Raw genomic sequence first — 144,179 nt, forward strand, 5'->3', positions numbered from 1 at the left:
TAGTCTTGGGAGGGTGTATGTGTCTAGGAATTCATCCATTTATTCTAGATTTTCTACTTTATTTGCATAGAGGTGTTCATAGTATTCTCTGATGGTAATTTGTATTTCTGTGGGATTGGTGGTGATATCCCCTTTATCATTTTTTATTGAGTCTCTTTGATTCTTCTCTCTTTTCTTCTTTATTAGTCTTGCTAGTGGTCTATCAATTTTGTTGATCTTTTAAAAAAACCAGCTCCTGGATTCATTGATTTTTGGAGGTTTTTTTTGTGCCTCTATCTCCTTCAGTTCTGCTCTGATCTTAGTTATTTCTTGCCTTCTGCTAGCTTTTGAATGTATTTGCTCTAGCTTCTCTAGTTCTTTTAATTGTGATGTTAGGGTGTTGATTTTAGACCTTTCCTGCTTTCTCTTGTGGGCATTTAGTGCTATAAATTTCCCTCTACACACTGCTTTGAATGTGTCCCAGAGATTCTGGTATGTTATGTCTTTGTTCTCATTGGTTTCAAAGAACATCTTTACTTCTGACTTCATTTTGTTATCTACCCAGTAGTCATTCAGGAGCAGGTTGTTAGTTTCCACATAGTTGTGTGGTTTTGAGTGAGTTTCTTAATCCTGAGTTCTAATTTGATTGCACTGTGGTCTGAGAGACAGTTTGTTGTGATTTCTGTTCTTTTACATTTGCTAAGGAGTGCTTTAGTTGAAGCTATGTGGTCAATTTTGGAATAAGTGAGATGTGGTGCTGAGAGGAATGTATATTCTGTTGATTTGGGGTGGAGAGTTCTGTAAATGTCTATTAGGTCTGCTTGGTGCAGAGCTGAGTTCATGTCCTCGATGTCCTTGTTAACCTTCTGTCTCATTGATCTTTCTAATATTGACAGTGGGGTGTTAAAGTCTCCCATTATTATTGTGTGGGAGTCTAAGTCTCTTTGTAGGTCTCTAAGGACTTGACTTATGAATCTGGGTGCTCCTGTATTAGGTGCATATATATTTAGGATAGTTAGCTCTTCTTGTTGAATTGATCCCTTTACCGTTATGTCATGGCCTTTGTCTCTTTTGATCTTTGTTGGTTTAACGTCTGTTTAATCAGAGACTAGGATTGCAACCCCTGCTTTTTTTTGCTTTCCATTTGCTTGGTAGATCTTCCTCCATCCCTTTATTTTGAGCCTATGTGTGTCTTTGCATGTGAGATGGGTCTCCCGAGTACAACACACTGATGGGTCTTGACTCTATCCAATTTGCCAGTCTGTGTCTTTTAATTGGGGCATTTAGTCCATTTATATTTAAGGTTAATATTGTTATGTGTGAATTTGATCCTGTCATTATGATGATCCTGGTTATTTTGCCTGTTAATTGATGCAGTTTCTTCCTAACATTGATGGTTTTTACAATTTCGTTTTTTTTTTTTTTTTTTTTTTTTGCAGTGGCTGGTACCGGTTGTTCCTTTCCATGTTTAGTGCTTCCTTCAGGAGCTCTTGTAAGGCAGACCTGGTGGTGACAAAATCTCAGCATTTGCTTGTCTGTAAAAGATTTTATTTCTCCTTCATTTGTGAAGGTTAGTTTGGCTTGATATGAAATTCTGGGTTGAAAATTCTTTTAAGAATGTTGAACATTGGCCCCCACTCCCTTCAGCTTCTAGGGTTTCTGCAGAGAGATCTGCTGTTAGTCTGATGGGCTTCCCTTCGTGGGTAACCCGACCTTTCTCTCTGGCTGCCCTTCGCGTTTTTTCCTTCATTTCAACCTTGGCGAATCTGACAATTATGTGTCTTGTGGTTGCTCTTCTCGAGGAGTATCTTTGTGGTGTTCTCTGTATTTCCTGAATTTGAATGTTGGCCTGCCTTGCTAGGTTGGGGAAGTTCTCCTGGACAATATCCTGAAGAGTGTTTTCCAACTTAGTTCTATTCTCCTCATCACTTTCAGGTACACCTATCAAACGTAGATTTGGTCTTTTCACATAGTCCCATATTTCTTTTTTACTCTTTTTCTCTAAACTTCTCTTCTCACTTTATTTCATTAATTTGATGTTCAATCACTGATACCCTTTCTTCCACTTGATTGAATCGGCTATTGAAGCTTGTACATGTGTAACATAGTTCTTATGCCATGGTTTTCAGCTCCATCAGGTCATTTAAGATCTTCTCTACACCGTTTATTCTAGTTAGCCATTCATCTAATCTTTTTTCAAGGTTTTTAGCTTCCTTACGATGGATTCAAACTTCCTCCTTTAGCTCAGAGAAGTTTGCTCTTACCAACCTTCTGAAGCCTACTTCTGTCAACTCGTCAAAGTCATTCTCCATCCAGCTTTGTTCCATTGCTGGCGAGGATCTGTGATCCTTTGGAGGAGAAGAGGTGCTCTGGTTTTTAGAATTTTCAGCTTTTCTGCTCTGATTTCTCCCCATCTTTGTGGTTTTATTTATCTTTGGTCTTTGGTGTTGGTGACCTACAGATGGGGTTTTGGTGTGGATGTCCGTTTTGTTGATGTTGATGCTATTCCTTCCTGTTTGTTAGTTTTCCTTCTAACAGTCAAGTACTTCAGCTGCAGGTCTGTTGGAGTTTGCTGCAGACCCCGTTTGCCATGGTATCACCAGTGGAGGCTGTAGAACAGCAAATATTGCAGAACAGCAAATATTGCAGAACAGCAAATATTGCTGCCTGATCCTTCCTCTGGAAGCTTTGTAGAGGGGCACCCACCTGTATGAGGTGTCAGTTGGCCCCTGCTGGGAGGTGTCTCCCAGTTAGGCTGCACAGGGTTCAAGGACCCACTTGAGGAGGCAGTTCTCAGAGCTCAAACAACATGCTAGGAGAACCACTGCTCTCTTCAGAGCTGTCAGACAGGGACGTTTAAGTCTGCAGAAGTTTCTGCTGCCTTTTGTTGAGCTATGCCCTGCCCCCAGAGTTGGAGTCTATAGAGGCAGCCAGCCTTGCTGCACTGCAGTGGACTCAGCCCAGTTTGAGCTTCCCGGCATTTTACCTACTGAAGCCTCAGCAATGGCGGTTGCCCCTCCTCCTGCTGGGTTGCTGCCTTGCAGGTCAATCTCAGACTGCTGTGTTAGCAGTGAGCAAGTCTCAGAGCGTGGGACCCACCGAGCCAGGTGTGGGATATAATCTCCTGGTGTGCCGTTTGCCAAGACCATTGGAAAATTGCAGTATTTGAGCAAGAGTGTCCCATTTTTCCAGGTACAGTCTGTCACGGTTTCTCTTGGGTAGGAAAGGGAAATCCCCTGACTCCTTGCACTTCCCGGGTGAGGTGATGCCCCACCCTGCTTCAGCTCACCCTCCGTGGGCTGCACCCACTGTCCAACCAGTCTGAATGAGATGAACCAGGTACCTCAGTTGGAAATGCAGAAATCACCCGTTTTCTGCATTGATCACGCTGGGAGCTGCAGACTGGAGCTGTTCCTGTTCCAATTGTATAAGTCTTAAGAGGCTGTTCCAAATCGCTACATGTATATTAACTGTGACCTCATCAGGAAAATACCCAATATTTTGACATAGCACTTTAGTACTGGGGGATAATCAGACTAAAGAATATGAGAAGTGGGGAATTTTTAACAGAGGAATAATCAGCCTAGATAATGTAAGAAATAAATGGCCAGTGGAAGAATTATTCTTAGCTATAATGAAAAATTTGGTGCCATTTAAATCATAAATGTGTAAGCATTAGTCTTGTAATTTTGTTGATAGTAATGAACACAATTTAAAATATAAATTTTCCTGTAATTTGAAGTATGTACTCTTTATTTTTTGTGGTCTGCACATTTTCTTTCAAGCACAAATCCTGTGTGGCCAAAACTCTCAATGCCCCCAAAGTTCTGATGACACGCACTGTGGTTAACGTGAACCACTTTTAATTCCTCATCCAATGTTTCTATGTATTTTTTTTTAAAAAAGAAAAATAGTCTTCACACATGTGCCCATGTTTTGACTAGTGGAAGACAAACCCCTCTCTGTCTCAGTGATTTCTTTAGTGTTACTCAAAATATACATAGAGCAAGGAGTGGCAGGGCAGAGGTAACCCAAATCAGTTCATTTGGTTTCTGGGACACATGCAGGTGCCAATCAAATGGACTTTGCAACATCAATGGATAGATAAAATAGTTTAAAGTTAATTTTAATGATGTGGAGCTAATGACTGAATGTTTGTGTTCCCCTAAAATTTATACATTGAAATTCTAACACCCAAGGTGATGGTACCAGGAGTTTGGGCAGTGATTAGGTCATAAGGGTGCAGCCTTCACAAATGGGATTAGTGCCCTTACAAAAGAGACCCCCAAAATCTACCTCACTCTTTTTATTTTTTTATTTTTATTTTTTGTGACAGAGTCTTGCTGTGTTGCCTAGCCTGGATCACAGTGACATGATCTCAGCTCACTGCAGCCTCCACCTCCTGAGTTCAAGTAATTCTTCTGCCCCAGCCTCCTCAGTAGCTGGGATCACAGGCATCCACCACCACACCCAGCTAATTTTTGTATTTTTAGTAGAGATGGGGTTTCACCATGTTGGCCAGGCTGGTCTCAAACTCCTGACCTCAAGTGATCCACCTGCTTTGGCCTCCCAAAGTGCTGGGATTACAGGCGTGAGCCACTGTGCCTTGGCTCCCTCCCTCTGTCTTCTATGTGAGGACACAGTAAGAAGGCAGCCATCTATGAGTTCTCACCAGGCACTGAATCAGCCAGTACCTTGATCTTGGACTCCCAGTCTTCAGAATCATGAGAAATAAAACTTGTTGTTTAAGCCATCCAGTCTATGGTATTTTTGTTGTAGCAGCCCAAATAGACTAAGATATATAGCATTGATTTATTTTGAAATTTCTTTTAAAAAATAAAATCCATCAGAAATAATTTGCTGTTATTTATGTCCCTCCTCTGTCTAGACCAGATATTGTGTTGTATTCTCACTTTATTTTACCATAAAATGGTCCTCCCATCTCACTAAGTCTTTTGCTGTAACAGTCAAACTTCACTTCTATTCTCAGCAGTCAGGAAGACTTTGGCTCCTAGGTTTTTGTTTTGTTGGTTGGTTTGCAGCGCCCTAGCTCTGTGGATGTTTAACCAACACAAATCTTTTTAAGTACTTACAGCAGCACTTGTACATGACTAATAGTTTAGGTCCATTCAGTGTTACATTTAAATTGCCCAGTGTAAAATTCAAAATGGGTGCTTAGGAGGTTTCAAACTCTGATAAATGTTGGGAAATGTGGTGTTTTTAATGCCTTAACTGCTGTCATGCTGCTGTGCAGAGTCACCACGTGGCACATTCCTAGGTTTTGGACCCACCTGTGAGTCAAGAGTCAGAGGAAAGATTTCAGAAAATAAGGACTTCTGTGCACAGAATTCAGTTATTGCTTGGGAAAATAAATGTAATTTATATTCATGTGTTGTACAATCTAATTACCTATAAGGTAATAATGTCTGGAAAATATTCAAAGAAGGGCATAAAATAAAAAGTTCAGGGAAACCTCAAGGAATAACTTGATGGAGAAGAAAAATAAAGAGGCCTGAACTAAAACTTTATAATGTGGATGAATGTCTAGATACTCTTTAATGTTACTCTGATCCATTCTATTCTATTCTATTCTATTCTATTCTATTCTATTCTGTTCTGTTCTGTTCTGTTCTGTTCTGTTCTGTTCTGTTCTGTTCTGTTCTGTTCTATTCTATTCTATTCATAAATGCTGGCCAAAATTAGTGTCATGATTCACCAATAATTATTTCTGCACAGTATGAACACACTGTTCTAAAGACTAAAGTCTCTACAGGGAAATCATGGGACATAACATTAGAGGCTTAGGAAAGAGATGAGAATAGGCCTTAAAAGACATTTCTAGAAAGTAGTTTAAGTAATTATTAGGCAATTGTTAGAAAATAACGTAATAGTCACTGAAGGTCTTTGAGTTTATATAGAATTATCACGGCAAACTTTTAGACAGATCTATTGGCAAAGTGTAAGGCAGTATTGGAGAGTTTGTTAACATGCTGTAGGAATTAGTCTAAATAAGAAATCACCATTAGAGTAGAAATGGAGAGAACAAAAAGGTGACATAGCAGAATTTGTACAAAACCTATTTGAATGGAAAGAGGTAAAGAGAGGAAGGAGTCAGACAGCATCAGCCCTTCTTGAGTGATTAGAATATTTGGATGTTATTATGGGCTGGATTGTGTTTCCTAGAATTCCTATGTCGAGGTTCTGACCCCCAGTATCCTATGAATGTGAGAGACAGGATCTTTAAAGAGGTAATTAGGTTAAATAGGCTTTCAAGGAGGGTCCTAATTCAATCTAACTGTTATTTTTATAAGAAGAGAAGATCAAGACACATACAGAGAGTGGAGAGTGGAGAGAGAACAGGGGTGCCTGTGCACGTGTACTGAGAGATGGCCACCTGAGACCTGAGAACGTGGCAAGAAGGTGGCCACCTGCAAGCTTAGGAGGGAGTCCTCAGAGGACACTAACCTTGCCAGTGCCTTGATCTTGGACTTTTAGCCTCTAGAAATGTAAGGAAATGGATTTTTTTGTTGTTTAAACCACCCAGTCTGTGGTATTTTGTTATGGCATTTGGAGCAAACTAAGACAGATATATAATATTAACAGAGACAGATATTAAGAAAAGGGATACGTTTGGGGTTAGGTGGTAGGGAGAAAGGAACAGGTTCTGACTTTGGATCTATTGAGGCTGAAATATCAATGAGATAGGCAAAAAGGCAATGAGAAGAGAAACAAGTACACGTGATTTTAAATTTGCTCAAAAACAAATAAAGTAAAAGTAAATAGCTTTTTTTGAGAAAGATAGTTTTTCCCCATATTTTTTGAAGGCGTCCATAAAATGCCACTTTCTGAGATGTGAGATTTTCCTTTTGCAATTTTGTCAACTAGAGGCTTCAAATTTGTAATTCAACTTTACAATATGCTTTCATTAAAAACATTGGTTGAAGGCCAATAATAATGTGATGATTTAATTTAAAGTAACATTTTGCAGTTTTCATTAGTTATTAAGATGTCTTTAGAGATGCAGCAGCAACAGCTCATATGTAGTATGCATAAGGAACTGAAGGAGAAAATGAAATACTTGGTTAAAACCTGTGAAGGATATATAGCTTTTTGTGGCAGGCAATTCCATAGCTAATTTTAATTTTAGACCGGCTTTCCTTCTTTACCTGTATCTAAGTATGAACAACAATAGCAACAATAAAACCACAGAGACCAAAATGCACAAAGAAATTTATTTAACTCTCTTTTAAAAATTTTGTTTGAAATAAGATTACATGTTATGAAAATTCCAAGTCTGTTAAATATCTTTTATTCTGCTTGAAAGAATCAGTCTCAGTTTTAAACAAAAATCTTATATTTACTTTTCTTTTCCTTTTGTTTATCTAGAAAAAAATTCTGTAGCATAGTATGCATAGTTCTGCTCACTGCTTTTTTCACTTAACAAGTCCTTAAGAGCTTTCTGTATTTGAAAATAGGGCTCTTCCTCAATTTTTACTCACAATTGAATAATGTTCCATTGTACGAGTTCCCATAATGTCCTTAATCTGTCCTTTTTGGAGGATTTTTAGATTGTTTTCATTTATTTTTGCCATGGCAAACAGTGGTGCTGTAAATAGTTTTGAGTATATATCAATGTGGTAGGGAGAATTTTAACCCTATAATTTTCAACATCTAGTGTTATGTTGTATGCATGTTATATTGCATGGTACAAGGAATTGTGCAGATGAAATTGTGGTCATGGATCTTCAAATAGGAAGATTACCTAGGTGGGCCTAATGTAATCACACGGGTTCTTAAAAGTGGAAGAGGAACTTTCGCAACTTGAGTTGACTAGAAGAGGTCAGTCAGAGTGACACAATATGGACACAGAGGCAGAAGAGATTTGAAGCATGAGAGGAACTTGACCCATCTTTGTGGCTTTTAAGATGAAAGAAGTGAATCGGAATTCAGGGACCCCTGGCAGGTAGCCTTTAGAAGCTGGTGACTCTTCTTAGCTGACAGTCAACAACAAATAAATCAATCAATGAATAATTGAATAAATGAATGGATATATAAATAATTGGGGTTCTTTTCCTTAGAACTGCAAAAGACTGAATTCTGTAGAATTTGAATAAGCAGAAGCTTCAGATTAAAGTACAGTCCTGTTAAAACCTTGAGAGATTCTAAACTAAAAAAACAGCCAAACCCATCTGTCTTCTGACCTACAGAACTGTGAGATAATAAATGTGTATGCTGAAGTTTAAATTTGTGGCAATTTGTTACAGCAGTGATAGAAAACCAATACAAGGATGTTAGCAATAGAAAACAAATACATGTGTAACCTACATGGTAAATTTCTAAAGTGGAATTATTGGTTCAAAGAGTTTGTACAATGATAATTTTAGATTTTTCAAAATTGCTCACAAAAATGTTAGAGCAAGTCACCCGCCCGTGATCAATGAGAGTCCAGATTTTTCCACTGGTATCAGGCTTTTGGATGTTTGTTACATAGATAGAAAGTGGTATCTCAATTGTCTTTTAATTCACATTTATCTTATTATAAGTAAAATTTTGCATCTTTCACATTTTAAAAATACCACTTTTATTTCTCTATATATGAACTTTTAGTTCATATCTTTTGTTCATTTTTCAGTATGATTGGCCAATGTATCTTGTTGATTTGTAAAGCTGTTTACATACTGTAGAAATTTGTCCTTTGTCTGTAGGCTATATCTTCCCCTCAGTTGGACATTTGCCTTTGACTCTGTTCATGGTGGTATTTTAATTCATATTTTTTATTTTAGTTTTTAAAGAGTCAAATGTATTTGTCTTTTATTTAATAGCTTACAGATTTGATGGTATGCTAAAAAGGTCTTTCCTAGGTAAATGTTTTAAACAGGAAATTTACTGATTGTTTAAAATTACTTTTTGGTTTTATTTTTGAAATTTAAATCTTTGATCTTCTCATAGAATGAATAATAATTATTTTTTCTACTGATTTAAAATGGCACTTTAATCATGTTACAAATTCCCATTTGTATTTTGCATATTTCTCATCTTAGTCTGTTTCTTTCATGATTCTCTCTACTCATGCACTAACAACATACTTTAAATCATTTAACCTTTAAAATCTGTCTTAATATCTGGTAGTGCTATCTGCTACATTGTTCTTCCTTTATTATTGTTCATAATCTTTAGAATCACCTTGCTAATTAAAAAATGTATGGCTAGTGATTGTGTTATTAATAAATTTATAGATTAGCTTGGGGAGAATATTTATCTTTATGATGTTGAGTCTTTTTATCCAAGAACCAGACTTATACTTTTATTCATTCCAGTACACTTTAGTCTCCTAAATATAAATTTTCACATTTACTCTTATTTTTATTTTTAGGTGTTTATTGCCATCATAAATGATATCTTCCATCATATCTTCTAACTAGTTGTTGCTTGTGAGTATAATGTTGTATGTGTGTATGTAGATATATATATTATATAATATGTATATTTGTTTTTCTGTATACTCTTTTCTTAGTCATTTAATAAACTTTGTTTTCCTATTCATTCTATTTAAGTGTAAAATTTGAGAATTTTACTTCATTATAATGCAGTCATTAATATTATTAATGATAATATTACCATAATTATCATTTATGTGATCATTATAAATGAATGATAATATTACTTCCTTATTTGATTTTATTTTTTCGAGACAAGGTCTGGCTCTATCACTCAGGCTGGAGCGCAGTGACACGATCTCGGCTCACTGCAACCTCTGCCTCCCGGGCTCAAGCAATTCTCCCACCTCAGCCTCCCTCTTGAGTAGCTGGGACAGGCACATGCCACCCTGCCTGGCTAAGTTTTTTTTCTTTTCTTTTCTTTTTCTTTTTCTTGTTCTTTTTTTTTTTTTTGAGATGGAGTCTCGCTCTGTCCCCCAGGCTGGAGGGCAGTGGCACGATCTCGGCTCACTGCAAGCTCCGCCTCCCGGGTTCAGGCCATTCTCCTGCCTCAGCCTCCTGAGTAGCTGGGACTACAGGCACCCGCCACCATGCCTGGCTAATTTTTTGCATTTTTTGTAGAGACTGGGGTTCACCATGTTGTCCAGGCTGGTCTTGAACTCATGAGCTCAGGTGCTCCTCCCGCCTCTGCCTCCCAAAATGTTGGGATTACAGGTGTGAGCCACTGTACCTGGCCCTTTCTTTTAAATTGTAAATGTATAATATTGTTGCTTGTCTAATTGTGTTCAGAAAGATTGAACAGCTATTGTAATAACTCCCAGTGTTTTAGAGTACTACTCAGCTACAAGTACTATCCTGAGAGCACCTTTTTCCTTTGAACACCGTGACTTAGACAATTTGCTGTGCTCCTTTGTGAGTGTCTCTCCAACACAGGTTGTCTCTCCAAGCCTGGTTCCAAGTGCTTCTAGCTTTTTCCCTTTTATCATTTGTCTAAGTGTCAGGCTCCATCTTGACTGCTGGGTAATTTAGCCTTTGTATGATTTAATGATTTCCAAACTTGGGTATGTGTCAGAATTAGGCAAGAGACTTAATGAAAACAAATTAGGAAGCTTCAAAGGATATCCACTGAATCAGAAATTTGGGAGTACAGTCTTTTTTAAAGGACATCCCAGGTAATTTTAATGCCATTACAAAAAAAATCTCATCAATCCAAGAGAGTGTTTCTCAGCCAACAACATGTTTTCCTCTCAGAGAGCATGGGCAATGTCTGGAGGCATTTTTCATTGTCTCAACCAGAGGTGGGGAGGGCTCCTGGCTTCTAGCATGTAGAAGTCAGGGGTGCTGTTAAACATTTTGCAAGACAGAGAACAGCCTCCACAACAAAGAATTTTCTGACCCAAATATTAATAGCAATAAGGTTGATAAACCTAGTCCAAGACCTGCACCTGCAAACCATCAGGTAACAAACCAATGTTACCAATGTTACTACTGACCATTGCAAGTAACATGTTGTTTAATGATTTAAAATAGTACAAGGTATATAAAGTTACAATACACTATGCCAAAACCATATGATCTGATCCTTGTTATGAGCTGAAGGATAGGCTTTCAATGAAATTGTTAAGAATTAGAACTTTAATTTTGGTAGACATTATGACCCTATAGTCAGAATCTTTTCTCCCTAACAACAGAACTTCAGTTTGGTTGAGGGTAACAGTATATCTCCATTGAAGCTAGGAATGGCTGTGTGAAACAGATCTACAGAATGAGATATAAGTGGAAGTACTGGTGGTGCTTCCATCAAAGCTCAAGACAGCTAGGTTAAGTTGGCACATACCTTCTGTCTTTTGTCTTCCCATCTTCCTGCCTGGGACATTGATGTAATGTTCAGGATGGACATGCATCTTGTGACTATGAGGTGACAGTGATGTTAGTGACATCTGAGTGGAAAGAAGATGAAGCCTAGATCCCCGAACACATTCAGACCTGCCACAGCAACTTAGCTCTGAACTCCCCTCAAGTAAGACAAGTAAATACCCTAATCTGTCATTTTTTTCAGCTGAATGTAATTCCTTACTATGCAGTTTTCATAATTAAGATACATAATGTGAATAGAGCTAATCATTATTTTGAAACCATTATAAAGTGTTAAAATGTCTCTTATAGTAGTAAAAGATTGTGATCTTTAGAGATGACACTATTTTTTAATAAGTAAGGAAAATAACCTAAGTGCTTGGGGCTTGAAAGTGAGATTTTCAAGGCACAGCTTGAAAACAAGGCATGAGTTAGCAAGTGATAAGGATTACAAAAATATTGCTGAATTCCTCTACGTGAAAAATTAGCTTGAAATTGTGTGTAGGGGGAGTGAGCTCAGGTTATAGTGGTAGATGAGACTGGACAAATGGCTGAAAAAAATTTAAGAGTGGGGATATGTAATATTTAATTTTAAGGTATTTGCATGACTTTGATATAGAACTCTGACACCAAAACATTCAATAATGTCTACTATATACTTTGTATTTGTGGGTGTTTTTGTTTATTATTATTTAAGTGAAATTCAAGAAAAAAGACGCCAAATTTCATATCTAGATTGGCAGAAAGAAAAGAAATAAAAATTGTTGAATGGGAGCTGAAAATCCCATCAATAATTCGGCAGAAATGAGAATGGAGGAGGTATATGGGAGTCTGAAGAGAGAGGAAGAGAAGAGAGTGGGCTTGGAGAAAGAATGCCAAAGCAAGGCAGAGGATGCTGGGCAAAGGAGCATGTTGGAAAGAGAAAAGGCTGGGAATAGAGTGTCAGAGGAAGAGGGGTACAGAAGCACTCATAATAGGCTAAAGGAGTTGATATCGATGGAAATCAAGTGTGCCTGGATAAGAAAGCCAAAGGCAGAGGGGAAATTAGGACGCTTTATGCAAACATCTCAGTGATTCTGGATATGTAAAACAGAGTCCTGCTATAAGAGCTTTCATTTTATTCTTTAAAATACATTGTTATTTTACTATAGTCGCCATGATTTACAACAGATATCTTGAACTTATTCTCCCTTAAACGTTCAAAATTGTAACCGATTTCTTTTATGTGTTGACCAACATCTATCCGTGTTTAACAGTGCTTAATTTTTCTCCTGCTACATTTAATAAAAGATATGGAAGTCATTATGGGAGTAGAGGGTCTGAAAAAGTAAACTGCCTTCCCTTTGATTAAATTGTTGCTGAAAGAGAATAGAGAGAAAGAAAATCACTGCCCAGAGTTAGGCAGCCATGAGAATTTTACCTTCAGGCCTGAGAAGAAGATGGTGTAAAATGTGAAACATGAGCTAGGATATAAAATCTATTAAAAATGAATGTTATGAATCAATAATAAAGATTTTCCAAGGCATTCGCTTTCTTAAGTTTGCTCAGAAAAAAACACCTTTCCAAATAACAGGTTTAAAAATTTTGTTCTGCCTTAAAGAAAAGTTACAATTTTGAACATTCATACTTAAGTGAGGAGCGGCGAGCCACCACCACGTGGAAACTTCAAGAAAACAAGAGTGTGACTCAAGTGTTTTTCTGTGTCTGTAGCAAAATCCTGATACCTGTTGTCACACCATCCAAGTTTGAATAAATATACCTAAGGGAGGGGAACTCTTACATGCTAAGATTTAAAAAAAATATGTTGTGAAATGACAAGGGAATGTCACAGCTAGTATAAACAGAGTAACTAGATGAATCTATTTTAGAAAATTAGACAGTATAGCCACAAACCAAGAATATGTGGCTTCTAAAACTTGTCCATCAATTAAAAAAGATACACTATTTCATAAAAACCAAATTACATTTCTCACTAAGAAAGTTATGTATTTCTACTTTGAGTTTCATCCTAGTCTGTACACGTGTTTTAAGTTAATTTTACAAAGCAAATGGAAATATGGAAAGGAAATTAGATAAAGTATCTTTTTACTGAGCAAAACCAAAATCAAACAAATGAGTAAATGCACACCAAAAAATCTACCCTCAGAGAATATTAAGTCAAAGAACTGTAGAAAAATACCCTGGATTCAAAAAAGAATTCCAAGAAAAAAAATTATAAATTGAAATAAACAGGTATGCCTGTTTCTAAACTTTGGAGTGCTAGTCTTGGGGAACATAAATCTAATTATAGATTTTACTTCATGACACTTAATGCTCTTTATTTAAGAGAAACTAGCTGGAAAGTCAGATGTCGTTTCCACCTATGGCTACCTAATATAATTTTCCCATAAAATTTTGCATCAGTGTTGTTTAGTGCAATGGGCACATTAGCCAAGGGAACAAGTTACTACAGACACCTATGAAATCACTATTTCCATAAGTTTTGGATTCCGACTTATCCCATGAATGGGCCTTTAGATTTTGAAGGTGTCTAGATTATTTTAATGTAGTTGGCACTTGATACTATGTGGAAATTCAAATAAATATTCGACTCTGGGAGAAGAGCTCAACTCTAGTTCCTGAGGCAGAAACGAGTTTGCCTTAATTTCTTCCTCTATATTAACTGCCTGTAGAAGTTTGAAGGACTAAAAATAAACAAATGAATTGCATCTCTCATTATTTATTTAAATATAGGAAGTTATTAAAAAATTTAATATCATTAACCTGTCAAGTACAGTGTTCTTCATCAGAGAGTACTATTTGTAACAATAACTTTATGGATTAAAAGCAATTATATGCACAAATTGCTGCAGGAAGAGAAAGATAATGAGAAAATGTGGACTCCCCTAGAAATAAATCAACAAAAAAGATAGGAAAAAAGATATGGCAAGGTATCTCAGACCTTTCAGAAATTAGCAATTTAGTGGCTTGATATTATGGGTAAAAGACAGGTGGTCAAGTATGTTCTAACCATTCTTTTCAACTAGGCATTATACCTGGCACGAGGTGAGCAAATGATTAAGGGACTTACTTCTCTTACTCTTGGTTTACTCGTTTACCCCACAGGTACTTTTTGAGCATTTAGGGCTTTTTTTTTTTCCTTCTTGTTATTGTGTGACACATAGGTGACAGCAGAGAAAAGCTGAACCACATTCCTGTACTTCAGGAATTGTAAACATTGGTAGGTCAAATTTATACTGAAAAAATCAAGTGGAAGATTTGTAATAACCTGGTGATTTGGATCTTTAGAATTAGATAAGCTAAAACATTTGGGACAAAAATAAAGAACAGTCATTTTCTTGCCCAACTATTTTCTGAATGATCTAAGTGAAGGTGACATCAGCGAAGGAAGATGTAAAGGTAGGATTTCAAAATTGATAAAAATTAATAGCCATTTCCTCTTTGATGATGTCTTCATTTACAAAAGAAAACAATACAAGCAATAATAAGTTATAGTGGACTTCAGAGTGGACGTCGAAAGAAAGATTTCAGCTGTCACTCATTATTATTATTTATTATTATTATTATTATTATTATTATTATTATTATTTTGAGACAGAGACATGCTCTGTCACCCAAGCTGGAGTGCAGTGGCGCGATCTCAGCTCACTGCAACCTCCATCTCCTGGGTTCAAGCGATTCTCCTGCCTCAGCCTCTCGAGTAGCTGGGATTACAGGAATATGCCACCATGCCCAGCTAAATTTTGTATTTTTTGTATAGACGGGGTTTCACCATGTTGACCAGGCTGGTCTCAAACTCGTGACCTCAGTGATCCTCCTGCCGCAGCCTCCCAAAGTGCTGGGAGCCACCATGCCTGGCCTATTATTTTTAATTGGATTAACATTGAGTTTATCATTAATGCCATTTTAGTGCCTATCTTTTTGTAACATAAGACATTATACATTTCAAAAGGGAAATATCTAATAGTAGTTTTCCTGTGGAGATTTTACTTAATTTTAAAGTATAACTTAAGGAAAAAGTTTAAAAAGTTATTTTGAAGCTGTTTGGCTATTGCTGGTTTTGAATGAAAAAAGCTGATTTGGAGAAAACAGAGTATATATCTTTGACCTCCAAATTTTTCACTCTATAGTTTTGTTTTTCAATCTTCTGCGCTTAGGCATAGCAAAATATCTTTGATCTCACCTCCTATTATTCGATATATTTTGCTGCTATTAATATCCAGACTTTCCTAATCTGCTCGAGATCTATTCTCTTAAATCTTTGAAATCTTCCTGGACTGTCCAACTGTCACGTCTAAAGGCTGCCTGAAGCAAGTATTTGATTCTGGCTTATGTGGCTATTTATACATCCCATATTCAATTTGCTGTCATAGCCCCATCGTATGTCCTGGTTAATTCCCACTGTTATTCTTCAGTTGCTGACAATTCATTTTTTAACCATTCTCTGATTACTTTCAAGTTGATATTCTTAAACTTGAGTCCTTTGATGTCTTGGAATTTTGGTCCTGTCCATTCATGTGTAGTTCCAAACATAGTATTAGGTGATTAACATGCTGATTGCAAACCTAGAGCAATAATGCTCTCTTGGAAAATCCTTGCTTTAAACTTGGGACACAGTGAATCTTCTTTATACATTTTTTTTTTTTATACTCACGGAAACGAAGGCTATTTCTGAGATAATGTGTTAGAATCAAAAGCACCAAGCAAGGAGTAACTCACTCCAGAGAGGTTTTATTTATTTTTATTTTTTAAAAAAGAGATCTGAGTTTAGATTCTTCAACTTTCATGTTTTAATCATCCATCCATCTTTCCTTCAATCGATCAATCAATTCATCTATCAAATATTTCTGTGTCAGTCGTTGTCCTAGATATTCTTGGGGAGATAATAATAATTTAGATATTCTCACTAACTTCATAGTGCTTGGAGTTTAATTAGCAGTATGAATAAGCAGTCAGGAAATTTAGAAATGTGTCTGTGGGGGGGAGAGAGAGACAGTGGGGGGAGAGAGAGAGAGAGAAAGAGAGAAGGAGAGGGTGTGGTAATATATAGAGAGGCAACTACTTGAGATTTGTGAATTTAGAGAAGGCATCCTGAAAGAAGGTCTATTTAGGCAAAACTCTGAAGTTAGATTGACAATGAGAGTTGCGTAGAGAAATGACCTGTGCAGGAGCAGCAGCATAGACATTGGAGGAACTAAAAGCAGTTTAGCGTAATGTGAGGTAGAAGGAGGGAAGGAAGGAGAAAAGTAGACTGGAGGGTTATCCGGGATCCTAATTACGAAAAGCCCTATAGGCAAAATGAAATCATTTAAGCCTCAAACAAATAACGAAGAGGAGTTAATAAAGTGCTTTGAATTGGGGAATGATGAGAGAGACTGGAGAATAGATTTGAAGGAACAAGCAAGGAGGTGTGGAGACCAGTGTGAGGCTGTTGTGGGAAACTAGGCAAGAGATGATGGCTTAAATGAGAATGGAAATTCTAGGACAGATAGAAATTGATGGATTTTTAAAAACTAACAGACAATTGAAAATAATTAAGGGATGATTTAATATTTGAAGTAAGGATGAAACTGATTTTAACAACTATGCTATTGTGTTGAGTAAACAATAGGCATACCATATACTAACATATGGAATATAAGTGTATAAGCAGTTTTGAATGACTGGGGTGATAGGTTATTCTGGGACATGTTGATATTGATATGTGATTGGGGCTGTCAAGTGAAAATGTCATTGTAAGTAGGAAGACATCTTCTCACTCTCATGACAGAGCTCTGGATGGGAGATAAAAATTTGGGATACATTAACACATAGTAGTTACTAAAGTGATGGGAGTTAAGGTGGTACATGGAGAGAGTAACAGAGTGAAAAGAACTTGCTAAACTGCACTTTATGGACAATAACATTTAAGGACAGAACAGGAATCTCTGTCTCTCTCTTTCCCCCCTTATTTACACACACACACACACACACACACCAAGATGTGATGAATACAAAAGAAGCATGTGTTAAAAAAGGAAGGAATAAATAATGTGTCTAACACTTCTGAAAAGTAAAATAAGATAATGGGTGAGTGACCATTGATTTTGGCAATATATAGGCCGTTACTGACCTTGGGAGTGAATTGGGGCAGAACCCAGATTATTATGGATTAAAGAATGAATGGAAAATGAGATCGTGAGAGAGAGAAATCTTTCAAGATTAGCTATGAGTGAATGAGAAGAAAGAATTAGGGTAATTACTAGATTAGGTTGCAGGACAAAGATGGAGATATAACTACTTCATACTCTGACAAGCACTGGTATCATAGAAAACTGTAGTAGTGTAGATTTTATAATAAATGAGTAAGGATGGCAAGTTCCTTCAGGCTGGATCTTCTTGGCACTGCATTTTTGTGAACATCATTACGATCCCTAGAATGGCTCTCAGTTATACGGATTCCAAAAATTGATCTTACTTATATTAAACTATATCATGGGTTAGTCAGAATATTGATTTTATTAATTGACTTTATTTTATTTATTTATTTATTATTTTTTGAGACAGAGTTTCACTCTTGTGGCCCAGGCTGGAGTGCAATGGTGTGATCTCAGCTCACTGCAACCTCTACCTCTCGGATTCAAGTGATTCTCCTGCCTCAGCCTCCCAGGTAGCTGGGATTACAGGCATGAGCCACCACACCCGGCTAATTTTTTGTATTTTTAGTAGAGATGTGGTTTTGCCATGTTCATCAGGTTGATCTCGAATTCCTGACCTCAGGTGATCAACCTGCCTCTGCCTCCCAAAGCGCTGGGATTACAGGCATGAGCCACTGAGCCTGGCTAATTGATTTTATTTTTTATAAAAGTTTTAAATTTACAGAAAGATGGAGCAGATAGTAGGAATAATTTGCATATATCCTCCCTCTACCATTCAGTCTCATGCACAGTTTCCCTTGTTGCTAACATCGTACGTTAGTAGTTTGTTAAAATTTATGAACCAATATTGATAATTACTAACTGATGTCCATAATTTATTCTGATTTATTCTGATTTATCACGCTTTCCTTTTTTTTGGTGACCTTGATAGTTTTGGGAAGTGCCGGTCAGATACATTGTTGGGATGCCTTTCTATTAGAATTTCATGTTTTTCTCACTATTGGACTAGAGTTATAGCTTTTGTGGAGAAAGATCACAAAGGCAAAGTATAATTTCTAATCACGTTACATCCAGGGTATGTACAATTTACAGCATTTATGAGTATTGATGTTGATTTTGATGGCTGATGTAGTGTCTGTCAGGTTTCTTTGCTGTTTTTCTTATCCTCTTTCTTCCATACTGTATTCTTTGGAAGAAAGTTACTATGTGCTTCCAAGACTTAAGGATCTGGGACTTATGCTTCCCCTATTTTAGGGTGAAAGGTCTAAATAAGTTATTTGGAATTCTTCTGGCTAGATTTGTTTCTTCTCTCCCATTTATTAGTTTATTTAATTATTTATATCCATGAGGGCTTATGGATATTTATTTTATCCAACACTACTTTATTTTATTGCTCCAATTGCCCCACCTTTGGGCACTGGGAGTTCTTTCAGTTGGCTCCTGTGGCACTTTGACATACCCTAATCATTGTGAGTTTGTGTGTGTGTGTGTGTGCATGTGTGTGTGTATGTTTTGAGCACTGTGTTTCACCTATTCATTCCTCTCGCTCTTGTCTTCATGCCCTAAGCTCTGGCAACCATTGATATTTTTTGTCTCTGTAGTTTGCCCTTGCCAGAATATGATATAATTGAAATCACACACCATGTAGCATTTTCAGGCTAGCTTCTGTTACTTGCAATATGCATTCACATGCATTTAAATGTAGCTTGCATTTAAGCATGACCTACCTTCTTGTGGCTTGATAGATCATTTCCTTTTATCACTGAATACTGTTCCACTATTTGGATGTCCTAGTTTGCTTATCCATTCACGTATTGAAAAACATCTTGGTTGGTTCCACTTTGGGTAGTTATAAGTAAAGCTGTTATAAACATTTGAGTACAGGTATTTTTGTGTACATAAGTTTTCAAGAGAATTGGGTAAATAACTAGGAGCCTGATCATATGGTTAGACTACGTTTAGCTTTGTAAGAATGTGCCAAACTGTCTTCCAAAGTGGCTGTACCATCTTGCATTCCCACCAGCAATGAATGAGAGTTTCTTTTGCTGTGCTTCATTGTCAGCATTTGTAATTGTCAGATTTTTGGATTTTAGTTACTCTAATAGGTGTATAGTGGTATCTCATTGTTTAATTTGCAATTATTTAATGAAAAATGATGTTGCACATCTTTTCATATGGTTATTTGCCATTTGTATGTCTTTTTTGATGAGGTGTATGTTCAGGTCATTTGACCATTTTTTATTGGATTGTTTGAGTTCTTATTGTTTTTATTTTATTTTATTTTACTTTAAGTTCCAGGATGCATGTGCAGAATGTGCAGGTTTGTTATATAGATATATATGTGCCATGGTGGTTTGCTGCACCTATTGACCCATAATCTATGTTTTCTCCCCCTGCCCACAACCCCCCAATAGGCTCTGGTGTGTGTTTTTTCCCTCCATGTGTTCTCATTGTTCAATTTCCACCTATGATTGAGAATATGCGATGTTTGGTTTTCTGTTCCTGTGTTGGTTTGCTCAGGATGATGGCTTCCAGCTTCATCCGTGTCTCTGCAAAGGACATGATCTCTTTCATTTTTTGGCTGCATAGTATTCCGTGGTGCATATGTACCACATTTTCTTTATCCACTCTATCATTGATGGGCATTTGGGTTGGTTCCATGTCTTTACTATTGTAAATAGTGCTGCAATAAACATATGTGTGCATGTGTCTTTATAGTAGGATGATTTATATTCCTTTGGGTATATACACAGTAATGGGATTGCGGGTCAAATGGTATTTCTGGTTCTAGATTCTTGAGGAATCACCATACTATCTTCCACAATGGTTGAACTAATTTACATTCCCACCAACAGTGTAAAAGCGTCCTTATTTCTCCACAGCCTCTCCAGCATCTATTGTTTCTTGACTTTTTAATAATTGCCATTCTGACTGGCATGAGATGATATCTCATTGTGGGTTTTGATTTGCATTTCTCTAATGACAGTGATGTTGAGCTTTTTTTTCATATGTTTTTTGGCCATGTAAATGCCTTCTTTTGAAAAGTGTCTGTTCATATCTTTTGCTCACTTTTCAATAGGGCTTTTTTTTTTCTTGTAAATTTGTTTAAGTTCCTTGTAAATTCTGGATATTAGACCTTTGTCAGATGGGTAGATTGTAAAACTTTTCTCTCACTCTCTAGGTTGCCTGTTTGCTCTGATGATAGTTTCTTTTGCTGTGCAGAAGCTCTTTAATTACATCCCATTTGTCAATATATTCAGGTTATTTGACCACTTTTTATTGAATTGTTTGAGTTCTTATTGTTGAGTTTTAAGAGTTCTTTTTATATTTTGAATACAAGCCCTCTATGAGATATGTGTTTTGTGATAATTTTCTTACAGTATGTGGCTTGTAATTTTATTCCATTAACAATGTCTTTCATAGAGAAGTTTTCAATTTTAACAAAGTCAACTTTTAGTTTTTTCTGTAATTTATGCTTTTGATAATGTGTATAGAAACCCATCATCAAAGATTGTCTTGATTTTCTCTTATATTATCTTCAAAAATTTTAGTTTTGCATTTTACATTTAGTTTACAATCTATTTTAAGTTAATTTTTGTGAAAGCAGTTACGTTTCATATCTAGATTTTGTTTTTATATGGATGTCCACTTGTTCCAGTACCATTTGTTGAAAAGACTATCTTTTTCTTCATGTAACTGATTTTGTTCCTTTGTCAAAGATCAGTTGGCTATGTTTTTTGAGTTCTTTATTCTAATCTATGTGTCTACTGCCAATATTATACTGTCTGGATTACAGTAGCTTGTGCTCAGTCTCGATGTCAGATAGAGTTTGTTTGCTAGTTTTTTTTCCTTCAACATAGTGTTGGGTATTCTGGGTCTTTTCATCTTTTTCATATAAACTTTGGAATTTGTTGATATCTGCAAGGTAACTTGAAATTTTGATTGGGATTGCCTTAATCTAGTGATTAAGTATACATGAGTATGGAATATCTCTATTTTTTCAGATATTCCTTGGCGTTTTTGATGAAAGGTTTATAGTTTTTCTTGTATAGATCCTGTATATATTTTATTAGATTTATGCCTGAGTGATTTATTGTCTTTGGTGCCAATGTAAATGGTATCATATTTTTCATTTAAAATTCCTATTGTTCGTTGTTGGTATGTAGAAAAGCAAATGACTTTGTATATTAACCTTGTATCCTGCATTCTTACTATAGTCATTTGCTTGCTTCTGGGGATTTTTGTTGATTTTTCGGAGTTTAATACATAATTATGTAATCTCTAAACAGAGACAATTTTATTTCTTGTTTCACAGTCTGTATACATTTTATTTTTACTCTTTGTCTTATTGTGTTAGCTAGGACTTCTAGCACAGTGTCAAAGAGGAGCTGTTCCAAGTGGAAATGCATCTGGTTTCTCACCACTGAGTATGATGTTAGCTGTAAGTTCTTTGTAGATGTTCCTTATCACATGGAGAAAGTTCCCCTATCTTCCTAATTTGCTGAGAGTTTTTACCATGAATTGATTTTGGATGCCAGGATGCATCAATCTTTTTTCTGAATCAACTGACGTAATCATATTTATTTTCTTCTGTAGCCTGTTTATATGATTGTTTACATTAATTGATTATGACATGTAGTGCCAATTTTATATACCTGTGATAAATCTCACTTAGTCATGGTGTGTGATTCTTTTTATATATCGTTGGATTTAATTTGCTAATAGTCTCTTGATGATTTTTGCATTTCTGTAAATGAAAGATATTGGTTTGTACTTTTCTTTCCCTAGAATAGTCTTTATCTGGTTTTGGTATTCATTTTTAATGGTGGTATTTCTAGTTTATGAACTGGTACTTTTAACGGTGCAATAGTTTCTATTTTATTCAGTTAAATTCAATTTGATTTAATTCAGTTTGATTCAACTCAATACCATCATTAAATAATGTATAAGGCAGTCTGTTATGTACTGAGGCAGATTCAGAGATAGATAAAACAGATTCCAGACTTCCTGAGTTTGGCAATCAGATTGAATATATTTCCTTATAAGGCCAAACTCTAGATCATATTAGTTGGTAAAGAATGAAGAAAGTTCTTTAGAAGCCATTTAACGAAGCTTTGGTAGACAAATGAATTTATGTAGGTACCTTAGAATATTTGCTCCTATGGAGCATGGATTTAACCTATTTTTGTTTCTATTGTACCCCGGGCTAGAAAATCTCCGTGTATATAGTAAATACTAAGGATATTTTTAGTGAACAAAGGAATATATTGTTGGCATATTTCTAGATGATGATCTGTAAGTGGTACTCTGAATCTGGGCATCTTTAACTGTCCTCAAAATGTTTTTAAGTGCTAAATTTAAGTGTTTTTCTTGATCATTTTATGTATAACTTTCATCACAACATGTTTTTCTTGTGACAACATTTTAATATCATTGCAATTGCCAACCACGAAGATTTTTTAAATTATGTTTTGATATATTTTTATTGATCCTTAGAGGGGATATAAAGAAAATAATTTTATTACCAAATTGCTCTATTTCCTCATCACAAAATGGTTCATTCTTATTTTGATGATATTCTCACCTCACCTCATACACAGTGCCGAGTCCCCCTTTCCCTTCTCGGTGAGGTCACTTACAGAGAGCACAATCCAATCATTATGTGCACTACCTTAAGTAAAAAAAAAAAAAAAAAAAATGCCTTTTCACTGACCTATGCTTTTTTCCCCCCCAGAATTATGCCTCTACTGTTCTCTTAGTTCCTTTGCTGTACAATAAAGTACATTGGCTACATGTACCTATTGGGGACTTAAAATGTGGCTAGTGACACAAATTGTAACTATAATATTTTCCATATTAAATGTATTATTAAAATAAATCTTACCTGTTTGTTTTACTTTTTAAAATGTAGCCACTAAGAAATTTAGCCAGGCGCGGTGGCTCACGCCTGTAATCCCAGCACTTTGGGAAGCTGAGGCAGGCGGATCACAAGATCAGGAGATCGAGACCATCCTGGCTAACATGGTGAAACCCCATCTCTACTAAAAATACAAAAAATTAGCTGGTCGTGATGGTGGGTGCCTGTAGTCCCAGCTATTCGGGAGGCTGAGGCAGGAGAACCACTTGAACCCAGGAGGTGGAGGTTGCAGTGAGCCAAGATCATGCCATTACACTCCAGCCTGGTGACAGAGTGAGACCCCGTCCCCCCCAAAAAAAGAAATTTAAAATTACATATGTGGCTCACATATTTCTAACGAACACGTTGGAGACTCTTAAGGGTATGTGGAGCTGCTAGTCATTTGTCATTGGAAGTAAGCTAATTATGGCTTTTAAATTGCTCACAATCCATCTGGCGATATTTTTAGATGCCCAGAGAAGAGCACAAGTTGCTTGTCATTCAAACATTAATATATCCAACAGACTTTTCCAATAGTGGAAGGAATTGATAACAAATTAGATGAGCTTATTATTCATAAAAGAATATGATGCTGATGAGTCAAAAAAAATATCTAGGAAATGTAGATGAATTGTTATTGGCCCCTAGGTAGGCAGTTTTGCCTCCTTTAACATGAGTATTATATAACGTTAGACTCTATTCCTAAGATTTCTGCTTTGGATCCTAGACCACATTCAAGTTAGTGTAGTTTTTCAGCCACTTTTTAAGTAGAAGTGGCAGCTTTTGTTTTGCCTTTTAATTATTCTCATTATCTGTACTAGTAACCCTTGAAACCTAGTAAATTATTTCTCTAGCCTTGATGTTTGTGCTTTCTACATTCTGTGGACCATCACACAATTTTCCAAAGTTGTTTTTTATCTCAGCAAGTTTCTTTTGTATAATTTATGCCTCATTTATATTTTCACATAAATAAAATACTCTAGCTCATTCATCATTTTGATTGCCTTCCTCTGAAACATTTTCTATGTTTAAACTATTCTGGATTAGAGAAACCTCAGTACAGTCCCTTTCTTTCCTGAAAATAAGTGCAGACAATCTCCATTTCATGATCAGCCTGTATTCCAAAAGGACAAGCATCGTGTTGCAGCTTGAGTTTCCATCCCAAGGTCAGCTCACTAATCACATTGTATACAAAGTAGCGTGCTGTGTCAATAATGCTACAAACCTAACACTGCATACTAAAAAGTTTCTATGAAAAATCAGTCATGCATTTTCAATTTTGGATGGCAGTAATTCATCTTCTTTTACTGTGATGGAGTAACAGAAGTATCCTCCTCAACCCTCTTATCCTTTGGAAAGAGAAATGGAAAATCTTCCTAAATGAATTATTGTAGGTCCTATGGCCAATTTAGGGATTTGAGCACTGAAGAGACAGTGATAAAAATCTCACTTTTTAGTGTTCCTACTGTCCTTAATTTCTTTTGTTTGCTTTTCTTTCTTTCTTCCTTTCTTTATCTTTCCTTCCCTCTCTCCCTTCCCTCCTTCCCTCCTTCCCTCCTGCCTGCCTTCCTTCCTTCCTTCCTTCCTTCCTTCCTTCCTTTATTCCTTCCTTCCTATTACTCACTTCTTTTATTCACAACCATTATCTATGGCTTAGAAGTAAAGTGTTTGTTCATTATACAAAAATATAGTGTTAACTATTTTTCTTTATTCTCCATTCCTAAAACAAACACAGTCATATCTGTCTATGTATTTTGGCTTTTATTGGCCATTTGTAGAGATGAGTGAATATTATTCTTTCCTATTTGACATTACTCTTTTGTTTTTACTTAGAGGTGCATATAGATGATGAAGATAATCTTAGTGCAAAAGGGACTTAGTGCAAAAGGGACTTAAAGAACATCAATCCACATTTCAGTGGAAAATCAGTCTCAGACCACACTCTTTATCTTATTAGAGGAGCTGTACCAAAGGCACTAGCTCTCAATAAAGAGAAGCTCTTTTTATGGAAGCCCGGGTAAGGTTTAGTGAGGACTGCTTGTGTGAATGACCAGGACTGGCAGACAAGCTGGATAGAGATGGAACAGCTTCTAAGATTCTAACATTTCCTATTTCTTCATCTTTTTTTTCTCTTCTGTCATTGACTAATGGACAAACTGACAAGTGGAGAGAAAATGGATCAATAAAAGGAAATTTTAGGTAGTTTGAAGTCAATGAGTAAAAGGAAGATTAAAAATTTTCTAGGTTTTTTTCGTATTTTGGATGTATATCTACATTATCTCAAATTTATTTTCCTTGACAAGCTTTATGTATCTTTGTATAATCACTTTATCTTTTTTGAAAAGGTACTTTAAATATGCCATGGTTTATTCTCAGTTAAATCTGTGCTTATGGAATTCAACTTTATGGAAGTAATATTCATTGAGTTGCTATTACTACAGTAAGTACCATTTGAGAACCTGAAAGAAGGCTGAGATGTTTAAACTAGGGTCCTTGGAGTTCATAAGCTTGTAATTCATATTAAAAACCATGATTCTTCTTGGTTTTTCACCTTAGGTGAAAAAAAGTGACTCAAGGTCATTTATGATACATGCAAATAAACAAATTTACAGATTTCTTGTCTACAGAACTTCATTGATTTCTTAACTTGATGTATGTATTGTAACTCTCAAAAAGGGAGATGCAGTATTCATTATTCAATGATATTATTAACCAGAGAATTCTTTTTTAAACATCACTTTCAAGAATTATGACATTAGGAATACATTATGAAAAATGATAAAATATATTTCAGTTCAGTATCATTTTCCCATGTTTTAAAGCTGTACATGCTCTAAAATATAAATCTAAGATCTCAAAGGAGAAGGAAGTTTTTAGTTTTTTATATTTATTCTGCTGCAATTTCATTAGCATTACTTATCTGAAATCAACCTAAGAATTTAACTGAAAAAAGGAATTCGGTAACAAAACAATATATGATACTAACTTATCTAGCTACCACCCTCATTTTTATAAGTGAGAAACCTCAGGTCCATACATTCCTTCAAATAATTTTTTATAGATCTTATAACAAGTTGGGGGTCAGAACCCCCGTCCAGTGTTCTTTCATATTCCCCAAATGACAGTGAATATGTCCAGTAAAGTTTGGATATAACAAAAATGGCCTATGATACAGATCTATCTATCTCTTATCATTTTTTCTCATGTTACATTAAGGAGTTTCATCAAAATTTCAGTCCTATGCAAATTTCTTCATTAGAATAATATGCTATAATATTTCCTTTTCTAATTAAATTGATTGTGCTAATGTATGTTAAGTAACTTTGTTTTTGCTACATATTTCTATTGTTCTCTGTTTCTTATGGTTTCTTTTTCTCATTATTGGCTTAAAATTCTCATGTGTTGGCTATTGTGAGGAAAGAGTATGATTACAGACTGGAGTGAATCACAATTATATTTGAATTCTAACTCCACCATTTGCTAGGTGTGTGACCTTGGGCAGCTGAAAACACTTCTGTTAGCTGAAATTTCCTTGACAAAACTATAATGTCACAGCTGCTTACTTCATGAGTTACCAAGAGGTTCACAGCTTGCTCTGTTCAGACTTCGGGCAAAGCTTTCTTTTTGCTTTTGGTCCTGAAGCTGTTCTTTGTTTCCCTTCCTGCCTTCCTCCCTTCTTCCCTTCCTCCCCTCCCCTCCTGTCCCCTCCCCTTCCTCCCTCTCTCCCTCCTTCCCTCCCTCCCTCCCTGCCTTCCTGCCTGCCTGCCTGCCTTCCTTCCTTCCTTCCTTCCTTCCTTCCTTCCTTCCTTCCTTCCTTCCTTCCTTCCTTTCCTTCCTTCCTTTTCCTTCCTTCCTTCTTTCGTTCCTTCCTTCCTTCCTTCCTTCCTTTCCTTCCTTCCTTTTCCTTCCTTCCTTCTTTCGTTCCTTCCTTCCTTCTTCCCTTTTGGTTGTAGCAAACAAAACCTCAAGTATCCTTTGGGGATGTCATTTCTTAACCTGCATTGGATTAGATGAGTTTCTCCAGAGACAAATCTATTTTATGACTCAAAGTATAAGACCATTTTTTGCTTTAAGGCCAATAACTTTATGACAGTAGATTGGAAATCACAAACAAAATAGTCTGTGGAAACACAGAAAGTTTAAGAAATGTTATTTTTTATAGTTGTCCCACATCTAGAGATGCCAACTCTTTTGTTTTCTCACTATCTAGAAATCTGTATTAGATTTCTGCTACTAACTTTTCTTTCTAAAGATATGGTTCATTAGATTACACCTCTCCTCTCTTTAATTTTGCTCCAGGAATGAAATGGACATTCTTACTCATCATACTATAAGCATCCAGGTAAATGATTGCTCACTTCTTTCATCTAATGAGGAATTGGCTTTCTTGAGAATCTCAATACAGTGTACCTCCAACCTTAACAGACTGCTGTAAAACACCCTGACCATTCTTTACTATAAGCACTGAAGAAGACAGTATGTTGACCATGAGGCACCTGGCCTGGCTCATCATATGCCATCAAGAAATGCTAATTTTCCATTTCCTCTTTTCTCTTTTTCAAAGAGTTATTTCAAGAAAGAAAGGAGAGGAGAGGATGTTACAAATTCCATGTAAATAAAATTTGTCACTAATTCTATGAACTAATTAATATCATAATTTGATTCTCTTACCTCTTTTTAATCTCTCTGTATTAGTCCATTTTCATGCTGCAAATAAAGACATACCTGAGACTGGGCAATTTACAAAAGAAAGAGGTTTAGTAGACTGTCAGTTCCACATGGCTGAAGAGGACTCACAATCATGGCAGAAGGTAGGCACATTTCACATGGTGGCAGACAAGAGAAGAGAACTTGTGCAGGGAAACTCCCCTTTATAAAACCATCGGATCTCATGAGACTTTATTCACCATCAGGAGAACAGCACAGGAAAGATGTGCCCACATGATTCAATTACCTTCCACCAAGTCCTTCCCACAACACATGGGAATTGTGGGAGCTACAATTCAAGATGAGATTTGGGTGGGGACACAGCCAAACCATATCACTCTCTTACTTTCCTCTAGCATACTTCTGACTGTTCTGACTTAGGTTTAGCTACCTTACTCTTGGGATTTTCAGTCCTAACATCTTCCCTTTATTTGTGCTTTTAATTCATTTTTTTGCTTTGATTTTTTTTTCTGCTTCAGCTTCTCATTTAAATATGACTTTAACTCTCTTGTTTATATATTCATCCAAAATGTCATTTTGCCTAAAATGTCAATTTTTTGGTTTGTCTATCCACAATTTTGGTACATATACAAGCTCTCCACACTTTCTACTCTCTACTTCTCATTAAAGTAGTTCTTGAGTTTTATAAGCCAGAAACAACCAAATTGTTTCTGAACATCCAGGGATTGCTTTATCAGTGCTCCATCGTAGATTTTTTCCCATAATTGGTCCCAGGATATTATGCCAAGCAGGTAGAGAGAGAAAGTCCTAAAGAGCATAGTTATACCCAAATCCCTAATTAAGAAAAAGCTGAATAGATGTGTATATTAAAAATCAATGACGTACAAATGACAAAGTTTGCATTTGAACACTTGTCTGTGTTCTGCTTTCAGGGAGTGTCCAAATACCCAAACTTTTGCTCATTTAGGAAGACATTCTGCCTTTAAAAAAATTTTAGACAGGAAAATTTTTGCTGCAGCTTTATAAAAGTTGAAATGCAAGCCAAAATACTCAGGCCGATACCCATGCAAATATGCCATTTGCTATATGTATTGTTAGAATTTGGAGTAATTTCATCACTCATGACAGGTAACTCTCAAATGGCACTGTTATTAAAATTTTCATTTGTTATTTTATTAAATCAGCCAAATAATGTAGTTAAAATTGAGTGAATCAGTGAAATTATGAATAAAATGACGTTCATATTGTTAAAGTAGTTTGGCATTTTTAAATTCTAAATTTCTGCACTCCCGTAGTAGCAGAGGGTACTGGCATTATAATATTTTCTTTTGTCCTTTGAGTTGTTGCTACTGTCAAAATAATGCCATTTTTAAGTGTGTCATGTAACTCTTGGTAAAATAATTAAGAAAATTATTCTCTAAATTAAGGATCGCATATAGCTTTAGCCTTACTAGATATTCATTTTATTACCTTTGGTTCGATTCATTGAAGTGTGGAAAGTAAGTGGAAGTAGGAGAAAAAAGTAAAGTGAAAGTAAAATATTTAAAGTAAGAGACAATAAGTGAAAGTAAGAGAAAATGTTAAGGACCAATAGACTCTGGCCCCTTGGAGGGAAGTTGGCATTTTACATTAGAAACAGAAATCTGGCTCTCATTTTATATGTTCTTAGAAACTTGAAAATGTAGGCTAGGGTTACTGTAAGAGTCTTGACATTTTATAATTTGAATAGAAATCAAGATTATAAATGAAAGTATATCTGTGAGGTATCTGGGACTCTTCCAAGTCCAAAAAAGTGACCTAAGGACTAATGGTGAAGAGAGGGAAATAACAGATTGTGGTGAATCTACCATCATTATGGAATTTCTGTTCTTTCCCATGTCAAATTTCTGTGTATTGCACCACTTACTGTTCTTCGGTGTTTCCATCTACCATTAGAATTTCATCCTATAGATAAGCATCAGATTTCTATAAAAAAAAATACTAAGCTATTCCAGGTCAAACTAGGGATTTCTTTTCCATAATTTTTCCTTATTTTTGTTTCTTTTCATTTTATTTATTTATTCTTAAATTTTATTTTAATTTCATGGGTACATGTGCAGGAAGTGCAGTTTTGTTATATAGGCAAATGTGTGTCATGGGAGTTTATCGCACAGATTATTTCATCACCCACGTATTAAGTCTAGTATCCATTACTTATTTTTCCCGATCCTCTACCTCCTCCTAACCTCTGCTCTTTGATAGGCCCCAATGTGTATTGTTTCCCTCTATGTGTCCATGTGTTCTCATAATTTAGCCCACACTTATAAGTGAAATCATGCGGTATTTGGTTTTCTATTCCTGTGTTAGTTTGCTAAGGAAAGTGGCCTCCAGCTCCATCCGCGTCCCTGTAAAAGACATGATCTCATTCTTTTTTATGGCTGCATAGTATTTCATGGTATATAAGTACCACATTTTCTTTATCCAGCCTATCATTGGTGGGCATTTAGGTTGATTCCATGTCTTTGCTATAGTGAATAGTGCTGCAATGAACATACACATGCATGTGTCTTTATAATAAAAATATTTCTATTCCTTTGGATATATATCCAGTAATGGGACTGTTGGGTTGAATGGTATTTCCATCTTTAGGTCTTTGAGGAATCACCACACTGTCTTCTACAATAGTTGAACTAATTTACACTTCCACCAACAGAGTATAAGTGTTCCTTTTTCTCCACAACCTTACCAGCCTCTATTATTTTTTGACGTTTTATGATGATAATAGCCATTCTGACAGGTGTGAGCTGGTATCTCATCGTGGTTTTAATTTGCATTTCTCTAATGATCAGTGATGTTGAGCTTTTTTTCATCTGACTGTTGTCTGCAGGTATGTCTTCTTTTGAGAAGTGTCTATTCATATATTTTCACCCACTTTTTAATGGTTTTGTTTGTTTATTTCTTGGAAATCTGTTTAAATTCCTCATAGATGTTGAGTATTAGACCATTGTCAGATGCCTAGCTTGCAAACATTTTCTCATATTCTGTAGGTTGTCTGTTTACTCTGTTGATAGTTTTGCTGTGCAAATGCTCCTTACTTTAATTAGATCCCATTTGTCAATTTTTGCTTTTGTTGCAATTGCTTTTGGTGTCTTTGTCATGAAATCTTTGCCTGTGCCTATGTCCTAAATGGTATTGGGTAGGTTGTCTTCCAGGATATTTTATAGTTTTGAGTTTTACATGTAAGTTTTTAATCCATCTTGAGGTAATTTTGGTATATGGTGTAAGGAAGGGGTCCAGTTTCCCTCTTCTGCATATGGCTAGCCAGTTATCCCAGCACCATTTATTTAATAGGAATTCTTTCCCCAATGCTTGTCTTTGTCAGGTTTGTCAAAGATCAGATAGTTGTAGGCATGCAGTCTTATTTCCTGGTTCTCTCTTCTTTTCTATTTGTTTATGTGTCTGTTTTTGTACCAGTAGCATGCTGTTTTGGTTACTGTATCCCTTTAGTGTAGTTTGATGTCAGGTAGTGTGATGCCTCCAGCTTTGTTATTTTTGCTTAGGATTACCTTGGCTTTTCAGGCTCTTTTTTGGTTCCATATGAATTTTAAAAGAGTTTTCTGTAGTTCTGTAATGAATGTCATTGGTAGTTTAATAGGAATAGCATTGAATATATAAATTGCTTTGGGCAGTATGGCCATTTTCATGATGTTGATTCTCCCCATCCATGAACATGAAATGTTTTTCCATTTGTTTGAGTCATCTCTGATTTCTTTGAACAGTGGTTTGAGTTTCTTCCTGTAGAGATCTTTCATCTCCCTAGTTAGCTGTATTCCTAGATATTTTATTATTTTTGTGGCAATTATGAATGGGAGTTCATTCATGATTTGGCTCTCTGCTTGCCTGTTGTTGATGTATAGGAAGGGTAGCGATTTTTGCATATTAATTTTGTATCCTGAGACTTTGCTGAAGTTGCTTCTCAATTTAAGGCCTAGACTTCTACCTGTCTTGGCTTTCAACATGTCTTTCTCACTAAGACTAATCATTTCTAGCTTTCGACATAAAGTGGGAGACATGTGACTTTCACTTGAAGAACTAGAGGCCATTGAAGGGTTATTAATTGGTTTAATTTCAATATTGTTGTGTCTCAGGAAATAGGGAGGCCCATGGAGAGGGAGAGAGAGGGAGGAATGACTGATCAGAGAGGAAGTTAGTTAGAACACACACAACATTATTGTTTAAGTTTATCATCTTGTAGAGGTGTGGATGTGGCTCCCTCAAAACAATTACAACAGTAACATCAAAGATCACTGATTACAGATCACCATAACCAGAGAAAAAATACAAGAAGCTTTCAAATACCATGAGAATTAAGAAAATGTGACACAGAGATGCAAAATGAGCACATGCTTTTGGAAAAATGACACCGATAGACTTCCTTGACACAGGGTTGCTGCACAATTTCAATTTGTAAAACAATGCAATATCTGCAAAGTACAATAAGATAATTTATACTTGTAAGATGTAAAAGGATCAGGACCACAACTAAATACTAAGATTAGTATTTCTGAAATTCTCCCTATTGCTCGTAATGTATATTTAATGCAGTAATATACACCCATCCAGAACACAGAATATTTTCAACTTCTTGGAGTAATTAGTTCTTTGCTTAACTTTATACTTTCTTCAAATATTAGTATCATCTAAATCCAATATTTTATGACATGGACTTTATCCATATTCTTCAAGTATAGTTTTATTTTAGCCATATTTTCTGAAAAATTCTCACATTTTTAGATAAAGATATCTACATTTTTTATCCTTAAATGAAAATGAGCTCATTATTCACTATGGATGCCTTTCTAGGAATACACTTTCCGGGGTTCCTTTTTTCCCTGAGATGTGGATTTCAGAGCTTCCAAAGACAACATACATGTTTTAGTAAACAGGCAAAACCATGTAATTTTTAAAATACTGTTCTTTAGTAGGCTATTTTCTTCTAGGAGCAGTTATATGATTCACATTTAACTAGTGATTTTTAATTTCTTTTTTTTTTTTTTTGAGAATGGAATCTCACTCTGTTGCCCAGGCTGGAGTGCAGTGGCATGATCTCGGCTCACTGCAACCCTCTGACTCCTGGGTTCAAGAGATTCTTCTGTCTCAGCCTCCCAGGAAGCTGGGATTATAGGTGCATGCCACCACACCTGGCTAATTTTTGTATTTTTAGAAGAGACAGAGTTCCACCATACTGGCCAGGCTGGTCTCAAACTCCTGACCTTGTGATCCGCCCTTGACAGCCTCCCAAAGTGCTGGGATTACACGCATGAGCCACCGTGCCCAGCCTAGTGATTTTTTAATAAATAGATTCTCTTTTTTTCCAAGTGAAAATATCACTGTTCTGCCATCTTATTGAACTGAGTATGACTTTTTTGGCGGGGGGTGGGGGCAAATTTGTGATTTTTCTGTATGAGAAAGCTTAGAGATTTAGAGATTTCAGAGTGTTTTCTCTTCTTTTTTACCTAAAACTGTATTTCTTGACTTTATCATGACTGACATCTGGGAAAACAATTTGGTTCTATGATGATTAATCCCCTTTTAAGTCTATTTATAACACAGGAACTAATACAATTTTACATTCGTATGAAACTTGTAATAGAAAATGTGAAAGTATGACACCAACAGTAAAGCTCTCAGGATTGTATTTTAGCCCATGAATCATAAAGTTAAGCTACACTAAAAAAAAAAAAAAAAAAGAAAGAAAAAAAGAGAAAGAGAAAGTAAAAAGTTTAATCATGAGAACTTTGTAGTTACAAAGACTAGCAAAATGAATTTGTTCACGGATCACTTCCTGGCGGTGCTGTCCAAATTAAAACCGTAAACCTTTTGAAGTCGAACTTTTTTTTTAAGTGGTTAGTTTGAAGTTTTGGCAGTTGGTATGAAAATTCCCAGTGTACATGTGAATACTTGATGGATAATGACTATATATACTACAAGAACAGACATAAAGTATGTCTCCATCTACATCTGTCATTTTAAATCATAATTAGTATAGTTCTACATTGTTTGAGTTACATGATATCATTTGGTTTTAAAGGAAACAAAATACTTCATCAGAAGAAAAATGTGTAAATGTTGAGTCAGCAGAGCCTTAAAGCAAATTTCCTGCATCTTAACATCAAGATAATCTTGCAGAGACAAGTGTTTTAGAAACTTGTGGAGCTAAAATAACAAGGGCAAGTGTCACATTGTTTCATGCAGTTGAATAAAAGTGAAGAGCCCTTGCTATAAACATTGTAGCAAAAAAAAAAAAAAAAAAAAAAAAAGAAAAAAAGACTCATGGTAAGATGCATCTATTTCATTACTGTCTCTAGTATACTAGCCACATTTGGAGCATACAACACGTAGCATCAAAGAAGAGGTTAGAAACTACAGGAATTTGATTTTTAGAATTTCTTTGCAGTGCTTTTCATTTTCTGAAAGAGAAACAGACAATGTGTTTCCAAGGAATTCCTGACTCTCTTGAATGGTATTTGGTATGGATCCTCAAGTATGTCATCACTGCCCTTTGGTAAATAAGTACCTCTTTTAAAGAGAAGGGCAAACTTCTGCAGTCAGATAATCATACACTTTTCTGTCAATACTGATTTTGGTATGGGTGTGAGGAGGGCTGAGAATGGCTGTGTTCTTTTGGATTCTCCCACACTTGGGGAATTTTTCCTTAGGCAACTTTGGATGGATCCATGCTGGGCCTTTGAGGAGTGAGCTCAGAAGAGGAGATTGAAAAGCAATCTTTTTTCATCACCAAATGAAAATGCAAAGAGATATGTTTGTGGAACAGAATGTAATTAGCCAAAGTGGAATTGGGCCAACTAAGCAGCATTAACAGGCTAAATGTGTCCCCAGTTCTTGGGGGCTTCCGAAGATGGGCTCATTCTTGACTGCATGGAGAAAAGGTAGAGCATCTACAAGAGTCTAAAATGGGTAAAGGGAAGACTCGACAGGAGAAAAACAGCTCAATTCTCTCACAAATTAAAGATGACAACTAAGGCTAGCCACCCCTTCCCCAAACTAAAAATCCATGTGACTAATTTTTCTAAGCAGTCACTGGAATGTTCCTGCTGGGAATAGGACAGATAATATATGTAGCTGGCACTCTCACTCAGGAGGAACTATTGTTCCATTTGGGGAGTGGAAGCCAACTCCCTTCAAGACTTAAAGAAAAGCTAATTTAGGACATGGCTGAAAGCAACCGAAATGAGAAAGGGGAAAAAAATCTCAAGTTTCTGTGCAGTGTGCCAGCTGACCAAATGTAAAATAAAACAAAATAATTAACCCTCAACCCCTGCAAAAAAGAAAAAAAAAATCGAGAGAAAAAAAAGAATGAAGCATTTGTCATTGGACTTGCTCTGTGCTCATTTTGGCTTGCTTCAGATACTTTTCCAAGTTTAAATTGGAAGGTTTATGACTTTCAGGTGCAGAAATATTCTTTTCTAGGTGTTATTGCTATCTATTTCTACCAAGCCTTTTAATAAGAAATCAAAGAAATAGTCACTTAAGGAAAGAAAGAAGGATACAAATGATGGCTGACCCCCATGATAAAAGGTAGGACAAATACAGTACATTTGCCTAAAGGGGGAAATATTTCTTTGGTTAGTAGAAAGAAATCTGCAAATAGTACCTTTTAAAATATGGTATCTGGAACTCTAGTTTTCGTCGAAAACACTAGAAACACTAGAATTAACAACTTGATTAACTGAAAAAAACTATTCATATAAAAATATCTTCAGGTTTTATATTTTACCAAATGAAACATAAGCCTGCAATTTCCTTTTAGGTAAAAAGACAATATAAGTCTTAGAGATAAAGTTGTATTTACATGCTTTTATAATTCAAAAGCAATTTTGATTTTAGCATCAAACTCTTTCAAATTTTGACTCATCATAAGAACAAATGCTTCAAGGCATTGTTTTAGTTTTTAACTCAAACAGTTACGTGTGAAACTTGAAAGAGATCTTCACAGTGTTGTTTTCAAGGACATTTCATACGTGTAATATGGGCTGTGCAGGGAACACTAGGCTGAATGTTGAAACAATTGGATTTGAATCCCAGCTGAGTGAGAGTGGACAAATTGCATAGCCATCTAGAAAATGATGATATTTGACTTCTTATCTCACAAATTTATTAAAAAAATGTAATACATGGGAGAACGTAGTAAAGCCTACGTAGTAAAACCTAAAGTTTAAAATAGATAATATTTTCCTCAGAGTTTGCCCTTTACTCAGTGCACTTGCTTTGTATTATGATCTTCTCTTCGACTCTTTGTTTTTAGCTTATTTTTTTCAATTGTACTTAGATTTCATTGAAAATTTATTAAAGAAGAATTAAATGCATAGTCGTTTACATCATTCAGTTTTTTCTCTTCATTTATTTTTGTTAATTTCTGGAATTAATTTTAGAGACTTTGATTCAGATCAGGTGAGTAACTCTGAAACCACCCCCTGTTGACTTTACCACAATATACAGAAATCATAGATAGGAATGGAGGCAAGGGAGGCCAATATGATTTTAAAGTGATTGCAACCACCTAACATTATGTATGAAAAAATGAACACTTATGCTTAAGTATGGGGAGATTAGAAGAGGTGGGGAAAAATGACACATGAAAAATGGGGGCAGGTCTAGTAAGAAAAGGGCAGTGACATGGGACTGTGGAATCAGAATCAAAGAACTTTGTAGAATTATCTAGTAACACCCAGGATGTGATACCTGAATCTTGTAAACAACATCTCTGATGAGAAATTTTTGTATTGATTTTTACCTTTCATTTGAGCCAGAGCTCTTGTTTGTAGAGCAGTGTGTCTCAAATTTTGAAGTATATGTAAATCACCTAGAGACTTTTTAAAAATGCGTAATCTGATCAAAAGCTCTGGGGTGGTGGCATGGCTAGCGAAAAGATTCAGTGTTTCTAAAAGCTCTCAGTCAATGTCAAAGCTGTCTCTTCTCAGACAACGATCTGAGTAGCTAGGCTGAATGTCACTATAATTATTTTTTCCTTCACAAGTAACACTCCAAGAGTAATATTTATGTTGGAGAAATTGTAGTTATAAAAATTTTGTCCAAGAAAAGTTTCTATTTTTGTATAGCTTTGTTGAGGTGAAATTGATGCACAAGAAGGTAACATTTTAAAGCGCACAATTCGATTAGTTTTGACATATGTATACAACTATGAAATCATTATGACAATAAGGATAATAAACATTTCTATCAATCTCAAAGATTTCTTCATTCCCCTTTGTGATTTATCCCTTATTCTACCTACCCCCATTTCCATGCATCCACTAATCTGCTTTCTGTTATTTTAGATTATTTCATATTTTCTAGAATCATATAATATGTACTCTTTTACTATTTAGCCCCTTTTACTTCTTTCATTAAGCATAATTATTTTGAGATTCATTCATTTTTGCCCATTACTTTGAAAATCAGGTTGTTTGCCTTATTATTCAGTTGCTTCTATCACTCTTTTTATTACTGAGTACTATTATATTGACTAGACATACCACAATATGTGTATACATTCAACTGCAAATAGATGTTTGTACAGTTACTACTTTTGGGCTATAACATACTAAGCTGTGATAAGCATTCATGAACATGCCTTTGTATTGGCATATTCTTGTATTTTTCTAGGTAAATTCCTAGGGTGACCTAGGTTTAGAATGACTGAGTTGTATAGAAGGTGTACATTTAACTTTTAAAGACATTATCAAATTATCAAATTTTCAAAAGTGATTTACAATTTTTTTTTTCACATTCCCACCAGCAATATTTATGAATTCTGGTTGCTTCTCCTCCCATTTTTCAGTTGGTATGAACAGTCTTTCATTTTAGCCATTTTAATGGGTTTACAGTGCTGTCTATTGTGTTGTTAATTTGCATTTCCCTAACGACTAATGATTTTGAAAAGCTTTTCATATGTTGATTGGCCATTCATATATCTTCATTGGTGAAGTGTCTGTTCAAATCTTTGCCCATTTATGAAAATTGGGTTATTTATTGTTGAGCCACACAAGTTCTTTATATTTATTCCAACTCAGGGGTTGGTATACTGTGTCTGTAAAGGATCAAACAGTGAATATTTTAGGCTTTATGGGCCATATGATTTCTGTTGCAGCTATTCAACTCTGGCCTTCTATCATGAAAAAGAGCTACATACACGACATAAATAATGTTCATAAATGAACATAACTTTACTTAAAAAAATGGCAGACCAGGTTTGCCCCATGCCTTGGTTGGCTGATTCCTGTTCTAGCTGGAAGTTCTTTATGAGATATACATTTTTAAAATATATTTTCCCTGTTTGTGGTTTGTCCTTCCATTTCCTAAATAATGTCCTACAAAAAACAAAGGTTTTATACCTTTTTAAAAAATCCAACACTTTATTGATATTTTCAATAGGTCATTGATATGGTTTGGCTGTGTCCCCACCCAAATCTCATCTTGAATTCACACATGTTGTGGGAGGGACCCATTGAGAGGTAATTGACCCACAGGGTCTTTCCCTTGCTATTCTCATGATAGTGAATAAGTTTCATGAGATCAGACGGCTTTATAAGGCAGAGTTCTTTGCACAAGCTTTCTCTCTGCCTGCCGCCATCCACGTGAGATGTGACTTGCTCCTCCTTGTCTTCCGCCATGATTGTGAGGCCCCCCCCAGCCATGTGAAACTGTAAATACATTAAACTTCTTTCTTTTGTAATTGCCCAGTCTCGGGTATGTTTTTGTCCACAGTGTGAAAATGGACTAATAGAGTCATAATCTTCATGTTCTCTTTAGAAATCTTTGCCTAATCGTAGACTTACTTGTAAAGTATTTTTCTGAAGTAAGGGATGATTGATGTTTTCTCTTTTACCCCTAACTGGACATACAGTTGTTCCAGAGTTATTGGTTGAAAGAGTATCCTTTTTGTGGAATTGCTTGGTCTCTTTGTCAAAACAAATTTACCATATGTGCATTTTTTTTTTTTTTACTTTCCAGTTCCACTGATTTGCATATGTTTATGTAACTTGATATGAATCTAACACTAACTTGATTAATTGGGGATTGAAAAATAAGTCTTCAAGTCAGGAAGTATAAGTCTTTCAACTTTGTTTTTGATTGTCAATCTTTAGTTATTTTAGCACTTTCGTATTTCCATATAATTTCATATTAAAGGCCTGTTGGAATTTTCACTGGGATTCATTGAATCTATAGCAGGAGTCAGTAATGTACAGTCCATGTGTTAAATTCACCCGAGTCTGTCCTTGTAGTGCTTTCAATCTAAAAATAGCTATAATTACAGTTTTAAGTGGTTGCAAAAAACAAACCTAAGCAAAAAACAAAGAATGTATAATAGAGATGATATATAGCTTGCAAAGCCTAAAATATTTACTATCTGGTTCCTCATGGAAAAAGTTTGCCAACCTTTGACCTTGGTCAACCTGGAAAGAATTTAACATTTTAACAATATTGGATCTTCTGATTACTGGCTGTGCTACATTTCTCCATTTATTTAAGTCTTCCTTTATTTTGAGGATAATATTTTGTAGATTTCAGTGTATAAACCTTCCACAAGTTTTGTCAAATTTCAGTCTTACATATTTAATATTTTTATGTTTTTGTAAATGGTATTAGGTTTTTTTTCTATTTCATTTTCTGCGCTTTTTTGCCACTATATTTAGTTTTGTAGTATTGAAATTGAGTTAAGTGATTTTGCTAAACTCACTCATTAGTTTTACTAGCTTTTTAAAAAAATAAAACATTTTCTACCTAAATCTCCTTTTTTAACATTACACTTTTTATTTACATTTTTCTTTATTGAATTTACTAGCATCTACAGCATAATGTTGCATAGTAGTAAGAGGGAACATACTTGCTTCCAATTCTGGTTTTCAATCTTAAGGAAAAAGCATTCAGTTTTTATGATTAAGCATGATGTTAGCTACTGATTGTTCTTAGATGCCATTTATTGGGCTGAGGAAGTTTTCTTCCATACTAGTTTCCTACAACAGCTTTAACAAATTACCACAAAGTTGGTGTGTTAGCACAACTCAAAATTATTTTCTTGCACTTCTAGAAGCTAGAGATCTGAACTCAGATATACTGGGACAAAACCAAGGTGTCACCAGGGTCATGTACCCTCCAGAAGCTCTAGGGAGAGAATCTATTTTCTTGCCTTTTCCAGGTTCTAGAGCTGCATTCCTTGTATTCCCTGGCTCTGGATTGGTCCTTCCATGCTCAAATGCTCATGCAGAGGTCATCATATCCCTTTCTTCTGACTAGAATCTCCCCCTGTCTCCCTTTTATAAGAATACCTGTGGCTGTTTTAGGACCCACATAGATAATCCAGGATGATTACCTCATTTGAAGATTTAATCATACCTGCAGAGTCCCTCTTGCCATATAAGGTAACACTCACAGTTTCAGTGATTAAGAGTCAATTATTCAACCTACCACAATTTCAATTTCTATTCACTGAGTTTTAAAGTCATGAGTTGATGTTAAATTTTGTAAAATGCTTTTCCACTTCTATTGAGAATATCTTTTCTTTCAGTTTGAGTCTGTATTATGGTGAATTATGCTATTTGATTTTCCAATGCTAAACAAAACTTTTATTTCTGAGATAAATCCCACTTAGTCATGATGTATTAGTCTTTTTAATATTGTTAAATTTTATTTTCTAAAATTAGGCTGACAATTTTAGATCTGTGTTCATGAGTGTCATTGTATATATAGCTCATCAGAATGAGCTGAAATAAAAGCTTGTACTATTTTTCCTTAAATGTTGTAGAATTCACAATGAAGTCTTATATACCCTAGATTTTAATTACTGTGACGGTTGTGGTACAAATCCAATTTTTAGAGAGATAAAGGGCTATTTATGTTATCTAGTTTTTCAGGAATGAGTTTTGTTAGTTTATTTTTTAAAGTTCATTTCATCTAAGTTGTTGAAGCAATTGGCATGCAATTATTTATAATATTCCTTTAATGTTTGTAGCCTCTGTAGTGAGTTTTCTTCTCTCATTTCTGATACTGGTAATATACATCTTCTCTCCTTTTATTCTGTCTAGAAGTTTATCCATTTTATTGATTTCAAATAAGCCACTTTTCTTTTAGTTGATTTTCTATGTCTGTTTCTGTCTATGTCTCTGTCTCTCTCTATATATGTGTGTGTGTATGTGCATGTGTGTATAGATAGTTTTATGTATACAAAGTGATATAGATTTATGTAACTTTACTATTTCATCGATTTGTGTAATTTTCTTTCTTCTGCTTATTTTTAATATAATTTGCTCTTCTTTTTCTAATTACTCATTGTGGAAGCTTAGTACATAGATTGTAGACCTTTCTGCTTTCCTTATATGTACCTATAAAATTATAAACATTTCTCTAATAACTGCTTTAGTTGCATCCCCAAAATTTTGACGTAATATGCTTTCATTTTAGTTTAGTTCATATATTTTCTAATCTCCTTTGTGATTTCTTCTATGACCCATCAATTATTTACCATTAGGTTGTTTCATTTCAATATATTTATGAAATTTATATATTTTGTTATTAATTTTTAATTTAATTCCGGCTAGATAATGTATTTTGCGTGTTTTAAAATCTTTTACATTTATTGAGACGTGCTTCATGAGTCATAATATGCTCTGTTTTGGTGAATGTTAGAAGAATATTCTAAAAGAATGTGTCTTTTGTTTTATTTTTCTTATTTGGAAATTTGATTTTGATCTTTCTTTCCCCCATGTCTCTCCTTATTATGCTTGTTTTCATGTATTTTCCTGGACATAATGAGCATATTTATAATGACTGCTTTAATTTTCATATCTATTAATTCTGTCATGTCTGTCATTCCTGTATCTGTTGGTACTGATTGATTTTTCCCATTTTTGTCTTATGCCTATTTTTTAATTGAAATTTTACATGTGACATTCTAGAGTATTTGCATTCTTTTTAGTAGTTTTGAACTTTATTCTGTAAGACAGTAAGTTGCTTGAAAAGAAGCTGATCCTTTCTAGGTGTGCTTGAAGCAATGCCCTTCTGAGGACTCTACTCAATGCCCCATGAATTAGGGAGCTTTTCACTCTGCATGTACTAATCATGCTCATGCTCATGACGAAGCCTCAAGGGGAGCCCTTTGCAGACCTCTGAGGTTCTTTCTTAGGTAGTTGCCTCTTTCCAGCATGCTGCCCTGTGAATTCTAGATGCCTTGGCATCTCTGAACTCTGTACTTGTATTCTCAACTCAGCAGTATCATAGGCTCTCTCTGCATTTCTTCTTCCTGTGCTCTAGCCTGGAAACATTCATAGTTAGCAAGATGGGACAATTGTAGGGCTCACTTTATTTTTTTCCCTTTTCTCAGAGGTTATTGTTCTGTACTACCCATTGTCTAATATCTGAAAACCATTGATTCTTTATATTTTACTTTATTTTTTAGTTGTTTGTTGTTTAAAATGGGAGGGTAAATCTTAGCCCTATTACTCCATCAGGGCTGGAGGCAGAAGCAAAAACAGATTACTTCTTAATTGTATTCTTACTATAGACATATTGAGAGATGTGCCTTAGGTGGGCTAAACATTTAGAAAGTGTCAAGAGATTCATTATTTTGAATGCTATTGTGTATGCATATGATACCTTTAAGTCTTGTTGTGTGGTACCTGTTTGAAGACACAATAACCAAAGTTAAATCCAAATATCTGCATAGTGTCTACATCTGTGCAATTGAACATCACTGAAGAAAATCACAGAAGTAAGACAGCTGTTCTTCCTTAAAATCCATAATCATTAACTCTATATTATTAAGATGAAAGGCTAATATCAAGGTTATAAAAGAAAACAAAAGTTTTAATAACATAGAATAACTTGAAAAGTTGAATCTAATCTTTACCTTCATAACTGAACAGAGGAATACTTTTCTGAAGTGAATCCCATATACAGCTCTTTTCAAACCTATACTGGTATAGAAGATCATTAGTGCAGGAGATGTTTCTGTGTTTGTGAAAACCAGCTCAGGCACATAAAGCTGTGAAACAGACAGACAAGGGTTTATTTTGGCACATGGGATTCTGAGGACATCAGAACAATTAGAAGAAGAGGTAAGAACCGAATTGAACTGGCAGGCCACACTATTGCCTCCACTGGCAGAGATTTGTTAGAAATGTGATATCAAAGCCCAGCTGTTGGCCCAGGGGAAAGCCCCGTGGAGCTATTAGCTACTGCAAAAAGAAATGGAAAATGGGCTATGTGAAAAACACATACACACAAAAAAAAACAATTTTTTAAAATTTTAATGTTTTTATTCTTGTTGAGATTTTACCAAGATATCTAGATTGCATTTGTTATTAATATATTAATTGGATTTCAAGTGGGATTGTCATTAATTTATACAAAATAAGTGTACAGATGTGTATCATACTCCTTTCTTCTCTATGTCTGACATACTGACAGCTTGAGCATATAATAATGATGAGAAATATACTCCTAGGAAATTCATTGGCATTTGACGTCTATTTAAAACCAAACCAAACAAGACAAAACAAATACCTTATGGAAAGTAGAAATTAACTCTAGATTCAGACTGAAATAACATCAACAGTGACTTATAGTCTTGCTTTTTTTTTTAGATTACAGCATTTCATACCAACCTTATTTTACTAAATACAACTTCACACATTATAGTTATATTCTGGGCAGATAATAGAAAATAGTTATATTGTAAGTTCAAGGAACAGTGTTAATGTCTTATCAAATGCTACCTATTGAATATTGGGTCATCTTTGTCATCTTCTGTTTCAATTTCTGTTGTTATATTAGATAAGATCTTTGATCACTGGTGCAACTCAGGCAATATTGCTAAATTCTCTTGAGGCAAATGTTTATTAGAGACTTCAAGGAGTTTTCATGGGTCAAGTAACACTAGGTTGGGCTCTGAGTGGAGCTGCAGTGGGAGTCTTGTTTTATTCAGTAAAAAAAGATATAAGCTACGTTTGCAAGTTCTCATCATCTGAGGAATTTTAATTTATTTATAATATGATGTTATTAGTCAGTATAATGTCTGGCAGGTAATGCTGTTAGAACACAGCTCACCAATAACATAATTTCAACTAAGTAAATGTGGTGCAGCTGCGAAATGTTTAATGTCTCCTTGTCCACAGTCAGTGACTGAGTCAGCAGAGGGTCAGAAATAGAAACAGAAAATTCAATATCTTATATATCTTCAATATCTTTGCAGCACACACAAAAAATATTCCATGAGATGAACAACACACAACACCGCTGAGTCTTCGTGCCTCCCACTTGATTGCATTAGCTTCCCTTCATTGGTTTTTGCCCCAAGTTAATTTTAGTTATTAGATCGGCGAAAAACATGGCCATGTCCTTGGGGCCTCTGGACATGCACACTGAAACAAATCAATTATTCGAAATGCCACAGAATAAATACTATAAGAATAAGCTCCTTGGGAGAAGAAAGGTGTCATATAATTCAAAGCAATTTATAAATATCTGCTTTCAGACACGGTGTGAGACTGATCCAAACTTCTTTGAAGGGAGTTTAAACAGAGCTGTCGATATTATGATTACATTTTCTCTTGTATCATGCCTAGAGTAATGTTCAGGCAGCAGAGTTCAAGTATTTTCTCTAATATTGGATGAACAGTGTAAAAATAATGTAATTACTTATAAAGGGACATAATATAGAAAATTACTTTGACTCAGATAGCTATAGCTTGTAAAATAGAGATTTATTCCCACTGGGATAGTGGAATCTTTGTTGACATTTCAATGCTGCTCTTTGACTACTGAAAAATATTTATAAAATAAAATAAGATTCTAAAGATTTTAAAGTAAATGAATTTTAGATTATGTGAATATGATCAAAGTTCTAATCTATTACTACCAACACGCTGAATGCTAGAAAAGGAAATTCTGAAAGCTGAGATAACAGGAATTACAAGGAAGACTTTGATAAAAAATACATACTAAATAAGTGGAGTAAAATATTGATATGTACATATAGATGTATTATATATAAGATATATAATACATGTATATGTATATAATAAATGTATATATGTACACACATACACAAACATACATAGTCCTTCTTTTATATATATGTATATATACACATATAGATTTATACAATTTATTATATGTTGTAGTTATAAGAATTGGCTGATATGATTATAGAAGCTGGTAAGTCCAAAATCTGCAGTATGGGCTGGTAGACTAGAGACAACCCAGGAAGAGTCAATGTTGCAGTTCAAGTTCGAAGGCCTCTAGTGGTAGAATTCCTTATTGTCAATGAAGGGCAGTCTTTTGTTCTATACATGAGTTCACTGATTGGATGAAACTCCACCCCCCCGCCCACCTCCCCCGCACATCAGGGAAGGCAACCTACTTCACTCAAAGTCCACTGATTTAAATGTTAATCTCATCCAAAAACACCCTGATGGAAACATCCAGAATAATGTTTGATCATATATCTGGGCATCTTGGCCTAGCCAAGCTGGTACATAAAATTCAACATCAGACACTTGTAATGAATTTGAATGAAGGAATGGGGGAAGAGAAAATGTTGGGTTATGCAGAAATTGTTGCCCTTGAATGGAAGGAAAAAAATAGCAGTTTTAGGAATAATGGAGTTGTCCAGCTATTGTAAACTGTTATGATGCACTGAAAAAAGAAAATGACTAGTTTGTTTTTAGCTAATGATCAATTTAAGGCATACTGTTAAAACCAGAGGGGCTCTGTGGCAGTTTCTAAGGAGATTCTTATCTCCTACATTTCCAGACTTTCTGTTATAAAAATGAGGCCCAGCATCTAATTGTAAGTGTAGCTGAGAAATAATGAATGTCTAGCCTTGGCAGACTAGAAAATATAGACACAACTTTAAGCACTTCAGATATGGCTATTGATTTGGTGAATGTAATCTTCTTAATGCCAATCAATACAGATGATTAAATGCAACTTGCTTTCACATGGAAAAGACAACTATACACATTCACTTGCCTCAGGTTTGTGTTAAGTCCTTTGCTTCTGATCACAGTTTTGATTGTGTTGACATCAGATAGAACACATTATTGGCTTTAACCAACGGGGCATGAAATGTATGGCTAAGTTTTTCGTCTTTCATTTCCTGGGAGATTAATGCAAAATAATTTTCCTAATGCTCCTCAGAAAATACATTAGAATTGAGTTTTAGTCACCTGTTATGGTAGCCAACTCAACAACCTGTTCTTATATTTGCTATTCTTCCTTCCCTGTCTCACTCACTAATTTTTTCATTTCTGATTAGTGAATTTACTTCCCAAATAAACTACCTACATTCAAGCCTTAACCTGAAGGTTTGTTTTGAGAAATCTAGGCTAAATATATCACTACAGGTCTAAATAATAAATACATCTACCTTGAGTCATGTTATTCTCCTCCATTTGAAAATAATGATTTTAGCATATTTTTTCTTCTCTTCTGTTTTCTCTGCCACCTTGACAATTGTTATTATAAATTCATTTTTGGTTTTCTATCTCAACTTAAAATATTTTTATTAGGAATTCCAATTTTAGAAAATTTCTATTAACTTTTCATTACATAAAATTAAACCATGGTACTCTGAAAACTCCCTTCTCCCCCCCATTGTCCTTGTTTTTCCCTCCAGAACTCTTATGGGATAGATGTTAGCTTTTTGAATCTAATCTTTATATATCCTATGAATTTTCTCTTATACTTTTACTCTTTATCTTTTTTGATCTAATTTATAAGAGAATTTCTAGACTCTGTCTTTTAGACTCCTACTTAAGTCTTTAGTCATGTAATTTTTTTGTATTTAGTGATTTTTATTTTAAGTGGAAATTATATTTTTTAAGAGAAAAATAATACAAACTTAGTTTATAGTTCTTTATGCCCTTCTTTGTGTATTATCTAATCTCCACTCACTAACTGCATAATACGTAAGGCTGTCAGATTTAGCAAATACAAATACAGGGCACCCAGTCAAATCTGAATTCCAGAGAAGCAACAAATTAATTTGTCCCTTCCTTGTCAATAAATTACCTTTACATAGGCATGTTTCATGCAATATTTGGGTCCTACTTAGACTAAAAAAAGTAATCATTAGGCATCTGAAGTTCCAATCTAGATGGGTGTCCTGTATTATATCTGGAAATCCTAAGATAGGACTTTAGACTCAGAAATACTCATTTGGTGATTTAATGGAAATTAATTTTTTATTAATAGTTTCTATGAACTCTTTGATTTCTTATCCTTTTATGTCTCTAGCAGTCTCTTTTTATGAAGTCAGCATTCTCTTTATCTACTTGACATAATCATGGATTTGAAATAAAATGATCTTCTCTTATTGAATTATTGCACTTTTATTTAAAATCTGTTTGATTTATTCATTTTTCATCTCTTCCTACCTGTTGAATCTCTTTCAATGTTTGGTTCCTTTTTTTGACTGTTTAACAATCATGCATGCAGGGCTATTTTGATTAGGATAGGTAGCAGCATTACTTTTTATTGGTCACTGTGTGTGTCTGTTTTACCAAAATGACCCCCTTTTAGAGTATATTGACAAAGAGTTGACACCTCTCACATGAGCTCCATGCATAATTTTATTTGATTAATGCATGAGTGCATCATTCACCAAAATATTTGAAGACCATTAAGTTTTATGTATAAAGAGTGAAAAGATCCAGTTTGATTTGGATGTGTTAATTTTGAGTAAACAGTGTCTGTGTTAAAAATTGAACTAATCAGCTGGAAATTAATCTGGAGTTTGGGTGAATTATTGCAGATCAGACAGAGATATTGAAATTACTTGTTTAACATTAATGAGCAATAAGAAATCATCTAAAGTTGGAAAACTCATTGGTAATAGTAAGTACATAGAACAACACAGAATATGATAATGCTGTAACTGTGGTGTGTAAGCTACTCTTATCCTAAGTAAAAAAAAATAAACAATGAACTAATAAAAAATAATTACTACAACAACTTTTCAAGGCACAGGCAGTATAATAAGATATAAGTAGAAATAACAAAAAGTTAAAAAGTAGGGGGACAAAGTTAAGATGTAGAGTTTTTATTAATTTTCTTTTTGTTTGTTTATGCAGTGTTAAGTTGTTATTGGGTTAAAATAATGGGCCATAAGGCAGTATTTGCAAACCTCATGGCAACCTTAAACCAAAAAACATACAATAGAGACACAAAAAATGAAAAGAAAGAAACTAAATCAAACCATCTACACTAAAGGAAGACAAGAAGGAAAGAAAGAAGGAAGAGAAGGCAACTAAAAAAAAGAAAAAATAAATAACAAAATGGCAGGAGTAAGCTCTTACTTATCAATAACGACTTTAAATGTAAATGGACTAAACTCTCCAATCAAAAGACATAAGATGGCTGCATGGATGAAAAAAAAATCAATCAATTTGTTGCCTACAAGAAACATACTTCACCTATAAAGACACACATAGAATGGAAATAAAGGGATGAAAAAAGATATTCCATGCCAGCAAGAGCCAGGGAAAAGTAGCAGTAGCTGTACTTAGACAAAATAGACTTCGAGACAAAAGCTGTAAGAAGAGTCAAAGAAGGTCACTATATAATAATAAAGAAATCAATTCAGCAAAAAGATATAACAATTTTAAATATATATGCACCCAACCCTAGACCATCAATATATATAAAGGAAATATTATTAGAGCTAAAGAGATAGGTAGGCCCCAATAAAGTAATAGCTGGAGACTTCAACACCTCACTTTCAGCATTGGACAGATTTTCTAGACAGAAAATCAACAAAGAAACATTAGATATAATCTGCACTGTAGACCAAATGCATCCAACAGATATTTAAAGAACATTTTATCCAAGAGCTACAGAGTACACACTTTTTTCCTCAGCACGTGAATCATTCTCCAGAATAGACCATATGTTAGGTCACAAAACAAATCTTAAAACATTAAAATATTTGAAATAATATCAAGCATCTTCTCTAACCACAATGAAATAAAATTAGAAAACAATAAAAATAGGGATTTTGGAAACTATAGAAACATATGGAAATCAAACAATAGGCTCTTGAATGGCCAGTGGGTTGATGAAGAAATCAGAAGGAAATTGAAAAATTTCTTGAAACAAATGATAATGTAAACACAACATACAAAAACCTGTGAGATACAGTAAAATCAGTACTAAGAGGGAAATTTATAGCTATAAGAAAAACTTCAAATGAACAATCTAACATTTCATCCTAAAGAACTAGAAAAGCAAGAGCAGACCAAACCCAAAATTAGTAGAAGAAAATAAATAATAAGGATCAGAGCAGAAATAAATGAAATTGAAATGAAAAATACAAAAGGTCAATGAAACAAAAAGTTGTTTTTTTAAAAAAAAATTACACAAAATTACAAACTTTTAGCCAGAATAACTAAGAAAAAAAAGAGGAGATCCATATAAATAAAATCAGAAATGAAGAAGGAGACAGCTGATAATGCAGAACTTCAAAGGCTCACTAATGGGCACTACACGCAACTATATGCCAATAGATTGGAAAATCTAAAAGAAATAAACAAATTTCTAGGTACATACAACCTACCAAGATTGAACCAGGAAGAAATCCAAAACATGAAAATACTGATAACAAGTAATGAGATCGAAGCTGTAATAGAAAGTCTCCCACTAAAGAACCTGATGGCCTCACTGTCAAATTCTACCAAACACTTAAAGAAGAACTAATACCAATCCTACTCAAATTATTCCAAAAAATAGAGGATGAGAGAATACTTTCAAACTTATTCTATGAGGCCAGTGTTACCCTGATACCAAAACCAAAGACACATCAAAAAAAGAAAACCACAGGCCAGTATCTCTGATGAATATTGATGCAAGAATCCTCAATAAAATACTAGCAAACTGCATTCCACAATACATTATAAAGGGCATTCATCCTGACCAACTAGGATTTATCCTTGGGATGCAAGGATGCTTCAACATATGCAAATCAATCAACATGATACATCATATCAACAGAATGAAGGCCAAAAACCTTATGATGATTTCCATTGTTTCTGAAAAGGCATTTGATAAAATTCAACATTCCTTCATGATAATAACCCTCAAAAAACTGGGAATAGAAGGAAGATACCTCAATATGTTTAAGAACCATATACAACAGAGCCACAGGTATTATTATACTAAATGGGAAAAAAAACTGAAAGCTTTTCCTCTGAGATCTGGAAGATGACAAGGACGCCCACTTTCACCACTGTTATCCAACATACTACTGGAATTCCTGGCTAGGGCAATCAGACAAGAGAAGGATATAAAGGGCATCCAAATTGGAAAGAAAGAAGTCAAATTAACCTTGTTTGCTCATGATATGATCTTATAATTAGGAAAACCTAAAGATTGTAAGAAAACTGTTAGAACTGATAAACAAAGTCAGTGAAGTTGCAGGATACAAAATCAACATACAAAACTCAGTAGCATTTCTATATGCCTACAGTGAATAATGTGAAAAAGAAATTAAAAAGTAATGACATCTATAATAGCCATGCATAAAATACCTAGGAATTACCCAAAGAATGGAAAGATCGCTATAATGAAAACTATAAAACACTAATGAAAGAAATGGAAAAATATTCCATGTTCATTTATTGGAAGACTCAATATTGTTAAAATGTCTATACTACCCAAAGCAAAGTACAGATTCAATGCAATCCCTATCCCAAAATACAATAATATTCTTCAAAGAATTAGAAAAAAGATCATATAATTTATATAGCACCATGAAAGACTCAGAATAGCCAAAGCTATCTTAAACAAAAAGAACAAAACTGGAGCAATCACATTACTTGACTTCAGATCTTGCTACAGAGCTGTGGTAAACAAAACAGCATGGTATTGGCATAAAAACAGACACGTAGACCAGTGGAACAGAACAGAGAACCCAGAAATAAATCCACACACCTATAGTGAGCTCACTTTTGACATGGTGCCAAGAACATACACTAGGGAAAGGAGAGTCTCTGAAATAAATCGTGCTGGAAAAACTGGATATCCATATGCCGAAGAATGAAACTGGACCCCTGTCTCTCACCGTACACAAAAGTCAAGTCAAACTAGATTAAAGACTTAAATCTAAGACCTCAAACTATGAAACTACTACAAGAAAACATTGGGGAAAATCTACAGGATATTGGTCTGGGAAAATATTTCTTGAGCAATAACCCACAAGCACAGGCAACCAAAATTCCCTGTTTATAAGTAGTAGATAAATGTGAAAAATTTATGGGTATTCCATCTTGGTTTTTAATGTCAGTGTTCACATGGTGAGGATCATAGACATCTATTGGAATTTCATATAAAAAAAAGAGCCAGGAAACAAATGTAGGTATGTATTTGCTATCTTTAGATGTGTTCTTGAATTTATGATTGGGAAACTAAATGAATCAGGGTTACATTGTTGCATTATTATACATTTATGCAATATTTTTGTTTGGTCAGTAGTAAAATGAATAAATTGATGCCCTTGGTGAACAAAACAGTAATTTTAAACAATTTAAGAAATATAAGAAATAAAACAAGTATGCCACAGAGATGTATTAACACGTTTTCCAAAAGATTTTACGGCTTCTACTAAATTTTTTGTGATTTATTCAAAAATCGTATTTCTTTGTTAAATACTTTGCGCTTATCTGAACATAACGGGGTTAAAGGTTTGTCTACCAAAAGTTATGCACATTTTCATGGTTTAGCATGATGGCTGTTCCCAGTGGAATTTTATCTCTTAGTTTCCCTTGAAGCTAGGTATGACCTTGTAAATAATTCTGGAATGTGAGAGGAAGTGATGTGTTCAAGCTCTAGGTACGACTTTTAAGAAGCAATGGTGCCTGTCTCATACACCTAGAGCCAGGTCATAATGTTGAAGCCCTTAGGAGAGAGCAGAGTCACAGTTTAGAAAAAGTTTGGGTCCCTAAATTATAGCATGAGGAAGAGTCTTCACCAACCAGGAGCACACACTTAACGACTGAGAAATAAACTTCAATTGTATTAAACTGCTAAAATTTTGATTTTATTTATTACTTTACCTTACCTTACCCTAAATAATTTAATATTCCTATTTGATACTTTACTCTTTTACTAGTGCCATCATGTCTTATATAAGTAGTCACAAGTTAGAAATACTGTTATTAGAGAGGGATAAAAACAATTTTTATATTACCTGATGCTTAAGTAATTTCCAAAAGACAGCATACCAGTTATAAACATACCAAATATTTTTAGAGAATTATTTTTGCCAATATTATGATCTGTGTTCATAGATTTCTGAGGATTATAAATTTCTTCTTTTAGCAAAAACTGACTTGCAAAATGAACAAATACAGTTTATAATAAATTTGACCTTGCCAAGTAAGATAATTTTTTTCTTATCTTTCAATACTATGGAATTCATTTTGAAAAAGATTAAGTGAATACCATAAACAGAGCTAACATTTTATTTTCCTTACCCTCTTTTTTTTAAAAAAATCTTGGTCAGTAGCGTGTAAATATGTATTGTTACATAACAAGTAAAGTAAAAGAAAACTAAAATAGAAAAAGAGCCCATCGTTTAATAGTGTCAAGTATCATAGACCTTAAGTAGAGGAAACCATTTCAGGTTCTAGTAAAATAAAAAAGTGATTCATGGCCGGGCGCGGTGGCTCACGCTTGTAATCCCAGCACTTTGGGAGGCCGAGGCGGGCGGATCACGAGGTCAGGAGATCGAGACCACGGTGAAACCCCGTCTCTACTAAAAATACAAAAAATTAGCCGGGCGTGGTGGCAGGCGCCTGTAGTCCCAGCTACTCGGAGAGGCTGAGGCAGGAGAATGGCGTGAACCCGGGAAGTGGAGCTTGCAGTGAGCCGAGATTGCGCCACTGCACTCCAGCCTGGGCGACAGAGCGAGACTCCGTCTCAAGAAAAAAAGAAAAAAAGTGATTCATGTAACTTTCTCTGCGTGTGCACATGTGAATACACATGCACATGCTTGTTCAGAGACAGGAAATTATAAAAGGGGGTATAGTGGTAAGAAAAGAATGGGAGAATTCCATTTAGAGATTATTCACTGAATTCATCAGTTAACACATCTTTTATTCTCTTACTGTCTTTTTGGAGTATAAACCAAAATTTTGAAATACCCTCACTATTTCTAGAGGTATGTATTGTAAAGCAGTGATATTTCTGGCATATCATCAATCATATGAAAACATTTTATGATAGAAACAAAATTCAACACTTTCCAAGAATGATAGTTATATGCCTTTGATTTATTTTTATTTTATTATTTATTATTTATTTTTTTAATTTTATTATTATACTTTAAGTTTTAGGGTACATGTGCACAATGTGCAGGTTTGTTACATATGTGTACATGTGCCATGTTGGTGTGCTGCACCCATTAACTCGTCATTTAGCATTAGGTATATCTCCTAATGCTATCCCTCTCCCCTCCCCCACCCCACAACAGGGTGGGAATTGAACAATGAGAACACATGGACACAGGAAGGGGAACATCACACACTATGCCTTTGATTTTACTAAAGCCACTAAAAACCCTGGCACTGATGGAGAGCCACTGTAGAGATTCCACAAACAGGGACCTGTGGATATTGTACCATACTGAGATGGGAAGTTTCTGAAACAGGAAGGTATAGAGGGAACCAAAGGCAACCGGCCAAGCTACTAGGTTATTTTGTGCAATTATTTGCTGAATAATGTCCATAATTATGAAGAAGTACAAATACTTGATAAAAACTGATCTTGGTGTATATAGTAGCCAGAAATATTTACTCTTTGGTCTACCTTCATATGTTTTCTGAACACGGGAGGAGAAATAAGGAGAAGGAAAAGTCACATTGCCTTGAACATAAAAATATGTTCTAAAAATAATTTTTAGGCCGGGCTCGGTGGCTCACGCCTGTGGTCCCAGCACTTTGGGAGGCCGAGGCGGGCGGATCATGAGGTCAGGAGATCGAGACCATCCTGGCTAACACAGTGAAACCCCCCTCTCTAATAAAAATACAAAAAATTAGCCGGGTGTGGTGGTGGGTGCCTGTAGTCCCAGCTACTTGGGAGGCTGAGGCAGGAGAATGGCGTGAACCTGGGAGGCAGAGCTTGCAGTGAGCCGAGATCGAGCCACTGCACTCCAGCCTGGGCAACAGAGCGAGACTCTGTCTCAAAAAAAAAAAAAAAAAAAAGAAAAGAAAAAAATGTTTAGATGAATATATAGTGAATCTAATTTTCAGCATGATGGGTTTGCAGTGCACAACACATCTAGGTAGAAGTTTTAGCTGTCTGGTTTTAAACTGGTCAGTTGAATATCTTAATACTGGGAATTAAATAAAGTGCATTTCAGCCATATAACATTCGTTATTTTTATTACATTTTATTTTATCATGTTATGACATAATTTCTGTATGTGTATTTTTGTTCACCCTAAACTTGTACTCCACACTAGAGGGGCTAACTAGCTGAATGAATCAAAGAATGTGAGTTTTCCTGATCCTATGATGTAGATACCCTTATGTAATATCTCCAGCCGATCAGGCAAGTTCTAAAATAATATCGGGACTGTCTACCACTATCAAACTAAGCCTTCGAGATGAATACTTTTTTCCTCAAAATAGGAAATAAGAAAGTTTTGTTGTTCTTTGTATAGTTTTCATCTTTTGCTTATTTCTCAGAACTCTTTTAAGTTAGCTAATATATGTAAATTTATTGACAAAGAAGAGAGAAAGAATGTGCATAGATTTCCCTAAATTAAAATTTTCAAATTTTACATTCTATTGTAAATTTCTTGAGGGTAAAAATTATATTTTTTATATAAAAATATGCCAGTTTTCAATTTGTTATCTTTCTATTGTTTCGAGGTTATCTCCTGGGTCACATAAAAACACAATCCTGGTGTGGTTACGTCCATATCTCTTTCTCCAGGTGTTGTGCTAAAAACTCTTGACTGTAAATGAGTCCATGTCAATCAGCAATCCAAACTAAGAAGTCATTTTGTAATCATTCTTTAAATAGGTAAAAAAATAACCCACTAATTGTTCTATTAAGCTTTCACCCCCTTTCCCTAGAATTATCTAGCAGGATGCTGTTATGTCTCTCTCAGTGTAGGCACATTATGTCAATATGACTGATGGCAAACAACTTGCTTGGCACACTCAATGTTTGCTCTCTGTTTTCCCTACAGTCTTTGGCAGTTTGTTATCTTGAACTCCATTTGTAAGCTTTAAAATGGAGAAGTGCCAAAAGTATGTCTGATATCATTCATATATACATATATTTTTTAATTTCAAAAAATGAAAAATGGGCAAATATGTGGAAGACCTAATGAGAACATGCCCTTAAAGTCTTCACGGAAATCAAGAAAAAAGAAAGCCAGTGAAGGCTGAAGTTGCCAAAATAATTGTTTTCTTTTCTTAATATAATAAGTTGATTAAGGGAGAATATAATTTAAATGTTTAATATTTTTTAGAGGGACACCACAATCCTTGCCTATGCAAAATTAATTAAAAATTAATGCAGCATGAACAATTATATTCGAGTAAGGTAGCTATTTTTGGTAACATTTTGTTTGTTCATTGTTCAATACCAGAAGGGGGAGAAGAGCGAAATATATCACATTAGATCATCAGATTTCTAGGCAATGTCTTCTTATCTTTTGTAATGGTCAATTTAGTTCTAAAATTCAAAAGTATATGATAGTTTTTTTTGTTTTTAACACAATAATTGCATTATTCTTACCGTGTTCCACAACATATTTTTATCTGGGTTTGGGGTACATAGCAAGGGAATTAGTGTTAAGATCTTTATTATACTTATATATATATTCCACCCTTCTTTATACTACAAAAAACAAATATGTATTATGCTGTTTGTTACAATTTGGAGGTAAGCAGTGAGACAGAGCTATATATTTCCATAATAGTGGTAACTTTGTTTAGTCATTACAATTCAGGATTAGAGGGGTCTTAGAAACATGGGAGTTAATATATGTAGTGTTTAGAGGGTGCTGAAACTTAACTACCTAAGTCATAATAAATGCATATATAAAATGTAATGCTAATTTTGAAATTAATAATACAAAACAGATTGAACCAGAGAGCAGAGTTCAGTAATCAGTATACTTTCTTTAAAGGTAAATCACATGCAAACCAAAAGATAACCAGAAAGTTGATGGTAGGAATAGAATCAGAGTAAGGGGTGTTGATCAGATGATTTTAATGACTAGTCTTATGGAGCTATGAAAGTCTAATCATATCACCTTAGAGTCATAGTGGCCATGAGTACCAGACAATTCTTTTTATAGTTCAGCACATCCTTTCCATTGAAAAGTGCTATAGACCAACTGATATTTCTTTATTGATGATTCACTTGCAATAATCATAAAAATTGTCATCCTCCTTTTGATTAATAAATTATTTCTTGATCTATGGCCAAGTCCTCACTGAATTCTTTTAGAGTTTTAGTCTAAGAATTATTTGGCCTCTTTAATACGGTTCATAATATCTTTGCTCTTATCTTTGTAGGCATAAGTAGTCTATCCTTTTTCTAAATCTTGGAAAGGCACCTCATTACTGCGAGTATAATACTAGCTTCATATTTAATCTCTTATATGAGTTATTCTGCACCCCCTCATCAGTGTGTTCTTTTTAAAATACAAGTTTGACACCATATGTTCTCACTCATAAGTGGGAGTTCATATTGCCCTTATCTTAAAACTCTATTTCTTGCAAAGATTGAACGTGGTCTCAGAATTCTTGTCAATGTAGTTTACTAGATTTGGCATTTGAAATAAAACCAATAGGGCATCTCTGGCCTGTAGGACAAAGTATTGGTTTTTAACCTGACATCAACACAATTCACATTCTGCTCTTACTTTAACTTATACAATTAAATATGATGTTAGCTCCACTTTTTTTGTAGATGCTTTTTATTGGTTTGAAAAAGTTCACTTTCATTCCTGATATGGAGATTTTTATTTATTTTTGTCAGAAATGGGTGTTAGAATTCTTCAAAGGCTTTTTTTGCATTTATTGAGATGGTCACATGGCTTTTATTTTTTAAGTCTTTTAATACACTGATTTTTTTTTGAAGATATAAAGCCAATCTTGCATTTGTGAGAAAAACTCAACTTGGTCATGATGTATTATTATCATCTCAATGTATTGTAAAATTTGATTTGCTAAAATTGTGTTTAGAATATTTGCAGCTACATTTATGAGGGATATGGTCTGTTGTTTTCTTTTCTTGTAATATATTTTGTTTTGGTATCAGAGTAATCCTTGCTTCATACAATGAGTATTTCATCTTCTTTAATTTTTTTGGAAGAGTTAATGTGGACTTGGCATTATTTTCTTCATAAATGTTAGGTAGAATTCACCAGTGGAAATATTTGGATCTCTAGTTTTCTTTTGGGAAAGATTGTTAAATACAATTTCAATTTATATAATACATACAGCTGTCTGAGTTATCTATTTTCTCTTTATTGAGTTTGGTAATTTATGCCTTTTAAGGAAATTGTCTATTTTATCTAAGTTGTAAAATTTATGGGCATTAAGTTTTTAATAAAATTCCTTTATTAATTTTTAATACACATGAAATATGCCATGATATCACCTCACTCATTACTTTTTCTGCTATATTAAAGATAATTTAAAAATATTGCAAGAATTAGTTTTTCTTCCATTGAAAGAATTGTTAAAATTGGGAAAGCCTTCAGAATTGTGAGAGAAAATGAAGAGTCAGACCTTGGAGAATGTCTCTAAGCAAGTTCAAAAATCATAGACCCACTTTCTCTCTGTTTCTGATAAGTTTGGGCTGAACAACACTTGTGCTTTGCTTTCTTGGGGTGGCCTGGTGTGAACCCAAGCCCCCAGAGAAGCTTGCTGAATAGAAGGATGTCAGTAGAGGGGTAAGCTCTCACAGATTTCTGCCCATCCAGTATGGTACATGAAAAAGCACAGTAAAGTTGCCTAGAGTCTAAGTGAGAGAGGTGAAAAAGGAATGGTGAGTAAGCTGGAAGACTTCACCTGGCATAATTGGTGTGATGAAGACAGCGTATGGCTGGCATCAACCTGGTGATCAAAGGGTAGATAATACACCAGAGGTCAATGCAAGCCATCAAAGGTTGGTGAGGAATGTGCATCTTGATAGAGGTCAGTAGATGATGGAGGATTGGCCTTCTTCTCAATTTTAGAGGGATAAGTATGCTGCCTGGAATTTAGATTATCCCTAGGTAGGATAAGTATATGAAATGAGACTGAGTATATCCTGAATTTTAGAGAATGGGAGTTCAAGAGTTGGTAAAGTTCAATTTTAAGGAGAAAAAGTTTAGATTATATCTGATCTGAGTTTTAGGGATGTGAAATTCACTTTCAGAGGACACAGAATTCAAGCAAACAAATGGTCATATTTTTGTCCGCATTTTACTCTGTCTCCCAAAAGCATTTGAGACACTTCTTTAGCAGGGTCATTACACTTTTCCTGTAAAGTGCTAGGTGATACTATTTTAGACTTTGGCTGCCGGTCTCTGTTGCAACTATTCAACTTTTCTGTTTTAGCATAAAACTGATTCTTAGCTCAGGAGCTGTCCAAAAACAGAAGGTTGGAGGGTGTGGGTGGGAGGACGGTCAGATTTGGCTCACAGTTCACAGTTCTGCTGATTCCTTTTTACTAGGATTCCACCCTATATGCCCACATTTTTTCTTGTTCCTTCCTTGTCAGTCTCTTTGCTGGCTATTCTATCTCTACTACGTTTCTCATTGATATCAGCCCTCTTGCTTCTGCTTATAAAACTCTTCCCTAGCTGATGTCATTCATTCCTATAGACTTTTATTTTCTTAAATTCTACACTTTTAGAATTTTGGTAGAGAGACAAATTAATTACAATCCCAAGTTTATAGCTATTTATCATTGTTAATTTATGTAAGGAACTGCAGTTTAAATTTTATTGTTAATTTCTTTTCCATTGTATTTCTGCCATCTATGGTCCTCATCTCCATTCTGCTGGCATTTCTAGATAAATGACCTTATCCTCTGGAAAGAATGACAGTTTTACATTTTCCTTTTCAATCTTTATAACATCTATGCATTTTCCTTTTTTTATAGGATTATCTGGGTACTGGGTTTGCCACTTACCGGTTGTATTAGTTAGGGTCTAATTGGTAGATAGAAACCACAAAGATTTTTTTGAATTTAAAGATAATTTTAAAAAGACACAGTTTTGGCCGGGCGCGGTGGCTCACGCTTGTAATCCCAGCACTTTGGGAGGCCGAGGCGGGCGGATCACGAGGTCAGGAGATCGAGACCACGGTGAAACCCCGTCTCTACTAAAAAAATACAAAAACTTAGCCTGGCGTGGTGGCGGGCGCCTGTAGTCCCAGCTACTCGGAGAGGCTGAGGCAGGAGAATGGCGTGAACCCGGGAGGCGGAGCTTGCAGTGAGCCGAGACTGCGCCACTGCACTCCAGCCTGGGCAACAGAGCGAGACTCCATCTCAAAAAAAACGAACAACAAACAAACAAACAAAAAAAACAAAAAACAAAAAACAACAAAAAAAAGACACAGTTAATATAAGAAATTATTAACAGGATATTAGACTAACAGGAGATTGACTAGAAGTAAAAACACTACCAAAAAAAACAAACAAACAAATAGAAGAATAGTAGGTATAGGAAACAGCCACTTCCCCCTGGGTATGAAAAACAATATCTAAGGAATAAGAAAGATCAAATCTGGATGCCCCTTCCCATCCTGAGACAGTCTGGATTTCACTGGAGACAGTGCAGCAGTAGCTCACTGCATGGCAGAGATGTTCACAAGACTGCAAGGACACCCAAGGGGATTCCAGAAAAGTTCCAGGGAAAGTCATCCACCGGGAGGTGCCATGTTGGCAGCATTTACTGAGAAGCCCCTCTCTGAGCTGCTGGGGGAAGCTGCTCTGGAGAGCTGCTGTACTTTGGAACTCACTGTGAAACTGCCCCAAGGCAGTTCTCTAGAGAAGCCATGGATGGGGCTGTGTTGGGCTGGCTAGCAGGATTCTGTTGTGCAGCCACCCAAGAGGTCGCCTGGAGAAGCTGCTCACGGTAGGTCCCATGCTGGTGATCCTTTACCAAAAAGCCTTATAAGAGGAAGCTGGTAGCAGCTGTCCATGGCGAATTGCCATGTGCTGCTCTCTGGTAGGTGCTGCTGGAGCCATGTGCTGCAGAAGCCACATATACTACAGGAACCTGGTTCTGCAGAGGCTGTGCTGCATATGCTACAGGGGCTTGTCTAGTGCAGCATACCAGAACCAGGATGAGAAACCCTTTCTCTTCCAATGTGTCTTCTGCACCTTCTACTGACAAAGTTTAATACTATGCAGCTGCAAAAGAAAAAAATTTAGAGTGTTATGGGCTGAATTGTGTCTCCCAAAATTTGCATGTGGAAGTTTCAACCCCTAGTACCACAGGATGGCACTGTGTCTGGAGATAAGATCTTTAAACAGGTAATTGAGGCTAGCTGAGTTCGTTAGAATGACAGCTGATCCAATATGACTACTGTCCTTATAGGAAGAAATTAGGACGCAGACATGTACAGAGAGAAGACCATGTAACGACACAGGGAGAAGACAGCCATCTGCAAGCCAAGGAGACAGGCCTCAATTAAACCAAGCCTGCCGACACCTTGATCTCAGACTTCTAGCCTCTAGAACAGAAAATAAATTCCTGTTGTTTAAGTTGCCCTGCTTGTGGTACTTTGTTATGGAAACTATAGAAAACTAATACCCAGGGTCTGTTTCTATCCTGAATACCAGGCAACGGAGAGTAGATTTGAAGCTGAGACATTACAAATTGGCAACTGACACACTAGGTTTATAAGCCTGAGAAACTTTGAACATCCCCGAACCTGCTTTCTTATCTGTAAAAATGGGATTCTTGCCAAAATTGAAGGCTCTTTTCAAACTCTTAAGAATTATTTCCATTTTGTCTCTGGCTATCAACCTCTTGACAGGGACTTCCTTATTCACAGAAGCAGTGTCAGGTAGAGCTCAATCTTTGAAATCAGAAAAACCTGATCATTTTAGCACTTACAGGCTCTGTGACCTTGGCCAAGTCACATAGTTCTCTGGTCCTCGCTTTCTTCATATGGAAATTGAGGGTTCTAATATTTACCTCATTGTGATGACGTGAGGATGAAATGAGAGAATATAAATAGAACACTTAGTTCTGTGCTTGATGCATAATTAGTGCTGGGTAAATTGCAGATATTATTTTTGTAATTTCAATATCTAAAGAGATGACTGTCTCACATGGTATGTGAAACTTGTGTTTGTTAGAATGAACTGATGGGAGCCGTTCAATGGGAGAACTTCAGACATAACAACTGGCAGTGTGTGTGTGTGTGTGTGTGTGTGTGTTAGAGATAACAGTTTCAGACAGAGAAAGAATCTACTTGGTACCTTTCAAATCACAAAAATGTTCCGGCTTGCTTACAGTGAAGCAGTTGCAGATGATCACCCAACATCATTACTTTTCTATCATTAAAATAGAAGGTAGATGTCATTGAATAGACATCTACAGGAGCCTGGTTCTGCAGAGGCTGTGCTGCATATGCTACAGGGGCTTGTGAAGAAAGAAAGAAAATCTTAAAATAAACACAGAAATCATTCAGAGTTCACTCAAAAGAGTGAGAAGCTGGAGAAAATACAGTCATTTTAAATCCCTGAGAAAGGAACTAGCAACAAAGAGCAGGATATCCACCAAGCCTCAACTTGTTTTCAGAAAATCCCTAATTAAATCACGAAATTGAAATCTGACAACACAAAATCTGATTTTAATGACTTTGTCAACCCCACAGCTTTTGTTTTGGAGGGCAGTTTTAATATGGGCTTTCCCACTATTTTATATTTTAGAATCTTTCTTCTTATGATAATGCATCAGGAAACGATGTTTATTTTAAATCTTACATCTTAAACAAGGTCAAGCCAGGTCTTATGTCTTCAATAAAGCGACTGTTTTCAGCTGAACTTGTGTATTAGTGTAGAGGCGTTAAGTAAACACAAGACTTTTCAACACCGGAGCAGGAAGAGAAAACACACAACTAGATATTTAGATTTCTAATGCTAAGTTAACAGAACCAAAATTTTTAAAATTAAAAATGTTGCCACTAATTTTTGCTCTCAAGGAGCAGGGAGTCACACACACGCACACAATTACAAGATTGACTGCTTAATACCCTCTTAACCACAGAAAGTGATTCTGTTTATGTTAGGAAAAAGAAGCCAAGTAGAAAGGTCATTATGTTGCGTCTGCAGCTTTCACTCCTAATATGTGACTCTCATTTGTAAGTAGAGGGAAAAATCGATAATCCTTTTAAGTTGCCTTAGATTCCAAGTGGAAAATGCTTTCACCCACTGCACTTTGGTGACTTAAAGCCACTGTGAGATATTATGCAATGTTGTTTCACCAAGGATCCCAACTTACTTCAGTAGCTTTTAATTGTGTTGTTGAGCTGTCTTGGCTTGTGAGTAAAATGAATGCTGTCACTGCTTTCTGAAAGTTTAACTCTTTTATTTACCAATTGTTCTTTGTCATCTTCTTGATAATTTATTTTGGTTTTATAAAAGTTACCTGGAAGGCCAAAGTAGTTTAAGAAACACAGGTCTTGCAACCCAGGAGTGAAAACCTTCAAGCTTTTAATTTAGTTATGTTCATTTAATATTTACTAAGTACCAACCATACATAAGGTCTCATGCATGCATTAAGTGACAAGAAATGAGTAAGAAAATTTGTTTTCAAGAAGCTGTAGTTAAACAGGGAGAATGAGTTAAGAATACAAATGTCTATAATTTGAAGTTCTATGTACATGTCATAGAAGAAGAAGAAAACTTTGTTCTGGATTCAATGATTCACTGGGTGTGGTAGCTAATGCCTATAATCCCAGCACTTTGGGAGGCTGAGGTAGGAGGATTGCTTGAGCCCAGGAGTTCAAGACTAGCCTGGGCAACAAAGCGGGACTCCTTCTCTACAAAAGAAAAGAAAAGAAAAGTAAAGAGAAAAGAAAGAGAAAACAAAGAAACAAGGAAGAAAAAAGAAAGAAAACAAAAAAGAAAGAAAAAGAAAGAAAGAAAGAAAGAAAGAAAGAAAGAAAGAAAGAAAGAAAGAAAGAAAAAAGAAAGAGCCAGCCAGCCAGGTGTGGCAGCACATGCCTGTAGGCCTAGCTACACGGGAGGCTGAGGTGGGAGGATTGCTTGAGCCCAGGAGCTCAAGGCTGCAGTAAGCCCTGACTGCACCACTGCACTTCAGCCTGGACAACAGAGTGAGACTCTATCAAAAAAAAAAAAAAGAGTGCAAAGATTCAAAGAAGCTGTGTTTATGTTAGGGGGAAGGAAAAAGGCTTCACAGGCCTTAAAGAAAGGTGGATATGTGAAACAAAGATGCAGATACATATGGGAGTAAGTGAATTCATGAATCAAAGTGCAGATGGGATTAAAAACCAGACCTGCCCCACGCTGGAGCCCAAGCAATAGAAGCAGATGAATTTCAAAAGCAGTCACAGGTCAGGTGGTGAAGGGTTTCATATATAGTATTTTCCTTCTAAAATTAGTAACATGATCAAGTCACAGGGCCAGAAGGAAGATTACTCTGGTGGTAGACTAGGACTACTATGGCCAATAGGCATTGAGAAGAGAGAATAAGACCAAGATACAAAGTGTAATTTAGACATCAGATACTTTGGATATAAGAATATTGTATGTTGATTAGTTAAGGATGTAACTAGTCTCCTGGAACAAATAGTGAATTAATATCCAAAAGCATGGGTTCAAATCCTGTTTCAGCTATGAAATATGTGGGCTTAGTAAGAATAAATAAATAAATAAGTGCCAGTTATGTACTCCCTGTAACACAGCAATTCTTTAAATAGGCATCAGTAACTTCATTGGACAGATTAGGAACCAAGGCACAGAGAATGTAGGTAACTTGCCAAATGTCAGAGAATTGATAAGTAGCAGCATTTTAGGATTTGAACAAAGTATTTCTGACTAAAGTCTGTGTTCCTCCAAACCTAGGTTTGAATTAATTCCTCCCTTGCGTTAGTTAGCTCCACGACTTTTTCACATTCTTAACACCTCAGTTTCTTTATCAATAAAATGGGGATAATAACCACAAACCTGCTGGATCCTTATCAAAATTAAATCAAAATGACTCTACTGTAGTTCAAGCTCCATAAACTTAGTTTTTAAAGAAGAAAGAAATTAAAGAGTTTATAAAAGAAGTTATACAAAACTTGTTTAATGACACTTTCTTGTTTCCCAAGAAAAGGTTTACTATTTGCCAGTGATTAAAAAGGAACTTAATTTTTATTTTAATCCTTGTTACTGCTCTATAACCCATCTCTAGTTCTCATTATTTATTCTCTCAGATTTTTTTATAGTTTCTCTACTGCAGGCTATATGCTGTATATCAAGCAAAATCCTGTAATATCCCTAAATGTAAACATGTCAATGCTCTGAGCATGTGTAGTGTAAGCACACTCAAAGTACTTTATTAATATTGTATATTAAATATAACTCACTTTACCCTTTATAGTGAAAGATTAGGTGACACTGAATTGATTTTCCTTCTCACTTACTCGGTTTCCATATGCTTTGAGAGTGCATATTTCCAGGTGGTTCTGGTAGAAAATTAGATATATACTATGGAGCAATGTATTAAATATATAAATATCAACATACATGTATTTTCAAAATGTGGTGTCCATAAAAAATAAAAAGCATTTTTATTAAAAACCCAATTTATACACACTAAAATGTATGTGCAATCAAAACATGCATTTTGAAAGGACACATACAAACAAAATCATGTTAAATCCGTTAGAATATTTGTCTGTTGTAGGGGGAAGGGCATAGACTTCGGGAACATAATGGTGCTATAGTTTGGATATTTGACCCTCTAAATCTCATGTTGAAATTTGACCCTCAGTGTTGAAGTGGAGCCTAAGTGGGAAGAATTTGGGTCATGGGGACAGATCCCTCATGAACAGATTAATGCCCTCCCTGGGGGAAGTGAGTGAGTTCTCATTCCATTAGTTCCTGTGAGAGCTGGTTATTAAAAAGAGCCTGGCACCTTCCTCTCATCTCTCTCTCCTGCTCCCTCTCTTAGCATGTTATCTCTGCACATGCTGGCTCCCTTTCTTCTTCTGCCTGGAAGCAGCCTGAAACCTTCACCACAAGTACACCATGCTTCTTGTACAGCCCGCAGAACCATAAGCCAAATAAACCTCATGTATATATCATTTGTGTTGCCATAGAAGGATACCTGAAGATGGGTAATTTATATATTTGTGTATATATATAAATTAAGATATGTAAAATAATATATATAATATATTTATATTATATATCATATATTATATAATTTATATTATATATTATATAATTTATATATTATATATGTATATATTATATATTATATAATTTATATATTATATATGTATATATAATATATTATATAATTTATATTATATATTATATAATTTATATTATATATCATATAATTTATATTATATATCATATATGATATAATATATATTATATCATATATTATATAATTTTTATGACATATCTATTATATATAATTATATATATTTATATTTATATATTATATATGTTATATATTTATATTATATATGTTATATATATTTATATAATATAATATATAATATATATATTATTTTACATATCTTAATTTATATATATACAAATATCCAAACTATAGCACCATTATATTCCCATATAATTTATATGATATATTATATCATATATTATATAATTTTTATGCCATATTACCTATTATATATAATATATATTTATATTTATATATTATATATAATATATGTTATATATTTATATTATATATGTTATATATATTTATATAATATAATATATAATATATATATTATTTTACATATCTTAATTTATATATATACAAATATATAAATCACCCATCTTCAGGTATTCCTCTATGGCAACACAAATGATACACATATGAGGTTTATTTGGCTCACAATAAGACACTGCTATGAGTCATGCACTGGCTGTATAAAAATGGAGAAGACATAACCTATGCCTTCAAAATAATAGCAGTGTAGTTGAAAAAACAGAGAGTTAAATCAAATATTTAGGTAGAGAATTACCATAATAAAGGTATACACTGAGTGGTAGGGCAATAGAGAAGAGGAGATTCAGAATAAGACAACATTTCTTGGATGAGAAGATACTTAACTATTATGATGTAGACTCAGTAGGAGACAGGATGCAAAGTTCCAGAATAATGTGTCTGTTTGAAGAAAGTTGCCAAACTCCTGCTTATGGCTATTGCAAAAATTAGAACTAGTAACTGAGTATTAAATTCTCCATTTTAAGATTTAATTTTCTAATAATGCTTTTGTAGTTTCTAAAATATATAGCTATGTGACAAAACTGCCTATAAGACTCCCAGATCTGACCCACTTTCAAAGTACTTTCCTATGTCATTTATTTCACTCCAGTTTGCTGAGAAAATCAGTTGACTAGTGTGAAGTTAATTTTGTTTTTGATAAGGTTAAAATGACTTCTTTTTTGGGGGCCTTGAAATCCCTGGGAACTATTTTTCTAAACTCTGATTTAATCCATTTATATTTGGTCAGTGTTTGTGTTTCATCTTTTTGTTAAGTGATTTTAAACAAGAACTCATAATTTGTGCATATGTGTATTTACATATGATGTATATCAGCATATATCTCTTTTTTCCTTAAAAAGAAAATAAGAAAGATTATGTTTGTATAGGCTGCTATTAACCCAATATGTGAGCGTGATGTCGAAAATGTTTTTCCTTTACAGATTCTACTAAAATGGCAAGACTTTCCTGAAATAACATTTAGTATTTGTTTTTAAAACAAACCCCTGGCTTTATTTTGTAAAAACTCATGAATTTCTTTGTTCATCTCGTATCGTTTTTAGGGCTGCTCTATGCCAAAGGAAATAAGATTAAAGCAACACAGGAAGAGTTCTGGTTGGCAATAAGACACAATGGATATATCTTGTGTGGGATTTGAAAGGAAGAATAGAAAAATCTACATGAGTACTCTTGGGGGAAAAGAATAAGTTAAAATTCTTAAACTCTTTTCAAATGATAAGTCAGAACTTAAAAAATAGTCTAGTCCTCAAATTGATAATAACTTAAATTTAGCTCCAAAGCTTCTTTAGAAAAGGAAGAAATCTAAGTCTTAAAAATCTTATAAAGCCCAGTGGCAATACTAAAGCTGGTATTGACAAAACACTTAAATAGATCTATTTCCCGAATGTTTACTTTTGTGGTTCAAATAGTTTAAGATGTAGTGTACCCTGGGAATTTTCCTCTCTTTGCTTTAAGTATTAACGGTGCTTGAAATAAAATATGTTTATGATGAAACCTAAGAGAATAGATTTCTATTGAACCCTCCCCTCTGCCCCCAGTGCCCCCAGTCACTGTCCTCAGCTTCAGAATGCATCAAGGTTTAGAACTTGCTTTGATGTCAATAGAAACGCTGTGTTTTGCAGAGATACATGGGCATAAAGTGGAGTTAAGTTTAGGAAAGATGAGTGCTAGTGCCAAGAATGGGTATCTAACTTTAAAAGTATCAAGGTACACAAATGACATGACACAAATATCTTCTCCAAAATATATTCAAGACCCTTTAAGTCACATAGATTCACATTTTCTACCATCTGTCTGGAAACCTAATAACTAATAGTTTTGGATTTCCCTATATGTCCATGGGTGCAAATCGGAGTTGCACTATTCAGGAATCTGTTTTGATAGGTCAGTTCATGTGAGCCAGTGGATTTTAATAACCGAAAAAATAAAATAAAAATGCTGTCAATAAAAACATAAAAATATTACATTGAAAAGTCTCTATGGCAGTTTGAAGACATTGTAGTCTCTTAAAACTGAATTAGCAAAAGAAGGCAGATGTTATTTGCAAATTTTTGTGGCTTTACAAGAAAATAAGTAGTAATGATGCTGGCTACTTTGAGTAAAGAACATTAAGAATACCTCTCTGTGTGTATGTGTATTTGTTTCAAGCAAAGTGTAAAATTCACACCTTCTCTAGAATGTCCGGATGGCCTGGCCAATGCCTGGTAAGTTTTCAAAGAATGTTTGGTGACGTGCTGTACTTTTGTTTTGTATGCTGCTTCTTTTGTATGTGCCAAAGTTCAACTTTGGTCTTGGTGTTTGGCCATAAATATCTCCTCAGCCTTGGATTTGGCTTCAGCTATTGTGATAACCAAATGGTGAATACCTACTACAGTGTCACTTTATTTAAAATTTCCAATAAATAATGATATCAATAAGCTTTTGATACCATAGATTATCATATATCTAATTTCAGAAACACAGAAAGTTATATTATTTGATTTTATATGCATTATAAATGAATAGAACATTCTAGATGTAAGTTGATGTGGAAAATTCCCTTAAATGTTTTCTGTGTTGCAAATTCATCAGTAAGTTGATATGTATAGATGTTATTTCAAAGGTAAAATACTTCAATAATTAATGATCACTGTAAAATTGTGTGTTTATAGAGTGGTTAAGAATTTTAAGTAATTAAAGTAAGGGAACAGCACTTATAGCATTAAACCATTTTACAATATGTTTGATTTTTAATTATTTAATTTCAATTAGAATAGCAATTAGGACAGGAATCTTTCAAGGAAAAGTCTTACTTGTTAATATTTTACAGCTTGTGAAAATGAATTAATAAGCAGAATGTCCTAACAAAGCATATTTAATTAAACCTGAAAACAATACATGCCATACAAACTAATTGCTTACAGTTCTGAATCTATGGAGACTAAACATTTAAATAAGTTTGTGAAAATTATTGCCATAAACTGCCTAGCATTTTCAGTACTGAAGATAAAGAATTTATGAGATTTGGCCAAGCTGTGGATTTTAGCTATGAAGTTCCGTAAGGAAACATAAGAACAAGTCTTCCAGAATTATATTCTGTCCTGTATTATGTCAATAGTAATATTGTTAGAAGTATTCTATTTATATACTATATATGGAATATAGAGAGGGGACTATTTTAAAAAGTTGGACAGCAAGATGAAATAATGATGAATTCTATGCTTCTGCCTTACTCATTGCTTAGAGATTCCTAAGTTTTACACAGTTGACATTACAGGGAGTCAGGCTGAAAATACATTTCTAGGCCCAGGACACCAAGAACAGTCACACTTCCCAGGCCTGAGGTGAAGTGGCACATTGCACCTGGATAACTATTACCTTGGCTGAGATAAGTAGCTCCACTTGCCAGAGCTGGACTGAGATAGCACCACCCGTTCTAGGGAAGCAGAGTAGAAGCTGAGCTGAGACACCCCACGCTACAGGCCAAACAACTGTAGAATCTTGCTTCCCTGAAGCTGGACTAGACCGCTAGCATCTGAGCTTCTGAGACATCCCCTGGGGGGCAAGAAGCAGCACAGCAATGAGTCTATTCCCTGGGATGGAGTGGAATCATTGCTGTGTTGCTTCTTGCCTTCCCCAACTGGGCTCAAACAATAGCCATGCTCAGTCATTTTAGGGTGCTTGCTGCTGCTGCACCTGGCCTCAACAGTTTGGGATACTGCTGAGCCCCATCATCCTAAGGTCTAGATTCACCGCTACATGATGTCTCATCTGCAGGGACCCAAGTTGCCACTGAACCCTATTATCTCAGGCTCCTGAATTACAACTGTACCCTGCACTCCAGGCTTAAACCCACAGGACTCTTTCCCTTAGAGTGAGGCCAGGTCTGTGCTCTGCCATCCAGGGGTATAATCAGAGCTACAACTATACCTCCTAGACCTGAGCTGCTACAGGGTGCATCAGAGTCAGATCCTTGTGCCGTGGGCACCCTACATCCAACTCTGACAGAGAAAGCCAAACTGCACCCTAAGATTTAGGTGCCACAATGGATTCACAAGACCCTAAGCCTAGGGCCCTGGCTCCACAGCCACTCTGGGTACCTGCACCCAGAACTAGAACCATGGCAGCTGCTTGTAGGCCATATTAGATTTAATACTAAGAGAAATATCCCCATCTATGTCTCTCCATTATGGAGAATGCGGGTGGAGGTACAGAAAACCCCCAAATCCCATACCTCCAAAGATATTTACAATCTATGCCACCACTACTATTACCACACATTTCTACCACATAGGCCACTGAGACACCCACAGTTATTACTAATGTTGAATGCAGCTAAAGAATCTAAAAGACTACCCCTGCACATAGCTGTATGTGCAGGGGTCACAATACCTTTCCCAAATGGTGCTCTAAGACTCAACCACAGATGAAAGTATTTCTCTATAAAAGTCACTCTAGAAAATCCAAAAAAGGTGATTGTCCTATCAGATGCATAGACATCAACATAGAAACACAAGAAACATGGAAAAGCAAGGAAATATGACACAACCAAAGGAACATAATAATTTTATGGTATTAGATTCCAATAAAAAGGAAATCAACAAATTGCCATAAAAGGAATTCAAAAGAGTGATATTCGGGAAACTCAAGGAAACCCAAGAAAATACAGACAGTTCCTAGGAAGACAATTCATGATATGAATATGAAATTCATCAAAGACATAGATATCATAAAAGAAGAATCAAACAGATATCCTGCAGCTGAAGAATCCAATGAATGAAATATTTTAAATAAAATAGAGAGCTTTAACTGCAGATTTGATCAAGCAGAAGAAAGAATTTCTGAACTTGAAGATAGGTCGTTTGAAATTATACACTTAGAGAAAATCAATATAAGAATGAAGAAGAGTTAAGAAGTCTACAAGATTTATGAAATGGCATTAAGCAAAGAAATACTTATGGAATTTCCAGAAGGAAAATAGATTAAAAAGGCATAGAAAACTGATTTAATTAAAAAAATGCTGAAATCTTTCTAAGTCTGGAAAGAGATATGGACATTCAGATCAAGCAAGCTCAAAAGTCTCCAAATATGTTTAACCCAAAAAGGGCTTCTTTGAATCACATGTTAGTCAAATCGTTAAAAGTCAAAGACTGAGAATTCTAAAAACTGCAAGAGAAAAGCATCAAGTTACATATAAGGGAATGCCCATTAAACTAACAGCAGATTTCTTAGCAGAAACCTTACTCACAAGTAGAGAATGAAATGGTATATTCAAAGTACTGAAAGAAAAAAGTTTGGCAGCCAAAACTACTATACTCAGCAAAGCTATTCTTCAGAAATGAGTGAGGAAGGAAGTCTTTCCCAAACAAGCAAAAATAAGAAATTAATCACCACTAGATCTGCCATACAAGAAACATTCCTGTGCTTGAAAGTGAAAAGATAATCATCATCATCATGCAAATGTGCAAAAGTATAAAACTCACTGGTATAGCAGATTCACAAAGGAGAGTGAGAAAAGAGTCAGATATTACCACTACAGAATACCACTCAGCTGCAATGGTAAATAATAAAAGAGAAAGAAAGGAAATAAGGATATTCAAAACAACCAGAAAACAATTAACAAAATGACAGGAGTAAGTCCTCACCTCTTAATAATAATCTTGAATGTGAACAGATTTAATTCTCCACCTGACTATACTGTATGCTGCCTTTGAGAAGCTTATTTCACTGTAAAAACACATATAGACAAAAAGAGAAAGCATGGGAAAAAAAATTCTGTGTAAATGGAAGCCAAAAATGAGAATGAGCAGGAGTAGCTATACTTAAAGAAAACAGTCATTGATTTAAAAACCATAAACAAAGAAAGTCATTATGTAAAAGTAAAGGGATCAGTTCCACAAAAGGATATAACAATTGTAAATATTTAGGCTCCCTATACTACTGCACCCATACTACTGCACCCAGATATATAAAGCAAATATTATTAAATCTAAAGGGAGAGATAGACTCTAATGCAATATTAGTTGAAACCTTCAACACCCCACTCTAAGCATTGGACAAATCATCCATACAGTAAATCAACAAAGAAGCATTGGATTTAAACCGCATGGTAGACCAAATGGACCTAACAGACTTTTACAGAAAATTTTATTGAACAGCTGCAGTATAGACATTCTTTTCATCAATGCATAAAACATTCTCTGGGGTAAACCACAGATTAGGCTACAAAACAGGAACAGAATATAGAATTTAGAAATAAGTTCATGCATTTTAATCTGTCTTTTGACACAGGTGCCATCCTGTGTCAAAGGGGAAAGGACATCCTCTTCAATACTCCATTAATGGCTGGGCCTGGTGGCTCACGCCTGTAATTCCAGCAGTTTGGGAGGCTGAGGCGGGCAGATCACGAGGTCAGGAGTTCGAGACCAGCCTGGCAAATATGGTGAAACCCTCTCTCTACTAAAAATACAAAAATTAGCTGGGCATGGTGGCACGCACCTGTAGTCCCAGATACTCAGGAGGCTGAGGCAGAAGAATCATTTGAACCCCAAAGGCAGAGGTTGCAGTGAGCAGAGATCGCACCACTGCACTCCAGCCTGGGTGACAGAACAAGACTCCATCTCAAAAAAACAAAACAAAACAAAACAAAACAAAAAAACAACAAAAAAACCTCCATTAATTTATTTACAACCTTTTGCCAGAGCCACACTGTCTTGCTTCTTGTAACTTTGTAGTGAATTTCAAACTAGGAAGAATGAGTGCACCAACTTTATTCTTTTTTTCAAGATTGCTTTGCCCATTCCAGGTCCTTTACATTGCCACATAAATTTGAGGAGTATCCTGTCAATTTCTGCAAGAAGAAAAGTTGTTAAGATTTGGATAGGTATTGTGTTGAATCTGTGCATAAATTTGAGGAATATTGCTATCTTAACCACGTCAGGTCTTTCAATTTATGAACATAATGTCTTTTCATTTACTTATGTCTTCTTTACTTCATTTCAACAATGTTTGTTGTTTCCAATGTACAAGTCTTAACAGGTTTGTTAAAGTTATTTTTATTTTGTTCTTTTTTGAGGCAATTGTGAATGAAATTTTTCTATAAATTTTATGTCTGGAGTGTTCACTGCTATTAGATAAATGCAGTTGGTTTTTGTATATGGGTCCTGCAATTTAGCTAAAGTCACTGATTAGTTTGAATAGCTTTTCAGGCATGTGTGGAACCCTTAGGACTTTATTCATTTAAGATTAAGTCATTTGTGAGTATACATAGTTTTACTTGTTCCTTCAAACCCAGATGGCTTATAGTACTTTTAATTGCATTATTACCTGATTTTTTTTGTTTGTTTTCTTCTTGGTCAGCTTTTTGTTTGACCAGCTAGTATTGGTGCCTCAGGCAGTTGTAGTATTAAATAATTGCCATGGTATTTTACAAAATTAATTTTAAAAAATCAGCCTGATATAAAAGTCTGGCAGAGACACAACAAAAATAGAAAACTTTAGGCCAATATTTCTTATGAACATACATGCAAATATCATCAACGAAATATTAGCAGACTAAATCCAGCAGCATATCAAAACATAATACACCATGACCAAGTAGGCTTTATTCCTAGTATGCAAGGCTGGTTCAACATACACATATCAATAAATGTGATTCACCACATGAACAGAATTAAAAGCAAAAACCGTATGACCTCCTCAATAGATGAAAAAAAAGAGCTTTTGATAAAATCCAGCATTCCTCCATGATAAAATCTCTCAACAGGCTAGGAATCAAAGGAACATATCTCAAAATAATAAGAGCCATTTATGATAAACCCACAGTCAACATTATACTGAATGGGTAAAAGCACAAATCATTTCCCTTGAGAACTGGAACAACCATTCCTATTCAACTAAGTACTGGAAGTCCTTCTCAGAACAATCAGGCAAGAGAAAGAATTAAAAGGGGTCCAAACAGGAAAAGAGAACGTCAAACTATCTCTCTTCACTGATTATATGATTCTATACCTAGAATATCCAAGAACTCTACCAAAAGGCTTTTAGAACTGATAAACAATTTTAGTAAACTTTCAGGACGCAAAATCGATGTACAAGTATCAGTAGCATTTCTATGAATGAACAATATCCAAGCTGAGAATGAAATCAAGGACACAATCCCATTTACAACAGTCCCAAAGAAAATGAAATAAACAAATGGCAAAACATTCCATGCTCATGGACTGGAAGAATTGATATTGTAAAAATGACCATTCTCTTTAAGGAAATTTACAGATTCAACACTATTCCTATCAAAGTACCAATGTCATTCATCGCAGAATTAGGAAAAAAAGATTCTAAAATTTATATGGAAGCAACAAAGAGTCTAAATAGCCAAAGTAATGTTAAGCAAAAAGGACAAAGCCAGAGGCAGCATACTATTTGACTTCAAACTATACGAGTCTACAGTAACCAAAACAGCATGGTAATGGTACAAAAAACAAACACATGGGCCCATGAAACAGAGTAGAGAACTCAGAAATAAAGCCATACACCTACAACCATCTGATATTCAACAAGGCTGACAAAAACAAGCAATGGAGATAGGACTTCCCATTCAATAAATGGTTCTGAGACAACTGACTAGCCATATGCTCAATATTAAAGCTAGATGCCTACCTTTCATCATTTATAAAAATTAATGCAAAATAGATGAAAGTTTGAATTTAATACCTCAAACTATAAAAATAATGGAACACAACCTAGGAGATACTCTTCTCAACATCAGCCTTGGCAAATAATTTTTGGCTAAGTGCCCAAAAGCCATGGCAACAGAAACAAAAATTGACAAGTGGAACCTAATAAAACTAAACAGCATTTGTACAGTTAAAAACCAAACAAACAAAAAAAGTATCAACAGAATAAACAGACAACCTACAGAATTGAAGAAGATATTCACAAACTGTGCATCAGACAACGGTTTAATATCAATATCAAGAATCTGTAGGAAACTTAAGTCAATAAGCAAAAAATGACAACAAGAACATCACTACAAATGGGCAAAGATAGTGCTGGGCAAACAGGATATCTACATGCAGAAGAATGAAACTAGACCCCTATCTCTCACCATCTACAAAAATAAAATAAAAATCGATTAAAGACTAAAATCTAAAACCTCAAACTATAAAACTACTAAAAGAAACATTGGGGAAAATCTCCAGGATATTGGTCTGGGCAAGAATTCCTTGAGTATTACCCTACAAGCACGGGCAACTAAAGCAACAATGAACAAATAAGATCACATCAAGCTAAAAAGCTTTCGCATAGAAAAATGAGCAACAAAGGGAAGAGCCAACTCACAGAATGAGAAAAAGTATTTCCAAACTATTCATCTGACAAGGGATTAATAACCAGTACATGTAAGAAGCTCAAACAACTCTATAAGAAAAAATGTGCAAAATGTTTGAATAGCTACTTCTCAAAAGAAGACACACAAATGGCAAACAGATAAGAAAAGATGCTTAACATCATTGACCATCAGAGAAATGCAAATCAAAAGCATTTTAGAAATGCTGGTATCCAAAAGACAGTCAATAACAAATGCTGGTGAGGATGTGGAGAAAAGGCAACCATTGCACACTGTTGGTGGGAAACTAAATTAATGTAGTCACTGTAGAGAACAGTTTGAAGGTTCCTCAAAAACCAAAAATGCAACTACCACAGGATCCAGCAATCCCACTGCTGAGTATATACCCAAAAGAAAGGAAATAAGTATATTGAAGAGATAAATGCACACCTGTGTTTATTGCAGCACTGTTTACAATAACTAAGATTCGGGAGCAACCTAAGTGTCCAATTGTGGTAAATATGAACAATGTAGTATTATTCAGCAGTAAAAAATGACATCCAGTCATTTGCCACAGCATCGATGGAACTGGAGATTATTTTGTTGAGTGAAATAAGCCAGGCACAGAAAGACAAACATCACATGTTCTCACTAATTTCTGGGATCTAAAAATCAAATTAATTGAACTCATGGGCATAGAGAATAGGATGGTTATCAGAGGTGGGGAAAAAGGTAGTTGGAGGTTGGGGGGAGGCATGGTAAATGGGTACAAAAAAATGGAAAGAATGAATAAGATATACTATTTGATAGCACAATAGGGTGATTATGGTCAATAATAACTTAATTGTATATGTTTTAATAACTTAAAGAATGTAATTAGATTGTTTGTAACTCGAAGAAACGCTTGTGGGATGGATACCCCGTTCTCCATGATGTGCTTATTTCACATTGCATGCCTGTATCAAAACATCTCAGGTACCTATAAATACATATACCTACTATGTACTCGCAAAATTTTGAAAATAAATTGTTTAAAAGAGATATGTGGAAGCGTAGAAAGTAAAAGTTGTCTGCAAGATTTTCTGGCATTTATTTTACAAACCCTTATGGCCTTAACAGACTTACAAACAGTGAGGAAGTAAAAGAGAGTTTGAATTTTAAGATATATCAATAGTATTTTGGGGTTAAATTTTAATTTTGAACTTTCAGAATAGCTTTAAGAACAGTGCAAAGAACTCTGCAAACTTTGTCCAGATTCCACAATTTTTAACATTGTACATTTTTCTTCTCTCTCTTTTTCTGTTTTGAGATGTTTACAAGTTGCAGACATGACGGCCCAAATTCCCAAAATTTTCTGTTTCCTAAAAGCAAAGGAATTCTTCTTTATAACCCTAATACACCCAACAAAATAAGAAAATTAACATTAATGCAATACTTTTGTCTAATTCCCAGAACTTCAGATTTTCCCAGTTTTCCTTATAGTGCCAATTATAGGGTAAAATAAATTGTTTCCCCTTTTCTTCATTTCTTTTTTGGTCTATGAACCAATTCGGGAGCACACATTGCATTTAAAGGCCATACCTCTTAGACTTTTGAAATCTTTCTTCATGTATCATGGCCTTGACTTTTAAAAAAGATACAGATTTTCTGTGGTGTTTTCTTATAATTTATTTTCAGTTATGCATGTTTTTGGCAGGAATACCACAAAAATAATGCACCGTTCCTCTTAGTCCATCATAATAGAAGGCATAAATATTTGGACTATTGATGATATCATTTACCATTTGTTTAAAATAATCTGTCAGATTTTCTTCATTTTAATGTTAATTAATAAGTATCTCAAACTTATTAAATAACAAGTAAGTAAAAGTATTTTGTGGAAACATACTTTCAGACTATGTAAATAGCCTGTTCCTCATCAAATACTCATCTACCAATTTTAGCATCAATTGATAATTCTTTTCTGAATCAATGATTACTAAGATTATTGCCAAGCGGTGCTTTTCTAATTCCATCCTCCCTTCTACATTTGTTAGTTGGCATTCTACTATAAGGCAGGGGCTTATTTTCTATTCCTACTTTATTCAAGAGGTTACAATATGTTATTATCATTATTTTGATGCTTAAATTTTTGCAGGTTTAATCAGTGGGTTCCCTTCAACTCAACTTTTTTTGTTCTTTTAAAATGTCCCCATTAATCTTTGAATAAGCTTTCTTACATTCTGCCATGATAGAATGCTCTAGATTTATCTCATTTGCTTTCTAACCCATGCCCTGAAATCAGCCATTTCCCAAAGAATCAGGTTTCTTTTATTGGAGAATGAATGTAGAACCCAAAAATCTGGGGACTCGGTATGTGCTCATTACTGCCAGTGTGCCGTTGCTTTCAGGACTCCTTACAGGACAGCTAGAAAATTGTGTGTGTGCATATACAAACTCACATACACATATATCTATGTATCTATATTTATACTGAAAATCGTTAAGTTCACACTGATACCTCAAATTTACTCCAGCCATTCTCCTTTAAGTATTTTTACCTTCTTTATTCAACAGTGTACACCCAATTTCTATTATTCTGAATTCACTCACTTATTTGCTAAATCTTCTTGTCTTCAACTAATTCGAAAATTTGAAGAGCTTTGTTGGTGTCAGTCTCGTAAAACATGCTGGTTATGCTGACCAAGTTCCTTCCTAGCTCCAAAGTCACTGACTCATACTACTGAGCAGTTGACCTTCCACAGGAAAGGGATTGAGAAGGAGCTAGCTAGAGCATTTTGAAGGGGCATTTTTCTTACCTACTAATATCGTTTCGATGTTTGTCTTCTCCACATCTCATGTTGAAATGTGATCCCCAGTGTTGGAGGTGAGGCCTGGTGGAGATGTATGGATCATGAAGGCAGAGCCCTCATTAGTGGCTTGGCGCTCTTCCCCTGGTAATGAGTGAGTTCTCACTGTCAGTTCACACAAATTCACGTGAGAGTTAGTCATTTAAAATAGCCTGGCACCTACCCGCTCTCTCTCTTGCCATATGATGTGCCTGCACCCGCTTCCCCTTCCACCATGATTGTAAGCTTCCTGAGGACTCACCAGAAACAGATGCCAGCACCATGCTTCCTAAAGCCTTCAGAAGCGTGAGCTAAAACAAACCTCTTTTCTTTATGAATTGCCCAGTCTTGGGTGTTTCTTTATAGTAACACAGATTGACTAACACAGAGACTCATAAAAGAAATTACCTTAGCAATGAGGTAAAGTGGATGGTAAATCCTGAGTAGAGATGATCTTCTCTTTCCTAGTAAGTGCCTCTGTGAAGGGAGTAAGATAAACAAATCGTAAAGAGAACTGGCTGCATGGTGATTCTAGTAAGAAGAATTGAAGACAGGCTTTAAAAAAGTTACTGGAGCCTGGGCATGGTGGCTCACACCTATAATCCCAGCACTTTGGCAGGCTGAGGTAGGAGTATCACTTGAGCCCAGGAGTTCGAGACCAGCCTGGGGAACATAGTGAGACCCTGTCTCTACAAAACATTTAAAAAATTGGTTGTGCATGGTGGCATGCACCCGTGGTCCCAGCTACTCAGGAGCCGGAGGCAGGAGAATAGCTTGAGCCCAGGAGATTGAGGCTCCAGTGAGCTGTGTTCACACCACTGCACTCCAGCCAGGGCAACAGAGGGCGATCTTTTCTTGCAGGATGTCAAAAAAAGAGAAAAGTTGCTGGGCCTTAGTCAAGACATGGAAGCTAAAGGGAATTGACAGAACCGAAGCAGCCATGTAAAGAATAAGAGTTGTCTGTGAAGAAAAATGATTGATGTCCAGACAGTGCCCCCTACCACAATACCTTGACATTAACTGAAGATACTGGAACCATGGAATGGTCTTGGGGATGGAAGAAAAAATAAAAGTGATGGAGGAAAAATCAACTTCAGATCAGAAATAAAACTGAGTTACAGCAAATAATGTGCAATTTCCTGAGCCCTCAGGTTTATGGATTGAAATTCATAGCCACCACATATGGAAGTGGTATAAGATAACCACACAAATATTTAAAAAGGGAATTAAATATTAATACATAATTTTCAATGCCCTTAACAACCATACAACTAGACTTTTATGGTAACTACAGAGTTAATGAAATCATGATTCGTCATAGCCTGATGCAACTGGAAGACACTTTTTACCTCAAATTATTTTTACAAACATGATATAAAACTTCAAAACAACCTCTTTTTAAGATAGCTTTTCAATTTGTATTCCAAATTTATATAATTAGATTATATAAAAACTTTTAATGACAGATTTTTTTTTTTGCAATGATCTCTGCATTCATGACTTTCCTTGCCCTTTGTAAGTCGTAATCCTAAACTAAGTTCCCAGGTAGGAAGCATCATCTTTTGACATCACCTTGATAAATGCTCCATATTATGCACATCTATTCTGCCTCTGTCAACATCAGGAAAAGGCACTGGATTATAGAATCTATTTTTGTCAAACAAGCTTCTCATTTGCTTTGCTTGTCACAGCAGGTTATCCTGGCCTTCTTTTTGCTGACTCTAACTTTTCCTTCTCATTCTGCATAATGCACACATGTCCCAGACTTTTAAGCAGTTACAGAATTTGAATCACAAAACAATATGAAAAAGAAAGTGTGTTTGTATCCTATTGCTTTGACCTAACCTTTGGTTGTTTCCCTGATCTTCTATGTATCCTTGTTTGCGACAAACTCCCATCCTTCACTCGTGTAATTTCCTCACCAGTGACGAAGTTTTGCGTGTCAGTGTTTTAACTGTCCTTAAAGGCCCTCCTTAAACCACATCTTCTGAGAGGACATTCCAAAATTTTCCCATGTGAATTTCTATTTTTTAAATTTTTTTCTTTCTTGGTTCTATCATTGCAATGTATACCACTAATATAGCATTTAACTCATTCTTTCTCAGGATTATAATTACTTGGGGAAAATACAACTAGATAAATGCAAATTAGCCTCAGAGAAAAAGTAGATATGGTTTTATAATATAAAACTTTGGAAAGAAGGACTGATGATGTTCAAATTTTTATTACAAATTCAGGGGTACATGTGCAGGTTTATTGCATGGGTGTATTGCATAATGCTGGCATTTGGGATTCTAGTGAGCCCGTCACCCAAATAGTGAACATAGATACCCAATAGGTAGTTTTTCAACCCTTGTCCTCCTCTTTCCCTCCCCACTTTTAGAACCCCCAGTGTCTATTATTTTCATCTTTATGTTCCTGTGTACCCACAGTTTAGCTCCCACTTATGAGAATATGCAGTGTTTGATGTTCTGTTTCTGTGTTGATTCACTTAGGATAATGACCTCCAGCTGCATCCATGTTGCTGAAAACGACATGATTTTGTTTTATGTCTGTGTAGTATTCCATGGTGCATATGTACCACATTTTCTTTATCCAATCCACCCGTTATGGACACTTAAGTTGATTCCATGAGCTGATCCACAAATTTAAGAGTTTAGAATAGAGGGCAGCCAGCTTTTTCTGTAAAGAATTAGATAGTAAATATTTTTGGCTTTGTGGGTCATTTCTGTTGCTACTATCAAACTCTACCATTGTAGTATGAATGCAGCCACAGACAATATCTAAATAAAAGAGTGTGTTATGCCATTCACAATAGAAAAGACATGGCATCTACATAAGTGCCCATAAGGATGGAAACAGAGACACTAGGGATGCACAAGGGGAAACGGAGGGAGGGGGCAACAGTTGATAAGGTATCTATTGGTACTGTGTTCACTAATTGGGTGATGAGTTCAATTGAAGCCCAAACCTCAGCATCATGTAACATACCCATGTAACAAACCTACACGTGTATCCTTTGAATCTAAGATTTAAAAAAAAAAATATCAGGATGGAGTGTGGCTGTGTTTCAATGCAACTTTATACAAAAACAGGTAGTGAACAGAATTCGACCTGTGGGCTGATTTGTTGACCCCTGAGCTTGAGAATAATTGTAATGAGGAAAAGAAAGTACTAGCTGACCTTTTCGTAAGTATGATTGCAATGTTGGTATAACCAGATCTTAATATTTTTCTATCATCCAAATCAATTTCTAGTTTCTCACAGAATATTTTCATTGCATGTCCTATAGATAACTCATATTCTCTATGCTAAAACTAAATTAATTTCCTTACCGGGACAAGGGTTCCCATCTATGAAATCAAAGATTACATAATATTGCCAGCAATTTAGCTTCTAAATCCATGTTTCTTTATTAATGTTCAATAAATATCTGAGTGCTCTCAATTCTAAATATCTATTAATTATTGTTGAAAGAGAATTCTCCATAGGTCTCTCATACCTGCACTTCTTTTAACCAGAGGCATTCACAGTTTTGTCCAGACTGTCTTTTCAAGGATGTATGTATAGCAAATAGCCTTGCAAGACAGAGACAGGGTCTTGCCCCTAGAACAGATGACAGGTTTGTTTGTTGTCAAGTATAATAAAGATAATGCCTTTCTCCAGGGCAAAGGTTGAGCAGGTTTTCAGGCAGCCCGTTATAAACAATTGGAGATTCCTAAGATTGGATTTCTCAGCTGTGACACACACTCATTGTGTTTACAGCATCCACCTGTGCCTGCCTCTATCCTGACCATGAGACTTAGAGGCCAATGTTGACATTGAAGCTCTTGCTGCCCACTGTGCCAAAGTAATAACACCCTTTTTTTTTTTAGCTGAGGAGTCTTATGTCTTCTGCCAGCATTCATGAAACAGTGGCAGGCTGCTTGTTGGCTTACAAGCAGGCTAAAATCTGAGACCCTTCTTAGTTTTAATTGGTTTTGCCAGCATCTATCGAATGGTGGTAAGTACTTTACATACATACTCCCATTTAAGTCTTACAGCCCTGTGAGCTGGATGCTATTATTTCCCATCTCCACTTTATTCCCTCTGACTGTAAAAGTAATTATTCCAAATTGGTGGCACATGGCTGCTCATAGTTGTTAAGGGTCATAACTTGAAATCCTTCAACCAAGACATATTTTCTTTCCTCGGTCTAGTTTGCAAAAACTACCTAGGGAAGAGCTCTAATTAATCTAGCTTTCTCAGTATTTACCTACGGACAAATAAACTGTGAATGAATGTTGGAGTGGAGTGGGTACTAAGGTGATAGGAGAACGTGAGAGTTTTTCTGCACTCAGTAATGCAGCAATCTAATTGAGTCATACCAACTCATTGTTCATTTGCTCTATAATTAAGAGGGAAAAATATGATTATTTGGAGATGAAGACATCAAGCCAACGTTTAACATGAGAATTGACTAGAGAAAACAAGATATTTGTTCATAATCTTGTGCAATGATAAGAGTAGCATTTGTGAAACCTAAAATGGTCATCAATAAATCAGCCACCAGGTTAGGTGCTGTGGCTCAGCCTGTAATCCCAGCACTTTGGGAGGCCGAGGCGGATGGATCACCTGAGGTCAGGAGTTTGAGACCACCCTGGCCAACATGCTGAAACCCCGTCTCTATTAAAAATACAAAAATTAGCTGGGCATGGTGATGCACGCCTGTAATCCCAGCTACTCGGGAGGCTGAGGCACGAGAATCACTTGAACCCAGGAAGTGGAGGTTGCAGCGAGCCAAGATCACACCACTGCACTCCAGCCCAGGCGACAGAGCAAGACTCAGTCTCAAAAATAAATAAATAAATAAGTAAATAAATAACATAAAATAAATCAGCAACCAGCAAAGCCTAACATTTCCTTTGGAAGCTGATGAGGAAGGTGCCAAACACTTGGGCCTTGCACTGAAGACAAAATTGAATGAACTCCAGCCTACCTTTTAAACGTTGCTAAATGGCTACTTGCAAATTCTTGTTTTAGCAACCATCTTTAATTTTAACTAGCATGAAAGCATTCTTAATTGTGAGGTTCTAGGAAAGCTCAGTCTTTCAGCATGGAGATACTTACCCTGCTCTAGGTCAGCTTTGATAGACTTGATTTTGAAAGACAGGAAATCTAGCAGGATCAGGTAGTAAAATACTGAAGAGCACATTAGAAAAAAATCCACATTGTGAATTACAATAAAAGGGTAAAAAAAACAAACAAACAAACAGAAAAACTGGGTATATTAGTTTGCTAAGTCTCCCGTAATGAAATGCCACAGACTGGATGGCTTAAAAGGGATAGATTTATTTTCCCACAGTTCTTGAGGCTAGATGTCCAAATCAAGGTGTTGGCAGGTTTAGTTTCTTCTGGGGCAACTCTCCTTGGCTTGCAGATGGCAGCCTTCTTGCTCGCAAACGGTAGCCTTTTCTCTGTGCTTCCTCATTCTTCGTATTTCTGCGTATTCAAATTTATTCTTTTTTTTTCCGATTTTTGTAACAGCTTTATTGAGATGTAATTTATATGCCATACAATTCACTCATTAATTAATTTTTTTACTTTAAGTTTTGTGGGTCCATAGTAGGTGCATATATTTATGGGGTACATGGGATACTTGAAATAAGCATACAATGCATAACAGTCACATCACGGTAAATAGGGTATCTATCACCTAAAGCATTTATTCTTTCTGTTACAAACAATCTAGTTATATTATTTTAATTATTTTTAAATTTACAATAAATTATTGTTAAATACTAGATCTTTTCTCATCCTAACTATATTTTTGTACCCATTGACTATCTGCCATTACCCCCTATCCATCAACTACCCTTCCCAGCCTCTGGTAATCATCCTTCTACTCTCTGTCTCCATGAGTTCAATTATTTTAATTTTTAACTCCCACAAATAAATGAGAACATGGGAAGTTTGTCTTTCTGTGTCTGGCTTATTTCACTTGACGTAATGATCTCTCCAGTTCCATCGATGTTGTTGCAAATGACTGGATGTCAATCGTTTTTATGGCTGAATAGTACTGAATTGTTTATATGTACCACATTTTCTTTATCCATGCGTCTGCTGATGGACACTTAGGTTGCTACCAAATCTTGGCTATTGTGAATAGTGCTGCAATAAACATAGGTGTGCAGATATCTCTCTAATATACTGATTTCTTTTCTTTTGGGTGTACTTAACAGTGGGACTGCTGGATCATATGATAGTTGTATTTTTAGTTTTTGAGTAACCTCCAAATTGTTCTCTATAGTGGTTGTAATAATTTACATTCCCACTAACAGTGTATGAGGGTTCCCTTTTGTCCACATTCTTGCCAGAATTTGCTATTGCTTGACTATTGGATAAAAGCCATTTTAACTGGGATGAGACAATACCACATTGTAGTTTTGATTTGCGTTACTCTGATGGCCAATGATGTTGAGCACCTTTTGATATACCTGTTTGCCATTTGTGTGTCTTCTTTTGAGAAATGTCTATTCAAATCCTTTGCCCATATTTTAATCGGATTATTAGATTTTTTCCTATAGAGATGTTTGAGCTCCTTATGTATTCTGGTTATTAATCCTTTGTCAGATGGATAGTTTGGAAATATATTTTCCCATTTTGTGGGTTGACACTGCTCTTTGTTGATTGTTTCCTTTGCTGTGGAAGGTTTTTAGCTTGATGTCATCTCATTTGTCCATTTTTGGTTTGGAGGCCTGTGCTTGTGGGGTACTACTCAAGAAATTTTTGTCCTGTGCAATGTTCTGAAGAGTTTCCCCAAAGTTTTATTTTAGTAGTTTTATAGTTTGAGGTTTTGGCAAGTCTTTAATAATCCATTTTGATTTGATTTTTGTTTGTGGCAAGAGATAGGGGTCTAATTTGATTCTTCTCCTTATAGATACTCATTTTTCCCAGCACCATTTATTGAAGAGGCTATTTTTTCCCCGTTGTATATTCTTGGCAACTTTGTGAAAAATAAGTTTACTGTAGATGTATGAATTTGTTTCTGTGTTGTCTATTCTGTTTCCATTGGCCTATGTGTCTGTTTTTATGCCAGTACCATGTTGCTTTGGTTACTGTAGTATTGTAGTATAATGTGAAGCCAGGCAGTGTGTTTTATCCAGTTTTGTTCCTTTTGTACAGGATAGCTTTGGTTATTCTGGGTATGTTGTAGTTCCATATAAATTTTTTGATTTTTTTTCTATTTCTGTGAAGAATGTCACTAGTGTTTCGATGGGAATTGATTGAACCTATAGATTGCTTTAGGTAATATAGACAATTTAACACTATTTATTCTTCCAATCTATGAACATGAAATATCTTTCCACTTTTATGTCCTCTTCGATTTTTTTCATTAGTATTTTCATTTTCATGGTAGAGATCTTTTTCTTCTTTAATTCCTAGGTATTTAATTTTATTTGTAGCTATTGTTAATGGGCTTACTTTCTTGATTTTTCAGATTGTTTACTTTTGACATATAAAAGTGCTACCTATTTTTGTATGTTGATTTTGTATCCTGCAACTTTGCAGGATATCTTAGTTCTAATCATTTTTTGGTGCAGTCTTTAGGCTTTTCCAGTTATTAAATTATATCATCTGCAGACAAAGGTGATTGTACTTATTCCTTTCCAAGTTGCATGCCCTTTCTTTCTTTCTCCTGTCTGATTGCTCTGGCTGGGACTTCCAGTGCTATGTTGAATAACAGTGGTGAAAGTGGGCATCCTTGTCGTGTTCCACATCTTAAAGAAAATGTTTTCATGTTTTTCCCACTCAGTATTATTGTACCTATGGGCCTGTTATATATGGCTTTTATTGTGTTCCTTCTACCCCCAGTTTTTTTAGGATTTTTATCATGAAGGTATGTTGAATTTTATCAAATGCTTTTTCAGCATCAATTGGAATGCTTCTATGGTTTTTGTCCTTTATTCTTTTGATATAATGTCTCACATTGAGTGATTTACATATTTTGAACCATCCTTGCATCCCTGGCATAAATACTACTTGGTCTTCTTAAAAGATGAATGATCTTTTGAATGTATTATTGAATTCAGTTTACTTGTTGCGGATTTTTGCATCAATTTTCATCAGTGATATTGGCCTATAGGTTTTTGTTTGTTTGTTTGATGTGTCTTTGTCTGGTTTTGGTATCAGGGTAACACTGACCTAGTAGAATAAGTTTGGAAGTATTCCTTCCTCTATTTTTTTTAATAGTTTGAGTAAGATTGGTATAAGTTATTTAAATGTTTGGTAAAATTCAACAACAAAGCTACTGGGTGCTGAGCTTTTTATGCTGGGAGAATTTTTACTATGGCTTCTGTCTCTTTACTTGTTTTTGGTCTGTTCAAATTTGGGATTTCTTCATGGTTCAATCTTGGTAGGTCATGTGTGTCTAGGAATTATCCATTTTTTCTAGGTTTTCCAATTTATTGCCATATAGCTACCATAGTAGCCATTCATTAGCCTTTTAATTTCTGTGGTATCATTTATAATGTTTCTTTTTTCATATCTGATTTTCAAAATTTAGATCTTCTCTCTTTTTTTCTTAGTTAGTGTGGCTAAAAGTTTGTCAATTTTTTTTAGTTTTTTTTAAAAAATTTTGCTTCGTTGGTCTTTTATATTATTTTCTTTTTTTCAATTTCATTTGTTTCTGCTCTGATCTTTATTATTTTTTTCTTTTACTAATTTTAGGTTCAGTTTACTCTTGCTTTCCTAGTTTTTTAAGATACATCATAAAGTAGTTTATGTGAAACATTTGCACCTTTTTGATGTAGGTAGCTATAAACTTCCTTCTTAGTACTGCTTGCATGTATCCTCTAGATTTTGGTATGTTATGTTTTCATTATTGTTTCAAGAAATTTTTCAATTTTCTTGTTAATTTCTTCAGAGAGCCACTAGTCATTTAGGAGAATATTGTTTAATTTACATGTGTTTGTATAGTTTCTAAGTTTCCTCTTGTTATTGACTTTCTAGTTTTATTAAATTGTGATCAGAGAAGATACTCATGTAATTTCACATTTTTTAATTTTTAAAGATTTGTTGCCTAAAATATGGTCTATCCTTGAGAATGATCCATGTGCTGAGAAGAGGAATGTGTATTCCACAGTCATTGGATGAAATGTTCTGTAAGCATCTATTAGGCCCATTTAGTCTATCATGCAGATTATGTTCCATGTTTATTTTCTGATTTTCAGTCTGGATGATTTGTCCAATGCTGAAAGTAAGGTGTTGAGGTCTCCAGCTATTATTGTATTGGGGTCTATCTCTCTCTTTAGCTCTAATAATATTTGGTTTATATATCTAGGTGCTCCAGTATTGAGTGCATATATATTTACAATTGTTATATCCTCTTGCTGAACTGACCACTTTATCACTATGTAATTACCTTCTTTTTCTCTTTTTATAGTTTTCATTTTGATGTCTATTTTGTCTGATGTAAGCATAGCTACTCTTGTTCTTTTCTGGCATCTGTTTGCATGGGATATGTTTTTCCATTTCTTTATTTTCAGTTTGTGTGTTTCTTTATAGATGAAGTATGTTTCTTATAGCAAACAGATCACTGGGTCTTGTTATTTCATCCATTCAGCCACTCTTAAGTCTTTTGATTAGAGACTTTAGTCCACTTAGATTGAATGTTATTATTGATAAGTAAGAACTTACTCTTGCCATTTTGTTTTATTTTCTGATTGTTTTGTGGTCTTTTCTTTCTTCTTTACTTCCTTCCCATCTTCCTTTTATTTAAGGTGATTTTTGCTGGTGGTATGTTTTAATTTTTTTCTTTTTATTTTTTGTATATCTAGTGTATGTTCTTTTGAGGTCAGCATGAGGCTTGCAAAGTAATATCTTTTAATCCATTATTTTAAACAGATGACAACACTGACTGCATAAACAAACTTACAAACAGAGAAAACTAACAATAACTCTATACTTTAACTTCATTCCCTTGCTTTTTACCTTTTTGTCGTTTCTATTTATGTCTCATTCTACTGCCTATGTCTTGAAATGTGGTTGCTGTTATTATTTTTGATAAGTTAGTCTTTTAGACTTTCTATTCAATACATGAATAGTTTATACATCACAATTACAATGTTATAATATTCTATGTTTTTCTGTGTACTTACTATTACCAGTAAGTTTTGTACCTTCAGATAATTTCTTATTGCTCATTAGCATTCTTTTCTTTCAAGTGGTAGAACTTCTTTAGCATTTCTTGTACATCATCTCTGGTGTTGATGAAATCTCTCAGCTTTTGTTTGAGAAAGTCTATTTCACCTTCATGTTTGAAGGATTTTTTTTTATATTTCTTCCTCATGTTTAAACATCTTTATTTCTTCTTCATGTTTGAATGATATTTTCACTGGTTATATTACTCTAGGGCAAAAATTTTTTCCTTCAGAGCTTTAAATATGTCATGCCACTGTGTTCTGGCCTGTAAGTTTTCCACTGAAAAGTCTGCTGCCAGACATAGTGAAGCTTCATTTTATGTTATTTTTTTCTTTTCTCTTTCTGCTTTTAGGATCCCTTCTTTATCCTTGATGTTTGGGAGTTTGATTATTAAATTCCATTAGGTAGTCTTCTTTGTGTTAAGTCTGCTTGGTATTCTATGACTTTCTTGTACCTGAATATTGACATCTTTTTGTAGGTTTGGGAGGTTCTGTTATTATCTCTCTAAATAAACTTTCTACCTCATCTCCCTGAACTTTTTCTTTAAGACCAATTTCTCTTAGATTTGTCCTTTTGAGGCTATTTTCTAGATCTTGTAGGTGTGCGTCCTTATTTTTAATTATTTTTTCCCTTTGTCTCTTCTTACTGTGTATTGTCAAATAGCCTGTCTCTAGCTCACTAATTCTTTTTTTGTTTTGATCAATTCTGCTGCTAAGAGACTCTGATGCATTCTCCAGTATGTCAATTGCATTTTCAACCTCAAAATTTCTGCTTGATTCCTTTTAATTATTTCAATCTATTTGTTAAAATTATCTGATAGGATTCTGAATTTCTCCTCTGTGTTAGCTTGAATTTTGTCAAGTTTCCTCAAAGCAGCTATTTTGAATTCTCTTTTTGAAAGGTCACATACATATCTCTTTCTGTCCAGGATTGGTCCCTGGTGCCTTATTTAGTTCATCTTGTGAGGTCATGTTTTCCTAAATGGTCTTGTTGCTTATGGATGTTATTGCTGTCTACACAGTGAGGAGTTAAATATTTATTTTGGTCTTGACAGTCTGGGCTTGTTTGTATCCATTTTTCCTGGGAAGATTTTCCAGATATTTGAAGTGACTTGGGTGTTGTCTAGATTTTTGGTCACTGCAGCCATATCTGCAAAGTATAACATTGATGGTCTATGATAACATCTAGAGGAATTCTGTGGATTACCAGGCACAGACCCATGTTATCTTCCCTTACTTTCTCCAAAACAAATGTTGTCTCTCTGTCTCTGTGATGAGCTGCCTGGAGCTGATGGAAAGGTGGAACCAGCACACCTGTGGCCACCACCACTAGGACTGCATTGTGTCAGAACTGAAGCTAGCACAATAATGGGTCTCGCTCACAGCCTACAGGAACCACTCCCTGGCTACTGGTTATGTTTAGTCAAGGCCCGAGGGTTCTGCGATCTGCAGGTGGCAAAGCCAGTCAGGCTTGTGGCCCTCCCTTCAAGGTGGCGAGTTACCCCCAGTTCCAGGTGGGTCTAGGGAAGCTATCTGGGAGCCAGGGTCTGGAGTTGGAAATCTTAGGAATGCACTTAGTGCTCTATTCTGTGGCTGAGCTGGCACCCAGGTCATAAGTCAATGTCCTTTCCATTCTTTTTCTCCTTTCTGCAAGCGGAGGAGTCTCCCACCATGGCCACCACTGCCCCAGGGCCATGAACAAGTACTGCTTGGCTACTGGCAATGTTCACTCAAGGCCCAAGGGCTCTTCTGTCAGCTTTGGTGAATGCTTCCAGGACTGGGACTCTCCCTTCAGGACACCAGGCTCCCCTTTGGCCCCAGGCAGGTCTAGAAATGCCATCTAAGAGCCAAGGCCAGCAATCAAATATCCCAAGAGCCTGCTTGGTGCTCTACTTACTTGTGGTGAAGCCATACTTAAGCTTCAAGACAGAATCCCCTTTACTCTCCCCTCTCCTTTACTCAAGCAGAAGGAGTCTCTTCCCAGAGCCACCACAGCTGGGAATGTGCTAGGTCACACCTAAAGTCAGCAGCTCTCTGAGTCTCACCCAAGGACCACAACAAATACTACCTGGGTTCCACTGCTGATTATTGAGTGCCCAAGGGCTCTTTAGTCAGCAGGTTGTAAATCCTGCCAGAACTGGGTCCTTCCCTTCAAGGCAGTGGTTTACCTTTCGGCCCAAGGTGCCTAGAAATGTCATCTGGGATCCAGGGTCTGGAATAGGGGCCTCAGGACTCTGCCCAGTGTCCTATTCTACTGTAGCTGAGACGGTATACAAGTTGCAAGATGAAGTCCTCCTTATTCTCTCTCTTCTCCTCAAGTGGAGGGAAGGAGTATCTTCTGGAGCTGCAAGTTATACTACCTGTGGCTGGGGTGGAGTGATGTAAGCATTCTCACAGCCACCCTGGCTGATGTTTCACTAGGTCATGTGCTTCTCAAGTCCGCTGGCTCTGCGCCCAGCATAGCACCAGGACTTGCCCAGTAATTGCAGTTTTTGTGGCCTAGATTACCATTCAATTTTATTTAGGACCATAGAACACTCTGTCCTGAAGTGGGGGGGCTTGCCTGAATTGTCAGTCTTCTGACACCTGGGATGGACAATTCCCCACCAGCTAGGGCTGGTCTAAATGCTCCCTCTATAGGCACTGGCTGCATTGTGCCTGGTATTGCTTTCTGGAGTGAGAGGACAGCAGTGAGTTCCAACGCAAAGTCCCACGGTCTCTGCACTCTTCCTCCCCCAAGAAAACAGATTTTCTCTCTGTGCCATGTGGCCACGACTAAGGGCTGTGGGAGTGGTAGTGTTGGCAATTCAAGACTGTCTTACCCCTCTTCCATGCTTCTTTCAGTAACAAGAAGTTTAAATCAGGTACTGTGATCACTCACCTGATTTTTGGTTGTTCTGAAGGTGCTTTCTTGTGTGGATAGTTGTTCAATTTGGTGTTCCTGCAGGGTAGACAATCAGTGAAGGCTTCTATTAGGCCATCTTGCTCCATCTCCTTTCTGGAATTCATTGTTTCTATAAAGTCACAAGTCAGGTTAGATAAGGATTCACCCTAATGGCCTCATTTTAACATAATTACCTGTTTAAAGGCTCTATCTCCAGTTACAGACACATTCTGAGGTACTGGGAGTGAGGGCTTCAATATATGAACTGTGGAGTGACACAATTCAGCCCATAACTCTTGATTATTGTCATTCAGAAACAAAAAGAGACTCATTTTGGAAGACACCATTGTTGAGGAATATAGCATTACAACATAAAAGCACTAACCATGTGCAGTTAATCACTTTTGTTGTTGAAAAAGGAGAAAATCTTATGGCCCCATTCAGCATAGTTTTTATTTTTATTCCAGTTTTGGATAATATCAGTGCTAATACTTATCTTTGAACACAATAGACAGTGATGTTGATAGTACTTGCATTTCTAAACACTTAAATTTTTTTCAGTATAACTCTACAATTTCTGAACTTTATTTTCCAAAGGTAAAATACAAACTTCAAACTTTGTAAAAGCTAGGTTTTAAATTTTTTATATAATTGTAAGATGATAATAATATTTGTTTTCTTAATGTCCTTAAAATTTTTCTTCCTAACATAAATTCATCTACTTTACATAGTAGGTGAATTTTTTTTTTCTTTTTTCCAATTTTGCTTCCTGCTAAGGCTTGATAGTAACAATTAACCATGGGTGGAATATGTTCACTAGCGTGTCCTTCTGTTTAATTTTAGTCAACCTTTCATTCTTGCTCAATAAGGCTTCTAGTCATTGTGAATTTACACTTTTATATTCTCTATAAAACACATTTCCAGGCTTGGTAAATACTTAACTTCATTCTTCTGCTTTTGGTTACGATGGATGACCTTTTATTTCCTTTTTTTTTTTTTTTTTTTTTTTTTTCAGAAAATAAGGCTCTCGTATGAAAGTTTCCTCTGTCCTACACCATGTCTCAAAAGTTTTCTACCTTCACCCACTTCTTCCTTTTCTTTCTTTTTTTTTTTTTTTGTTTTTTGAGACAGAGTCTCGCTTTGTAGCCCAGGCTGGAGTGCAGTGGCACAGTCTCAGCTCACTGCAACCTCTGCCTCCTTGGTTCACGCCATTCTCCTGCCTGAGCCTCGTGAGTAGCTGGGACTACAGGTGACCGCCACCACATGCGGCTAATTTTTTGCATTTTTAGTAGAGACGGGGTTTCACCATGTTAGCCAGGATGGTCTTGATCTCCTAACCTCATGATCCACCCTTCTGGGCCTCCCAAAATGTTGGGATTACAGGCGTAAGCCACCACGTCCAGCCTCTTCCTTTTCTTAAAAATATTTCTTCAAGGAAGATATTCTATTTTTTCCTTTCCTGGTTTGTCTCCCAATTATATACATAATTAGGTTTGTTTTTATTTTTATTTTTTGCTTATTTGGGGAACTTGTTCTTTCATAAATTCACTTTCTTGCTTCTACTGTTCAATCTTACTCTTTAGAGGTTTCCTTCCATTTGGAGCGATCAGGCTTAATTCCTCTTTATGTTGTATATCTATCCATCTATCTAACATCAATGTGTATATTTATGATCACAACAATTTTGGAGTACCTTCTAATAAGTATAAACATATTTCCTTTAATTCACACATAAATTTCATGAAGAGTTGGTCTAGTGCTTTCTGTTCTTTCTCACTTTATTTTTTAGCAGTGTATAGGATTTCTGTTTCCAAAATAGCAGTGTAGAAGAAAGTTGACTTAATCTCCCCACCATAGAAAACCAAAAACAAATATGCAGCACTGAGATTATCACTGCCAGTGTCTCAGAACTAAAATATGAGGAAGACACAGTTCCCAGGGCCAAAAAGAAGTAAAAAACTCTGAGCAGATGGGAAGAAAATTGGACTTCTATATCCTTGATGCCTCTCCCTTCAATCTGACTGTAACCAAATGCATAGAAATTTCCCCTTGTTCACAATTTATATACAGAAAAAAGTGAAATCAAGGCTAACAGCCAGCCTCCCCATCATCTTGGGATCCCTGAAAGGAAGTCTATTCCGGTATCAATCTACAGGAAGCATTGCAAGTGCCTAAAGGGAGAAATATCTCCGAAGACAGCCAGAGACAAAGTGGGGTCATAAGACTATTATCCTCAACCCTGGAAACTCTGATATGTGTAACTTGGCCAAAGTTGACACCAAATCAGAATGGCTGTTCAGCAGCACTATACTATAGGAGGTATGTTCTACAGGTTCCCAGGGCACAAACTCCTAGCCAGCATTCCCACACTATTGGGACATTCCCTTTGGAACCCCTCCCACTTAAGAGGAGCAGCCCTCCGACTGTTTACTAGAGCTGAGGCCAACCTGGGCTTACGGTGCCACCTAGTGCTAAAAAGGAGGCAGCAACCTAGCAGGAAAAAAAATGAGAAAGAAAACCAGCAGCTAATTATAAAAACATCTAAGGAAACATGTCCAATAAAAACCAAAATAAGCCGACACAGAAGGCTGGATTCAACAACAAATCCTTTAGTGCAAAAACGCTGATGTACACACACACACACACACACACGCACACACACACAAACCAGCAAAGAGGGAATCGTGATCTTCCCAATGGACAAAGCGAGAAACCAGTGACTGACCTTAATGACTGTGATGTGTGAACTCTCTGAACAAGCATTCAAAAAAGCAGTTCTAAGGAAACACAGTGATCTCCAAGATAGCACAGTAAAGTAACTTAGAAATTTCTCAGAGAAATTTAATATAGACTTAATTTTTAAAAATCAAACATACATCTTAGAAGTGAGAAATACATTTGCTAAACTGAAAATCTCACTAGAGGCTCTCAACAGCACAATGGAACAAGCAGAGGAAAGAATCAGTGAGCTCAAAAACAGGCTAATTGAAAATACATGAAGAAGAAAAGAAATATGAATGAAAAGAAATGAAGATCACCTAAAGACATAGAACATTACCTTAAGATACCAACTCTAAGAATTATTGGTGTTCAAAAGGAAATTAAGCCAGAATAATGGATAGAAAGCATATTCAAAGAAATAATAGAAAAGTTTCCAATACTTGAGAAAGACCTAAATATCCAAGTACAGGAAGCTCAGAGAACACCAAACAGACATGGACAAAAAAGACTACCCCAAGGTATGTAATAATTGAACTCTCAAATGTCAAGGCAAAGAAATTATCCTGAAAGCAGCAAGAAACAAATAAGCAAATAACATATGAAAGAGTTCCAATTTATCTGGCAACAGACTTCTCAACAGAAACCATATAAGCCAGTAGAATGTGGGATGACATTTTCATAGTGTTTAAAGAAAAAAACCTGCCATGCAAGAATATCATATGCAGCAAAGCTTTATGTCAAATATGGAGAAATGAAGTTTTACTCAGATAAACAAAAGCTGAGAGACTTTACCACTACCAACATGTCTTATGAGAAATGCTAGAGGGAGTTCTTCAACCTGAAAGAAAAAAACAAAACAAAACAAAACAGTAATGTGCAAAAAAAAAATTTTGAAGGTATAAAACCCCTGGTAAACTTAAGTACATTGACAAACCCAGAATACTCTACTAATTATAATTATGGTATACAACCCACTCATAACTAGTATGAAGCCCAAAAGACATATCTATGAAAAAATAATTATAGCTGTAACCTATTAAGAGATATGTGATATAGAAACATGTAAATTGAGACAACGTGAAGTCAAAATGTTGAGGGACAGAGATGAAGTTAATGCATACAGTTTTTTTTTTTCACTTGTTCTTTGTTTCCATTCTTTTATTTGTGGTCTAAGATAATTTGTCATAGATTTAAACTAATTTGTTAATCTTTCAGATATTCTTTGTAGATCTTATGGAAACCACACACACACACACACACACAAAACTATAAAAGATACACTAAAAATAAAAAGGCAACAAATAAAATCTTACTACCAGAGAATATTACTTATCACATAAGAAGGTAGTAGGAAAGGAAAAAAGATTTATGAAACAACAGGAAAATAAGCAACAAAATGTCAATAGTAAGTTCCTATCAATAATAATACTGAATTCTAATGAAATAAATTCTCCAATTAAAAGGCACTGAGTGGCAGAATGGGTAAAAAACAAAACAAAAACAGAAACAAAAACCAAAAAACAAGACCCAACTATGCGCTGCCTATAAGAAGCCAGCTTTACCTATAAAGACATGCACAGACTGAGAGTGAAGAGGTGGAGAAAGATTGGTTTCTATGCAACTGGAAACCAAAAAAGAGCAGGAATAACTATTCGTAGATCAAATAAAATAAACTGCAATTCAAAGACTGTAAAAAGATACAAAGATACAAAGAATGCTACTCAATAATGATAAAGGGGTCAATTCAGTGAGAGAATATAACAATTGTAAATATATATGCACCTAACACCAGAGCACCCAAGTATATAAAGCAAGCATTAACAGATCTAAAGGGAGAGATAGAGTGCAATACTATAATAGTAAGAGACTTCAACACCCCATTCTCAGTTACAGACATATCACCCAGACAGAAAATCAACAAAGAAATATGAGTTAAAAACTTCACGTATGACCAAAGAAGTCTAACTGACATTTACAGAATATTTCACCCAACAGTTACAGAATACACATTCTTTTCATTAGCACATGAAACATTCTCAAGAATAAATAATCTCTTAGACCACAAAATGAGTCTCAACAAGTAGAAATCATATTAGTGTCTTTTCTGACCACAGTGATAAAACCAGAGATCAGTGAAGAAGCAGAACCTTGGAAATTACACAAACGTGGAAATTTAAAAACATGCTCCTGGATGACTATTGGTCAAAAAAGATACTAAGAAGGAAGTTCTAAAATATTTTGAAACAAATGAAAATGGAAATATAATGTACCAAAATCTATGCAATACAGCAAAAGCAGTTCAGAGAGGAGAGTTTATAGCAATAAATGCCTATATAGAAAAAAGTAAAAATACTTCAAATGAACAACCAAATGATGCACCCTAAGGAAGTAGACAAGCAAGAACAAACCAAACACCTAATTAGTAGGAGAAATGAAATAATAAGGATTAGAGAAGAAATAAATGAGATTGAGACTAAAATAACACACAAGATCAAAATAAAAAGAAGTTGGATTTTTTTGAAAAGATTAACAAAATTAACAAACCGTGAGGTAGACTAACAAAAAATGAGAAGACTGAAATAAACCAGAAATAAAAAACGACACATACCGAGACAACAGAAATACAAAGGATCATTAAAGATTATTATAAATAATTATATGCCAAAAAAATGGGAAAACCTAGAGGAAATGGATAAATTCCTGGACACATACAAGCACCCAAGATTGAACCACAAAGAAACATAAAATTGCAACAAACCAATAATGAGTAACAATATCAAAGCTGTAATAAAAATTATTCTATCGAAGAGAATCCCTGGACCTGATAGATTCACTGCCAAATTCTACCAAATATTTAAAAAATAATTAATGCCATTTATCCTCAAAGTCTTCAAAAATATTGAAGAGAATGGAATACTTCCAAATTCATTCTACAAGGACAGAATTACTGTGATAACAAAATCAGACAAGGACATAACAATAGAGAAAACTACAGGCCAATATCACTTAGAAACAAGATGCAAAAATCCTCAACAAAATACTGGCAAATTAAATTCAACATCACATTAAAAAGGTCATTCACCATTATCATGTGTGATTCATCCCAGGGATGTGAGGATAATTCAACAAACAGAAATCAATAAGCATGAAACATCACATTAACAGAACCAAACCCCAAAACCACATGATCATTTCAACAGATGTTTAAAAAGTGTTCAGTAAAATTCAAATTCATAACAAAAACCCTCAACAAACTGGGTGTAGAACAAATATATCTCAAAATAATAAAGGCCATGCATGACAAACCCACTACTAACATCAAACTGAGTAAGGAAAAATTGAAAGCCTTTTCTGTAAAAACAGGAACAAGACAAGGATGTGCCCTTTCACCACTTTTCAACATATTATCCAACATAATACTGAAAGTCCTGGCCAGAGCAATCAGACAACTAAAAGACATACAGGGCATCCAGATTGGAAAGGAAGAAATCAAATTAGCCTTGTTCACAGGCAACATGGTCTTATACTTAGAGAAACTTAAATACTCTGTCAAAAAAAGTTAGAACTAGCAAGTTAATTTATAAAGTTGCAGCATTCAAAATCAACATATAAAAATCAGTAGCATTTATATACAGCAATAGCAAACAATCTGATAAGGAAATCAAGAAAGCAATCTCACTTAATATAGCTAAAAAGTATGTAAAATACCTAAGAATCAATTTAACTAAAGTAAAAAATATATACAGAAAAATAATAAAACACTAATAAAAAAATTGAAGAAGACACGCATGAAAAATGGAAAGATATTCCATGCTCATGAATTGGAAGAACTAATATTGTTAAAATTATAATACCACCTGGTGCAATCTCTGTCAAAATGCCAACAGCATTCTTCTTAGAACCAGAAAAAAATAACTTTATATGGAACCACAAAGACCCATGATAGCCAAAGTAATTCTGAGCAAAGAGAACAAAGCTGGAAGCATCACAATACTTGACTTCAAAACATACTACAAAGCTGTAGCGATGATATCAGCCTGATATTTGCATTAAAAACAAACACATAGACTAATGGAAAATAATAGAGATCCTAGATGTAAATCCAGGCATTTATAGTCAAGTCATCCACAACAAAGTCACCAAGAATATAAAATGGGGAAAGGACAGTCTCATCAATAAATGGTTATGAAGAAAACTGTATATCCATATGCAGAAGAATGAAACTAGACCCCTACCTCTCACCGTATATGAAAATCAACTCAAAATAAATTAAAGACTTAAATCTAAGACCTGAAACTATGAAACTACTAGAAGAAAACTTTGGAGAAATGCTCCAGGACATTGGTATGGACAAATTTTTTGTGTGTATAAGACCTCAGAAGCACAGGCAACCAAGAAAATAGACAAATGGGATTATATCAAGCTAAAAAGCTTCTGCCTAGCAAAAGAAACAAGCAACAGAGTGAAGAGACAACACACAGGACGGGAGAAAATATTCGCAAACTATCTATGTGACAAAAAAATTAACCAGAATATATGAGGACCTCAAACAACTCACCAGCAAAACAAACAAAAACCAAACAATCCAATTAAAATGGGCAAAGGGGCTGGGCACAGTGGCTCATGTCTGTAATCCCAGCACTTTGGGAGGCCAAGGCAGGTGGATCATTTGAGCCCAGGAGTTCTAGACTAGCCAAACATGGCAAAACCCCCCTCTCTACTAAAAATAACAAAAATTAGCTGGTCATGGTATTACACCTGTAGTCCCAGCTACTCGAGAGGCTGAGGCACAAGGATTGCTTGAGCCTGGAGCAGATATTGTAGTGAGTTTAAATCGTGCCATTGCACTCAGCCTTGGTGACAGAGTGAGTTGGCATCTCAAAAAAGTTAAAAAAAAAGAAAAAAAAAAGCCAGGAAACAACAGATGTTGGAAAGGATGTGGAGAAATGGAACACTTTTACACTGTTAGTGGGAGTGTAAATTAGTTTAACCATTGTGGAAGACAGTGTGGCGATTCCTCAAGGACCTAGAACTAGAAATACCATTTGACCCAGCAATCTCATTACTGGGTATATATCCAAAGGATTATAAATAATTCTACTACAAAGACGCATACACAGGCATGTTTATTGCAGCACTATTCACAACAGCAAAGACTTGGAACCAACCCAAATGTCCATCAATGATAGACTGGATAAAGGAAATGTGATATATATACACCATGGAATACTATGCAGCCATAAAAAAGGATGAGTTCATGTCCTTTGCAGGGACATGGATGAAGCTGGAAACCATCATTCTCAGCAAATGAACACAGGAGTAGAAAACCAAACACTGCATGTTCTCACTCATAAGTGGGAGTTGAACAATGAGAACGCATGGACACAGGGAGGGGAATGTCACACACAGGGCCTGTTGAGGGGTGGGGGGCAAGGGAAGGAATAGCATTAGGAGAAATACCTAATGTAGATGATGGGTTGATGGATGCAGCAAACCACCATGGCACATGTATACCTATGTAACAAACCTACATGTTCTGCAGATGTGTCCCAGAACTTAAAGTATAATAAATAAATAGAAATGGCCAAAGGATTTGAAAGGACATTTCTCCAGAAAAGACATACAAATGGCCAACTGGTATATGAAAAAATCCTCATTATCACTAATCATTAGAGAAATGCAAATCAAAACCACAATGAGATATCATCTTACCTCAGTTAAAATGGCTTTCATCAAAAAGACAGAAAATAATAGATGGTGGTGAGGACGTTGAGAAGGAAAATCTCTTGGACACTGTTGATGGGAATGTAAATTAGTGCCGCTAGTATAAAAAACTTTACACAAATTCCTCAAAAAACTAAAAATACGTCTATCATATGATCCAGCAATTCCACTGCTGAGTGTACATCCAAAAGAAAGAAAATCTGGTGGGGCACAGGGGCTCACGCCTGTAATCCCAGCACTTTGAGAGGCTGAGGGGGCAGATCACTTGAGGCCAGGGGTTTGAGACCACCCTGGGCAACATGGCAAAACCCGTTCTCTACTAAAAATACAAAAATTAGCTGGGCGTGGAGGTGCGTGCCTGTAATCCCCACCACTCTGGAGGCTGAGGCACAAGAATCACTTGAACCCAGGAAGCGGAGGTTGCAGCAAGCCCAGATGACAACACTGCACTCCAGCTTGGGCGACAGAGTGAGACTCTGTCATGAAAAAAAAAAAAAGGAAAATCAATGTATCAAAGAAATATCTGCACTCCCATGTTTATTGTAGCATACTCACAATAGACAAGACATGGAATTAACTTTACTGCCCAACAGAGAATGAATGGATAAAGTGTGATATACATTCACAGAGAAATATTATTCAGCCATAAAAAGAATAAATTCCCGACATTTACAGCAACATGCCTGGAACTAAATGTCATTATGTTAAATGAAATAAGCCAGACATAGAAAGACAAATATCACATGTTCTGACTCACATGTGGGAGCTAAAAAACTGAATCTCATAAGGACAGAGAGTAGACTGGTGATTACCTGTCTCTAGGGTGAGTAAAGGAGAGGGGGGTGAATAGAGGTTGATTAATGGGTACAAATATACAGTTAGGTGAAAGAAATGAGAGCTACTGCTCTGTAGATTAATCAATAGGGTGACTATAGTTAACAATAATCAAAATAGCACATTTCAAATAGCTAGCAGTGAATAACTTGAATCTTTCTAACATAAAGAAAAGATAAATATTTAACATAATGGATATCCCAATTATGTTGATTTGGTCTTTACACATATACGAATGTATAAATTATTACATGTGCCTTCAAGATATGTACATCTATTATATTTCAATTAAAAAAATTCACAAAGGCCTAAGAATAACAGCAATTAAATTCTAAACCCAAAAGATATTACCATTACCTAAGAATAAAATTCATGAAAAATCTTCTTGGGATGAGCTACTATGTAAATAACTGACATATATAAATATTTATGTATGGAAATAACACATAAATATGTGACTGAAGAGTTCTTGGATATCCATTTTTAGTTAATGCGACTTGGGAAAATTTGGAATCTGATTGTAACATAGAACATTGAACCTAAGTTAGTTGACCACTGTCAGAAGCACAGACATATAGGTAGAAGGGTAGTCATTAGCTTAATGCCTAAAAAAGTGGAGCCTGAAGCACAGGGATTTGCTAGGATGTCTAACATAATCTAGGAAGAAGAGTAGCTAATTAGTAGATGACTGTTTTTTCAGGATTCAGGCTATTCCAAAGTTTTACATTTTTTTCTATAGCTTCTTATTCACTCCTGGGTAAAGTATAAATTTTTTAATATGTAAAAACCTTGGCATAATTTTGTCCCTGAGTACATGGCTGTAGTTATTTTGATCCTACTGTGTATTTTAGATACATCCCAGACATACTGGGCTGATACATGCAATTTTCTATGCATTCCCTACTATTTCTGTAGATAATGTTTCTCCTGAATATGTTTCTCATGCTTCTTTCTTAGTTAACACCTACTAATCCTTAACACTGCACAAGTAATCCCTGCTGAGAAATGTCCTTGATCCATTAGTCTGCCTAAGTACCCTCATTTTGAGATCTTATGAACTTTGTGCTTACCTCTGACATAATATGCGTTATAGTGAATTATATTCTCTGTGTCTGCTTTCCCACTAGAGCTGTGAGCTTCTTGGAGACATAGACAATGTTTTAATCTTCTTTGTGTTCCCAATGCCAAGCATATGGCTTGGTATATAGAAATTCAAATTGATCGTGAAAAAAATGAGAGAAGAATATCACTATAGTAAAGATGAGTACATTAGGTTATTATAACTTGTTAATAACCATTAAATTAATCTAATTAACGTTCTTGTGCTTTTGCTTTTTTCACCAAGCAAATTTCTGATTATAATTCCCTTGCCTGTGATAATTTGCCTTCTGGTAGAAAATATTCTGCAGAATATTTAAGGCTCTTCTACCTTTGGCATTCATATTTCTTATTATAATGTGAATATTGAATTGCGATGCACTCGGTGGTTACATTTGTCCCTCTAGCTCTATTCTCCATTTTTTTTTTTTTTTTTTTTTTTTTTTTTGCATTCTATTCTCTTCTCCAAGTGACTTACTTCAATGGGTTTTCTTATCTACTAGCTTCTTGTGTTGAGCCAATGGGAAGTTTCTAAAGTGGATAAGAGGGAGAGAGGATTGAAGATTCAGGAGATTTTTTCTCCAGCTCCCTCTCTAGTGCCTCTGGCTCACTATGACCTTTAACTAAAAATTACCCATCTTTTCACGGTGGTCTTGTTTATAACCCTTTCCACTTCGGGAGTCTGATAACAACAACTCTACTTCCTTCCCCCAAGTTTTATCCAGAGGTGGTAACCACCAGCCTGTTGTAATTAGGCCTGGAGTAAGGTGGTATCCCATTGTACTTTCCCTTTATTCAGTCCTCAAAATAATCTGAGTCTTGTTTGAGTGTTTCTTCTGCGACTGTACTGAGGTTTAAATTTGCTATGCTTGGTCTTGACTAATATAGTAATTGGTAAATGGCCCTAGGAAACTGATCCTCAAAATGGAATTCTAGAGAGGAATCACTCATACATGCAAAGAACACAGGGATAATAACACATTGCTAAAGGGGATGGTGCATGGGTAATCCATGGCATAGTGTGGCATTATAATTAATCAAATCAAATTACTAGATGGCACACGGAGGGAGAGCAAGTGGCTGTGGCACTTGGTAGCTGTGGAAACAATAGTAATTACACGATGTTTTGGTTGCGGGGAGGGTCCCTGGATTTGGTTTATAGTCCTAGAGATGTGCACATAGGAAAAGCAAAACTATGAGCTATGAACAACTACAAATTTCTGTGGAGAAGGCCCATTGGCAGTTTTGAAGGAATCCTTCATCTCACAGATTCACAGAGGATATAATACTAAAGACAAACAAGGGTTTACTGTAAACATCAATTAAATACTTAACCTTGTTAAGTATTTCACACTAAGATAAGGACATTGCTGGGGAAGGAATGGGACGTTTATCTATGGAATGAGAATATTTATATAGTAGGGACAGAAAGGTACTTATCTTGTTTTGCCTCAAGGCTGTGTTGTATTTGCTCACCTATCTGATATAGCCTTGGTCAGTGCTTCTCAAATTTTGACGTGCATATGAATTATCTGTGACTCCTGTTAAACTGAAGATTCAGATTCAGTGGTGCTGGGGAGTGAGCGGAGCTGTGGCCTATCATCTTTTTTTTTTTTTTTTTTGAGACGGAGTCTCGTTCTGTCACCCAGGCTGGAGTGCGGTGGCACGATCTCGGCTCACTGCAAGCTCCACCTCCCGGGTTCACGCCATTCTCCTACCTCAGCCTCTCCGAGTAGCTGGGACTACAGGCGCCCGCCACCACGCCCGGCTAATTTTTTGTATTTTTAGTAGAGACGGGGTTTCACCGTGGTCTCGATCTCCTGACCTCGTGATCCGCCCGCCTCGGCCTCCCAAAGTGCTGGGATTACAAGCGTGAGCCACCGCGCCCGGCCTATCATCTTAATCCTTTATACCAGCATTGTCCAATCTTTTGGCTTCCCTGGGCCACATTGGAAGAAAAATTGTCTTGGGTCATACATGAAATACACTAACACTAACAAAAGCTGATAAGCTAAAAAAAAAAAAAAAAAAAAAGAAAATCACAGAAAAATATGATGTTTTAAGAAAGTTTATGAATTTGTGTTGATCCATATTCAAAGCTGTTCTGGGCCACATGTGGCCTGTGGGTGATGGGTTGGACAAGCTTGCTTTATACTGAAGACATTATACTAACTGAAAATGGCAAACAGAAAGTTAAAACATTATAAATATCCTAGTAATATAGGTGCATTGCAGAAAATGGGAGATAAATGACAAAAAAGTTCTGTGGTATGCCACATTAGTGAAATTTTTGGTAAGATAGTCCTTCTGAAATAGGAGTCGTTATGTTACCCAACACAGTGAAAGAAACACATAACTTAGTGGGCCTCTTTGGATTTTGGAACCAATATATACTGTATTTGGTCAACCTTCTCCAACTCATTTACTTATTTGGACAGGTGCCAGCATTGATTTGAGTCTTGAATAAGAAAAAGCCCTGCAACCAGACTGGTTTTTGTTCATGCCATATTGCCTTTTGGGCCTAATAACCTAGCACACCCACTCGTTTTTGAAGCATTTGTGACAGACATGATTTTTGTATGAAACCCTTCCAAACCAGATAAGAGCAATTACAGCTCAGATATCTACACTTAAGGAGTAATGTGATTCCCTTCTATTCTATCAACTATTTTCATTTGAAAAGTTTCTTCTGTCTTGCAAATGGGCTCTGATAGAAAGTGAATGCATGACCTTGTAAAACCCCATGGCTACGTGAATCATACTGTTTAAGATGAACCGTATGTTACCTGATTAACCCAACCATAAAATTGGATATGCATGACAGCATTACTTTATAAAATGGAAGTGGTATATATTAGACTGAGCTGAAGCTGCTTTGGGAGACACAAGTAAAAAGCACAAATGGATGGCTCAGTTTAACATGGCATCTGCTTCATTGCTTTGCCATCATGGAGAAGGAAGAAGAACGAACCTGGTTTGCTACTGAGTGTGATTGTTATACCAGCACTAGCTAGAATTGGACAGTAGCTCCCAAGAGGGTCTCTGAAAACAGTGGCTATCTATAGTGTGTGGCATGGTTCACTGCCAAGATTCAGTCCTCCAGGTCTGAAATACTCATTTCTTGGACTGCTGAGAGTCTTGGCAGCCAACGGTTCTCAGCTGACTTCCTGTCCAGGACTTTCTTTTGGTTGAATAGTCTACCCACCTAAGGTCATGCCCTCTTCCTGGGGGCAGCCCAGTCCAATAATTGGTCAACAGAGAGGTATATGGGCCTGTCCCTATGCCACAGTGTAGAGCATCTCTGAACCATTCCAGCTCCAAATTCATCCATAGAATCAACTGATTTCTTGGTTGTGGCTGCATCACTACTCAAATTATCTTACTATCCAGTTGTGTGTCCATGCTTCATAGCTGTTTATCTTGAGCATGTCCAAATAAACTTTTTGCACACAAATACCACATTTCTAAGGGTACAGGATCTGTGACAGTAGGTGCCAGGTGTGGTGAAAGCTGGGGTGCTGGTGGAGTGTAAGTTTAACATGGAATACATTGTAAACTAAACAACTATGCTTATGCTTACTAAGTCAGGTTTTTAACCAGCTATGGAAGCAAACTTTTGTAGCTTTTTTTTTTTTTTTTTGAGATGGAGTTTTGTTCTTGTTGCCCAGGCTGGAGTGCAATGGCACAATCTCCGCTCACTGTAACCTCCACCTCCTGGGTTCAAGCAATTCTCCTGACTCGGCCTCCCAAATAGCTGGGATTACAGGTGCCTGCCACTAGCCCTGGCTAATTTTTGTATTTTTAGTAGAGATGGGGTTTTACCATGTTGGCCAGGCTGGTCTCGAACTCCTGACCTTGTGATCCACCCCCCTCAGCCCCCCAAAGTGCTGGGATTACAGGCCTGAGCTTGTAGCTATTTACTGGAGAAGTAAATGGTATTACTCAATTATTTCTTTTTTAAAACACCGATTACATTTCTATGCCCCTCCTTCAATTTTTTATGAAGAATATTAGTGACAGAAAATATTTCAGTATCCAGTGAAAAGTACAAGCAAATTAACATCACTACAATGATACAGTACCTTACAGTATTTGTATGCCCCATGTGTGGAGAATAAAACCTAAGTGAATGAAGGCTGAGTGGATTCTAAAAAGAGAAAGAATATGCTGTTCCAGGTAATTTCTGCTTTCCCATCAGATCTGTTCATCATTCCTCTCCACCATGATCTGTGTCTTGAGAGGCTGATCTATGTAGGTTTCATCAATGAGTTATATGGATTTCGTCAATTTGTTCTCTTGTTCTCTGGTTTATGGTTGGTTTCATCCAATGGGATCCACACAGAAAACATGAGGAAGAAGTGTAGGAGTTTGATTACTTTTTTCCCCTGGCTTCATCCCTGTGGGGTTCCTTTGGGCTGTCTCTAAAAAAACTTCTTTCACTCAAGGCAGCTCTCAGGGCCCAGAGGTGTTAAGATCTCTGCCAATACTTAGTGTGTTCTTGTCATGTTTTTATACTCTTACTTTCATAAGTGTTGTTGGTTTTTTTTTGTTAAACTCTTGTTGAATTACCCTAATTTGAATGTATTTTCTAGTGGGATCCTGACATACTTAAAGAACAAAAAACAAAAAAACAGAAAAAAAAAGAAGGAAAGAAAAAAAAAGCATTGCATTGCTTTTACATAAGTCATCTGATCATCTGGCCTTAATAGGCAAGATTCATCTATTCATCTTCTGATCTTAACTCTACAACACAAATGTAAAATTTTGCAATCTGACTTGGTCTTCAATTCGGAATATAAGTATCTTTTTAAATAGAAAACAATGATCAGTCCTGCCACTAATATTTTTAGAGCCCTGGATATTATAATAAATGGAGGCCCACATGCTATATGTCTAATTATTAAAAAGAATGTGTATTGAGGTAACGAATATATTTTATTCTTTTGACAAAACACTTTCATAACAGCATGTACGCCTGTGATGTTTCATATCTGCAACTTGGCAAAATACCAAAGATGAGCAAACTTCTTTATTGTACATGTCTGGTTTTCTGGTGATGGGCAGTGATGTTTGGGTAAGAATGAAATGATGATATTCATAAATCATCAAGTACGTACTTATTTCATCACATTTATTTTTCTTATCTTTTTAAAGAAAATTAACTAATTGTACTTTTATAATTAAAATTTTCAAATAATCTGTGCCCTATTAACAATAATGCCAAAATATTCAATTTTTTCTCATTGTTCTTATTTGAATTTGACTTATACGTTATTCTGCAAGTCAGTGGAAAATAGGATTGTTAAGTTTTTCAAGCTCAGATTTTAAAATAAGCCATAAATTTTGCATACTATATTCAAATATTGTAATGAGGTCACAATTGGTAATGTCATTTCAGAAAAATACTAAACATACTTTAATCGCATAAATTTATGTCATGTATATAATGCTCCTCATTATCTAAAAGTAATATCTAGATTCATAAAATGTTTATTAAATTCTTTCTTTAAAAATTTTAATTCTGGGATATTATAAAGAACACAGAAAATAGTAAAATCGAGACTATACCTAGATCTGTAATGGCCAGAAAGTAGTTTCTACTGATCTTAGTTTTGAGATTATTTATGTGTGTATTGTCTCCTTCACAGTCATGCAAAAATTCTCATTTTCCTACTCTGTCTCATATTATATTGGAATGCCATTTTGTTACATATTTCAAAGGCATTTTCTTTTGATATTAAAGAACATTCTCTCTAAAATTTTAAAACTGTAAACTTCAATCTTTTGTAAAAAGTAAAATTCACAAACTTGCATTTGTTTATTTTTGTAACTGGTTAAAATATTAGCTTTCAACAGTTCAAATCAAATAATTTTGAATGATACAAATTGAAAGTTATTGTATTTACTACCCAAACCAAAATTTACTTCTGTCTGTCTCTTTGGTTATTTGCTCATTCATTCATTCATTCAGAGATGGAGTCTTGCCCTGTTGCCCAGCCTGGGCTTCCACCTCAGCTTCCCAAGTAGCTGGGACTACAGACATGCACTACCATACCTGGCTAGAGCTTCTACTCTTGCTTTTTTTTCTTTTTGAGACAATGTCACTCTGTTAGCCCGGCTGGAGTGCAATATCGCCATCTTGGCTCACTGCAACCCGCCCCTGCCCAAGTTCAAGCGATCCTCCTGCCTCAGCTTCCCGAGTAGCTGGGATTACAGGCATGCACAACCGCACCCAGCTGATTTTTGTATTTTTAGTAGAGACGGAATGTCATCATTTTACCCAGGCTAGTCTTGAACTCCTGACCTCGAGTGATCCGCCTGACTCAGCCTTCCAAATTGTTTTACTTATCTTTTAAAGTGCATTTTAAAAATTTTGTATATCTTAACATCACTTAGCATTTTCATCATGCCTCAAAAATTTTTGTAAAATTAATATCTTTTTTCAAGATATTACATCTTTAGACAGATCCAAAAAACCATCATATACAGTCTTTGAATTCTTTCCAATTATTTTATCACTTCTTTGGGTCCAGTTGAGGCCTCTTGACAGCAAATTCAAATTACGGGCTGCACATGACATGAAGAATGTCTCAGAATTATCAGCCAAAATTCTACTTTGTAATCTTCCTTCTTAATCAATCATTCTAATAACAGTATCATAGTGTTGTCCTTCATAATCTTTCTGGATAGAAAGATTTTAAGATTTTAAGCCTTGGAAAAGGCTTAAAAACAATATTTGTTTTTTTCAGTCCCTCACTGAAGTCAAAACCATGCATTTTTTAAAAACAGCAAGTATAAAAACAGTGAAATACTCATTAATTTTAACATCCTTGTTTTCTTCCTCTGATAATTGAATTATCCACAGTTAATGTCATTTTCTGCTCGGATTTCTTCTCCTGTACAATCTAGTTGAACTAATAAATAGTATTTACTTAAAATTTTTGTATAAAATTTCTTCTGTCCCTTTACTATTAAGTTAATAATTTGATTTTGATTTATTCATTCTGAGTAGTGATAATATTTTGTCATTTTTAATACATCTTATATTTTGGCTATTTGGGTCTCAATTTCAAAATGATTTCTACTAAACCAGAAAATTTATATTATCTTCTGTAATTACTGTGTTGTTTGTGTCTTGTAAAGCACTATTATGTTGGGCTAATTATTTGCCACATAATATATTCTTTAAGAACATCACATTTTGTATTAGGATTTATTTATATTTATTTAATACTATTGTTCATTTGCTATCTATTCAATTCCTTTCTTTCAGAGCAGTAATTAAATGTGTTTTTTTTCCTGTGTAAGGGAAGTTTTATATTGTTTTAATTGGAAATCAAAATGTTTCCAGTAACAGCTTTTTACAGAGCTGATTTCAAAAATTGATTGTGAAATATGTAACAATAACCCAAACTGTAACCTCTGTACTTTTTTTTCTTTATGGGAATTAATTTTGGTGTATAGTTAAATACTAAATTTTCAACCATGTTCATTTCAATAGAAAATTTCAAACTTTTGAGTCAGGTTGTGTGTAGCTACAATCATTCTCATACTGTGAGAGGAATGCCATAGCCATTTTCCAGAATTATGATCTCGTAAACATAGAAAAACTGAGGTATTGTTTTTCTTTTCTCAATTTATTGTTTTCATGAATTTAACTTATCTTCTAAACAGCAGGCCAGAGTTGCGTTTGTTGCAAATCTGATATAATTTTTTTTCTCAATTTTATTGTTTTGATCAGTAATCGATCTTTGTTGAAGTGTTAGAAATAATAGGAATTCATTTAACCTGTTTCAGTTTTGGACCTGATAAGAAAAAATTGTATGATTCATCTCATTGCTTTGATCAGAAATTATAACTTTTGCATATAAAAAAACTTCATAATGTTCTGTTTATAATGTTCTTTTTTTGTATAAATCATGCTCTACAGAAGTCTTCTTCCTTTAATTATCTTTTCTTTTTAAACATTTAGGCAATCATCCTCTTTGAAGATTTTTTATTTCTTTTATCTTTTCAGATTTTTAAAATATTTGAAAGCTCTGCTTATTTTTTATATTTATATTAAGAGAGCAACTTGTATTTATTATCATTATTAAAGAGATTAAAAATTAAATGTAATCATATATAAAATTTATTAAATTTAACTTTTTTTTTTAATAGAGACAGGGTCTTGCTAACTTGAACCTTGAACCCCTGGGCTCAAGTGGTGCTCCCACTTCAAGCATCCAAGTAACTGGGACTATAGGCCTGTGCCACCACACCTGGATGAAACTTAACGTATTTTTACTAAAAATATTATAAACACATGTAAATGTAAAAAATTAATTAAAATTATTTTTATATATGTTAAAATATATTTTTCTTCTAAAATAGTATACCTATTAAAATGTAAAGGAAAACTTATAGTTAATAAGTATGAATATTTTAATGATAAAATGTTTAAATAAAGCTAAATAATTTTGTTTTTATCTTTTGGCAAATTAAATTATATATAAATTTTTACTAAAAGAGTTTGGAAACATGTATTATTATTAGCCATTCTAATATTAGATATTCTAGCATTCAAATAGAATTAAGGTGAAAATGTCTAAAAAAAAAAGTGCTACTGTCCAAGGATATTAATTCTATACCTAGTTGGTGATATACAAATTTTAGAGCAATATAAATTGTAAAGTATAGTCAAATATTTTCCCCAGTAAGTATTACAATTGCTGCAAATACAGCATTAATTTCTAAGTACCTCACACCAATTGGAAGACAAAGAAAAAGAAGAAAATGGTTATTTGGCACTGCTGGGAAAACACATTTTGTAATGCAAGAGTTTACCAAATATGCATTATCTGAGGAAAAAAAATTGAAAAATTAATTAAATTGTCGATTTTTTTTTTGTGCAATGCCGTTATTCAAATCCTCCTAGCATCCCATCCCTGTCTTTGCTAGTAGCGCAGACCAGAGATCTTGACAACACTGAAATTCAATTGCCTTTGTTTAGAGCACTGTCTCAGTCTGTTTTCTGCTGCTGTGTCTGACACTGGGTAATTTATAAAAAACAGAAATTTATTTCTCACAGTGATGGAGGTGGGGAAATTCAAGAGCAAGGGGCTGGCATCTGGTGTGGGTCTTCTTGCTCCATCTTCCCATAGTGTAAGGCGGAAGGGCAAGGGTGGTTAAACACCATGTCCTCACATGGAGAAAAACAGAAGAGGGAGAACCCACGCCCCACTCCTGAAAGTTCTTTTTTTCTTTTTTTTTGAGACAGGGTCTCACTCTGTCACCCAGGCTGGATTGCAAAGGCATGATCATGGCTCACTGCAGCCTCAACCTACCTAGCTCAAGTGATCCTCCCACCGGACCCTCCTAAGTAGCTGGGACTAAAGGTATGCACCACCACACCTAACTAATTTATGCAAATCTTATTTATAGTGGCATTAATCTATTCATGAGGTCAGAACCCTATGACCTAAACACTTCCTTTTAGGCCTCACCTCCTGACACTGTTGCATTGGGGAATACGTTTTTAACATACGAATATTTAGCACATAGTGCCCTACTGGGAAATGTTTCCTGGGCTTATTAAAGACAATATTTGGGGGTCACATCTTTTTAGAGCTGAGGGCTGAATCCTGAGAGAAGGAGATGCCCATATCTTCTTTTATAACAACGTAGCGTGTGAGTATGTTTGTGGTTTCAAGGGCTCTTTAGTGGTATAAAATGCCCCCTTCTCTGAATCTAAAGGTGGTACTCCCAATGATATGCTCCTTTCTAAATCCAGTGACATTTCTATGTATTTTATTTTCTCAGCCTTTCTGTTGTCAGCAATATTACATCGATTACCTCTGTATTCTTGAAAATCTCATTTTATCATGCTCTTTTCTACTGATCCTACTACCTACTTTATTTTTTTTTTCAATAAACTCTTACTCCAAGCCAATGTTATACATATTCTACCTAACTTCTGTCCTTGACTCTTACTCTAAGCTAGTGTTATACATGTTCTACCTAACTTCTGTCCTTGGCTCTTTCCTGTTTTTTATATGCTCATATCTTCAACTATTATTTGTAAGAAGATCACACTCAAAGGTGTATCCTGAGCTTGAGTATTGTATTTCTAGTTGTCCGTTGAACATCTCTTCCTGGACATCACACAAGTTTCCCAAACATGGTACTTTCAGAATTTACTATATCAAGCTCCTCCACATATTTTTAATTGCTGCGAACTTTATATCTGTTAAGGACACCACAAATAGTCTCCTCACCCTGGTCAAACATCTTGCTCCCATTGTTCTTCACTTAATTTCCTGATGTTGTTACCTTGCTTTCTTGATTTCTCTTGTTTCTGTCCCCTTTTTTCCATTGTCCTCTTTTCTTCATCTTGTACATTGTAGGCACTTAGTGATCATTTACTGATATTGGCTTTCTACCTAACCAGAACTTATTTTATATAATAACATGATAAAGTGTTATAAATTTGACATGCCTGGATAATTCAGTCTTTCATGGCATAACTTTTTGAAAATAATTCTTCTAGTACTTGTTGGATAACCAAACTTTTTTATATTACCACCATTGCTTTTTAAAATTCTTTTAAATATAACATCACAATATATTGTCAAATAATGAAATGTTTTATTAAGGCAAAACAAAAGTGCAAAATCAATACAATAAACGCTGCAAATCAAATATTCTTAGAAGGTGTTATTAAGTTCTTTTACTGTAAGAGGTCAAATAGTAAAGATTTCAGGCTTTGTGGGTTATACAATCTGTCAAAACTACTGAATCCTGCTGTTGTAGCACAAAAGTACCCATAGGTAATACCCAAGTGAATGGCACGGTTACATTCCAGTAAAACTTTATTTACAAACATAAAATTTTAAATTTTATGTAATTGACATGAGTCACAGAATACTATTCTGCTTTTGATTTTTATAAACACTGGAAAGTGTAAAAATTATTCTTTAGCTTGAAGCCTTTACGAAAATGGAAATATGCCCAGATTTGACCCATGGGCCATAGTTTGCCAATGCCTGCTATAAAAAATAAATTACTAAAATTCAAGAATCATTATTTTTGTGATTCTTGAAGAATCCCAATAATTGAACATCAATAACATAATTTTACTTTCCCAAGGCATTACAGATTTATTGATTCAGAACAAAAAAAATTAGCACTGATTATGCCAATAGGTACTGGGTTAATTTTTTTGGAAAATGCAAAAAGGTACTAGATGCTGTCTTTCCTGTTTTAGAGATCACATTCTATTAGAGGGGAAAGGCAATAAAGTAAAACAGTATAAAACAAAATAGTGTGTGATAAATGCTACTATTATAGAAATTTTTAAAAAATCTATAGAGCTCCAAGGCAGTGGTTGATTCCGATCAGGAGGAAATAGAAATGTGTCCTGATGATGTTGCTTAAGGTAAGTCTCAAGAGTGGGTAAACCATGATGGACAGTGACAGCCTGGAACCAGGGAGGGAGCCTGTGTTTTTGATGAAGGAAATGATAAGCTGGGGATGGAGGCTAGGGATGCAAGATGGCCTTGGCTGAGGGCAGGAGTTAGTGTTGGGCACACATATTTGGGGAGTTACAAGTTTGAAAACCTTGAGATGAGAGCCTTATAATCTAGGTTAACCATTTAGCTTTTATTTTTTTTCTGCAAGGAAATTCACTAAAGAAGATTAGGGAAAGAAAGATGTCAAAGATCCCATTTAAAGTTGAATTTCCTTTATGGCAGTGATTAATAAAGAATCTAATCTTATTTGGGCAATACTGGAAATTATGAAAATTGAGTTTAGATGTTGCTGTAAAATTTGTCCCTTTAAAATCTATTCAAAACATTGTTTTTAAACAAAATGAAGATTGTTAATTGATCTAGAGTTTAAAATACTAATTCCTTTATGTAGTTTTAAAATTTTGCTGAAAAACTAGAAAAAACTTCTTGAATTTGTTTCACCACCTATCAAACATCTCATAGCTGCAGTTAGGATATTTATGCCAATGTTATAATGTAATCAATGCTACACTGAACAATCACTTAGTTTCTGACTGTTTTAGTCTGCTCAGGCAGCCATAACAAAATACCATAGACTGGGTGGCTTAAACAACAGTAGTTTTTCTCACAATTCTGGAGGCTATGAGTCCAAGATCAAGGTAATGACCAATTCAGTTTCTGGTGAGGACTCTCTTCCTGGCTTGTAGATGGCTACTCTTGACTTTGACCTTCTTCACTCCATGTGTTACGGGAAAGGGAAGAGCAAACTCTCTGGTGTCTCTTCTGATAATATTAATCCTATTGGATTAGGGCTCCACCTGTACGGCCTCATTTACTCTTAACCACCTTCTTAAAGGCTCCATTTTCAAATACAGCCACACTGAGGCTTAGGGCTTCAACCCATGAATTTGGGGGAAGGGTACAAACATTCAGTTGTTGATATTCATCATATTTCATACCTGCTATGTAATAAATTACTGGCTAGAATTCAATTTCTGCTTTGTAGATCCCAAATTTTCCAAGTTCGGTTAAAAAATAACAATTCAAATTGATTGTGAATTGACTAAGTGCACACAGATAACTGTATGTGAATAAATAATTCCTCCCCACTTCTTAATTGTACTGTGTATCTTTATCTCTTCTTTTAAATTTATATTACAAAAGAAAATTTGTCAATTTACACATATATGAGTCTAAAGACAAAATTAAAGGCCATGGAAAAGAAAATCATGACCAGAGGTAAAAACTGAATTGCATTATAGGATTTGAATGTTTCTTATTAATCCATGGCGTTTCAGAATTACATGTAATGCTATTTTAGAGTGGTTGTTTGACAAGGGCATTAGGAAGAAACGACACTCCCTCCTGATTTAAATAACATTCTTGTTTCACATTTAAAATTTATATGTGCTTTTAAAATTCTTCTGGATAAAAATTGCAAGCAACTTCTTTGACATTTAATTATTGCTTGTCTATTATATGCATTCTTGCAATGGTGCCCAGGTCAAGAGAATTAATGTACACACTTTTCAAAGAGATCTTATTGTTAATTTCTGAGGATTAGTAACAGAACAAAGATAAAGAATATTATTTTTTATCTATCTGATATTAAATATACCAGCACACATTTCATAATTCCAGCCATATTATAAAATGTAATAGTGAATCCTTGACTACAATAGGCTGTTTTTTTAAATTTTTGCTATCAATTAAAAAGAATCAATTCTTATTTAAAAGAGGGAAAAGAAAAAAGGTAGAAAAGATAAGTTATTTCTTTAAAACATAATCTACGTATTTTTATCAGAAGTTCTCTCATTCTATTTAAATTTTGGTTACTGTCTATTTTCTATTCAGAAGAGAAAATTATTCCTTCAAAATGTTGACAATGGCTGGACATAAAGAAAAAACTAAGTTTCTTCAAAGACTCAAATGCGGGGATTGACGTTTGATATTGTTATTTATCTGATTACTTGTTATTACCAAATAAAATCCGATGGTTACTCTCTTGACACTTTTATTTATTTGGTCATTAAAAAATCTAAGTGGACTTTGTCGAAACCTCCAAATAAATAAGGAGCATTTCTCACTGCTGCTATTGATATCAGGTTTACATGATAAATATATAGTTGATAGCCAACAGCATTTGAAAATATACAGAGCTATATTTCAACAAGGAAAGCTTTAATAGTGTATCTATTTAATCACAGTTCTCAAATCACATTAAATGTAGAGGGGAGGCAATAAACAGAAGTTAAATAATAGGAAAATGAGAATAAGAGATTATTTTGAGAACTCTCTAAATTGTTAGGGGAAAAGTTTCTTAATGAGCTATTTTAATATTCAGATTCACCGAAGGATTTTTTGTTGAAGAAGTGTTCTGAACTTTAAGCTCAAATCCATTATTCATGGATATTTTAAAAGACACAGTGAAGTTTATTTTCAAATGTTTTTCTAAAGTCTTAGAAGGTAATTTTTTTTTGAAAATTTATTAGCTTATTATTCATCATTCATGTATTAATTTTATGTGGGTCGAATTTATTATAAATTATTGTCATTTTTAATATTCTCTATATGTTTATAGTACTTTAGAGATTTTTCTGTAATTAACATGTCTAATACATTTTACGTGTCTTTGAGCATAATATTCAAATTGCAAAATATTTTATAGGTTTTAGACATCTATACAACTTATCTTGCTTTATGAAATAATGTTCAATATTCATCTATAATGCAATCTGGCCCTAAAAGCCTTTATTACTTAGAAATAAAAGAAAGAAAATAAACATTCAACTCATGAATTTAAACTATTAATATTTAGAAGAAAGTGAGTAATAAAGATAATAAAAATATCCAGAAAATGTCAAAGAGTAGAATTATAGAACTAAATAAATTTCTAATTGTAAATAAGCAAATTCAAGAATTGATTTTGTTTTAAGTCAGTTAAATACACAGTTGTAGCCAATAAAAAAAGGACAAAAGCAGTTCCACCACCCCCACTTCCAAATTTTGGAAAATGAGAGGACGTGTATTAAAAACTAGAGAAGATAAATGTATACATTAGAAAATTTTTTGAAGTGGATGTGTTATGGAAAAATACACATTATTAAAATGAAGCCAGAAAAGAATAAAAACTAAATAGAACAACAACTATGGAAGAATATATGTATACGCTGTTTGTGTGTACACACACACACAGGCTTCCAAATTGCTTTTCCAAAACTAGCATTAAACCTAATAAAAAAAATTGCCAAATGCCATACAAATGAGAAAACAGCCTCAACAATCATACTTACAGATAATAGAATAACCCTAAATTCTTTGGACCTCAATTTCACTCAGGTCCCTGTGAAGAGACTACCAAACAGGCTTTGTGTGAGCAATAAAGCTCTTTATTTCACCTGGGTGCAGGTGGGCTGAGTCTGAAAAGAGAGTCAGCCAAGGGAGATAGGGGTGGGGTCCTTTTATAGGATTTGGGTAGGTAAAGGAAAAAGGGGGATTGTTCTCTGGCAGGCAGGAGTGGGGGTCACAAGGTGCTCAGTAGAGGAGCTTTTGAGCCAGGATGAGCCAGGAGAAGGAATTTCACAAGATAATGCCATCAGTTAAGGCAGGAACAGGCCATTTTCATTTCTTTTGTGGTGGAATGTCATCAGTTAAGGCAGGAACCGGCCACCTGGATGTGTGCTTGCAGGTCACAGGGGATATGATGGCTTAGCTTGGGCTCAGAGGCCTGACATTCCTGTCTTCTTACATTAATAAGAAAAATAAAACAAAATAATGGTAAAGTGTTGGGACGGTGAAAATTTTGGGCGCTGGTATGGAGAGAGAATGGGCGATGTTTCTCAGGGCTGCTTCGAGCGGGATTAGGGGTGGCGTGGGAACCTAGAGTGGGAGAGATTAAGCTGAAGGAAGATTTTGTGGTAAGGGGTGATATTGTGGGACTGTTAGAAGAAACATTTGTCATTTAGAATTATTGGTGATGGCCTGGATACAGTTTTGTATGAATTGAAAAACTAAACGGAATAAGAGAAGGAGAAAAACAGATATTAAAGGTCTAGTAATTGGGAGGACCCAGGACATCTAATTAGAGAGTGCCTAAGGAGGTTCAGCATAGTCCTGCCAGCAAAGATTATTTATTTACTTCAAGAGTTAAGAGTGGCAGTTTGGGGATAGCACCAATATCAGCTGTGATGGCTTGGAGAAACAGTGTAAACTGGCAGTGTAAACAAGAGCAGTGCAGGTATGAGTGGTTGAGAACGGTGAATAGGAGTATGACTAGACAGAAGATAGTAGGGATGACAAGTTTTTTGGGGCACAGTCTAAGTTGGTCTGGTGTCTGGAATGAGACTGGGGCTTAATAAAAAGGGGCGTCTATACAGGAGCTCAAATGGGCTGTACCCTGTAGCATTCTGAAGACAGGCCTGAATTCTGAGAAGGGAAAGTGGTAAAAGTATTGTCCAGTCCTTTTTAAGTTGGTGGCTGAGCTTGGTGAGGTGTGTTTTTAAAAGACCATTAGTCCGTTCTACCTTTCCTGAAGACTGAGGACTGTAAGGGATATAAAGGTTTCACTGAATACTAAGAGCCTGAAAAACTGCTTGGCTGATTTTACTAATAAAGGCCGGTCTGCTATCGGACTGTATAGAGGTGGGAAGGCCCAACTGAGTAATTGTGTCTGACAGAAGGGAAGAAATGACCGTGGTGGCCTTCTCAGACCCTGTGGGAAAGGCCTCTACCTATCTGGTGAAAGTGTCTACCTAGACTAAGAGATATTTTAGTTTCCTAACTCTGGGCATGTTGAGTAAAGCTAATTTGCCAGTCCTGGGCAGGGGCAAATCCCCGAGCTTGATGTGTAGGGAAGGGAGGGGGCCTGAATAATCCCTGAGGAGTAGTAGAATAGCAGATGGAACACTGAGAAATTATTTCCTTGAGGATAGATTTCCATGATGGAAAGGAAATGAGAAGTTCTAAGAGGCGGGCTAGTGGCTTGTACTATAGCATAGCTTGCCTTTGCTGGTGTATGGTGATTAGGCTGGTGGAACTGCCATCAATAAACCAAGCGTGATCAGGGTGAGGAACAGGGAAGAAAGGAAATGTGGGGAAATGGGGTGAACGTCAGGTGGATCAGAGAGATGCAGTCATGAGGGTCAGGTGTGGTATCAGGAATAATGTGGGAGGCTGGATTGAAGTCTGGGCCAGGAACAATGGTAATTGTGGGAGATCAACAAAGAGTGAGTACAGCTGAAGGAGCCAGTGAGCAGAAAGTATGTGCATCAGGTGTGAGGAAGAAAATAGATTTTGGAAATTATGAGAGCTGTACAGAGTGACTTGAGCATAGTTTGTGATTTTAAGGGTCTCTAAAAGCATTAGGGTGGCAGCAACTGCTGCACGGAGACATGATGGCCAGCCTAAAACAGTAAGGTCAAGTTGTTTGGATAAAAAGGTTATAGGCCACAGTCCTGGTCCTTGTGTAAGAATTCGAACTGCACAGCCCTGCCCTTCAGCTGTGTGTAATGAAAAGGGTTGGGATGAGACAGGGAGAGCTAGGGTGGGGGCAGTCTCTAAAGCTGTCTTCAAGGAATGGAAAGAGGAGTGGGGAAAGGATTTAGGATCTATGGGGTCAGCTAGGTTTCCTTCTGTGAGTTTATATAATGGTTTTGTTAGGATGGCAAAACCAGGTATCCAAAGGCGAAAGTATCCAATCATGCCCAGGAAGGAAAGGAGTTGTTGTTTTGTAGAAGGGATTGGGGTTTGGGAGATGAGCCGGACACGAGCAGGAGGGAGAGCACATGTGTTTTTGTGAGAATTATGCCGAGATAGGTAACAGATGAGGAAGAAATTTGGGCTTGACTGAAGTAATGGGGGCTGTCTGTGAAGCTTTGCGGCAGTACAGCCCAGGTAATTTGCTGAGCTTGATGGGTGTCAGGGTCAGTCCAGGTGAAAGCAAGGAGAGGCTGGGATGAAGGGTGCAAAGGAATAGTAAAGCAAGCAAGTTTGAGATCCAGAACAGAATAACGGATTGTGGAGGGAGGTATTGAGGATAGGAGAGTATATGGGTTTGACACCATGGGGTGGATAGGCAAAACAATTTGGTTGATAGGGCATATATCCTGAACGAACTTGTAAGGCTTGTCTGGTTTTAGGACAGGTAAAATGGGGGAATTGTAAGGAGAGTTTATAGGCTTTAAAAGGCCATGCTGTAGCAGGTGAGTGATAACAGGCTTTAATCCTTTCAAAGCATGGTGTGGGATGGGATATTGGCATTGAGCAGGGTAAGGGTGATTAGGTTTTAATGAGATGGTAAGGGGTGCATGATTGGTCACCAAGGAGGGAGTAGAGGTATCTTATACTTGTAGTTTAAGGTGGGTGGATACAAGAGGAGGATGCAAAGCAGGCTTTAGATTGGGAAGAAGGGCGGCAATGAGATGTAGCTGTAGTCCAGGAATAGTCAGGGAAGCAGATAATTTAGTTAAAGTGTCTCAGCCTAATAAGGGAACTGGGCAGGTAGGGATAACTAAAAAGGAGTGCTTAAAAGAGTATTGTCTAAGTTGGCACCAGAGCTGGGGAGTTTTAAGAGGTTTAGAAGCCTGGCTGTCAATACCCACAACAGTTATGCAGGCAAGGGAAACAGGCCCTTGAAAAGAAGGTAATGTGGAGTGGGTAGTCTCCGTATTGATTAAGAAGGGGACGGACTTACCCTCCACTGTGAGAGTTACTTAAAGCTCGGCATCTGTGATGGTCTACGGGGCTTCCGAGGCAATCGGGCAGCGTCAGTCTTCAGCTGCTAAGCCGAGAAGATCTGGGAAGGAGTCCATCAGAGAGCCTTGGGCCAGAGTTCCAGGGGCCCTGGGAGTGGCTGCCAGGTGAGTTGAACAGTCCGATTTCCAGTGGGGTCCCACACAGATGGGACACGGCTTACGAGGAATCCTGGGCTGCGGGCATTCCTTGGCCTGGTGGCCAGATTTCTGGCACTTGTACCAAGCTCCTGGGGAAGGAGGTTCTGGAGGAATGCCTGGCCACTGCGGTTTAGCTGTTTGGAAGTTCTTGTGTGCTGGAGATGTGGCTGGGGTTTGTCTCACAGTGGAGGCAAGGAATTGCAACTCAGAAATATGTTGCTACTTGGCTGCTTCTATTATTGTACACCTTGAAGGGGAGGTTAATTAAGTCCTGTTATGGGGTTTGAGGGCCAGAATTTAATTTTTGGAGTTTTATTTAATGTCGGGAGCAGATTGGGTAATAAAATGTATATTGAGAATAAGATGGTCTTTTGACCTTTTAGGGTCTAGGGCTGTAAAGCATCTCAGGGTTGCTGCCAAACGAGCCATGAAATGGGCTGGATTTTTGTTTTTAATGAAAAAGAGCCTAAACGCTATCTGATTTGGGATAAAGAAAAAAGAGCATTAACCTTGGCTATGTGTTTACCTCCAGCCACCTTTTTAAGAGTAAATTGCTGGGCAGGTGGGAGAGGGCTCGTCATGGAATGAAACTGTAAGCGGGACCGGGTGTGAGGAGGGGAGGTGATAAAAGGATTATGAGGTGGAGGAGTGGAGGCTGAGGAAGAATTAGGACCTAGCTCCGCGTGGCAAGGAGGGAAGAGGTCAAATGGGTCTGTAGAAAAGGAAGATTAGAAAGACTCAGTGATGCTTGGGGTTGGGACTGAGGGGACAGGTGGGAGGGAAGGAAGGAAAATTTGGGACTAGTTAGACTGGGCAGAGAGACTAGGAAGGGACTGACATGTAAAAGAATGCCTGGATGTCAGGCACCTTAGACCATTTGCCTATTTTATGACAAGAATTATTTAGATCTTGTAGGATGGAAAAATTGAAAGTGCCATTTTCCAGCTATTTGGAACTACTGTCGAGTTTCTACTGGGGTCAAGAGGCATTGCAGAAGAAAATAAGATGCTTAGATTTTAGGTCAGGTGAGAGTTGAAGAGGTTTTAAGTTCTTAAGAACACAGGCTAAGGGAGAAGAAGGAGGAATGGAAGGTGGAAGCTTGCCCATAGTGAAGGAGGCAAGCCCAGAGGAAAGAGAGTAGCGACACGGAGAAGGGGTGGGGGGTTCTTGCCCTCCAGGAAAGCAGAGAAGGTGTTGGGGCACAGAGATAAGAGGTCAAGGCATGGAAATAAGGGATCGGGGTGCAGAGATAAGAGGTTGGGGTTCCTGCCCCTCCCCCACAAAAGCAGGACTTGCTGCTAAGGGTGAAGGACCAAGGCAGGCATCCCTGCGTGGTCTGACACCTCTGAAACCTGAGTGAGTAATCAGAGAGGCATCCCTGCAATGATTAAACACCAAAGGGAAGGCTGCCTTCCCAAGTCCTTGACCGGTGCCGGAGTTTTGGGTCCACGGATAAAATGTGTCTCCTTTGTCTCTACCAGAAAATGAAAGGAATTGAAATTAAGAGAAGGTAGAGATTGAAGTGTGGCGCCAAGATTGAAAGGAGAAAGAGGTTAAGGGATAGTGAGAGAGGTTGGAGAAGAGAGTAAAAAGAGGCCACTTACTGGATTTAAAATTGGTGAGATGTTCCTTGGGCTGGTTGGTCTGAGGACCAGAGGTCGTAGGTGGATCTTTCTCATGGAGCAAAGAGCAGGAAGACAGGGGATTGATCTCCCAAGGGAGGCCCCCAGATCTGAGTCACGGCACCAAATTTCATGCGCGTCGGTGTGAAGAGACCACCAAACAGGCTTTGTGTGAGCAATAAAGCTGTTCAGGCTTTGTGTGAGCAATAAAGCTGTTTATTTCACCTGGGTGCAGGTGGGCTGAGTCCAAAAAGAGAGTCAGCGAAGTGAGATAGGGGTGAGGCCCTTTTATAGGATTTGGGTAGGTAAAGGAAAAAGGGGGGTTGTTCTCTGGCAGACAGGAGTGGGGGTCACAAGGTGCTCAGTAGGGGAGCTTTTGAGCCAGGATGAGCCAGGAGAAGGAATTTCACAAGATAATGCCATCAGTTAAGGCAGGAACAGGCCATTTTCATTTCTTTTCTGGTGGAATGTCATCAGTTAAGGCAGGAACCCGCCACCTGGATGTGTACGTGCAGGTCACAGGGGATATGATGGCTTAGCTTGGGCTCAGAGGCCTGACACTCAGCATAAATTTTACTTCTAAAAGCATTTCCTGTGATAACTGGCTGTATCTACTGGTAAATATGTTTTTTAAAAAGCATTATCTCAAGTATGTAAAAATAAATGAGGCTGGGCGCAGTGGCTCATGCCTGTAATCCCAGCACTTTGGGAGGCCGAGGAGGGTGGATCATCTGAAGTAAGGAGTTCAAGACCAGCCTGGTCAACATGGTGAAACACTCTCCCTACTAAAAATACACAAATTAGCTGGGCATGGTGGCAGGCACCTGTAATCCCAGCTGCTTGGGAGGCTGAGGCATGAGAATTGCTTGAACTCCTGAGGGGGAGGTTGCAGTGAGCCAAGATCGTGCCACTGCACTCCAGCCTGGGGGATAGAGGAAGACTCTGTCTCCAAAAATAAATAAATAAAAAGAAAAAAGAAAAAATAAATATACAAACATTAATATACTTATACATGTAAACATTTAAAGCATATGGAGCATATAAAGCATGTAATGTACATATGCATATGTATGAGAAATGGAAATATTAATATTTGATTTCTGTGTAAGCTGGGATTATAGGTGATTTCACCTATTATGTTTGCTTGAAATTCCTTGTACTTTTAATTTATTTCTGTTATAAACATAAATAATTCATACTTTATGGTGTTCATCTTATAAGAAAATATATTGCAGACTGTTACATGATTTTTAGACAAGTACAGAAACAAAAGTTATTGCACATGATTTGGATTTGACTTACTTACTGTTTTGTTTTGCTTCTCTGAGAAAGATTCACTACTAGGTAGGCCTTTGGAAAACTTTGTGCTACTTGTGTGCCTCAGGGCTTCTGCAAGGGAGGATGGGAGTCGACCAAGGGTGACTGGAATTACCAGTCACCATAGGATATGGATGCCAACACAGCAGGCCCTGATCACATCTCCCTCTGGCTGTTCACTGACAGTCACAACCAACAATCTGTTTTCAGTCACCACTAGGTGCTTGGAGAAAGAGTCACTAACATCTCTTTGATTTCACCCCACTTTGCTCCTCACTATTTCCATTTTATAATCCATTTTTTCAATTTTGTAGATATTACTGTTTTTTATTTAAGTTGGTAACAATATATATGGTAAAAGAAATCAAAAGTTAACACATGATATTGTGAAAAGAAAGTTTTCCTCCCAGCCCTGCCTCTGAATCCATCGTGTGTCATCCCAGAAGAGTGCATGCTTTCCAGTTTCATGTAGATCATTTCAGAGATACTTTCTGCTCATACAAGCATGGATGTATACACATTCCGGAGAAAACTAATGTTAGCTATATATTGGGGGTTTCCCATATTAGGTCATACAGAATTTCCCGCCTTTTATTAATGACTGCCCATTATTTTATTGAATGTTTACCCAGAATGTATTTAACTAGTATTTTATGAAGGACGTTTAGAAAAATGAACAGATAATGTGAAAAGGCATCCAGTACCATGAAATATAGGACAATAAGTCAAACACTGACAACGAGAGAAAATATACTGTGTTAATATGGATATACAAATGTGGGGAGGGTAACAGGTACTAACTCTTATGTATTGTTAGTGAAATATAAAGAGGTAAAACATTTACAGAAGTTTTTACTGTAGTTAAGATTTTAAACAATCAACTTTTGATCTGTTTTTAAGAGTAACTTAGAAATAAACTTACAAATATGTGCAAGGAATTTTATAAATGATTCCTCAGAGTAGCATAGTTTACAAGACAAATGACTGAACCATTTCAGTGGATTTTAGGCTAGATTTGTGGACCAAATAACAGAGCAAGGAAAAGAGAGGGTGAAGAAGACAAGATGACATTCTAGTTAGTCACTTTTACTCTGTAAAAGCATTTCTGAAAAGAGGGCTTGGCAGGGCAAAACGTTGACAATGCAAAAGATACAATTTAGATTAGAATGCAGGAGAAATTTATCTATTTCCTTAAAATCTACCATGAGCTGTCAAACATATATCAACCTCGCTTGCGTGGGGGGTATGTGCACTTGACTTTATTCCCATCCAGAAAAATGGAAAGTGCTTCCACTGGATACCTTGCAGTCATATTGTTCACAATATTTAGGGAAAAAAGGAAGGTCATTAGAATAAGAAAAGCAATTTTCTATAAAAATTAAACCCTCACTTTTGTCATTGGTTTGGCCTTGGCAAACCACCCAAATCCCAATGACTCCCACCAAGAAGACTTATCTCAAAGCAGCTGCCTCCTTATTTTAGGAACCTGCATTCTGCCAAAATAATCACTATTCTGGAATTCCCAAGGAATTTTGTTCCACCTTCTCTTCTTAGGACTTTTGTTACATAGTGCAGTGCTAAACTTCTTAGGGTGACAATTTACCCCTCTCTAAAATGAGGCCTAAATAAACACTAATTTCATTTTTCCAGATCTGATATTCTTTGGTTCTACCATCCTAAGTACTTTTAAAAGGATACAGGTCCTCAGGGATGGTGGCAGTGGCCAACATGCTAAAAGCAGGATCTGATAATTATATCTACTGTATAAACAAGGCCTAGCTGTACTGAAATATATACCCTAGTGATATTTAAAGCTAACAGTTTCAAAGTATTTTTTAATTCAAGAATTTGTGTTCTGCATGTGCTCTCGATCATAACCAAACCAAATAAGATTACCCCAACTCACTTTCACTTCAGTTTAAACTCGTTAGCTAAATGTTGACCGTTTTCATTTGGAAATCAGCCAACATCTGAAATAAATGACAAACTTATAAAGCTGTTTCTGAGGGAAATCTGTAGGATTTGGGCAAATTACACAGCAGATACCCACTGCTTGAGAACCCAGAGTTAGTTCAGGAGATTTGATAGTGCAGTCTCATCTATTTTATGTATATCTCTGTATTTCATTTCCATGTTGGTTGTTTGCTGGCCAAACTTTAAGTAGACAGCTAGGTTCAAACCAGCTTTCATTTAATTTTGTGATGTCCCTAGGCAATCTAATTATACTTTCACAGTTTCAGGCTTTGTAGACTGAAATTTCAGACAATTATTGATGTCATAATAGATCACCATTATAAAACATTCTATGTCAAAGGCAGGACACAGTGTACAGAACACTGTATTGGAGAGAAATTCTCCTCACTCTTCATGGTAGTCACAAAAGAACTCAAAATGGGAATTAAATTGGCAGCACATATTTAGAAAGAAGATAAGACAGGATAAACCAATTTTTTATCTCTTCCCCCCATTGTTTTGAAATGAGTTCAAATTGAAGAATTAGTAAAATATAAAAGATAGAGCTTAGAGTTACTATAATAAATAACATTTATTTTTCATGAAAATCCTATGGATTAATAACATAGTCCTTTATTTCATTCTAGTCTTGAAAATTTACTGTTTTTATTCTGGGAGGTGTGTTTGCTGGGTCTTTATATTGTCTACAATCTGGGATCCAAATAGATTTGGCTGCCTGAGTAGACACAATATGTGTCATCCCAATGTGTTGTGCTGACGGTGTATATGACTGTGTATATTTGACTCTGGATGCATATGACATCTGAATACAGACATGTAGCTGAGAAGCAGTGAGAAGACCACACAGAGTGCAGCAGATAGGGCTGGATGGCTTTTGGGTGCTTCTCACTAACGTCGCAGGGAGTGTATTTAAATGTGAAAGGCAATGATAGATCTAACCATGAATCTTGACTATCCTTCAGTGCAAAATCTCTTCTTTAACTAACACATTCTTTGAAACTATGACAATTTCCACTTCCAATTATTTTGCTTATCTATTTTCTTGCCTCTAAGAACTCTCTGCCTCTTCTTGGCTTCACTTTCCTTCAAATACTGGTTCAAATAGTACTTTCTTAATTCTTGCTCTTAAATCTTCAGGCTCAGGAATCTTTCCTCTCTCAATAAAATACTACATTACATACTACTCATTTGTTATAAACTGCCATAATGAAATGTTACATTACAATCTTTCATCTATGTTACTTACACATTTGTGTGTGATTACACATGTATGCTCTTACGGGTATGAATGAATATGTATGTGTTTATGTATCTGTATCTCTGAAAATGCTGTAAGTTGGCAGAGGGATTTCTACCTATTTCCCTGACTCCCTAACATTGCTACCTGGTATCCTGGAAGGAACAAGGCAAGGATCTGTAGCCCAAAATAAAAGATTCAACTATTCATGGTGTTACTTTCCAATTTTGCCTCAAATCTTGCAAAATGCTACATATCATCATTTATTCAGTCCTTAGTTTGGACCAATCCTTGCCCTGGACTCTGAGGATATTGCCATGAATAAAACAGTAATACCTATGGGTAATATGTTTTAGTGTAATACATATTAATACAAACGTAATTTTATTTCTCTCTCTCTAAATATTTTTCTAATATTTCTAGTACATTGAGCCAAGTGTATTAAATACAACACATATCAGTAATCATAGGATTCTGTGCTTGGTATTCTTAATATTCCAAAAGTATAAAACATGATCTTTATAATTAAGAGTTTACAATCATGAAAAAAAACCCAGAAATATATGAATAAAAAGTTAAATAATCATAGGTTAAAACTAAATTTTAATAAAATAACAAAATTATGATGACGATTTAATGATGACAGTTAGCACTTATTGAGCCTTTATCAAGTGCCAGGTTGTCTTATTTACACACATGATATTATTGATCTCTCACAAAAACCTTACAGATGCAAATACTTTTTAATTCTATTTTTTTCAGATGAGGAAACTTAAGCACAAAGAGGATAAATCAATTACTGAAGGAGCCCTTATATACTGAAGTTGGATGTTCATAAATTATATAGTTTTACTAAGTATTACGGCCCCATTCTGGTGTTGCCTTGGGGAACAGCAGTGTAAGGAAACTTTCCAAGGCAGAACATTAAGTAGTAAAACATCATTCATTTTTTCTAAAATGAAAGATGGTTACAGACTTCTAAGAAATGTGATTGGAAAACTGATGACAAGGAGGTCTGAGGAAAAGTTTTGGGAATGGAATATGAGGTTGAAAATACTGTATTCCATATGATTACGTACTGTGGACACTCAGGGGACGCACTGACTCATTCTATGCATATCTGTTCCATGTGATTTTCCAAGGCCATAAACAGAATAACAGTGGTGTTGATACATGGAAACTGCAACATGGACTTTCACTTACCACAGTCAATATGGTGGCAGCCATTCTGAGTCTCTAGCCTTCCAGCAGCAGAGAGCAAAACTGAATCTCTAATATGGCACTAATCTTGGAAGATCAGTGAGCCATCTGACATTAGGGTGATTACATAGGCCCTCTTCCATCAAAGAAGAGGTAATTCTTTGTTTACACTGAAACAGACATTCATTTTATAGCAATGTGGCAATGGGCTTATGCTTATCCAACAAATTAACTTCACCGTGTTACCCCGTTGAATATTGAAGTAAATTTTTGATAATTGAGTTATGGCACCAGCTTGGTGGCAACAGTTCATGAGGCCGAGGTAATGTTTTTCAGGGTATCTTTGTTTTCTCTAGAATGCTTTTACTCGGATGTCTTTGTTTTTTCTCTCAAAGCCAGGTGTAATGGTTCCAGGGATGAAGAACTAAAAATTGAAGTAATTTTTTTTACTGCTATGTCTAGTGTTCCAGTAGTGGAAACATTTGTTTTCTATCTACATAACTGTGGGTTATATTAGTCTTGTTCCCAAGGAAGAAATACTTCTATTAGGGGACATAGCAATGGTTTCATTAAACAGGGAGTTAACATTGCCAAATTGGCCATCTGCCTTCCTCATGCCAGTGAATCAAGAGGTTTACTTTATGGATGAGTGATTAATTATGACTGTCAAGGGAAACTTGGGTCACTATTACATAATAGAGGCAAGGAGGACTAAGTCTGAAATGCTGGAGATTTCCTGGAGATCCTATTTCCATTTTTATGTCCTGTGATTAAATTCAACAGAATACTACAACTGAATCAGGCAAGTTGGCTACTAATCCAATCTTTTCAGAAATGAAAGTTTAAAATATATAATGCATTGTTGTTAACTATAGTCACCTTACTTTGCTATTAAAAGTTAGAATTTATTTCTTCTCTCTAACTTTATGTTTGAACCCAATACCTGTATATTTGTTCCCCCCACCACTCCTCCTTTCCAGCTCTGGTATCTGTTCTATCATTCTACTCTCTACCTACATGAGATTAGCTTTTTTGGCTCTCACATATGCATGAGAACATATTTGTCTTTCTGTATCTGACTTATTTCACTTAACAAGATGACCTCCAATTTCATCACTGTTCCTGCAGATGATACAATTTCATTCTTTTTAATGGCTAAATAGTATGCCATTGTGAATATATAGCACATTTAAAACAATCCATTCATCCACTGATGGACACTTAGGTTGATTCCATATCTCTGTTATTGTAAATAGTATTGCAATAAACATGGGGGTGCAGGTTTCCCTTTGATAAACTGATTTTATTTTATTTGAATAATATACAGCAGTAGAATTGCCAGATCATATGGTACTTGTATTTTTACTTTTTTTTTTTTTTGAGAAATCTCCATACTGTTTGCAATAGTGGCTGTACAAATTTACATTCCCACCAAAAGTGCATGAGTCCCATTTTCTCCATAACCTTGCGAGCATGTGTTGTTTTTTTTTTTTTTTTGTCTTTTTAATAATGACCATACATTTTTTGAGATGTTGCTCTGCCACCCAGGCTGGAGAGCACTGCCTTCTGGGTTGAAGCGATTCTCCTGCCTCAGCCTCCTGAGTAGCTGGGATTTCAAGCGCTCGCCACCTCACCTGGCTAATTTTTGTATTTTTATTTTTTTATTTTTAATTTATTTAGTAAAGATGGGATTTTACCATGTTGGTCAGGCTGGTCTCGAACTCCTGACCTCAAGTGATCCGCAGGCTTTGGCCTCCCAAAGTGCTGGGATTACAAGAATGAGCCACCGCTCCCAACCAGTAATGACCATTTTAACTGGGGTAAGATGATATCTCATTTCGGTTTTGATTTGCATTTCTTTGATAATTTGTGATACTGAGCATTTTTTTCATAACTGTTGGCCATCTGTGTGTCTTCTTTTGTGAAATGTCCTCTGCCATCTTTTAATGGGATTGTTTGTTTTCTACTATTGAGTTGTTTGAGTTCCTTGTATATTCTGGATTATCAGTTCCTTGTTAGACAAACAGTTTGCAAATATTTTCTCTGATTCTGTGTGTTATCTCTTCATTTTGTTGATTGTTTCACTTACCGTGCAGAAGCTTTTTAGTTCAATATGGTCTTATTTGGATGTTTCTTTTTACATGTGCTTTTAAGGCCTTGGCCATAAAATCTTTGCCTAGAACAATGCCCTGAGTACTTTCCCTACATTTTTTTCTTGTAGTTTTAGAGCTTTCAGTTTTACATTTAAGTCTTTAATCCATTTTGAGTTTATTTATATATACACTGAGAAATAGGAGTCTAGTTTCATTCTTCTGTATATGGATCCAGTTTTCCCTGCGTGATATATTTAAGAGGGTGTCCTTTCTTCGATACATGTTCTTGGCACTTTTGTTGAAGACTAGTTGGCTGTAAATACGTGGATTTATTTCTAGGTTCTCTATTCCATTTCATTATTCTATGTTCTGTTTTCATACCAATACCAGGTTCTTTGGTTACTATATCCTTGTAATATATTTTTAAGTCAGGTAGTGTGGTGCTTCCAGTTTTGTTCTTTTTGCTTAGGACGGCTTTGCCCATTTCAGATCTTTCTTAGTTTCATACCATCTTTAGGATGGTTTTATTTATTTCTCTGAAAAATGACAATGGTATTTTGATAGAGATTACATTGAATCTGTATATTTATTTGGGTAGTATGATCATTTTAACAATATTAGTTTTTCCAATCCATAAACATAGGAAGGCCTTCCATCTGTGTGTCTTCTTCAATCTCTTTCATTGGTGTTTTGTAGCTTTCTTTGTAGTGATCTTTTACCTCCTTGGTTAAATTTATTCTTAGGTTTTCCTTTTTTGTAGTTATTACAGATAGAATTGCCTTCTTGATTTTTTTCAGCTAGTTTATCATTGATGTGTAGAAATGCTACTTATTTTGTATATTGATTTTGAATCCTGGAAGTTTACTGAATGTATTCATTAGATCTAAGAATTTTTTGGTGGAGTCTTCAGATTTTTCTAATTTATAAGATTATGTCATCTGCATAAAACAACTTTACTTCCTTTTTTTGTGATTTGGAGGTCTTTTCTTTCTTTCTCTTGTCTGATTGCTCCAGCTAGATCATCTAGTATTACATTTAAATAGTGTGGTGAAAGTGGACATTGTCTTGCTCCAGTTCTTACAGGAAAGGCTTTCCTCCTCATTCAGTATATTAGCCAAGGGTTTGTCATATATGGCCTTTATTATGTTGAAGTATGTTCCTTCTATGCCTAATTTGCTGAGAGTTTTCATCACTAAAGGATGCTGAAATTCTTCAAATGCTTTTTCTGCATCTAATGAGGTAATCATATAGTTTTTGTTCTTCATTCTGTTGATGTGATGTATTATGTTTTTTGATTTGCATATGTTGAGCCATCCTTGCATCCCTGATATAAATCTTTCCTCATCATAGTGTATCATCTTTTTGATATGCTGTTGGATTCAGTCTGCTAATATTGTATTGAAGATTTTTATGTCTATGGTCATAAGATATATTAGCCTGTAGTTTTCTTTTTTTGTTCCATCCTTGTCTGGTTTTAGAATCAGAGTAATGTTGGCCTTTTAGAATGAATTAGGGAGTGTTCCTTTCCCTCTCCAATTTTTTGAAACAGATTGAAGAGTCTTAGTGTCAGTTTTTCTTTAATAGTTTGATAGAATTCAGCAGTGAAGCCATTGGCTTTTCTTTGTTGTGAGACTTTTTATCACTGATTTAATCTCATTACTCATTATTGGTCTGTTCATGTTTTCTATTTTTTTCTGATTCAATCTTGCTAGGTTGTATATGTTCAGAAATTTATCCACTTCCTGTAGGCTTTCCAGTTAGGTAGTATAGTTGTTCATAGTAGTCTCTGATGATCTTTTGTATTTCTGTTGTTTCAGTTGTAATGTCTTTGTATCTGATTTTATTTATTTGGGTCTTTTATCTTTTTGTCTTGGTTACTCTAGCTAGAGGTTTATCAGTTTAATTTATCTTTACAAAAAAACAACTTTTGTTTCATTGATTTCTTGTAAAATTTTTTAGTCTCTATTTTGTTTAGTTCTGCTGTGATATTTATTATTTCCTTATACTAATGTGGATTTGATTTGTTCTTGCTTTTCTGGTTCCTTGAAGTGAATCATTAGATTATTTATTTGAATATTTCTACTTTTTTGATGTATGCATTTATTATTATAAACTTTCTTCTTAGTACTGCTTTTGCTGTATCTCGGGTTTTGGTATTTTATGTTTCAATTTTTACTTTTTTCAAGAAACTTTTTGATTTCCTCTTAATTTCTTCATTGACTCAGTGGTCATTCAGGAGCATGTTGTTTAATTTTTATGTATTGTATACTTTCCACATTATTCTTGTTACTGATTTATAGTTTTATTACATTATTATTTGATAAAATATTCATGTATTTGTATACTTTCCAATTTTTTTCTTGTTACTGATTTATAGTTTTATTACAATGTTATTTGAGAAAATACTTGACATAGTTTCTATTTTTTTAAAATTTATTGGGACTCTATTTGTGGCTTAACATATCACCTATCCTGGACACTATTTTATGTACTAAATAGAAAGATGTATATTATGAAGCTGTTGGATGAAATGTACTCTATTAGGCCCATTTAGTGATCTGGAAAAGAAGACTTGAAATGTTCCCAACACAAGGAAATAATAAATATTTAAGGTGATGATATCCTAAATACCCTGACTTGATTATTACAAATTCTATGCATGTAATAAAATATAACATGTACCCCATAAATCCAAACAAGTATTTTGTATCAATTTAAAAACAACAGTGAAGATTTGGCTCCCTCTGACAGACAAGACACCACAACCAACTAGAGCTTTCTGAGAGCTAAGGAAATATGGATCAACAATGACAGAAGAAAGTCATAAATATCAGCTACAACCGTGTGAGCAGTTGCAGAAAAGAGCATCATAATAGCTATGAATGTTACTTTATTATTTTGACATGGATATTTTTCTGGATACATTAACCATTTTCCTTATTTTCATATTATATGACATGTTACATATATATAGATGACTTAATTTCAATTTGATATCTCAGTGTCATTAGAAAGTGTTCAGGGTCTGAGTTTTTACCCTACTTGCAAGTTAACAGATTAGCCAGTTCCATAGACACTAGCAGAAGACATGACATGCCTGGGTCAGGGACAAAAGACAGTTCATTACTCACAACAATAGCACTAGCCTAAGTAACAGTATTGTGCCCCAATGTTATTCAAGCCCCAATTCTTACAGAATGATGGTGATGAGAGCTATGTGTTGCCTGCCCATTGCATTGAAGGCATTGCAGGAAGGTCATACTGATATTAGGAGTCCTAGATCGTATAGAGGAAAATCTTGGCAAACCTGATTATACTCTCCTCTGGATAAAAACATTTTCTTTCTTACTCTAGAATAATAACTTCTATTTTTACTATCCTAAGAGGTAACAATTTCTGTCTTCCAAATGTCCTTGGAAAGACAGTACAAAGCAAAATAGCTGTTAATGTCTTTGGTGACATGCAGAAATATACAATACTTAAGAAAATTTTCCTCAAGAAAAAATCAATATTTAAGTGATGGAATATTGAAAGAGAAGAAGATGTCAGCTAGAAGAAGAGTAAAACCATCCTAAGATCGATAAAGGGACTTGTGGTTTCTTCTGGAGAAAAGCTTATAATGCAATTAATTGGACAAAGGAGGTTGCATGGCACTTTTGGTGTGTTTTCTTCCGGACAAAAGCTTATAATGCAATTAATTGGACAAAGGAGGTTTCATGGCACTTTTGGTGACTCAAATATTGTCTTTATTTGAATGATGGGTATAATCGAGAGAAGTTCATATGTTTGAAAAGTAGACAAAAGGTTGATGGTGATGTATTTTTCTGTATCAGCTTAGGTTAAGCTGAAGGTACTTTTCTCCGAATGCTCTTCTGGTGTGGTTCCTGATTAGGGCAGGCTGCAAGAGAAATTTGCAGAAAATTCAGACGGCAGAAGTAAAGCAGAAGGTGGACCTTCTAAAATTCAGTGTAGGGCACTAGATATTGCTTCTGCTTTCTCATGTTTTTGTGCATCTACTAGCTCATCTTGTTGGTATGTGGCAACAGCCAGGCTGACAAGCCCTCCAGATCCTACTGGATCTTCCATTTCAGAATTTTCAAGTTATGGAACAGGTGCATTAGCAACTCTGTGACAAAGGGCACTACATTCTCCTGCAGTTCCCTTAGGCCAGGTTAGAGGTTGTGAAAATCAGATTTGAGTTCTAATTTATCCTCATGAGTTCCAGCTTATCCTGATGAGTCTTAGTTTATTTCCACTCAATTCTACTCTATCCAGTGCAGCTCTCCTTCCCAACTGCTGACTCTGACAACCAACAAGACTTCAGGCACAACAGCCTCTCCATGATCTTCCTCATCAGATCCCATAGTTGTGTAAAGGATTACCTCATAATAAATTCTTTATTCTATATCTCTCCTTGTTTTCTGCTTCTGTGATCAAACACCAATGGATCCAAATTCTAAATTCATTTTAACCTAAATTCCTAGAGTACTATTCACAGTAATATTTCTATTACTTTGTAACACTGAGTTCTCTATAATATTTGTGGATTTTTGTCTTTAAATATTTATAACTATATTATGATCTTTACAGCTTATAAATGGGAGACATTAATCATATTCTGAAATAATTTCACATGTTTTTCCATTGCTCTAAATACAAGAGGAATAAATATTATTCCTCATAAACTAGGCCCTACTGAGAAATAACTAATACAAACATAAATGTATTATTGCTTGTAGAAAATCTGACTATACTAAAATACTATAATTTTTTTTTTTTTTGAGACAGAATTTCACTTTTGTTGCCCAGGCTAGAGTGCAATGGCACAATTTCAGCTCACTGCAACCTCCGCCTCCTGGGTTCAAGCGATTCTCTTGCCTCAGCCTCTCGAGTAGCTGAGATTACAGGCATGCGCCACCACGCCTGGCTAATTTTTGGCATTTTAGTAGAGATGGGGTTTCACCATCTTGGTCAGGCTGGTCTTGAACTCCTGACCTCAGGTGATCCACCGGCCTCAGCCTCCCAAAGTGCTGGGATTACTAGCATGAACCACTGTGCTTGGCTTAGAAAGAAATTGTGTCAGACTCTAAAAGAATAAAATAAGAGAGAAAAGAACAGAAAGGAGGAAAGAACACAAAATGAATTAACAAGGTAAGGAAGAAAAAATTTTGTTTCCCCAAATCTAGAATTGATTGCCTTTCATTCTCTGGGAAAAATCTACATTGAATACACAGAGAAAAATCGTGTTCTTTGTCAGTCATTGACTACATTAAGTGCATAAGGATTTATTGGTAAAGTTTACAGACTTACATCATTGATCATTAAACTAGTTATTAACCACCATTTAATCACTTCTCATATGCTCTCAAGAATTTTCTATTATTTCAATACAAAGTTTCATAAAAATTAAAAGCTGTTAATAGAATAGTAATTCTTTTTTGCCTGTGCTTTTAGCACATTTATATGCAGCTTTTATATATTTGTCCCTAAAATTATATTTTAGTTTATGGAGCACCTTAAGGACAACCTCTTCAAAACAAAATTGCACAGTTTTCAAGCTTCGTGTACTCCACTGACTCAGCCCAAAAAGATGCCAATTTATTTCAGTTGAGATGAAAAAAAAACTTTGCAAAAATCACCAAGTCATAATGATCTTATAATAGATCTAGGTTAAATGGATCAATAAAACACAAAAGCAGGGCAACTTCCTTCCCACCATCTACACAGAATCAGTATGCTAAAAAAAAAGAAAATAACAACAACAAAAAAGAAAAGCAACACTCATACGAATTTAAAGAGAAGGAATAACAAGAAGGGGATGGATGAGGAGAATTAGAGTTAAGAAATAGGGAAAATACAGCCATGAGCATTAAGACTACTAAATTGTCTTCATTTATTCATATATGTAAAATGCTTCATTCATCCTAAGTACCATCATGGGTTGAGGCTACTAATCAAAATAAAATTCATGCAAATATATGTACATGATTTGCAGATGAGCCATGGCCTCCAGGTTTCTGGAAAGTTGCCAGTATTGTCCTTGATAAAGCAAACTTCAGGCCGCTCCAAAGCTCTAAAATTGTCTTTTATTGTCTTTTCTTTGTTAAAGATACAGAGGTCACAGTGTGAGGGGAAAGAATGAGGTAGGAGGGATATTAGCCCAGACATAATCTTTATAAGAGATATGTGCTGAAGTCTTTATAACCTATGGTAATTCTGACACTGGGATATCTAATATTTTCAGACAAAGAAGGATCAATTCAGCACAAAATCTTTAGAAAAGTATATGATCTTCTTTCATAGATTTTTAAAAAATAGCTATTTTTAGTGTGATTTTTAAAATTTTCTAAGTATAAAAATTTTATAATTTAAAATTTATCTAAAAAATGTTTTATAGGATAATGTTATTAGTTAGAACCAGGTTATCTTCTTTTTGCTCAAATGGAGAAGAGATACTGCACAGTAACAATTGTATATTATTGGTTCTATATTGCTCTGAATTATTTAAAGATCTTAAAGGTAGAAATGGTGTCTTAGAGAAATAGTGCAGTGTATTTCTTGGAGTATATAGTAACTAAATGGAAGTTAAAAAGGAATTATAAAGTTTATAAAAGTAAGAATTAAAAATTTATAAATATAGAGTGCATTTATTATTCATTCAAAAAGTATCATTAAATACTATATTGAGATCAAATGCTAGACATGTAGAGATAAATGTTATCTCCCCTCTTAAAGTATTAAAAATCCAGTAGAAAAGATAGATAAATCATCAAATTGTAGGGGTATGTAGTGAATGGCATAACAGGAGAGCACAGGATGCTGTCTCTCTTCAAAGGAAGAGCAAACCATTTTATGTAGACTTATTACATATATATGTTTTATAAATATATGTATATGTTATATGTACGTGTGTGTGCAATTCTCATGCAATTATGTATTCTCCAATGACATACTCTGTAAAGTCCCAAGATATGCATGATGAATAGCAAGATACTTAGGGAAGCCAATGGTATAGTTCCTATACTTCCTGTACAAAGGCTGGAAGGTTTGAGGTCCTGGAAGAGCTGATGTTTCAATCTGAGTCCAAAAGCAGGAAAAACAGTTGATGTGCCAGCTCAAAGACAGGCAGATAGGAGGAATTTTCTCTTATTCAAGGAAGGGTCAGCCTTTTTATTCCATTCAGACCTTGAATTGATTGGATAAGGGCCACCCACATTAGAAAGTGTAATCTCCTTTACTTCAATTCAAATGTTAATCTCATCCAGACACCACAGATACACCCAGAATAATGTTTGATAAAATATCTGGGCACTCTGTGGCCGAATCAAAATGAATGATCGTACCTGTTTTTGAAACTGGGCTGTATTTATTGCTTTCTTTGGCCTATAGAATGTGGCAGATATGTCATTGTGCCAGTTCTATTCTGGGTTTTGATTTTAAGAAGCCTGGTATATTTCATGTTCTCTCTTGAAATTAGCTGCCATATAAGAAGGGACACTAGTCTGAAACCATGATGCTCGGAGGAAGCCCACACTAGCCAAATGGAATGACACTAAACCATTTAGTAAAGCCTTATTTGTCCTTTTAGCCTCAGATCAGCCAGTCCAACTTCCAAGCCCACTGCTGCTAAGTGAATGACCATACACAGAGCAGAGAACTACCAAGCTAAGCCTAATAAAGATATTTCAGAAATAATAAACTATGAGTGTTTTAAGCCACTATGATTGGGGATGGTTTTTTACATAGCAATAAATACTGAAATAGGAATGAAGACAGTCACCAAAATCTTCATAGAGATGACACATTAAAATTAAATATTAAAGAACACATTGGCATTGTCTCAGCAAGCAAGGGGAACAAAACAGAGTGAATACTGTGTTCACAAGGCATATAGGCAAGAATGAACACTGATATGGTTTGGCTTCATGTCCTCACCCAAATGTCTTCTCGAATTGTGATCCCCAGGTATCTAGGGAGGGCCCTGGTCTGAGGTGATTGGATCATGCAGAAAGTTTCCCCCATGCTGTTCTCATGATAATGAGTGAGTTATCACAAGATCTGATGGTTTTATACAGGGGTCTTCCCCCTTTGCTTGCTCTCTCTCACCTGCCACCATGTAAGATGTACCTGCTTCCCCTTCCGCCGTGATTGTAAGTTTCCTGAGGCCTCCCCAGCCATGTGGAACTGTAAGCCAATTAAACTTCTTGTCTTTATAAATTACCCAGTCTCAGGCAGTTCTTTACAGCAATGTGAGAATGGACTAATACAACATTTTGATAACCACAAGTCATTTGGTATTGTTGAAGCACTCTGCTTATTTCCTTCAATAACTATGTAGCTTTTCATGTGTGTAAGAGTCCAGTTTATATTCTGGGCACTCAACAGAAAACAAGTTTGTTTCCAATTTTGTGGAGCTTACATTCAAGCAGGGATGAGAAACAAAGGTAAACAACTGAATAAGAGAGTATCAAATAGTAATAGAAGCAGAAAAAAGGAATAATAAGTTTCATGAGCGTCCGTGTGAAGAGACCACCAAACAGGCTTTGTGTGAGCAATAAAGCTGTTTATTTCACCTGGGTGCCGGTGGACTGAGTCCGAAAAGAGAGTCAGCGAAGGGAGATAGGGGTGGGGCTATTTTATAAGATTTGGGTAGGTAAAGGAAAAAAGGGGGTTGTTCTCTGGTGGGCAGGAGTGAGGGTCACAAGGTACTCTGTGGGGGAGCTTTTGAGCCAGGATGAGCCAGGAGAAGGAATTTTATAAGACAATGTCATCAGTTAAGGCAGGAACAGGCCATTTTCACTTCTTTTGTGGTGGAATGTCATCAGTTCCCAGCAGGAACTGGCCATCTGGATGTGTACGTGCAGGTCACAGGGGATATGATGGCTTAGCTTGGGCTCGGAGGCCTGACAATAAGAATACAAGAAGAGCTCTGTATATGTGTGTGTGTGTATGTGTGTGTGAGATATTTTAAGAGTGGTCACAGATGCCTTACTGTAAAGATGACATACACCCACAACTTGAAGAATGAGAAAGAGCCAGTCTAGCAAAGAGTAGGGAGAGAAACAATCTCGACAAAGGAGTGGCAAGGGCAAACATCCTCTGGTAGAAGAATTTGGCACATTCAAGGAAATGAGAGAATGTTAGCATTGCCTGAGCAGAGTAACAAAGACAGGAATGTGGCAAGATGCCATGAGAGGGGAAGGAAGGACTTGTTTATGCAATGACTCTTAGGACATGGGAAGGATTTGGGCTGTTATCCTAATGGGTATCAGAAATACTGAAGTGTATTAATTTGCTATACCTGTTATAATAAATAACCACAACTTTAGTGGCTTAAAACAACACGTTTATTATCATGCAGTTCTTGACTTCAGAAGTCTGAAATGGGTCCCTTTGGGCTAAATCAAGGCATCACCAGGGCTGTATTCCTTTCTGAAGTCTCTTGGAGATAATCTATTTCCTTGCTTTTCCCAGCTTCTAGTGACCACTTACATTCCTTGGCTTATGGCTGTTTCCACCACCTGCCATGCCAGCAGCATAGCATGTGCAAATATCTCTCTGAATTTGATTTATCCCCCACCTATCATTAGATTGGCCCCACCCAGTAAGAAAATTTCCTCATTTTAAGGTCAGCTGATTAGCAACCTCAATTTCATTGACAACCTGAATTTCCCTTTGCCGTATAACCTAATATATTCACCAGTTGGAGATTAAGACATGGACATCTTTGGGTGGAAAGGGCATTAGTCTACCTTCAACAGGTGGTAACATCACAGTAGGAGTCCTCATAGAAGACATGGCGTGAATGTAGGAATATGTTGATTTCCATATAGTCAGAAATTGTACCCATATTTATACGTACACACACAAACAACTCTAATGACAAACAACAAATCATTTTTACATATTTAAAATAAGAAATCCTAATAGGTAATTTTGGTTGTTGACTAAAGGTTTTCATAAGGATATTATGCAAGGGCATTTAGCTTTCAAGTAGGCTAACAGAATAATCAGAGAAAAATCAGAGCATTTATAGTTCAAATTATTATTTGACCATCAAACATTTTGATATCATAATTTTTGGGTTGGTTTTGTTAACAAAACAAAACCAAAATTTCCCGGGGTTTGTGTAGCAAAACACCCTGTCTCATTTAGAGCTTGTTTCAGGAAACAGGGATTTCATAAGGACTCTGCTGCTTTTCATTACTTTTGTAGAACTGGCTGATAAGAGAAAGCTTCTGCTTTTCAGGGCCCATCTCTAAATCATAAACCATGTCTTAGAAAAGATTTAATAAAAAAAAGTAAGTCGGAAAGAGTGAAGTCAGACCCTAATTGTAGTCATAGTCCTCCCTAAGGTGCAAATTGGACCACAAATTTGCTTTCCAATATTTTGATTCAGTAGTATTAATTTATGTATTTCTCCTTCAGAACTGTTTTCTTGATTTGCAGTTCAATAAATATTCAAAGACATTCTTGTTACAATGTTTAACATAGCTAGAATCATACGATATTAAGATTAGCGAATTTACTTTTATTTATTAGCTTTGCAGATCCCCTGGCGACATTTTTCAAGTCACATTTATTGTATCATAAATACCTTTATTGTTTTCACCAGTTCCTGTATTCCAAGGAGTAGAACCAAGAACCATTCAATTTGCCTCTTTTGTGTTTTACCCTCAGTGCTTTTAACTATAGGAAAATTCCCCTCAAATCCAAATTTGAGATCCCTAAGTTTACCAATGTTTCTTATTTTCTAGAAAGTGATGTCTTGATTACATGTAAGGATAAGCTCAATGAGCTACAGAGTAGGTGGAGAGAAATGTCTTGAAATGATTTTGTAGGCATTATTTACACACTGTCCTTTTTATTTAGCTGTGGACTTGTCTTAGTTAATTAAGATTTGCCTTTAAATGTAATATTTCTTACATATTTTATCTGATTTTATCCTGGTAGGAAGTATGAGTAAAAATTTCATAGAGTACATCTGTTGATATAGGTTTTAATGGCAGCTTGAGCATTTTTGAATACATTTTGAACAGTTTTCCAGACAAAACCATCAATAAGCATTAATATTCTACATAATTATCAACCTTTGCTTCATAGGGTTATAATTTATTTAATATTTCTCATAGAACACCTTTCTTGAATTCTGAATGGTGAGTTAGAGGAAATTACAAAAGTGTTTTATTCCAGTTTGTACAAATTTATTTTGCTGAAACAAGGGTTTTACATATATGAAAAAAAGGAAAAAGACTTCTTCCAGAAGACCATCAGAATTTTGAACATTATAAACAATACCATCAATATTTCAATTAAAAATACCAGTTAAGCCACATGTGGTATCTCATGCCTGTAATCTCAGCACATTGGGAGGCTAGGGCAGGAGGAATGCTTGAGTTCAGGAGGTTGAGACCAGCCTGGGCAACAGAGGGAGACCCCGTCTCTCCAGAAAAACAAAATTAGCTGGGCATTGTGGTATACATCTGTGGTCCCAGCTACTTGGGAGGCTAATGTGGGAGGATCCCTTGAGTCTGGGAAGTTGAAGCTGCAGTGAGCTATGATTATGTCACTGTACTTCAGCATGGGTGATAGACCGAGACCCCATCTCAAAGCCAAAAACAAAAAACAACTGAAATCTTAAAAGTTTCATTTAGTCTCGCATAATTAATTTTTATCCCTTTAGAGCCAAAGGCATCAATAAGCATACAGGAAGTCATCCACTCCTGGACCAAGGTATTTTGGAAATTCTGATTTAGTCCTCTGGCATAGTCTGGCAGGTGGTAATGTCAGCTTACACAGGACTCTAGTAAGCATTAATCTACTCCTTTAACTACCAAGAGCCTGCAGTAGCTGATATAGTCCTTACTGAGATTATCATTCCTTAGAAGTTTCCTCCAAAAGATGTAATTTCTTTCCTATAGCTTATGTAGCATGAGCTTTAAGGGCAATTTGTGGTTGGGGGCAACACGTTTTATGATATGACTGAATGCTCACTGTAAATTTTATAATAGTCACCAAAAATATAAGAACAGAGGAGATTAAAATTTCCTGTTGAGGCATAATCTATCATTCTTTAGAAAGGATCCAGTTAAAGTTTACCGTGTATATAAGAACGTAATGTGGACACTAGGGATGCTGAAAAACCTCCAGAGCTTTCGAGCCATTCAGTAGAATATGTGTTACATGTGCAGCCAGCTGAGAAGTGTATTAAAAACATAAAGACAACATTTTAAAGAATTGATTTGTTCTAGCAATATCATGCCAGGCTTTGCACATGAACATGAGAACACTTCAGTCTATCCTGAAACCGAATGACTGGAAATAAGTTCTTATTAACAGTATCTTACTTGTACATAATTGACCTATGGAAGTTGAACTTCTCTTTTTGATTTGACAGCTCTTCCTATACTGTTAGTTTGAGAAATAGAATGGCTCTCTTTCACAATTGTGGTGATCTAATAAACAATAGAAAATATCAAACCTATCTAATTATTTCTAGTCACTCCTCATAAGAAGGAAAATGAGCAAATATTGCACAAAAGAGTAAGGATGTCAAATATATCTAAACAGTTTTATAATTTTAAATTTCCTGCTTGAGTTTGGGAAAGGCAATATCAAAAAGATTGGTGAGAGGACACTGATCACTATATCAAAATATGAGCATAAGTCATGGGTAAATTATTGTAGTCTTGAGTTCTATTAGAGTGATGGTATATTAAATAGAAGAAGGTAACATAAAACAACTACTTATTTCAGAAGTGAAACATTTTATTGTTTATTATCAAATAATTCATAAGTAGGATGAAAACTTAACAGGATTGCAGGCAAGAGAATTCTGATGGGTTAAGGAAACTCTGCAATCTGGGCTGATTACACAGAATAATCTGTTAGCCTTTTTTACAAAAAGGCTAAATACTTCCAGACCAATTTTAAATTATTAATCCTCTACTCTTTATCATACCAAGCTTTATTTGTCTAACAATTTGGATATGTTTACATAACCTTATAAAAACATATGATCAGATGCTAAATTAAAGCTTTCAACTTTAGCTTTAAAATATTAACTTATCAGCATAAGATGGTGCATATAACTTGCTGAAATTTTTTACTTTAGTTAGAGGGATTACTTGTTCATTAACTTAATTTAATACTAGCCCAAAGTCTTAAAATCAGTTACTAATCTTGGAAAGTGCATTTCAGTTGCCCATACAGAACAACACAATCAAAATGGATATAAACTGTTTCTCAGAGAGATGACCTTTTATAATTTCACCAAGAAAGAGTAGGCGGAGTATTAGTGATTAAGTTCACAGGATTTGCAACGTCGACTCCACTTCACAAGTTCTTTTAAAAAGTATTAATATTTATAATTCAGTTAAACACTTATGTTTATATTCTCATGACCTTACATAATTTATGGAAACAATAATAATCTTTCCCATAAACATAGCATAGGAAATTTAGCAAACTCTATTGATTAGATTAGCAATAAAAAATTATACTCAGGTCTTACATAAAATACGCTTGCTGTGATAGACTGCAAACATGGCTGGACCTTCTTCTGCCTTTTTATGCATCCTTCCCTTTGTAATGTGACTTTGCAGCTCCATCAGAAGGTAGAAACCTTTTCACTGTTCCTTGAATCTGGGCTTGGCCATGTGACTTGCTTTGGGCAAAGGGACATATCAAAAGTGACATAAGCAGTGGCTAAAAACCAAAATGAGACTGTTCTCTCTCTGATCTTGAGAACCCTGCAATCACTGAATGAGTCCAAGTAAACCTGCTGGATGAAGAAACAGTTGGCAAAGTCATTGCCATTATCCAACTGACAGCAAGCCTACTGCCTGATACATGAATGAGGCTATCTGAAAACCCAGCACCAATGAATCTGGCTCAGAGAAGAAGAACCAGCCAGGTGAACCACTGAAGCATAAAAATAAATATTTATTGTCTAAAGCAAATTGTTGTTTAACATAGCGAAAGTTAACTGATATAAAACTAGTACCCAGTGTGGGGTGTTTCTATAACAAAACCTAAAACATGTAATACAATACTAAAATATGTAATATTGGCTTTGGATGGAGGCTGAAAAAACAGTGAAGAAACTGTTCGTGAAGGTTGAGACAGTGGCAGACAAAGTTGTACCATAGTGGAATATTTGGCAAAGCTTTAATCTGCAGAAACTTGGAAGATAGAAAATGTACCTAATGAACTTGTGCATCTGAAAAGATTTGATGACAGGTGCTGAGTGTGTCAACTGGCCCCTGTAGGCTGCATATAATAAGTATGGAAACAGAATAAGTTTAAAAATGAACAGTTTTGTTTACAAGCAGATTTTAGAAGAAATAAAAAGAAGCCAGGAATTGCTGGGTCAAAAAATAAATTGTCTCCCACGTTGGTAAAAATTCACAAAGTAGGAAATGGCCTAGTATAAAGATAGACAAAGGTGTGGCTGGTTATAAGATCCATTTTTAAAAAACCTCTAAAAGTTCTAAGGTGGACAGAAGAGTCCTCAGCAAGACAAATTGTCTCCTAATAATTCTAAGGGCATTTTTTTTTTCATAGCAGCCTACCACATCTGAAGTGGAGGAAGGCCTGTTTTGAAATGAATTAGATGTGAATTTTGAAAGTGGAGAATTTTAGAAATTACATACAATAGATGTAAATCAGATTCATAGGCAATCCATGAGTTTTTAAAGACCATTATACTAACAAAAGCACTGCCAGCTTGGACTAAAATCAATTACAAAAAGAAGGGTTTCTAGGCTTCCAACATTTTGGAGGCAGAAATCATACTGAGAATCATGGCCGTT

The sequence above is a fragment of the Symphalangus syndactylus genome, chromosome 5 (genome assembly GCF_028878055.3).
Source record: "Symphalangus syndactylus isolate Jambi chromosome 5, NHGRI_mSymSyn1-v2.1_pri, whole genome shotgun sequence".
In the NCBI taxonomy this organism is placed as follows: domain Eukaryota; kingdom Metazoa; phylum Chordata; class Mammalia; order Primates; family Hylobatidae; genus Symphalangus; species Symphalangus syndactylus.